Source organism: Haliotis rubra, unplaced genomic scaffold, assembly GCF_003918875.1.
Source record: "Haliotis rubra isolate DU_JTF1 unplaced genomic scaffold, ASM391887v1 Scf711, whole genome shotgun sequence".
NCBI lineage: Eukaryota > Metazoa > Mollusca > Gastropoda > Lepetellida > Haliotidae > Haliotis > Haliotis rubra.
Window position 1 is genome coordinate 425,300 of NW_025767426.1, and position 136,450 is coordinate 561,749.

The 136,450-nt window shown below is 39.4% G+C and overlaps 5 protein-coding genes and 1 long non-coding RNA gene across 7 annotated transcripts; 4 read left to right on the plus strand and 2 right to left on the minus strand.

Moving 5' to 3' along the window:
* The first annotated feature begins 1,180 nt into the window (after window positions 1-1,180).
* On the plus strand, window positions 1,181-18,620 carry LOC124259164 (aldo-keto reductase family 1 member B1-like). Of its 2 annotated transcripts, XR_006893768.1 has the most exons (11): window positions 1,181-1,313; window positions 3,751-3,921; window positions 4,433-4,549; window positions 5,326-5,409; window positions 5,909-6,025; window positions 6,329-6,441; window positions 6,837-6,918; window positions 7,028-7,111; window positions 7,298-7,380; window positions 7,749-8,301; window positions 18,492-18,620. XR_006893768.1 is itself a non-coding variant. In XM_046693260.1 (10 exons), exons 1-10 carry the CDS (start codon window positions 1,245-1,247, stop codon window positions 7,789-7,791), a joined length of 963 nt encoding a protein of 320 aa, XP_046549216.1. In that variant the 5' UTR covers window positions 1,181-1,244; the 3' UTR covers window positions 7,792-9,829. The 2 variants fall into 2 exon arrangements, 1 of the variants encoding a protein (XP_046549216.1); XM_046693260.1 differs by lacking the exon at window positions 18,492-18,620 and having other exon boundaries at window positions 7,749-9,829.
* On the plus strand, window positions 12,318-18,241 carry LOC124259170 (aldo-keto reductase family 1 member B1-like). Its single transcript, XM_046693266.1, has 10 exons — window positions 12,318-12,398; window positions 14,241-14,411; window positions 14,924-15,040; window positions 15,814-15,897; window positions 16,340-16,456; window positions 16,760-16,872; window positions 17,266-17,347; window positions 17,457-17,540; window positions 17,727-17,809; window positions 18,177-18,241. The coding sequence occupies exons 1-10, from the start codon at window positions 12,330-12,332 to the stop codon at window positions 18,217-18,219; spliced, it is 963 nt and encodes a 320-aa protein (XP_046549222.1). The 5' UTR covers window positions 12,318-12,329; the 3' UTR covers window positions 18,220-18,241.
* Window positions 18,621-41,086: 22,466 nt separating the features above from the next.
* On the plus strand, window positions 41,087-54,097 carry LOC124259171 (aldo-keto reductase family 1 member B7-like). The gene is made up of 10 exons (XM_046693267.1): window positions 41,087-41,348; window positions 45,097-45,267; window positions 46,945-47,061; window positions 48,013-48,099; window positions 48,634-48,750; window positions 49,814-49,926; window positions 51,905-51,986; window positions 52,771-52,854; window positions 53,762-53,844; window positions 54,055-54,097. The coding sequence occupies exons 1-10, from the start codon at window positions 41,280-41,282 to the stop codon at window positions 54,095-54,097; spliced, it is 966 nt and encodes a 321-aa protein (XP_046549223.1). The 5' UTR covers window positions 41,087-41,279.
* Window positions 54,098-57,748: 3,651 nt separating this feature from the next.
* LOC124259175 lies at window positions 57,749-78,351 on the plus strand. Its single transcript, XR_006893770.1, has 3 exons — window positions 57,749-57,948; window positions 77,221-77,224; window positions 78,341-78,351. It is a non-coding gene; the product is annotated as an uncharacterized LOC124259175 (long non-coding RNA).
* Window positions 62,035-82,209, minus strand: LOC124259173 (acyl-coenzyme A thioesterase 9, mitochondrial-like). Its single transcript, XM_046693272.1, is given in 15 exon segments — window positions 62,035-62,982; window positions 63,598-63,751; window positions 65,167-65,254; window positions 66,128-66,213; window positions 67,118-67,208; window positions 68,097-68,208; window positions 69,619-69,686; window positions 70,733-70,806; window positions 71,129-71,232; window positions 71,703-71,718; window positions 71,720-71,796; window positions 77,695-77,885; window positions 78,962-79,007; window positions 80,063-80,157; window positions 82,114-82,209. Coding segments are annotated over 14 exon segments (1,245 nt in total). The 5' UTR covers window position 80,157; window positions 82,114-82,209; the 3' UTR covers window positions 62,035-62,938.
* A 19,527-nt stretch (window positions 82,210-101,736) lies between these two features.
* LOC124259174 lies at window positions 101,737-104,803 on the minus strand. Its single transcript, XM_046693273.1, has 4 exons — window positions 104,729-104,803; window positions 104,027-104,190; window positions 103,524-103,765; window positions 101,737-103,152 (listed from the first exon to the last, which is right to left on the minus strand). The coding sequence occupies exons 3-4, from the start codon at window positions 103,744-103,746 to the stop codon at window positions 102,275-102,277; spliced, it is 1,101 nt and encodes a 366-aa protein (XP_046549229.1). The 5' UTR covers window positions 103,747-103,765; window positions 104,027-104,190; window positions 104,729-104,803; the 3' UTR covers window positions 101,737-102,274.
* Between the last annotated feature and the right edge of the window lie 31,647 nt (window positions 104,804-136,450).

Sequence of the window (136,450 nt, forward strand, 5' to 3'; positions counted from 1 at the left end):
TTAGCTGATATCTCTATCCCCCAGCCCGACCCCAACGATCGTCTGCGACACCCCTCCAGGTTTTGCTTTTGAGACGAACCCTCCTATCTGTTTCTTTTTATCGTGACAGTGAGACTCCATGATAGCTACATCCTTAATAGTTTCAGCATGACAGTTATTATTTTTTACGTTTATAATGAAGCAACGTCTAATTTCAAAATGGGCATTTAAAAAGTGTCCTTTGTAATCCAAAATCGTCGCACACTAATTTGCATAAAGCCATGGTCTGTTCCAAATAAATCGTTTTGGACTTAGAAAAAACCCGCATTGCTCATTTCTGCACTTATCTCTCCTCAGTAAAGTCCTTTTTTCTGAGACTGTAGTTAGGCCAAACTTAGTTTAACATATATTTCACACTTTCACATATCAACGACATAAATTGTAGAGATAAATGAGCAAATACAGTTTTTTTCTATTTCCGACAGTACTTTTTAGGGACCATGGGGACTTACAGTACATTTGCTTCCTGCATTGACCCTAGCTGGATTTACACCATCCCTTCAGCTGTTAGCAATTTGACAAATTTAGCCATACATTAAAAGAACAAGTATTCTACGATTAAAAAGTGCAACGTTTTAATTTACTTCGAATGTTTTGGGACTTACGTACCCTCTCAGGAGGACAATAATTTTACAGTACTTTAACCCCCCTCGGGGATACAGCCACTAACAATCTTAGTTACTAATTCAAACTTCCAAGCATAAAATATTTATGTATTTACAAATCATTTAACAAATCTAATTCTTTTAAAAATGCAATAATTAAATGAGAACTGATATTTTTAAAAAGATCCTTCCTTGTTCGTGATTTGAAATAGATATCCCTTGTGATGGAATATTCTATTGGTTATTAAATATGTATATTTTAGTAATATGATTTGACTAGAAGCCATTTAAGAGGGGATACGGGCGGAAGTCTTTCCTTTACTATCAACATACTGCACGATCGTAATAAGTTATAAGAATTGCCATTGAGAGCTCGTACTTTGTACTGCCCCGTCTGTACATAACCGACTCCAGTGTTGAGTAAGGCTACAATGCGGGCAAGCATGGAAGACGCCTGTTACCATAATATCGTGGCGTCCAACCTAATCTGGTTGAGGTGTACTTGAACGGGAAACGTTCAGAATTGGTCACGTGATAGCATGACGGCAGTTTTGCATTCCTTCAGTGTGGTTTGCAGTAATCGGGCGTTCACTTACAAACATGGCCACACAGTCTCTAACATTGAACAATGGCCATAAGATGCCTCTTGTGGGGCTTGGCTCCTGGCAGGTAAGTCTTACTAATACAGGGGCGGTTACAGCTTTTTGAGAAAGGGGGGGGTGGGGGGGGGGTGTGGTGGGGGTGTGGTGTGTGTGTGTGTGCACACTAATGAGAAAAGGAGGGGTTCACACTTCATTTTCACCCGAGTTTCAATGGTCATTTAATAAACTTTCAGGACATAAGGGGAATGCGCACCCTGCACCCCCACCCCCACCCCCTACCCCACCCCACCCCGATCCGCCTATGAGCAACCGTACGTTGACTTGCTACCAACTCACTCACCCTGGGACAACAGGTTGATAGACGAAGCACATCTGTTGATGTATCTACATCGCTGCAATAACATGGAATATCACCAAGTGCGGCATTAAAGAGGGAACGATGCTCACTCAATATCAAAACCCCATACCACATTATATACACTATATTCTACCCGGTGATAACTACTAACGGTGTAGAGTCTCCTACTCAGTCTTTCTGAATTAGGTTATAACAGTATCGGTGATATATGAGAACCTTCACCGGTGACAGGTACACGTAAAAAGAATATATAGGTCAAAAGATTAGGGAGCCGGTGTCTCAAGGACATGCTTGAGCCAGTATTTAGGTCAGCGGGCTTCCATACAGTATTGATTGTGTCAACGTGTGTGTCGGCTGGGGATATATACAGAATGAAAACAAAGTATACGTTGAGAAAAAAATATTCTGTCGGTTATATGATAATTGGATATATTAAAACGAGAGAGGAATCACTCGCTTGACAGAGCTACCAGTGTGTACCACCAACTCACAACAACACAAGATCTGTGTAAATAAATGATGAGTTTATTAGTCAGCCACTGATCATTTGTGATTGTCTGTCGTCCATATTTTATACCCTATTTTAGCTATAATAGACAATAGTTTTTACTCTAAAAACTGACTCGGCGGGGTAGCTCTGTGGTGAAAGCATTCGCTCATCACGCAAGGACTGGGTTCGATTCCCCAGTAAGTGCAATGTGTGAAGCCCATTCCTGGTGTCCTCTGTCGTGGTGTTGCTTGAATATTGCTAAAAGCGGCGTAAAACTATACTCACTCACTCACTTAAAACTGACGATAAAGTTGTTATTGTGAAGTGCAGTGGCGCTGACAGAATAATATCATTTGACTGAAGCATTGATGATAAATGTGTACAATAGCTGACCAGTTGCGAGTATGCCACAAATGAATACATGACCAACGTTGAATGTAAACATAGCCGCAAATACAGATAAATGTATAACACCTTGGATCTGGTAGCTTTACTCTATCAGATCAGCACCATAAGAGATACTGGTCTTAGATATTAATTACCAACAGTGGTGATTCCAACCCGACTCGTCAAGTCAAGCAGGTGTCTATTATGTAAGACTCTTGAAGATGGGGGTTAGAATCTGTCTTCAGTTACCCATGCTTGTCGTAAGGGGCGACTAACGTGATCGGGTGGTCTGACTAGGTGACTTGGTTGACACATGTCATCGTATTCCAGTTGCTTAGATCGATGTTCATGCTGTTGATCAGTGAACTGTCTGGTCCAGACTCGATTATTAGTTTTACAGACCGACGCCATATAGATGGAATTCTGCTGAGTGCGGCCAACCAATCTTTTGTATAAGGCTGTACATACAGATGTAGTTAGAATACCGAACTCACTAACAGTATATTAATGAACAATTATGGACAGACGAAGAGAAAACAATTGACGGACGAAGAGACAATGACGTAGTTCGGGGCAATTGACGTTGGATTGCGAATACAGACACGATCCAGTTGATTGACCAATTGGCGGCTGGTACATAAAGACAACAGCATGTGAAACATTCTGGATTTCCGTAACGATATGTGACTCAACAATGAACGGAGACATTGTCTAAAGCCACATGACTCAATAAATGGCTTTTTGGTTATGCTTGACTAGGTTTGGATCCTATACTACCCACCAACACTTTAGACTCACTAGTGTAAATGTAGCCACTTACTTCAGTCAACGGTTATGAACTAGATTTTGCCAAATATTCCGTACTGTTTACACATGAACTGATGTATTGTGAAACAAATTTGTAACGTTGAAAAGATTATTGTCATGAATTCAAAAAATGATGAAAATTGGCGAATTCTTAACAAAACTTTACACCAAAACGCATCTGTTCACATGCACGATATTTGCACATGCTTTTCACCAATATGATGCATGATCCTCGAGCAATTCATCTGCATAAGGTTTGCAGTTGGTTCCCCTAAGTTAGTGGAGAAATTCATCTTCGATGTAACCTCACATATGTACATAACATATAGTGAGTGCTTTAAGTGAGTCTAAACTTTTGGTGGGTAGTATAGATTCGCTTTGATTTTGAATCCTGGTATCACATAGTATGTCTGCCTCTGTCACTGATGAAACCAAGCGTTTACTGATCCCTTTATTTCACAGGTTACCTCTCCCGAGGAGTGCAAGGACACTATCCGTGCGGCACTGGACGCTGGCTACAGACACATTGACACAGCCTACGCATACCATAACGAGGCTTTCATTGGGGAGGTGCTCCAGGAATACTTCAAGGCCGGGAAACTGAGGAGGGAGGACATTTTTGTTACAACAAAGGCAAGATGAATATTCTCTTCAACATTAAACACATCAGTGTTATTCAAATTGTTCTCTGAAACCAATGATTGATCTGATTCTGCACTTCACCTGTGCTCGTGCGTGCAGAAGATCTAACTCACTTCAGCCTTTCCGATAACATTCTACTTAATATGCTGTACCTGTGAATATCCGGGTTGAAATTGATCCTCAGTAACCCATTCTTGTCAAAAGAGGCCACCCGGTGGTCACGATCGCTGAATTGGTTATACATAGACGCCCATGATATCAATCACTGGATTGTCTGGTCCAGGCTCGATTATTAAGAGACTGTCGTCATACAGCTGGAATATTGCTGAGCCAATTGTGAAACATCAAACAAAACAAAGCATGTATACAGAGACACGACTGAAATTATGTTTAAGGTGGCGTAACTCGCTTACAGGTGAGATAATTAATTAAATACTTAATATAAAATACACAAGGAAGTGTCTTTTGAAAGTGTTAGAATACCGATTTGTATTTATTGCAGCTTTGGGTGACCTACCATGAGAAAGACCGAGTTCCCCTGTGCATCGTTGAAAGCCTTAAGAAGTTACAGTTGGACTATGTGGACATGTATCTTATCCACCTTCCTGTAGGACTGAGAGTAAGTGTTATTCCACATCCTGACAAATCAGTTTCTATGATATCTGCATTTACTTCATATACCAATATGTCAATGCTACTTTCTGCAGTACTAGATGGTTTTCAGCTCGTCTATGACCATCTGGCATCCGAAGAGAAGAACTGGAATAACCATACTTTCAAGAATCCGCAACTGACATTTAAGTGATAAATTGTATCTCCGTCCTTGGCATAAAAACTAGAACATATCTTTCATGTTCTCTCAACCACCATCACACAAAGTAAAATGTTTAGTCAACTTCATTATATCAGACGGGCTTCAGCTAACTTTGTACTCCAAAAACATCACTCCAGACTTTCCTTTACATTATGTCCATATGCAGTGATAAAACCTGTATTCAGAAACAGCTTGTATATTAAGTGACTTTCTTATTTTCAAACAATTTTTGATGTTTTAAATTGAATTGACATTTAAGAGATAAATATAGTTTCCGTTCTTGGCAAAAGAAATAGCTTTTGTTGTGTGTTCTATTAAAGACCATCATACATATTCAGTGTATAATATCATGACAGTAGGGTTTCAGTAAACTCTCAATGTGTTTGTATTCTGAAAAACAAGACTTATGGCTTTCCTTTACATTATGCTAATGTGTTGCAATAAAACTTAAAATCGAAAACAAGCTTGTACATTACGACTATATATTAATTCGGTGATTTATTTTCTCAAAAATGTTTTTTTAAGGTTTACAATAAATTCCGTTGGTATTCCGGGGTAATTCTCAGATCTTTGTCAAACAGGAAACAGGCAAAGGAGAACCTTTCCCACTGGATGAAAACGACAAACCTGCATTCCAGGATGTTCTCCTGACGGATACGTGGAAGGTCAGACATCTCCTCCTACTAATTGATACTGTGTTAGTTTTCCAGGGAAAATGTGAATACAAACATATGTAGTTCTACAAATGTTTTGTTATTGGATGAATGTAAGACCCTAGGGCCACTAACGGGATCGGGTGGTCAGGTTCGCTGACTTGGTTGACACATGTCATCGGTTCCCAATTGCATAGACCGATGCTCATGCTGTTGATCACTGGATTGTATGGTCCAAACTCGATTATTTACAGACCGCCGCCATATAGCTGGAATATTGCTGACTGCAGCGTTGAACAACAACCAGTCAACCAAGATGAATGTAAAAGGGAACATGTGCACTTCCTGAAAGGTGAAATTATCTTCTCTTATATATCATGTCATTATTATTGATGACATACGTATGAAAGTGTGAAATTATTACCTTTAAACTCGTTTCCTGTTATTAATATGCCCAAATGGCTGTTCAACCTATATAAATTACAACATGTAACTTAATGGTGTATTACAGGGGATGGAACAGGTGGCTCGTAGTGGCCAAGCCAAGTCTATTGGTGTCTCAAATTTCAACATGGAACAGACTGAGAGGATATGCAAGATAGCTGAAATATTACCAGCCACAAACCAGGTACAGTGACACTTTTCAATAACATCAGTTTGTGTTTTGAGGGAAAAACGAACGTTATTCCTCGAGGAGGAACAATGCCTCAGCCTTCATTGGTCCTATTGAGCATTATGCAAACTCTTTCAACAATTATGAGAAATCCCTGTATGGTACAAGTCAAAATAGGAAATTATTGTCTCTGTCGTGTCAGATTTGGAAAGATATCACAAGAATACACAATGAACAAGTAATATGAATATTCAGTACACTATGTCATTTATACCACGTTAGACAAGATAAACATTATTTGACCTTTCACATTTGCAGGTTGAGTGTCATTTGTATCTCCAGCAAGAAAAGCTGTTTCAGTTTCTCAAGGAAAAGGGGATAACTGTTACAGCCTACAGCCCTCTCGGTTCACCAACTCGACCAGCTCACATGTAAGAATCTTAACTGAACAACTGTGACTAAACCCATATTATTCTAGTTGTAAAGTCATTTTGATTTGTTGTATCTGAATTAATGCAGTACATTGACAATATGGTCCTTAAAGAAGAGAGACTATGGGCGATATGGAACGATGCCATTGAAACTTTGTAAACCACCACTTTACCACTTCATACACAGAAAGTATAACGTTACAAAATCAAATCATTACATCTTCATCCTTATCCTCCCACAACCACCATCCCTATCACTCATACTCACCTCACTTGTGACGTAGTTTATTTTACGCAGTCAACACAAAAATATGCTATGTATAAAGTGTTACGTTTTCTTTCATTTCCTATCAATCATGTTTTCTAATACATGATTGTCCACGCCTTGTACCCAGGCTGAAGGAAGGAGCTCCCAGAGTTCTAGATGACCCAGTTGCTAAGGATCTGGCCACAAAGTATAAAAGATCTGTAGGACAGGTATGTTACACTGACATCGGAATGATGTCGACATATGTGCATGTTGTTGTGATATAGAAAGCGCGGCCGATGTGAATCCATTTTATTTATCAGTTTATTATTTATGCAGATTCTCCTCCGCTATCTTGTCCAAAGAGGCATGATTGTTATCCCGAAGAGCAGCAATCCTTCAAGAATTCTGGAAAACGTGAAGGTATTGTTCATTCCTTCATCCCATTCCTATCTGAAAGCAATTATAAGTTGATTCGTCAAAGTGTCAATTTTGTTTTCGAAAATTTTAATAAAAATGAAAACGTAAGTGACTCATTGTCTGTTTTTTAAACACAAATATGTATCGAAGGGGAATTTGTAAAACAGGCTCTTCTCTTATTTTTCAAAGGTTTTCGACTTCGAACTGTCTGGCGAGGATATGTCAAAGCTTTCAGCTCAAGACAAGAAACTGCGTTTTTTAACCTTCTTGGAGTAAGTTCAGTTTAAGTCATGTTTTAAAAAAAGATAAAGCATTTTACCTCTTCGTTCACACATGATCAGTGTGTTTGGTTCTATAACAAATATGTTGTTATTCTATATTAAGAAATATTCCAGCAACATCATGACGGGAGGCACTTGAACCAACCTTACACATTGTTGTGTCACAAAATTTGAAATTATTGGTTTCCATCCATTTTCTGGTGATGAGCAACTGGGTTACCCCAACGCATCTATTGCAATGAATATAGTAATGGTCATTTCTGAAAAAAAGAGATATGTTCTTTTTCAACTGAGATTCTTGAACACTCTGAAGATCCTTTCATTGTGCCTTTGATCCAAAAGAAAACTTTTCATTTCAGATTCAAAGGTCACTCAGAATACCCCTTTGACGAGCCTCTCTGAAATGGGAAATCGCAAAACGGTTCCGAGAAGTCCTTCATTTGGACACAAATATCAATAGTCTTTTCCTAGCAGTATATTCATATATAATATGAACCTTCATATATTAACCTCGTTGTTTATTTAAGTGTGTAACACATTTTCAACTTTTTTCGGAAGTTGCGAAGTCACTCTACAAATACAGAACATGTACAAAGAGATAATTCTACTTTTACCATAGTGGACTATGTAAGTATGTGCAGTACGTTGATAACAAGAGAAACAATCCCTTCTGAAAGCTTGTGCATTGTGCAACTTCAAGTATAGTTCATTCAGTTGTTGAAAACATTTTAGTAACTTTGATCTTCTCGGGATTAACTCGCACTATGTAAACATCCCTGATGTGTTTTTAGCCATTTAAAAAATACACGCATGTATAAATATAGAGTTAGTTACGGTTTTCTATCTAAGGCTTGAACAGATCATTTCTCATGAGGGAAAAGTAATAGATTGGGTCCATAGCAGAGAAACTAGGTTCAAATTTACCGGCCTACAGAGAGGATCGTACCTTTAAATCTGAAGAGTGTGGGCAGGCAATTAAGAAATGGCATTCTTCTTCAGTATCAGTTAGATTGCAATGTTTACATATGCGATTCTGTATGTGAGTTACGTGGCGAGTATAACGACCAAGTACAATTTAAAAACGAAGTGTACTACATCATGGTTTAGCTTAGGTAGTGAGTATGTAGTTTTTAAAAAAAAAGTTTTTATATTTTTATTGGTTCCCAAGATTATAATATCGCATATATACAAAGCCGTGACACAAACGGCTTTAATTGATGCTGCTACATGATGTACAGGTATGATATCAATATATAAATATATTCATAAACATGCATAAATCTTTGCCATTAAATGTACAGATGATGTCAGGTACAAATCGATACAGTTTAGAGTCATCTAAGTCTGGGGAAAGAAGGCTCCATTTTTGATTGAAATTATTTATTTTATTATTTTTGTTGATATATGATTTTCCACAAAGTATATTTCCTTTAGAGTTTTTATATATAAAGTTAGATTTGGAAGCATATATTTAATGCTGAATATGTGAATATGTCTCTTCGCGGCAATGATGATGTGATTTTGTATTCTATTTTCATGTGAGTACCAAACCAAACCATGTTTTTATAGTATCAATGGATGGGGATATAAATTGTTATGCAGTGGGTATGTAGTTGTTTACATTAAGGTCCGAGGGAGTTGTCACCCCCAGGACCCGTTACACCATTCTGTTGCTGGCTGGTGGGTCGAAACTTAGTCTCACAAGTCGGGAAATATGGGTCAGCTTGGCTCTTGCTCTGGCTTTCCTCTGGTTTTAATGCACAAAGCGTATAAGCTCGGGTAGTGTATTTTATAGCCTTGCTCCAAGGATTTACTGAATGGATGTATAGTAATTCTATCCTTTGAAGAGGCAAATCCAGATTAGCGGACAGTACAAGGACGCCAGACTGTTATTCATAGTTTTTTTAGAAATTTTCATTTAAACTATTTATTTTTACTTTATATACTTGTGCAAGTCTATATATTTCACAGGCCTTCTTTACAGTAGTTAGTAAACAGCTAATCTTATCAGCACTGTCACGCACCATTTTCTTGATACAAGTCAACATGTGTTTGTTTGTTTGTTTGTTTAACTTTATCGAATCAATAATAATGTGTGTTTGTACCAATTTTATCAACACCTTTGTCTCAGAGGCACAGCTTCGTGACATATGTTTATGAACCAAATAATTGTGATACCCGGTGTACCTGTAAAGATTAACGTAGCTCGGCCTACCTATGGTAAACGTCATAAACACACGAAAAGGCATGTCAGTTGTTCACCTGAGAAAACAGGGGAACATGACTGAAGTCAACATAGGGAATTGAGGCATTTTGGGCAATAATGCGTCAAATTGGAAATGAACGCTTCATGATTACCTTTGATATAAATGAATTTCCTCTTTTCGATATGCTGTGTTGACTTTTTTAATTTACTGATTAAAATCTTATCCCCTGTGCATATTATATTTGATTTTGTAGTCTATCGCGTATGTACTGCATATTAAACTCTACGCTGCACAAGAGTCAGGTTCAGTACTCATATCAGCTTCATACAGGCAAGTATTCGAAGAAGAGAGAAAGTACAACGATCTATCTTGAGGATCAAGATGTTTCTCGAATACTTATTTCAGTAAGACGCTAGCCCGGGAATCATTCGTCACATGGCTACGATATTGTTTGGTGTTTCACAAAGCTTTGACATGCTGTACGTTTATGATGGTCAGTAATGGTCAAACAGAAACTTTCAATCATTTAAGCAACTGATAACAAAGGAGACCTGAGAGAGTCTGCACACAAAGTTGACTCAATGGTTTTATTACACCCGGTCACAGGTGGGCTCGATCCCGGCACCTCAAGCTCGCTGGATCACTAGCCTGGCGCCTTAGCCAGCTCGCCCACAACGCCCATCGTATTGCCAGATTAAGGCACCCGAATTTGCCTTCTTTGGCTGAGATGACGTATCATGTTTCCTCTCATTTGATGGAGTGCATGATCCTATTGGATGAGTGAGTTTAGTTTTGCGCCGCATTTAGCAATATTCCAGCAATATTACTGTGGGGTCACCAGAAATGGGCTTAACACATGGTACCCTTATGGGGAATCGAACCCCTGTCTTCGGCTTGACGAGCGTACGCTTTAACCACTAGGCTACCCCACCGCCCCAATCCTATTGGGTATACAATAGTTTTTTCAGTTGTCATTTTAATAGAAAATAAACATGTGGTTCATAATCAAACACTGCATACTTTAAATTAACATAAACTTGTTTTAATTATCCTAGTTATTGTATGTATTTTTTGATACAAGAGTGATATAACTCTAGTATTTCACTGCTGCAATTTCCGTTGTTATTATGTCTAATGTGATGCAAAATTTACAACCATCTAAAGAAAAATTAATTTCACATCCGTAAAACCTTTTGGCTCCGGTGAGACTCGGATATAATTATGTGGAATTCGAAGGTGATTTATATTTTGTTGTACGTCAGAGTTATATAGATAATCTCACCCTCGTGTCTTCTGATATCAAATAGTCTTGGTAAATTTGATATCACGTGAACAATTAAATGTTGCCTAGTTGTTGTTAGGTAGACATGTAATTAAATGTTACAAATGTTATATTTGATATTACACTTTCCCATTATCACGTGAACAATTAAATGTTGCCTTGTTGTTGTTAGGTAGACATGTAATTAAATGTTACAAATGTTATATCTGATATTACACTTTCCCAGTATCACGTGAATAATTAAATGTTGCCTAGTTGTTGTTAGGTAGACATGTAATTAAATTATCACGTGAACAATTAATTGTTGTTTGTTAGGTAGACATGTAATTAAATGTTACAAATATTATATTTGATATTACACTTTCCCAGTATCACGTGAACAATTAAATGTTGCCTAGTTGCAACCTTCTAAATATTGGTTATTGAGTGAGTGAGTTAAGATTTTAAGTCACATCGGCCATATTTCAGCCATATCGTGACTAAATCAAGCTATAAATGTATCAACAATTAAAGGTAAATTATAACATTCTGACAACGAAGGACAGTAAAAGAAATATATTATCACAGATATAGATATAAAACTAGTAACTAAAACATTTGAACTATACATGTACAAGACGATACAATATAAAAACAGGCTATAGATTGCCAACAACTGAAGGTAGATCACCATACTAGGGACCATGGGGACTTACAGTACATTTGCTTCCTGCATGGACCCTAGCTGGATATACACCATCCCTTCAGCTGTTAGCAATTTGACAAATTTAGCCATACATTAAAAGAACAGGTATTCTACGATTAAAAAAGTGGAACGTTTTAATTTATTCCGAATGATTTGGGACTTACGTACCCTGTCAGGAGGACAATAATTTTACAGTACTTTAACCCCCCTCGAGGATACAGCCACTAACAATCTTAGTTACTAATAAATTCAAACTTCCAATCATAAAATATTTATGTATTTACAAATCATTTACCAAATCTAATTCTTTTAAAAATGCAATAATTAAATGAGAACTGACATTATTAAGAAGATCCTTCATAGTTCGTGATTTGAAACAGATATCCCTTGTGATGGAATATTCTATTGGTTATTGAATATGTATATTTTAGTAATATGATTTGACTAGAAGCCATTTAAGAGGGGATACGGGCGGAAGTCTTTCCTTTACTATCAACATACTGCACGATCGAAATAAGTTATAAGAATTGCCAAGACCTCGTACTTTGTACTGCCCCGTCTGTACATAACCGACTCCAGTATTGAGTTAGGCTACAGTTCGGGCAAGCATGGAAGACGCCACTTACCATTACATCATCACGTCCAACCTAATCTGGTTGAGGTGTACTTGAACGGGAAACGTTCAGAATTGGTCACGTGATAGCATGACGGCAGTTTTTGCATTCCATCTGGGTGGTTTGCAGTAATCGGGCGTTCACTAACAAACATGGCCACACAGTCTCTAACATTGAACAATGGCCATAGGATGCCTCTTGTAGGGCTTGGCTCCTGGCAGGTAAGTCTTACTAATACAGGGGCGGTTACAGCTTTTTGAGAAAGGGGTGGGGTGGGTGGTGTCTGTGTGGGGTGTGTGGGTGTGTGCACACTAATGCGAAAAGGAGGGGTTCACACTTCATTTTCACCCGAGTTTCAATTGTCATTTAACTTTAAACATAAGGGGGTGCGCACGCCTGCACACCCCCACCCCCACCCACACACCCCTTCTGGATCCGCCTATGTTTAATAATGAGAGAGAGAGAGAGAGAGAGAGAGAGAGAGAGAGAGAGAGAGAGAGAGAGAGAGAGAGAGAGAGAGAGAGAGAGAGAGAGAGCATGTGAACTCGTCCAGAACTACTTGACGATATGCAGCTCACTCACTCACTCGCTCAAGCAACCGTACGTTGACTTGCTACCAACTCACCCTGGGACAACATGTTGACAGACGAAGCACATCGCTGCAATGACATGGAATATCACCCAGTGGGGCATTAGAGAGAGAACGATGATCACTCAATATAAAAAACCCCATACCACATTATATTCATTATATTCTACCCGGTGATAACTACTAACGGTGAAGAGTCTCCTACTCAGTCTTTCTGAATTAGCTTATAACAGTGTCGGTGATATATGAGAACCTTCATAACAGGTACTGTAAAGAGAATATATATATGACATGCTTGAGCCAGTATTTATCAGCGGGCTTCCATACAGTATTGATTGTGTCAACGCGGTGTCGGCTGGGGATATATACAGAATGAAAACAAAGAATACGTTGGTCTGTAGGTTATATGATAATTGGATATATTAAAACGAGAGAGGGTGGGGGTTAGAATCGGTCTTCAGTTACCCATGCTTGTCGTAAGGGGCGACTAACGTGATCGGGTGGTCTGACTAGGTGACTTGGTTGACACATGTCATCGTATTCCAGTTGCTTAGGTAGATGTTCATGCTGTTGATCAGTGAACTGTCTGGTCAAGACTCGATTATTAGTTTTACAGACCGACGCCATATAGATGGAATTCTGCTGAGTGCGGCCAACCAATCTATTGTATAAGGCTGTACATACAGATGTAGTTAGAATACCGAACTCACTAACAGTATATTAATGAACAATTATGGACAGACGAAGAGAAAACAATTGACGGACGAAGAGACAATGACGTAGTTCGGGGCAATTGACGTTGGATTGCGAATACAGACACGATCCAGTTGATTGACCCATTGGCGGCTGGTACGTAAAGACAACAGCATGTGAAACACTCTGGATTTCCGTAACGGTATGTGACTCAACAATGTACGGAGACATTGTCTAAAGCCACATGACTCAATAAATGGCTTTTTTGTTATGCTTGACTGGGTTTGGATCCTATACTACCCACCAACACTTTAGACTCACTAGTGTAAATGTAGCCACTTACTTCAGTCAACGGTTATGAACTAGATTTTGCCAAATATTTCATACTGTTTAAAGGTACTGTTTACAAATTTGTAACGTTGAAAAGATTATTGTCATGAATTCAATAAATGATGAAAATTAGCGAATTCTTAACAAAACTTTACACCAAAACGCAGCTGTTCACATGCACGATATTTGCACATGCTTTTCACCAATATGATGCATGATCCTCGAGCAATTCATCTGCATAAGGTTTGCAGTTGGTTCCCCTAAGTTAGTGGAGAAATTCATCTTCGATGTAACCACATATATATACATAACATATAGTGAGTACTTTAAGTGAGTCTAAACTTTTGGTGGGTAGTATAGATTCGCTTTGATTATGGACCCTGGTATCACATTGTATGTCTGCCTCTGTCACTGATGAAACCAAGCGTTTACTGATCCCTGTTTTTCACAGGTTACATCTCCCGAGGAGTGCAAGGACACTATCCGTGCGGCACTGGACGCTGGCTACAGACACATTGACACAGCCTACGCATACCAGAACGAGGCTTTCATTGGGGAGGTGCTCCAGGAATACTTCAAAGCCGGGAAACTGAGGAGGGAGGACATTTTTGTTACAACGAAGGCAAGATGAATATTCTCTTCAACATTAAAAACATCAGTGTTATTCAAATTGTTCTCTGAAACCAATGATTGATCTGATTCTGCACTTCACTTGTGCTCGTGCGTGCTGAAGATCTACCTCACTTCAGACTTTCCAATAACATTCTACTTAATACGCTGTACCTGTGAAGATCCGGGTTGAAATTGATCCTCAGTAACCCATTCTTGTCATAAGAGGCCACCCGGTGGTCACGATCGCTTACTTGGTTGATACATAGACGCCCATGATATCAATCACTGGATTGTCCGGTCCAGGCTCGATTATTTACAGACTGTCGTCATACAGCTGGAATATTGCTGAGCCAATTGTGAAACATCAAACAAAACAAAGCATGTATACAGAGACACGACTGAAATTATGTTTAAGGTGGCGTAACTCGCTTACAGGTGAGATAATTAATTAAATACTTAATATAAAATACACAAGAAAGTGTCTTTTGAAAGTGTTAGAATACCGATTTGCATTTATTGCAGCTTTGGGTGACCTACCATGAGAAAGACCGAGTTCCCCTGTGCATCGCTGAAAGCCTTAAGAAGTTACAGTTGGACTATGTGGACATGTATCTTATCCACCTTCCTGTAGGACTGAGAGTAAGTGTTATTTCACATCCTGACAAATCAGTTTCTATGGTATCTGCATTTACTTAATATACCAATATGTCAGTGCTACTTTCTGCAGTACTAGATGGTTTTCAGCTCGTCTATGATCATCTGGCATCCGAAGAGAAGAACTGGAATAACCATACTTTCAAAAATACGCAACTGACATTTAAATGATAAATTGTATCTCCGTCCTTGGCATAAAACTAGAACATATCTTTCACGTTCTCTCAACCACCATCACACAAAGTAAAATGTATAGTCAACTTCATTATGTCAGACGGGCTTCAGCTAACTTTGTATTCCAAAAACATCACTCCAGACTTTCCTTTACTTTACGTCCATGTGCTGTGATAAAACTTGTATTCGGAAACAGCTTGTATATTAAGTGACTTTCTTGTTTTCAAACAATTTTTTGATGTTTTAAATTGAATTGACATTTAAGAGATAAATATAGTTTCCGTTCTTGGCAAAAGAATGTTTCCGTTGTGTGTTCTATTAAAGACCGTCATACATATTCAGTCTATGATATCATGACAGTCGGGTTTCAGTAAACTCTCAGTGTGTTTGTACTCTAAAAACAGGTCTTATGGCTTTCCTTTACATTATGCTAATGTGTTGCAATAAAACTTAAATTCGAAAACAAGCTTGTACATTACGACTTTATATTAATTCTGGGATTTGTTTTCTCAAAAATGTTTTCTTAAGGTTTACAATAAATTCTGTTGGTATTCCGGGGTAATTCTCAGATCTTTGTCAAACAGGAAACAGGCAAAGGAGGACTTTTCCCACTGGATGAGAACAACAAACCCGCATTCCAGGATGTTCTCCTGACGGATACGTGGAAGGTCAGACATCTCCTCCTACTAATTGATACTGTGTTAGTTTTCTAGGGAAAATGTGAATACATACATATGTAGTCAGTACTTCTACAAATGTTTTGTTCTTGGGTGAACTAACGGTATTGGGTGGTCAGGTTCGCTGGCTTGGTTGACACATGTCATCGGTTCCCAATTGCATAGACCAATGCTCATACTGTTGATCACTGGATTGTATGGAATATTGCTGACAGCAGCGTTGAGCAACAACCAATCAACCAAGATGAATGTAAAAGGGAACATGTGCACTTATGTGAAATTATCTTCTCTTATATATCATGTCATTATCATTGATGACATACGTATGAAAGTGTGAAATTATTACCTGTAAACTCGTTTCCTGTTATTAATATGATCAAATGGTTGTTCAACCTATATAAATTACAACATGTAACTCAATGGTCTTTTACAGGGGATGGAACAGGTGGCTCGTAGTGGCCAAGCCAAGTCTATTGGTGTCTCAAATTTCAACATGGAACAGATTGAGAGGATATGCAAGATAGCCGAAATAATACCAGCCACGAACAAGGTACAGTGACACTTTTCAATAACATCAATTTGTGTTTTGAGGGTAAAACGAACGTCATTCCTCGAGGAGGAACAATGCCTCAGCCTTCATTGGTCCTATTGAGCATTATGCAAACTCTTTCAACAATTTTGAGAAATCCCTGTATGGTACAAGTCAAAATAGGAAATTATTGTCTCTGTTGCGTCAGATTTGGTAAGATATCACAATAATACACAATGCACAACTAATAAGAATAGTCAGTACCCTCTGTCATTTATACCACGTTAGATAAGATAAACATTATTGGACCTATCACATTTGCAGGTTGAGTGTCATTTGTATCTCCAGCAAGAAAAGCTGTTTCAGTTTCTCAAGGAAAAGGGGATAACTGTTACAGCCTACAGCCCTCTCGGTTCACCAACTCGACCAGCTCACATGTAAGAAACTTTACTCAACAACTGTGACTAAACCCATATGATTCTAGTTGTAAAGTCATTTTGATTTGTTGTATCTGAATTAATGCAGTACATTGACAGTATGGTCCTTTAAAGAAGAGAGACTATGAGCGATATGGAACGATGCCATTGAAATTTTGTAAACCACCACTTTACCACTTCATACACAGAATGTAATAACTTTACAAAATCACATCACATCTTCATCCTTATCCTCCCACAACCACCATCCCTATCACTCATACTCACCTCACTTGTGATGTAGTTTAACTTACGCAGTCAACACAAAAGGATGATACGTATAAAGTGTTACGTTTTCTTTCATTTCCTATCAATCATGTTTACTAATACACTGTGTCCACGCCTTGTACCCAGACTGAAGGAAGGAGCTCCCAGAGTTCTAGATGACCCAGTTGCTAAGGATCTGGCCACAAAGTATAAAAGATCTGTAGGACAGGTATGTTACATTGACATCGGAATGATGTCGACATATGTGCATGTTGTTGTGATATAGAAAGCGCGGCCGATGTGAATCCATTTTATTTATCAGTTTATTATTTATGCAGATTCTCCTCCGCTATCTCGTCCAAAGAGGCATGATTGTTATCCCGAAGAGCAGCAATCCTTCAAGAATTCTGGAAAACGTGAAGGTATTGTTCATTCCTTCATCCCATTCCTATCTGAAAGCAATTATAAGTTGATTTGTCAAAGTGTCAATTTTGTTTTCGAAAATTTTAATAAAAATGAAAACGTAATTGACTCACTGTCTGTTTTTTAAACACAAATATGTCTCGAAGGGGAATTTGTAAAACAAGCTCTTCTCTTACTTTTCAAAGGTTTTCGACTTTGAACTGTCTGGCGATGATATGTCAAAGCTTTCAGCTCAAGACAAGAAACTGCGTTTTTTTACCGGCTTGGAGTAAGTTCAGTTTTAGTCATGTTTAAAAAAAGATAAAGCATTTTACCTCTTCGTTCACACATGATCAGTGTGTTTGGTTCTATAACAAATATGTTGTTATTCTATATTAAGAAATATTCCAGCAACATCATGACGGGAGGCACTTGAACCAACCTTACACATTGTTGTGTCACAAAATTTGAAATTATTGGTTTCCATCCATTTTCTGGTGATGAGCAACTGGGTTACCCCAACGCATCTATTGCAATGAATATAGTAATGGTCATTTCTGAAAAAACCGAGATATGCCTTTTCAACTGAGATTTTTGAACACTTTGAAGTATCCTTTTATTGTGCCTTTGATACAAAAGAAAACTTTTCATTTCAGATTCAAAGGTCACTCAGAATACCCCTTTGACGAGCCTCTCTGAAAAGGGAAATCGCAAAATAGTTCCCAGAAGTCCTCCATTTGGACACAAATATCAATAGTCTTTTCCTAGCAGTATATTCATATATAATATGAACCTTCATATATTAACCTCGTTGTTTTTTCAAAGTGTATAACACATTTTCAATATTTTCGGAAGTGGCGAAGTCACTCTACAAATACAGAACATCTACAAAGAGATAATTCTACTTTTACCATAGTGGACTATGTAAGTATGTGCAGTACGTTGATAAAAAGAGAAACAATCTGTACTAGGTTCAAATTGACCGGCCTACAAAGAGGATCGTACCTTTAAATCTGAAGAGTGTGGGCAGGCAATTAAGAAATGGCATTCTTCTTCAATATCAGTTAGATTGCAATGTTTACATATGCGATTCTGTATGTGAGTTAATGAGTTACGTGGCGAGTATAACGACCAAGTACAATTAAGGCCCGAGGGAGTTGTCACCCCAAGGACCCGTTACACCATTCTGTTGCTGGCTGGTGGGTCGAAACTTAGTCTCACAAGTCTGGAAATATTGGTCAGCTTGGCTCTTGTTCTGGCTTACATCTGGTTTTAATGCACAAAGCGTATTAGCTCGGGTAGTATATTTTATAGCCTTGCTCCATGGATTTACTGAATGGATGTATAGTAATTCTATCCTTTGAAAGAGGCCAGTCTAGATTAGCGGACAGTACAAGGACGCCAGACTGTTATTCATAGTTTTTTAGAAATTTTCATTTAAACTATTTTTTTTACTTTAAAGACTTGTGCAAGTCTATATATTTCACAGCCCTTCTTTATAGTAGTTAGTAAACAGCTAATCTTATCAGCGCTGTCACGCACCATTTTCTTGATACAAGTCAAGATGTGTTTGTTTGTTTGTTTAACTTTATCGAATCAATAATAATAGAACTGTGTGCTTGTACCAATTTTTATCAACACCTTTGTCTCAGAGGCACAGCTTCGTGACATATGTTTATGAACCAAATAATTGTGATACCCGGTGTACCTGTAAAGATTAACGTAGCTCGGCCTACCTATGGTAAACGTCATAAACACACGAAAAGGCATGTCAGTTGTTCACCTGAGAAAACACGGGAATATGACCTAAGTCAACACAGGGAATTGAGGCATTTTGGCCAATGATGCGTCAAATTGGAAATGAACGCTTCATGATTACCTTTGATATAAATTAATTTCCTAGTTTCAATTTGCTGTGTTGACTTTTTTATTTTACTAATTATAATCTTATCCCCTGTGCAAATTATATTTGATTTTGTAATCTATCGCGTATGTACTGCATATTACACCCAACGCTGCTGAAGAGTCAGGTTCAATACTCATATCAGCTTCATACAGGCAAGTATTCGAAGAAGAGAGAGAAAGTACAACAATCTATGTTGAGGATCAAGATGTTTCTCGAATACTTATTTCAGTAAGACGCTAGCCCGGGAATCATTCGTCACATGGCTACGATGTTGTTTGGTGTTTCACAAAGCTTTGACATGCTGCACATTTATGATGGCCAGTAATGGTCAAACAGAAACTTCAATCATTTAAGCAACTGGTAACAAAGAAGACCAGTGAATATATATCATTGGTTTCATTTGGAAAGATAGCCAGATGGATGGATGGATGGATGGATGGACTGACTGACTGACTGAGTTTGGTTTTACGTCGCTTTTAGCAATATTCCAGCAACATCACGGCGGGGGACACCAGAAATGGGCTTCACACATTGTACCCACGGGGGGATTCGAACCCAGGTCTTCGGCGTGACAAGCCAACGCTTTAACCACTAGGCTACACCACCGCCCGATGGATCGATTGATGGATGGAAGGAAGGATGGATTGTTGTTTAACGCCGTAGTCAGAAATATTCCAGCTATATGGCGGCGGTCTGTACATAATCGAGTCTGGACTAGACAATCCAGTGATCAACAGCATGGGAACCGATGACATGTGTCAACCAAGTCAGCGAGCCTGACCACCTGATCCCGTCAGTCGCCTCTTATGACAAGCATTGGTTACTGAAGATCAATACTAAACCAGATCTTCCTAATATGGGTATGTAAAGATATTAAATGTCCTTAGTTGTCCTTAGTTCAAATAAACATCGGTGATTGAAATTAAATTTATTATAATACACGATCGAAAAAATCGATAACATGACACGCCACGGTGCATGTCACCAGTGTTGTGTAGTGCAATAATCGGGCGCTCACCTACAGACATGGCTTCACAGTCTCAGACAATGGCTTCACAGTCTCAGACAATGGCTTAACAGTCTCAGACATGGCTACACAGTCTCAGACAATGGCTACACAGTCTCAGACAATGGCTACACAGTCTCAGACAATGGCTACGCAGTCTCAGACAATGGCTACACAGTCTCAGACATGGCTACACAGTCTCAGACATGGCTACACAGTCTCAGACAATGGCCAGCTGTTCTAAACGTTAGGAACATAACACCATACCATTTGGTAATATGGTTGATCAATGTTATATTTAAACATAGTCATTGCCAAAACCCACAACTAGCAACAGGAATCAGATAAACTCGTCCTAACAAGTAAGTGTCAGTAGTTTCAGTTTCGTTTGGGTTGCTGTAAGCGAAGCAGCAGCAATAAAGACATCGGGTAATTACAAACAGCCTGTGTTATGTTGATGCAAATGTTAAGATTGGACCAAATAAACTTGCTCGAATGCTTGGGTCTAGTCTTGTCGTAGCCATCCCAACATGTTTGTGTGTTGGATAGGGCTGAGGAAACAGCCAGCCATGGCAACGTTTAAAAGGCATTACCGTGCTACCACGCGATGTAACGTCCTTGTATTGGAACAAAAGAATTTCACCTCGAACGATCGTGATCTCCAATAGATAGTAATTTCATCCTATACCACGACACCTCAACACCCAAACTGACGGTGTTAGGAAGGTAATGCGTGGCTGTGACGTTATCCGTGACGGCTGTAGACCTATGCAGGTCCATCGGAACTTTCCATGTGCACCATTAAGTAAGCTGTGACTGATTGATTGAGTTTAGTTTTAAGCCGCACTCAGCAATATAACAGCTATATGGTGTCAGCTTGTAAATAATCGGCTCTGGACCAGAAAATCCATTGATCAACAGCATAAGCATCGATCTACGCAGCTGGGATACGATGACACGTGTCAACCAAGCCTGACCATCCCGTAAGTCGGATCTTACGACAAGCATGGGTTACTGAAGATCAATTCTAACCCGAATATTCACGGGTATAAGTAATCTATGCACTGTCCCAGTATGGCCTTCTAAACCATGCAAGGCGTACCTGTTCTGGCTCGGAAGCCAATTTTTTTTGGTGTGTCGCTGAACGTTGCAACCGGATGCTGAGCTCTCTCAACCGGTTGTGTACGGTCCTGCCATTTATTGGTGTCAAGCCAGGAATTGTCTTACCTTGGCAGTTTGGTCCCGACTCCTTAGATGCACCAACCGAACATGGTTGGCGGTTGACGTGACGTAACACGAGGACGACGGGGTCATGACAGTTCACATGTGTTGTCCTGCTATAGATAACGATTGGTGATACTACTGTATTGCCATGAAAGTTAATGTGTTCTGCACCATTCCTGTTTGCAGCATGCCCTCAGCACACCCTTAAAGTGATCTCATGTGAAATAGATAGCTAAGTACTTGTTCAGTGCTGCTCAGATTTAACTGCTAGATGTGTGAGCATTTTATTTCCAACAAATGTTCAAACATCTAATTTCGAGTGGGCGATGTTTACATAAATCCGCACAATGTATTAAAAGATACATTAGCTAATTCAGATTAAGCTATCATTATCGGACTTTACATGAAGCATAGTTACTTTATATCATAATGCATAAATTCTACATGTAGAGCAGTAACGATGCATCGAACTGTCGATTGTTGAGCCTCCGATAGCAATTAAAGAATGGTAGAAGCGAAAAACTATCGATGCATCGATAGTTGTGAGACTATCGATAGTTTAGTAATTGACTTCCGTTGATCAATGCACTGCGCAAAATACAGGATGTTTGGGTTCAGACTTGCAGCTTCACTGAGTTTATGGTTTAGCTGTTTACATGAACTGGTTTCTTGAACAAGTTTTTTTGTCGGTTATTAAAAGAGACTGAAACTACTTCAACTTGTTTTTATTTCATATGAACTATACAAAGTTTGGGAAATGACTTCAAATGAGATTATTCAAGCAGAAAATAAACTATTGCAATACTTGGTTGCAATAGACTTTCCCTATCGCAATAGTTGTTCCCCACTCAATAGTCACCCCTGTAAATTCACAATCAGCTTGGCTTCAGTAAGTCTTTCGAAGAAGCTAGAGGTCCTCTTCAGGTGTTCCTCCTATTACATGAAGGTGGCTGGAAGTGTCCAAATGGCATGACACAAACACTGCAATGGTATGTACTGTCAGTTTCAAGAGTCTGTCACTGCCCTTCATTAAGTCCAACTTGCTGACGTACTTGGCTTCACCGACTCTGTCGATGCAGCCGTAAAATCTTGGAACCGTGTACCCATTTCAGAAACAACAAGCGCACCTGTCATGTTACAGCATTTGTAACTCCCGTTAGGCTTCGACACAAGGATACAAGGTAAACTCCAGTAAATGTGACTTCGTTCAATAATGTCATTGTCAAGCAGGTACTGAACCCCCAGAAACAAGCTAGCAAACTCTTGAATTAACCCTGATAGTTCAGTTTTATGCTCAGTTAAATTACATTTGCCTGGCGCATTACTTTTCAGGAATGGAGCGATGTGTACCAGTTTCAAATTAAAGCCTTCATTTTGTCATTTTGAACTTTAATATTGATAACAGAAATATTCCCAATACTTTGAATGTATTTTAAGTAGGGTAATATCCTCGTAACTCTCCATTCCTTAAAAATAATGTGCCTCGGCTCCATTACTTTTAAGGAATTGAAAGTTACAAGGATATTACCCTCTACGTAACAAATGGCCTAGCTTATAGTCACGACATGGCTGAAATACGGACCTTACATTTTAACTCACTCACTTACCTAGCTTAACCTTTCTAAGATAGTTAAACTTCAGAATTCCCGGAACCTTACAAAGTCACATTATACATTAGTTTCACAGTCTGATACATTATCTAGAGGAGTAACACTGGTAAGACACTGAGTTGGTACATTGTGATTTCTTTTATGATACCTCCTAATCATATTGACAGGACAAAGTTGTGTCTTTTTACTAAAGTACTGCCGGAAATAGAAAAAAACCCTGTTTTTAGGCTGTTGCTCTGTATCCCTTAAATTTACATACCTGCAAATAGCATATGTCGAAATAACCCACAACGGCCTAACTGAGCGTTCAGTAGGATGCGTAATAGGATATCTAGAAAAGCATGTTTACTCGTAAAATCGGGCAAAACTGCTGCTGAAAACAATAGATCAGACTATAGATGGCAATTAGGTCGTTCAGCCAGGTATGACGACGGACCGTCGACTCACCTGGCATGAAATGCATGTGCTGCATACAGGAACAAGGGGTCATCTCAAAGATATTTTATGTTTTTTCATGTGCGTTGTATATGTCTCATCTATTGATTAACATCTTATGTGTCTTTCTTTCATAAAGTTTATGTTGAGATATGGAAAAGAGCATGATACCCATAAAAAAGCTTAAATTAGCCATCGTATTAAATGTCTAAAAATATATTGGTGACATGACCACCCGAAGATCGACAGGACTGGATATTCTTTGTAAATTGTAATTACATGCCGTTTACTTCAACAGTGTAATTCCCCCTTAAGGATTATCTCATCTTAGCGGATATCTCTATCCCCTAGCCCGACCCCTACCACCGTCTGCGACACCCGTCCTGGCTTTGCTTTTGAGACGACCCCTCCTACCTGTTTCTTTTTATAGTGATAGTGAGTGAGTGAGTGAGTGAGTGAGTGAGTGAGTGAGTGAGTGAGTGAGTGAGTGAGTGAGTGAGTGAGTGAGTGAGTGAGTGAGTGAGTGAGTGAGTGAGTTTAGTTTTACGCCACACTCAGCAATATTCCAGCTATATGGCGGCGGTCTGTTAATAATCGAGTCTGGACCAGACAATCCAGTGATCAACATGATGAGCATCGATCTACGCAATTTGGAACCGATGACATGTGTCAACCAAGCCAGCGAGCCTGACCACCCGATCCTGTTAGTCGCCTCCTACAAGCATGGGTTACTGAAGATCAATATTCTAGCCCGGACCTTCACGGGTTATAGTGATAGTGAGACTCCAGGGTAGCTTCATCCTTAATAGTTTCAGTCTTAAAGTTAATATTTTTTACGTCAGCTATCGTTTATAATGAAGATAATTTTAATTTCAAAATGAGCATTTAAAAAGTTTTCTTTTGTTATACAATATCATCGCACACTAATTTGCATAAAACCATGGTCTGTTCCAAATGAGTCGCTTTCGACTTAGAAAAAAACTGCATTGCATCATTTGGCTTAGAATTGTATATCAAAGAACCCATTATTTCAAACTTCAGAGCCGCGTTTGCTCAATTTAGATGTTCTTCACACCGATTTCGAATTGAAACTGGCAGATATGTTAAAGAAACTAAAGTTGATGGATTATGCCTTGTGCGCAAAGAACGACATATTGAAGACGAAAACCAGTTTTTATTAGTGTGTAATGTATACCAACATCTAAGGTTTCTACATTTGCCAAAGAAAATACTATTTGAATCCTAATGTGCATCTTTTTCACTTCAGTTCCACAGAATTGGTACACATTAATTACAGATTTCCTTTCAAGGCACAAAGTATTGTCCACACGAGTGACCTCAGCTAAACATTTTCTATGCACAGTATGTGTAGAACATTCCCTGTGAACATTTTTCGATCAGAAGACATGGCTCTGTCTTAGTACTTCCTGTTCGATGCAACATCAATTACACTTCGACATATAGTGCAGACAGAACCTTTGGATTTTGGAGAATATAAGTAGCTTTGGACGTTTTGTGAGATCCAGTTGTCCAGCCATAGGAATATTAAAGATATGCTACTGTAAGCTGGTATCCCTGCTTGCTCTCAAAATAGATCTGGCGACACTTGATACTCATTACCCACACCACTGACATTAGGACGGGGATGTGTTGGGGGGCAAGGAATATTCCTGTAGCACACAATTTCAGTAATGGGTGATAAGAACCATTGTAAATTTTCCCTCTGCAGATTTGTTTAGTCTCTGAAAATGAAGAAAGTCTCAGGGCTCCTTTTCATTATATTTCTTTTTTCCACTATGAGCTTTTTTTCTGTAAAAAATGTTCATTTCAGAGACTAGTTGTTTGTCTATATATACTAGGCAGCAAAAGAAACGTCAGTTTGGAATTTTCCTTCTCAGAAACGGATAACTGTAAACTCATTTAATGTTTTGCTTGTATATTTTTAACAACATCTCCAACTGTACCTGAGCAAAGACATTCCTTCCCAAACTCAGAATTGAACCCAGGAAATGGTCTCAAAAACGCAACCTGATCTCGGAGGTCTCCATGTTCTCCATGTTTTTCATGCAACTCATGCAGCACGTGCTGTTCACAAGGACCAGCCCTATAAAATGCACCCCCCAAACCTGGTTGAAACATTCACATTACAACGTCAGCAAGATGCCGCGACTCACGACAGCTCCGACGAACCAGGCGCTAGGAAGACTTGAAGCTGGCCACACTGCACAAGCCGTTGCCAATCACTTCCAGATCAACGTTCGGACCATCTACAGGCTGGAGCAACGTTTCTGGGCCACCAACACCACAGATGATCGCCCCCGTACTGGCAGACCAAGGCTGACTACAAGACGACAAGACCGCCATGTTGTGCGACAGCATGTACAGAATCCCTTCATGCAGGCATCCGAAACAGCACGCCAGACAGTGGGAAAACACGGAAGACCAATCAGTACTGATACAGTACGCCGACGTCTTAACAGCGGGAACCTCCATTGCCGTAGACCTTACCGTGGACCCATCCTCACCCCTCGTCATCATCGTGAACGCCTACAGTGTGCCCTACACCACCAAAACACACCAAAACTGGTGATACAGGTAGTGGATAACTGTTCTGTTCACAGATGAGAGTCGGTACTGCGTATCAACTGCAGATGACAGAACAAGAATATGGTTACGACGTGGCCAGCGTTACTCAGACCAATCGGTTATGGAAAGAGACTCATGGAGAGGTGCAAGCATCGTGGTATGGGGTGGACTAGGCCTGAACCAGAGAGTGGGTCCTGTGGTGTTCCAGAACCTTGGTCCAGGGAGAGGAGGCGGCATCACAGCGGTGCTCTACATCGACCAAGCTCTCATACCACATTTCGCACGTCACCGGAACAACATTTTCCAGCATGATAACGCCCGGGCCCATACTACCAGAGTTACACGGGACTTCCTACAGCAGAACGGTGTCAACATTATGCAGTGGCCAGGCTTTAGTGCTGTTTTAAACCCAGTTGAACATCTTTGGGATGAAATTCAGAGGAGACTGAATAATGTCATACCAAGGCCGAACACCGGCCTTTCTGAGAGTGTGGTTCAAGGTGCCAGTGGCCTTCATCAATCGATTGGTGCACCCCATGCACAGACGCTGTGCTGCAGTTATTGCCGCTCGTGGTGGTCACACTATATACTGAAGTCAAGAGTCTGAATGGACTGCAAACGTTCACGTAATGTTTTGGAATTGTGTTGAGTTATTCATTGATGTGTCAAGAAATTGTACACAAAACATGTTTTTGATCCGCTTATTATGTTCATTTCTGTAATGATTTGACTACAGTGCCTATCTAATTTTCAATTCGTATTGACGTTGTTTTCTTTTTGCTGCTGGGTATATATAGCTAAACGCCACAGCGAGTTATGGTTTCACACTGTAAAATGATGAAATTTAAATCCAGAAATATTGACAGTTAATTATGTATTAAATTTCTATCCAGATCGAGCGCCCAATTTCTGTTACGTGTTGAATATCACGTTAAAACTGACAAGTTAACTAGGAATCAGTCAGTAAGGGAACAGGTGTGACACCAACAAACAGCCAAAAGTGTGTTATAATTATTATAATGTATTCCGAAATTAACTAAGTTTAAAAATCGATACAAATTCAGTACAAAGGTGTCCCTATTGTTATGAGGATTGTGTTTTTGTTAATTAAAATACATATTACAGACTTGTCTGTGGTTTAAAGGGGGCTCACAAGCCTTCTCGGTGATTTCTAAACCGTAACACTATCGAAGTACGAACTAGAGTGACAGTACGAATTCGCTATAGCAATAATGACAGCAGTGGTATTATTCCCCTCTCAGCAACAGGGTAACTTCCGTCTGTGGCACTTGTCTCTGTCACACATCACTGATTTCATAGGTCACAGAGGGAAATCGAGTAGAGGCCACGTGCCACAGAGGTACAGGTGACCAGTTTCAGTTAACGCGGTGTGAAGGGCTCAAGTTTATTAGCGCTTAATTAACGAGGTGTTGACCTTTCTTAAACATTGAGATGGAAATGGTATTGTGGTACTCTCTTCTGCTCGCCCGCATTTCAAACGTTTTTACCTTTTTAAGACATTCAGAAGGAAATGGGTTGGTATATAATATCAGAACTGACGCCGATTCCTCAGATATATGAACATGAGAGGAAGACGCCGCTGACTGGCAGAATGGTCGTAACACTAACACACACACACACACACACACACACACACATATATATATATATATATACTACCCCATAAAAGAAACGCATAGGTGGTTTGTATTTTTAAAAATCTATTAACTACCTTTTGTGTTCAAACAATCGTCAAAATATGTAACAGATTTTACACAATTGCACAAGTAGAAAATTGAATTTACCTGAAAATGTTGATTTTGATTCGATTTCTGACAAGGATTAAAAAGGCATCGCCACAACGCAACAGAAATCCCCTTCCAGTTGAAATTGTGCAGCAAAGAGCATGCACTGTCTGGCTATTTACTTTCGGAAATCGGCATTCGTTTTCAAGGAGTTTTAAGATCAAATCATTTCGCCACGTCTTGACTCTTCGACAAGGAACATCGCCATTGAAAGAATGCACGCTCGAGATTACCAATCTTCTGTTGCCAGGCGTCTGAATGTTAGTCGTGATCGTACTGCCACGGGTGAGAGCACAGCAGCCTGGACTTCGGAGGATATCCGGTCGAACTGTACGGAGCAGGTTGAGAGAGATTTGACTGAGAGCCAGGAGACCCGACGTCGGGACCGTACTACGTCGTCACCATCGCGCTCAACGTCTCCGTTATGCAAAATTATCCACATGGTTGCATAGACATTTCCTTCTTCTAAGCTGATGGCAAAAATTCATGTACTAAATGTACTGTATTTGTAGACGAGTTATACATATTTGAAAATACAACATTTTCGCAACAGATTTCTTGCCTATGCGTTTCTTCTTTTGGATAGTGTATGTATGTATGTATGTATGTATGTATGTATGTATGTATGTATGTATGTATGTATGTATGTATGTATGTGTGTGTGTGTGTGTGTGTGTGTGTGTGTGTGTGTGAGAGAGAGAGAGAGAGAGTGAGAGAGTGTGTTAAAATTTAAAGTCACTTTGGCAATATTTCAGCCATATCGTGACTAAATCAACATTAATTAACAATAATTAAAGATAGAGTATAACATCCTGTCAACGATGGACAGTAAAACAACTAGAATATAACAGATATACAAGTAAAACTAGTAATTAAATCTAAATAATTGTAACTATAGAGGACAACACAATATAGAAATAGACTATAGATCATCAACAACTGAAGGTAGATCACCATACTAGGGACCATGGAGACTTACAGTACCTTGCTACCTGCATGGACAATAGCTGGATTTACAACATCCCTTACAGCTGTTGGCGATTGTACGAAATGTAAGCCAAAATTAAAATAACAAGAATACTACATTTAAAATCCTGATAAGTTTAAATTGACTTTGAAAGTTTTGGGACTTACGTACCCTCTCGGGAGGACAATAATTTTACGATACTTCAACCCCTTTAAGGGTACAGCCACTAATAATCTCAGTTACTAATCCAAACTACCAATAATAAAATGTATATCTATTTACAAATTATTCATCAAAATGTATCTAATAATTCTATTTCTTTTAAAATTCAATAATTAAATGAAAATTAACAGTACTAAAAAGATCCTTAACAGTTTTTACATTGAAATACTTATCCCTTGTGATGGAAAAATCAACACAGTCAAGCAAGACATGCTTGACCGTGATTCATTCATCACAAGGGATGCAAAACGGAGGATCTTCGCTTTTAACAAATATTCATGAGTATACCTTGTATGGCCAATGCGACATCGTCGCATGATGACCTCTTCAAATCTGGACTGACAACCCAAGTAGGTGTAACCACTATACGGTTTTATTTCATGTATTTTGTTAATATCTACTTGGGTGTCCCACTTCTTCTGCATCAGATCACGGATGTAGGTTCTAATACTAGCTTTGTAATCAGAGTATGGAATAAGAAGTGGTGTCACAGATTTATTGAGTGCTGCCTTGGCAACAAGATCAGCCATTGTATTCCAAGAAATGCCAAGATGGCTGGGTAACCAAATAAAGACGATGTCGCATTGGCCAGTAGCAAGATCATTATACAATTCAATAATTTCGATTACTAGAAAGATTTTTAATAGCCTGAAGACACGAAAGAGAATCAGAAAAGATTATGTATTGTTTATGTTTAATGTGTCTTTGAATATAATTAAAAACCGTAAATATGGCGTTTGCTTCTGCTGTAAAAATAGAGCTCCGGTATTCTAGAGATATTGTTCTGGATCCAACATCCTTGGACCCATCTGTAAATAAGGATTTGTATGTATTATGTTTACGTTTCAATTGATTATATTCTTGTTTATATTGTAATTCATTAGTTTCTGATTTCTTAAACTTTCTCAGAGTTAGGCCAACTTCAGACCTCACTAATTGCCAAGGAGGAGAAGAAAGAAGACGAGAAGGAGCTATAATTTCCAGCTGAATGCCGGCAGCAGAAATGAATGGTTTAATTCTGAACCCAAGAAGCGGAACAAGAGAAGATTTCTTGGTGTATAAATCCTCAGAGGGGATTGAAGACACAGTTATATGCAGGGTTAGATTTGTTAGAGTACAGTTTTGTAAATATAGTTGTATACGGCGTTGTGTAAGAGATGGCTCATCTGCCTCGACGTAGAGACTGTCAACAGGAGAAGTTCTGAAGGACCCAAGACAAAGTCTCAAACCTTGGTGGTGGACAGAATCTAATAGTTTCAGGTTGCTGTTGCAGGCTGTAGACGATGGAGCCATAATCAAGTTTGGAACGGACCAGCGATCGATATAGATGGAAGAGGGTAGCTTGATCCCCTCCCCATTTAGAATTTGAAACCACTTTTTAACAAGTCAAGTGCATTCAGGCATTTAGTTTTAAGGGATTTAATATGAGGCAGAAACGTTAAGTGTGAGTAAAAAATTAGACCCAAGAACTTGGCCTCTTTGACAACTTTGATGGGAGTGCCATCTAGAGATAGTTCAGGGTCTTTATGTAGTTTGTATTTACGGCAGAAATGTATGCAATTAGTTTTCGAGTTAGAAAATTTAAAGCCATTCTCAAGACACCATTTATTGATCTTGTTTAAACACAACGGCAGTTGCCGTTCAGTGGTATGCATATTTTTACGACGACAGGAAATATTCAAATCATCCACAAATAACGACCATCTATTGAACGTTTAAAACGTTTGATAAACTATTTATCTTTATTATAAATTGTGTGACAGACAAAATACTGCTTTGTGGGACACCCTGTTCCTGATTGTAATTATCAGACAGGGTAGAACCCACGCGGACTTGAAACTGTCTGTCAGTTACAAAGTTGGCTATAAATTGAGGCAAATGGGCTCGCAATCCGAAGCCATGTAAATCTCTTAAAATGCCATATTTCAACGCAGTGTCATATGCCTTCTCAAAAAGATGGACACAGCGTGTTGTTTATTAATCAGAGCGTTTTTAACAAATGATTCCAAACGCACTAAGCGATCGACAGTACTTCTGTTTCTACGGAAACCACATTGTATATCTGTTATAAGGTTATTTGTTTCCAAGTACCAAACAAGTCGATTATTTATCATGCGTTCCATGGTTTTGCAAACACAGCTAGTTAGTGAAATCGGTCGATAATTTGACGGATCCGTATGATCACGTCCAGGTTTAGGTATTGGTACTACTATAGCGTCACGCCATGAGGGAGGAAATTTACCTGATGTCCAAATATCATCAAAAATATTTAAAAGTGTTTCTAGACAGGATTCTGATAAGTGCTTTAGGAGTTGAAAAACATTTGATAGAATCAGGAACATCATAAAACGTTCAGGTCTAACTTTGTCATCACACAGCGTTTCATATAAAGGCCAGTTAGCCTTTTTAAAATTCCATCTTGATGATGGAGGAGCATCAGATGGGGTTACACGTTTCAGTATAGTAGGTAAATGGTCACTTCCACAAAGGTCATCGTGGACTGACCATTCAAATTCATTTAGTAAGTTGGAGTCGGTTATTGACAAATCAAGGCTGAATATGTTCCTGTACCAGGATGTAAATATGAATCTGTACCATCATTGTATATACATAAATTTATTATTTGAAATAAAATCCTGCAGAATTTTACCTTTAGTGTTTGTGGTCGCACTCCCCCAGAGTGGGTTGTGGCCATTCAAATCACCCATGAGTACACATGGTTTGGGAAGTTCATCATAGTGTTTGAAGATCAACCTGCATAAGAGTTGATGATGGCGGAATGTACAATGAACACAGAGTAAGTGTAACGTCCAAGGTAAGTCGCACTGCAACTGCTTGGAGATTTGTTTTGAGTGTCACGGCTGTGGATAACGCCATGCCTTACAAGAATGGATGATCCTCCAGTGGCCCTATCACCTGCAGGAGAATAACGGTAATATGCGTTGAACTGACGAAAGTTTAAAGAATCTGTCTGCTTCAAATACGCTTCTTGTAAACAGATCGCTGACGGTTGAAAGTCCTGGTCCAGTAGATGTAGTTCATGTAGATTAGTTTTAAGGCCTCTACAATTCCATTGTATAATGTTCGAAGAAACTATTTTTTCAAGGGGATTATTGGGGATCTACCCCTTTCCTTTCCACAGGGCGACACGCTATGTGCCCTGTTGGGGATGTTTTCGGACACATCAATGTCCTCCAACGATCCAAATTTATTGAAAACCAGGATTTTGTTTGTAGATCCTTTTGAGCCTGTGCTACTTTGACATTTTTGTGAAGATTCACTTCTTGATTTCACTTTGGGTTTTGCAAATTTCTTTCACATTTGTTTGAGAATCAGATTTGGATTGAGATTAAGTTGAGTTAGATAAAGATGCATCCTGAACACGGGTTGACTCGGGAAGTACTTCTGCAGTTTGAGTGGATATTTCAGGTGACAGAATTTGAGGGGAATCAGTTCTAATCTATGTCAAATTGGTTTGACAGCTTGCAGATAGTTTGGTTACTGTGGCTGTATCAGAAGGAGGTCTAGATACGGGCATAAGTTTTCGTTAGTTCAGAATTTGGACTAGTTTTTTGGCTTCCGCAAAACTAATGTCTTGGGTAAATTTTATTTTATTGATTTCCATTTGCTGTTTCCAAATGGGACAGAAAGATGAGTGATTTCCTTGGCAGTTGGTGCATTTTTTTGAAATTGCTATTACAGTCATCTGTCGTGTGAGTTTTCTCACCACAGTAAGCACACGTAACAGATAATTTACATGTATTTACACCATGGCCGTTTCTTTGGCATTTGAAGCATCTTAAAGGATTTGGGATGTAAGTATCCACACTGATGTTACAGTAGCCAGCCTTTATTGATTTTGGAGCAGTAGGACATGAAAGGAAAACAGGTACGTGTTTGTTTGAAGGGTTTCATTGTTTCTACGAGTTGTGAATCACATAACATAAGTGACACCTTGATCCTTCATCTCTGACACAATATCGAATTCTGTCATGTCAGCAAATAGGTGATCCCGGTCTCGCACTATTCCTTTATTGGTGTTAAGGATTCTGTGTGTTGAGACCGACACAGAAATGTTAACAAACGATTCAGTCGCCATCAGGTTCGTGGCTTGCTGTCTTTTATTACATTCAACGAGTAGAGCACCCGAACGCAAACGTTTGATGTCTTTAACTTCGCCCGCAATTCCTTGTATTCCCTTAGATACCGCAACAGGGTTTAATTTCAATGGCGTCTTATCCAGAGTCTCGATTACGATAAAGTGTGGCCAGTAGTCAATTGATTTGGTGGATATGTGTTCAGTTTCATCTGGATCAGTGTCAAGTGGACGTTTTGTTTTTTTTGTTAGGGGTTTGGTAATCCATGGTCATTGTTTTTATGGTTCATCATCCGAGCTCCCCACCCACCACGGAGTATCAGTGCTAATAGCAAGTGGATCTCCGACTTGCAGCACCAGGGATACCCGGATGATATACTCCAGCAGAAAAAATAGAAATTAATAATTCTACCAGATTGGCCCATGAGCCACCGCCTTCTCGGCATAGGACTCCAGGCAAATGACAAAATATAAAGAGTATATTTCAAAATTCAAGTGAAATATTATTTGGCCAAGACCATTAACACAATATTTAGAGCAACAAAATAATTCTCAGGGCTTGGCGTGACCAGCCGATTGATAGAACCGGGCCAGTTCTACCACCCGTCTAGGTGAAGAAAGGGGCGAAGTGGTGTGTTGGGCAAAGGAACACTGTTCCTGGAACCAGTGTCCTCAATCACCAGACTCCCTTCCTCCACCGACACAGGGGCGCAACCCATGGCAAACGGGTTGGTGGACCAAATATACCCCCGGGTCCACAACAGGGGGTTGAAGAGCGGTAAGCGTTACCCGGCACCCACCACAAGGAGGTGCCTCTCTGTGTGTGTGTGTGTGTGTGTGTGTGTGTGTGTGTGTGTGTGTGTGTGTGTGTGTGTGTGTGTGTGTGTGTGTGTGTGTGTGTGACATAAGACCTGAAAAATCAGAAAATAAATATATGAAAGTTTTACTTTTGTTTCTCTTCTATGGTTTTTAATGAATTATCGTAACAACCTCTCATATAATGCTATCAATCTGCCAATCAGATACCGTGTTAATGACATAACGCCTTACCAGTCATGGCTTATTGCACATAATTGCCACCCAGGGACACACAAAACCACCATAGGCCACAGCGGGAAATTTCATCTAGATCAATTAAAATCTCATAGGCCACAGAGGGAAGTGCCACAGAGTTACTAAACCCAGCAAAAGTAATCCAAGTTGCATCCAGGCTGGCGTGGCATACTGATCGTCACACACAATGCTGGTTTTCTGTTAACTGCAGGAGCGATGGGGTAGCCCAGTGGTTAAAGCGTTCGCTCTCACATCCAACACCCGTGTTCGATTTTCCACTTGGATACAATGTGTGAAGCGCATTTCTGATTTCCCCCGCCATAATATTGCTGGAATAGTGCTAAAAGCGGCGTAAAACTAAACTCACCCACTCACTGAGATTAGAGGCAAATAGCTACCCACTACTTCCCCTCACTGAATCTACAGGTACAACGTATGACATTTGCAAACTGGAAGATATGATAAAACCCCTCGTGACAGAGAACATGTTGTATTTATAAACAGGATTAGTCGAGAGTGAATTCCGTGTTTGCTAGTGTGCCAGATGTATGATTATCTCCGGAAACAGTTCTTATCGGCTAAATACTGGGTAAACCCTACCCTTCAAAAGTTCAACATACTGACATATTGTGAAAATAAGCATGTAATTAAAAATGTGTGGTATTTTGAGACATATAACTACAAAACAATTGTATTGAAAATATTCTACATGTACATCTATGCAATATAATTGCTTTTAGCATGGTTTGATGATACATCCTTGTTGACATTGTGTGTTTATTTATCTCAGTTATATGGACCAATATTGTATCATGGTCCGATGACCTGCATTTGTGCAAATACAGTGAATGGATGACAGTTGAAACGCTGTTGAACAGCGTACATCAATGCCTCGTAACAGTAAAGAGAGAGTCCATGGAGATGACGATAATGTTATAAAATAGACGACGATTCGGCCCCCATTTATTCACGTAGAAACATCAAGTCACTAGTGTATGATGGGGCGGTAGGGTAGCCTAGTGGTCAAAGCGTTGCCTCGTCACGCTGGAGATCCGGGTTCGATTCCCCCCCCTTGGGTACAATGTGTGAAGCCCATTTCTCATACTCACTCACTTCATCCTGATACATTGATGTAAAATGAGAAAAACTGCATACTTCGTGATAAGTAAATACATGTATATTTTAGAATGAGATTTAAACTGTGAAAAGGTAGAAAAGGAAACTGGTAGTCTAAATTTATTTGTCAAATTAGGTAAAATGTTAATCGATTAAGCTGATGATTGTTGTTTTTTCTCAACCACAGTATGTATGTATGTGAGTGTGTAAAATTTATATGTCAGAGAAAAACAATCCCCGAATATCGACAGAAGCAGCGTCCATAAAGCGAAAAGTCAAACTAGTCGTAAAAGGTAATTTAGTACTCATGAAGATCCGAGTTAGAACTGATCTTCAGCAATCCATGCTTGTTGTAAGAAGCAACTAACGGAGCGGATGGTCGCTATGACTTGGTTGACACTTCATCGTATCCCAACTGAGTAGATCAAAGTCCATGATGTTAATTACTGGATTTGCTAGTCACGATCGATTATGTACAGACCGCCGCCACAACAACAAACAAACAAATGCACAGTTACACTTAAGCCCTTAAAAACAATAAGGCTTGTGGGCTTGATTGTGTCTTTAACGAGTACATTAAATCTTCGATTGGTGTAATGATGCCTGCATACGCAAATCTTTTTAATTGTGTCAACAATGATGTAGTACCTGAAGCTTGGGTAACAGGTTATATATTTTCAAAGGCAAGCGGTCCCATCCAATCCTGATAACTACAGGGGCATTACCAATGTAAGCTGCTTGGGCAAACTATTCACCTCAATTATTTCGGACAGGCTTCAAAATTACTCAGAGTCCATTGAATTGACAAATAAATCACTGGCAGGCTTCCGTAAATCCTTTTCAACTATAGATCACGTTTACGTACTTAAATCACTCATTGACATATACAAAAATCTTAATAAGAAATTATACTGCGCCTTCGTTGATTTTAGCAAAGCTTTGACAGTGTTTGGAGAAATGGTTGTTGATGGATGAAATAAATGTTTTATAGTTATTCATAACATGTATCAGCAAATCAAAACATGTGTCAAACTTAACAATGTCACGTCACCCCTATTTTCATGTAACACTGGTGTTAAACAGGGGGAGAATTTATCCCCGTTTTTATTTGCTTTGTACATAAAGGATCTTGAATCCTTCCTGTGTGAAAACAATGTACAAGGCCTTACTATTGTAATTAGCTTTATTGATGAACAACTTTGTATGTATATTTAAGTTACTGGTTTTACGGTATGAAGATGATACTGTTCTACAAGCGGAAAACGCAGAAGATTTGGATAGATTCTCAGAATATTGTGTTTTATGGAAACTCAAAGTTAACATTAACAAAACTAAGATCATGATATTTTCAAATGGCTATGTTAGGAATAATTTACAATTTGTAATTTTTGATGATGAAATTAAAGTTGTTCGAGAATATCTATATTTGGGAATATTATTTAATGCTAATGGTAAATTCTCAAAGGCAATTAAGAGACTTTCGGAACAAGCATCAAGAGCCATGTTTTCCATCTTCAAAATTACCCGGAAATACCAATCGATTGTCAACAAAAAACTTTTTGACCAATGCTTCTTACCAATCCTACTTGAAAGTTCGGAAGTGTGGGGCTATGAAATTCAATCATCTTGGAAAGAACGTACTTAAAGTTTTGTAAATATATTCTTAAAGTAAAACAATCTACAACATGGTTTATGGTGAAAGCAATATCCTATTGATGTTCACATAAAAGTAAAATCATTAGCCACTGGTGTAAAGTTACAACTGAAACTAGTAAATTTCCCCACATTCTCTTTAACATTATGAAATTTAGATCATCTCTCCAGAATGCTGATTTCGACAAACTAAAAGCAGTCAAAATATTCTTTAAAATGTCGGACTCTCCTACATTTGGCAATCTCAAAAGATCCCTAGCATCGACTGGGAAACATCATGTCAAACATTCATTAATTGGCCAGTTCAAACAATCATGGTATGCCGATGCCCAAAATTCATCTAAAGAAAATATTATCAATAAAAAACCTCACATGTATTATTATGTATATAAAACCTCACTCACTTTAGAACCTTATGGAAATGACATTTAAGTATCAATTTCAGAGAAGTTCTACCATCAAAGTTTCGTATCTGGTTAACAAAATTTGAACTTCTAATCATAGATTACCCATTGAAACGTGGACGATGGAACTTTTGCCCTCTCCAAAAAACAAAAACATTTTAATATCAATCTAGCAAAAACAGAACATGTACAATTTGTCAAAACATAATATTACGATTTTTAACATAATATTATTTGTGACGAGTATCACGTTATTTTATCATGTCCACAGCTTAATGCTGAACGTAAGAAGATACTTCCCTCTTAATTTTGCAATAATCCACATATGGACAAATTTATCTTACTTATGAAATCATATTATACCCCACTCCTATTGAAACTATCACTATTTGCTAAAACTGTTCTTAGTCATTTCTAAATCAAAATATCTACTCATATGTTAATGTATTTTAAACGATTGTATGTTCTCTATATCATTCTGTATGATTTACGAAAATACAATTCTGTTCTGTTACATAAATAGAGAACTGACATCACCAGTTTATTGGTGATATACACTCCGAGACAATATAATCTATATCCCAAATAAACTCATCTTTTCAAATAAACCCACTCAACTTAAGTTACCCATTGCTAGCGCCCAATCATTACAGGCTATAACAGTTTAGAGAAACTAAAGTTGGCATATACAAAACTTATATCGGTATCTCTAAAACGAACGTGTTGTTTTACATCTAGGCACATAGGGATTGTTTGGGAAATTCTGGAAAGTCAGTCTAAGGCTTATACCTATAGCGCACGTTAATAGAAGTTGGTACACAAGGGTTAATGAAACATATTGCGTGACAGAACATGTCAATTGGATTAGCATTACGCACTAGAATGTTTACAAGGAAAATAATACAAAACAACGCATATCACACACGTTTAAAGTGACAAATATCCATATACTTTGCGCGGTTTATTATTTTGTTAGATTTTGATTCCTCACACGTTCTAGATCTGTACCAAAGTCCAAAGTCCATATTCAAATATGTGTTCTACAAATATGTTGGGGTTGTCTGGCTTGTACTGACTATGCCGCCACTAGGCGGGGGAGCTGTTTCATCAGACACTGAAAACTGGGGCGTCTATTAATATACTAGTACCATTCCTGCCTTTGTGGTTAGAATCACGATTAAATTCAGCAAGTCATGCTCTTACGACATATCAGTTCAATCTCACACCAACCTGGTTTCTATGAAAAACATGCAAACAAATTCGCGAGCGTTCGAAATAATCGCCGGCCCGGAGGCCCAGCGCCGGTTGTTATTGTATCGGGCCGGCAGTTTCAAATACACTGAAAGGCAAAAAGAAACGTAATATTGGTAATGACATTTAAGTATCAATGGAGTATTTTAGCCTTTTTTTAAATATACACCGGAAGTCAAGATTGAGGGAAACATTAATCGTGGTCGTATGGCCTGTTTTGCCCAATAAAGTACTGTTTGAGATTGAGGTTTAAAATGTTTTTGTTTGTGGATAGGGAAGAGTTCGCACAAACACAACATTGAAATCGAGATGCACGTGCATCATGCATGCATTCAGGCATAAATTGCCGGCTTGAATTGCAATCGTTCACTTGTTTTCTGAACACAGCAGCTATGGCTAGGTTAACGAGAGGTGTTGATGGACGATATGACGGTCCTGGCGACGTGTTGTTACACGGGGTCGACCACTACGTGGACGGCCATCAGTGCTGTTGGTGGCGTTATATCGATTTTCTATCGTTCGTATGGTGCAAGTATAAGTATTAGCAATGACTCGAGCACGTTGACAAGAGTCTAAACGTCCAATGGGGCGTTGGGGTAGCCCAGTGGTTAAAGGGTTCGCTCGTCACGCTGAAGATCCGGGTTCTATTCCCCACATGGGTACAATGTGTGAAGCCTATTTCTGGTGTCCCCCGCCGTGATATTGCTGAAATATTGCTAAAAGCGACATAAAACTAAAACTCACTCACTCACTAGACGTCCAATGGCTTGTTGTCGTTGATCTCTCGTTAACCAAGCCATAGTTGCTGTGTTCACCGGTTCACCTGAGACCAAATGAATCCAGGCTGTGATTTAATAAACTTTCAGGACAATTTGACGTTATGCGTTGGCTCCGGTCGGGACTCCGGTCCTTTGAACCCCTCAAGTTATTTTCTCTCTTGAGGGTGGAAGCTTTGTGCCTTTAAGTAGTAGTGAGAGAGTGAGATTAGTTTTATGCCGCACTTAGAACTATTCGAACTATATCGCGGCGATTAATAAGTTATAGTAGTAGTCGTAGTCGTGGTCGTGGTAGTGGTAGTGGAAGTGGTAGTAGTAGTAGTGGTAGTAGTGGTGGTAGTGGTAGTTTGTTGTTTCTTTTTCACACACACCCTCAGCATTTATCCAGCTATAAAATGGAAGCGGAGTCTCCGTCTGGAGTCTCAATCGGGGATTGATACCAAAACTTTCGATTTACACAGTGGGAACGCTGACATCAACCGATGGCATCAGCGATGTCCCTGACCTTAGCACTGAGACATGACTTTATTAATATACCCCTAAGTAGTAGTAGTAGACGTAGTAGACGTAGTAGTAGCAGCAGCAGTAGTGTTAGTAGCAGCTGCATCCCCAAGAATTGTTTTACGGATTATTTTTTGTACATAATATTTAAACTGAACAAAACAGTTGTTTTGCACATATACAGGCATGTCTAAACATATTTATAAAGTTTAGTTCAGAACATTATGTACAGATACTACAATTTTGAACAAAGAAACGTTTTTTTAAAAAACATGAGTGAGTGAGTGAGTTTAGTTTTACGCCGCACTCAGCAATATTCCAGCTATATGGCGGCGGTCTGTAAATAATCGAGTCTGGATCAGACAATCCAGTGATCAATAGCATGCGCATCGATCTCAGCAATTAAAAAACATAGAAAACATTGGTCAAACATAGCCGGAAAAAATAATGTTTTATACAAAATTGGAGATTACGTGAATGGAGCCAATATACCTTCAGAAAGCAGGAAATGGCATCTGAGAGCAACTAATTTAGAAAAAATACCGAACCCTTCCAGATCCTCGGCTGCTACCAGGCCTCAAATGTGGATAGTGCGCCCCCACCCCGACCCCCCACCCCATTAAGTAAAATGTTAACTAGTTAACTACGGCCCTGGTATTAATATTAGTAGTGCTGGTGATGGTGGTGGTAGTAGTAATAGTAGAAGTAGTAGCAGCAGTAACATGGGTGTTAGCATTAGACTAGTATAGTAACTCTTTAATACCTCTAGTTGTAGTAGAGTAGTGGTAGTACATCTATATTTTAGATTTGATTCATCACAAGATCTGTGTCAAAGTCCATAGTCCATATTCAGTGTAAGGGTTTGACAAATATGCTTGACAGCCTATCTGGCTCGTATCCACAATGTCAACACTGGGCTGGGGAGGGGGGGCTGTTTCATCATGCTGATCATGATGCTATTACGTGGCCAGCCCAACCCGGTCGAGGTGTACTGTGACTGCACAACCACGGAACGCAGGGGATTAGCCACGTAGCTATCATGACAATGCACATTTTATTTGTATATAAAAACAGCTGGATTCGATCTCGATATCAGTAAGGTAGACGACTCGTACCCGTATACTCCGTCATTCACCAAGAATCGTAAAATGGCTGCACAGACAGTGACGTTGAACAGTGGTCATAAGATGCCTCTTGTGGGTCTCGGCTCATGGCAGGTAAGTTGTGTCTATTTATGCATATAGTATGATCGTTAGGTGACCGTAACTCCAGTACCTAAACATAGACTTACGACAGTCGTAGCGCTTAGGTGATCGTATCTCCAATACCTTAACATAGACTTACGACAGTCGTAGCGCTTAGGTGATCGTATCTCCAATACCTTAACATAGACTTACGACAGTCGTAGCGCTAAGGTTGCTTTGTACAGGGAATCCCCGCAGCGCTACGTCATTCGTAAGCCTATGATAAACAACAGAGTTACGACAGGTCGTAAAGTTACGAACGCGTTGTGCATCGGGACAATATCTGGTTCTCGGCTACACATTAATATGCTATATCGATGTATTTTCGGCGATGTACGGATGTGTAAGTGTAAATGCTGACTGACCAAACAACACAGGATAATGTGTCACAGTAGCATATAACACATAATGCAGGCTGCGATTATCTCGGACAGTAGGGCAACTGGTCTCAAATGTTCCATACACTGTTAAGTTCAAAACGTACCTTCAATGTACAAAGCACGTGACAGAGCTCACTGGGTAGGATCGCAGTTTTGAAAGAGATTACTCATAAAACATTGACAATTAATAATGAACAACAAGAAACCGTGTGTCTAGAAATGCATGTAGTTATATATCTGGCTTTACTGAAAGATGCCCCTAGGTACATATCGATGGAGTGAGTTAGTGAGTATGGTTTTTCGCCGCTTTTAGCAATATTCCAGCAATATCACGGCGGGGGACATCAGAAATGGGTCTCACACATTGTACCCATGTAGGGAATCGAACCCAGGTCTTCGGCGTGACGAGCGAACGCTTTAACCACTAGGCTACCCCACCGCCCCAGGTACATATCCACATTTGTAATAATGCGCAAAGATTTTAACCCACAGTAATGGCGAGAACTAGCGCAAAACAACCCGTAAAGATCCGGGTTACCAGTAGCCTACCTGCCTGGGTGGACATAAGTCATCGTATCCCAGTTGCGTAGATCAATGCTAATGATGTCATTATTTGCAAATCACCTCCATATAGCTGGACAACTACAACCTCAACACGTACACGTAGCCCAAAACACACACACACGTGTCATGAGGTTACGATGTTAACCACAAACTATATCACGAAATCAGCACACAAGATGAATGAATAATTACTCAATATTAGGTTCCTATAAAAAGGAAACATAATTTTGCAAAGGTGCGCTTGTTGTAAATACTTTCAGCGGCTGTAGGAATGCCTTATATGTATAGTATGACCAGAAATTATTGAGAATTTTAGGAATATGTTTAATTGGATTTCTAGTATAATCAACCTTGACCAGCTATCAAGTGCTTGGTTTCATTCAAGAGAGACAACTCCGTTAATCCTTTTTCATTAGTTTGTGAAGAGTTATCCCCCTTTGTTTACTTGCTAGCAGACGACATTTTCAGTGATCCTCAGTATGGATGATTTAGAGAAAAGGAAGTTGGTCAGCTAAAGTGATTTCAAGTAGAACAGGCATCCCTTTGTCAACTGTTTATCGTGTTTTGAAAAATATTGCAAATGGATATAGCATTGAGCAGCAGGGAGGCGCAGGTAGGCCTAGAAAATTCACTGTCGGTGACAGGAGGCGGCTTGGTATTATTGTTTCTAAAAACAAACGAAGGAGTTTAGAAACCTTAAGGCTGAATATGATTGATAGAGGAACTGTGGCTGTCTGTAAGGAGACAATTAGAACTGAGCTGCATGCAATGGGTTGGCAGAAAAGTCGAGGAATTCCATCACCGATCATGAAACCTGAACAAAAGGAGCGAAGGTTGAACTGGTGCTTACAGCATAGAAATTTTAACTGGGACAATGTGATTTTCTCAGATGAAAGTTCTGTGTGGCTGTTTCCTAATACACTGAAATTCTGGACCAAACAAACTGAAAAACCTTTGTATCAGCGCCGAAGGTAAAGTCCTAAATTTAACGTGTGGGGTGGCATATCTGTGTTAGGGGCAAGTCCCCTCTGTGTGTTTGAAGGGAATATGAACAGTGAGCGGTACACAGATATTCTCGAGGGACATTTACTTCCATCTGCTCACGTGTTCTATGGAATTGTTTGGATTTTCCAGCAGGACAACGACCCAAAACATCGTTCAAAGCATTCACAGGCCTGGTTTCGGACCCAAAATATGACATTATTAGATTTACCAAGCTATAGCCCTGACCTAAATCCAAACGAAAATGTTTGGGGACTTATGAAGGAAAGTGTCAATAAGAAAAATCTGACAATATTGCTGAAATGAAAGAAGAGGTGGTCCGATATTGGGACAGCATGGACCACGACTTTCTAACTTCTTTGATCAGTAGTATGCCCCGCCGCATTGAAGCCTGCATTGCTGCCCATGGTGACTTGACAAAATACAAACTGTTCACCTGTCTTTGAATCTGGAGTTATGTTCTACTAATATTCACATTTAATACGTGAGTAATGAGTGAAAAAAATTACAATCTTTAAATTCTCAATAATTTCTGGTTGTACTATATCTATATAGTCGTTTGAAAATATGTTATACGCCTTAAAGGAGTTATATTGAACATTAACTTCATAATGTAAGCTAAAATATATTGTGTTTTTTTAATAAGGTAACAAACAACAGCTCTAATCCAACAATCAATTCATATGCAGATCAATTTCCAGTTTCACTGTTGAATGACGTACCTTCGTCTACATGAAAATGACGTGATTTTCCATAACTCAACATGCAGAGTAGATAACAACATTGACAATATGTTGCTTGCAATGTCGCGGGTCTTGGGAGGTTGCACCTTTTGGTGAACGTTGATTGGCTGGTTCAGAAAATAAACCATTTCTTTGGTTAAAAACAATATGCCGGAACTATTTCATTCATCTTTTCGTCCCTAGTATGGTGATCTACCTTCAGTTGTTGGTGATCTATAGCCTGTTTTTATCTGGTATTGTCCTAATAGTGCTATTAGTTTTAACCTTCCACACTAGTTTTAAATCAAATTGTGATATTCTAGTTGTTTTACTGACAGGTTTTATAATATACACATATTCCATTTCAATGTAAAATGTTCTCGTAACGATATGGCTGAAATATTGCCGATGTGACGTTAATTATTAACTCACTCACTCACTCACCTTTTCAGTTCATTCACTTTTTTACATTCAAACTCTCTTGTACACGAGAATAAGAACAATATTCGTCAAGGCTCGAGAATTACGTTAATATGACTCGGAAAAGATAATCTGTCATTCCCCGTCACTCGTTAGTTATTGTCTAATTATTTTACTTTTCTACGACTAATTTTAAACTATATTGTGATATGTTGCTAGTTACGATGCGGTCTTACGATGGTAGTTTTTAAGGTATCGTAGTAGTACGCCTTGTGTACATTTTTACACCTTTAAATTTGAACTCACTCTCTAAATATGAAATCAACTGATATAGATATAGATGTGTTAGACATCAAAAATAGGAATTTTTAAAATTGTTTGTGTAAGTTCTATTGCATAAACATGTAATAGTTTCACTGGATATATGTCGGGACTACAGTGACTAAATAAAGTACTTGGAAATGAATCGAAGTTTTACAATAACGAAATTTCTACACATTCATATTAGACGAGAATTACATCTGACAAATATTCGTGAATGATATGAGATTTTACAAGTTTTGTACTTTCAAAAACATACTGGGTTGGCTTCAGTCATTTGCGAAACTGTTGATTCCTGTAAATTCGTTACAGGTTACCTCTCCCGAGGAGTGCAAGGACAGTATCCGTGCTGCACTGGACGCTGGCTACACACACATTGACACAGCTTATGCCTACCAGAACGAGGCCTTCATCGGGGAGGTGCTCCAGGAATACTTCAAGGCCGGGAAGCTGAAGAGGGAGGACATTTTTATTACAACGAAGGTAAGATGATATTTCGATATTGAAACAATCTCGGTTTGAAAACAGAGACCATGCGTGTTGCTTTGTAATCGGTTTTCTGTTAGATATATGTTCGTTCACAAAATGACATATTCCAAGGACAAAAATTAAAGTTGAGCCTCATAAAGCCGTTTCTAATAAAGGGCTTAACTGCGTGAAATGACCTCCTAGAGAGTATATGCTATGCTCTATGAGAAGAGCACTCAATAGTGAGATCCACGTACTAGAAAATGACACTGTCGTGATTAATGACATAGTGGCTTGAGGCCTGCCAGATATTAGTCTAACGCTTAGTCTCTGAATATATATATAATTTTGATGGAAACAAATCATCACATTTAAATTGAAAAGGAGCCTAAGTGAGATGCGAGATTCAGAATCTGGGGAAATCTAGACTTGCTTAATTCAGGGATTTAGCATTGCAGGGAGGGCTAGGGCTTGGGAAATAAAGCGATTCAGGGAATGTAGGACAGACTAACAAGATACCTGAGATGGCTGTTATGATTCGTGGTTGACCCGTACTTGCCTCTGCTCGTTTACCTCATCCAGTAGATGTCCAAGACCTTAATCATTTCGGGCATCCCTTTCAGCTCATTGATAACATGTTAAAATCCCGTGTAATGTAGCTTTCCCGGCTACTAGTGAGACAATAGGGCCTGTAGGTCTCGCGAGGCGCTACTTCCGGTACTAAGCTGGTTCCCGGGTCCTTTTTGCGCTCGCCAACTTGCGATATGCGAGACGGGGCCCAGCTTACTTCCGGTGAGAAGACACATAACATCGCTGCCACAGGCTAATTTGCATATCACGTGACTGGACATCTCTCTTTTCGGACCGCAAGCTTTTCTGTGCGCTTTTCATAATGAACTATGCTAGCCAAGCCGCATGGACTGACTGACTGACTGAGTTTGGTTTTACGCCGCTTTTAGCAATATTCCAGCAACATCACGGCGGGGGACACCAGAAATGGGTTTCATACATTGTACCCATGTGGGGATTCGAACCCGGGTCTTCGGCGTGACGAGCCAACGCCTAAACCACTAGGCTACCCCACCGCCCCCCCAAGCCGCATGGAACTCTGGGTAGGAGAGTAGTGAGAAGAGTAGATTCAAGAACCAGTTCTGGTTCCAAATTGCGCGACCGCCAAATGTTATTTTACTAGTCCGGACCAAGTGTACAACCAAGTTTGGCTGTTACAGCTGTTGACAGTCGTAATAGTTGGCTAATTTGGGGATAGTTAGATCGGAAATTTGTTATTCCTGCAAGGATTATCGGTTCCTTACTGTCAACTGACAACCACACGATACCATGCGAAAAGGTATGAAACGTGGTTTGTCACCGGAAGTACTGAGGTCTCGCTAAGTGCTAACTCTAGGATCCGTGAAGACCCGTGTTAGAACTTGTCTTCAGCAACCCATGCTTGTCGTAAGAGGCGACTAACGAGATGGGGTGGTCAAGATCGCTGACTTGGTTGCTTAGATCGATGTTCATGCTGTTGATCACTGTATTGTCTGGTCCAGATCCGATTATTTACAGTTCGCCGCCATATAGCTGGAATATTGCGTTCGGCTTTAAATAGCAAACAAAGAAAGAAAGAAACAATATCTCTAAACAAATTGTCTCTTTCGGGAAGTGTAAATAACGATTTATGTGTACTTTCAGCTCTGGGTGACCTACCACGAGAAAGACCGTGTTTCTCTGTGTATTGACGAAAACCTCAAGAACCTACAGCTGGATTACGTGGATATGTATCTTATTCACGTCCCTGTCTCCATGAGGGTCAGTGTTGAATACTTACATGTACAACATACATCACAAAGTTGATACAGATCAGGGGCGGATACAGCTGTCTGAAGGAAAGGGGTGGGGAAGGAAGGGGTGGGGGAGAACACACTTCATTTTACCCCTTTTTCACGAGAGTTTCAATGGGGGTTGGTGGGCACACACACACACACACACACACACACAAAACACACAAAACACACACACACACACACACACACACACACACACATCGATCCGCCTTTGCAGTTCAGAAAGTAGTAAAAGCAAAAGTATGCATTTTCACAATTCCAAAGTAAGCTGATCAGTCGGCCTATATGTATCATGTTTCAGATTTCCTTCTTACTGTTTTTCTTGCAATGGATTATTTTTGTTAGATCATTGCTTAGATGAAATATACTTCCCGACTTTCTTCTGGGTTTTTTTTTGCAATGAATTGTTGATAGGTTTGACAAAGTCTGTATTAAAGTATTATTTATTTAAAAAAAAAATTCAAATAGCGTTTGAAGTGTATATTTGCCTGTAACAAATATACTTTCAGACATTCTTCTGTTATGGTTGCAATGAATTGTTGATAAGTTCGACAAAGGCTGAAATCAGTTAATTTTAAAACAATTCAAATATTGTTTGTAGTCTGTAATTCCTTAAGTGACATATCGTCTCCACCAAGACTGTACCCGTGAAGGTCCGGTTTAGAATGAACCTTCAATAACCCATGCTTGTCGTAAGAGGCGACTAACGGGATCGGGTGGTCAGGCTCGCTGACTTAGTTGACACATGTCATCGTGTCCCAATTGCGCAGATCGATGCTCATGCTGTTGATCACTGGATTGTCTGGTCCAGACTCGATTATTTACAGACTGCCACCATATAGCTGGACTATTGCTGAATGCGGCGTAAAACTTAACTCACTCACTCACTGATCATGACTGTACCTTTGCCGGACAGGAAACGGGCAAGAGGATGGGTCTTTACCCGATTGATGAGAACAACAAGCCTGCTTTCACGGAAGTACCGCTGCTGGAAACATGGAAGGTAAATACTGGTGACAAATACAACTAAGACAACAGTAAACTATAACAGTAACTGTACGTGTTGTGGTGTAGCAGGAAATGTGCAAACATCCTTGTGAATCTTCAAAACTTGCTATAGTTCCGTGAAATTGACTACACTACTTCCACCAATTTGATGCATGAAATATGATTAATCTTGGAAATCAAATCATTACAGAATTAGTCAGAATTAGTTTATATACTGAAATTAGGTGTTTTGGGTTTTTATTATGGCTTTATTATTTTGGGGATATATGTTTGGTTGTTTTTGTTTTGTTTTCTATTGTTCTTTTAATTGTTTTGTATTTGTTTTGTTTGTTTGTTGTTGTATAGGGATATCGGGAGTGCCTTTAATAGGAGTCGTACAATGTTTACATGGCATTGTTTTTCTCTTATGATGCTCCATTTGATTTTGTACCCACAGTCGAGTCATTGCCAGAATACATTTCAAATCGATTGCCGACAACCTGTATGGTTTCCCACGTGTCAAGGTGTATAGTCTCATGGTCTTTTACAGGGTATGGAACAAGTGGTTCGTGATGGCAAAGCTAAATCCATTGGTGTCTCAAATTTCAACATGAAACAGATTGAACTGATATGCAAATCAGCTGCAATCAAACCCGCCACAGTTCAGGTAAAGGGCATGTTTTGTAACACTTTTGTATTGTTGTAAATTTGGTTATTTGTTCTTATATCTTTTCTAATATTAGGCTTGGGAGGTAAATGTTTCATTAGCGAGGGGTATCGCATGTATAAGGTATTTCTAAGCTTAAGCCAGGTATTGCCTTTGTTTTAAGTATGAGACCTTATAAAATCTCTCTGTGGTCGGGGAGCGGTGGGGTAGCCAAGTGGTTAAAGCGTTCGCTCGTCACGGCGAAGACCCAGGTCAGATTCCCCACATGGGGGCAATGTGTGAAGCCCATTTCTGGTGTCCCCCGCCGTGGGACATTGCTTGAATATGCTAAAAGCGGCGTAAAACCATACTCACTCACTTAGTGGTCGGACGCCTGATGAGTCGCATAACTGTCGGTAGCAGGCCACCAATGGGATCGGCGACTAACAAAAAAAAATAATTCTGTTTAGAGTTGCGTCCTTGGGGCAGTTGTGCTTTTTATATCTTATGCCTTTATGGATGGCAACTTCTATATTATATTATGATGCACCTTATTAGAATCATGTAGTAAACTCCCTCAAACAATGTGGGCACTTCCACCTTTCCTGTGAAGTGAAGACTGTTAGGCATCATCGGGACTTCCGTAAGCACCTTCAGGAGCACCTCCAGGGGGGTGTCCAGAACTTCCCCAAGAATCTCCATCAAGGCTGTCATCATCTCTAAACGTGTCTTACCTATAATGTTTCTCACCAGCTTCTAAATGCACGTCGATCAGTTCATAAGCGGCGACTACTGGTATCAGGTTGTCAGACTTGCTGACTTTATTGACGCATGTTTCCCAGTTGCGTAAATCTATGTTCATGATGACAGTCACTGGATTGTCTGGTCCAAACTCGATCATTTAGCTGACAATTGCTGAGTGCGGAGTTAAACAACAAACACATTTTTTGCAGGGTTGAAAGTCATGTAATTTCATTATAGCGACTAACACACAATGGACCATTAAATAGGTATTCAACCACAAAAAGTCATATATCCGACGAGAGAGAGATTAGAACTTACTGGAGTTTTTCCACTTTTGCAGGTTGAGTGTCATTTGTATCTCCAGCAAGAAAAGTTGTTTCGGTTTCTCAAGGAAAGGGGGATAACTATAACAGCCTACAGTCCCTTCGGTTCACCAGCTCGACCAGCTAACATGTAAGAATAGATACTAAACAACATTCTAACATCCTTTAAAAAACAATAAATAATCCAATACGTTTTGAAGAAATGAGCTTATCGGTACATTCTCAAATTAAGAGCCCACGTCAATACATGGTAAGTGGAAAGTGATGATTGAATTTTTTCAATAACCTTTTGATTAAATTTTACTCTTGTTAAAGAGCAGTAGTGAGGTAATACGATACCACTAACAGTTTGTGATCTTCTTAATTACGGAAATGAACACTTCGAGTCTTAACATGAGCAATAGATTGACTACAGGCATGTCCTTGAAGTACATGTAACATAAAACAGATCATTAACTCTCCATGCCCATCATGCCCAACCTTCTCCATGCCCATCCTTGTCCCCACCCCAGTTATCAAATATACTGAGTCAAAAAAGAAACTTCACAAAATGTTATTTGAAAAATAATGAATAATTTTTCCCTGATGATACATCTATGTATCCGAAATGGGATCCCTATCTTTCGACTCTAGAAAAACGTTAGCAAAACCCACTCAAACCCATCCATTCCTCGTGCAAATGGCGTTAGTTCCAAATCAGGTTTTGCACGTGCAGTCGATCACGTGATCTTCGCATCGAAGTTTTCTTCATATGCACGTGTTTGCATTGGCCTCAAGAATTAGAAAAAACACTTTTAAACCACAGTTCTAACGGTACTTGAAATGCCACGATTGTCAAATGTGCAACGTGAACGTGACGTGTGACGTGTGACGTCACGAGCAGAAGACCGTCAAATCGTCCTACGTCACCTACGTGACAGATTTCTGCCGGCTACACGAACCAGGGCTGAGATGTTTAGAGGTCGACTGTCCTCACAGACCATTCGAAATCGGTTGCGGGCTGCCAATCTCAATTCTCGACGTCCATATCGTGGGCCAATATTGACGCCGTTTCATCAACGTCAACGTCTGCTGTGGGCCCAACGTCACCTCCGATGGACCCAAAGAGACTGGAATCGAGTCATCTTTAGCGATGAATCCAGGTTTACCCTCAGATTCGCGGACCGCAGGCATAGAGTCTGGAGACGACGTCGTGAACGGTATGCCCAATGTTGTGTACAGGAAGTCGACAGATTCGGGGGCGGTAGTTGCATGGTGTGGGGTGCTTTCTGTGGGAACAACCGTTCCCGACTTCTGGTCATCCGCGGAACACTCACAGCTGCTGCTTACCGCGACCAGGTGCTCACCCCTGAACTCGTTCCTTTCATGGCGGCTCATGGCCCAGGTCTACAGTTCCAGCATGATAATGCTCGGCCGCATACCGCGATGTTGACACGAAATTTCCTTCAAAACGCTGGAATCAACGTCATGGACTGGCCATCGAGGTCCCCTGACCTTAATCCAATAGAGCACGTTCGGGATGCACTATGGAGAAGGCTTCGTGGTCTTAGGAACCAACCTCAGAATTTGCAGGAACTTGGCGCTGCCTTGCAAGAGCAATGGCGCGGAATCCCCAACCACGTGTTCACAAGCATCAGGCAGTCGATGAGGAGACGGTGTTTGGCAGTGGTGAATGCGCGGGGCGGCCATACACGATATTGAACTGAGAAATTTCGCATTTTTATTCTTGTGACTTGACATTCTGTATACCCATGTTTTGGAACGGCGGTGTAGCCTAATGGAACTGATTATGGCACTGTCAGTGTATCGAGTACATCACACAGATCTCAGCAATGAAATAATACCAATTTAACCATCTTACCATCTCTTGTTCTTTTATAGTGCCCTGATGAAAGAATGTGAAGTTTCTTTTTTGAAGTATACTTCACTTACCTGTCAATTTACTTCTCAGCGCTCTGTACACAAAAACACACACCTAATAAAACAACAGTCACTGCCAGATATAAACTTTTACGTTTTTATCATCATGTTCATGATTTACTTTTACATCATGTATATTTATGTGGCGGGTTTGATTTTATGGTCTGTGTGTCATTTTCTGTACTCAGACAGAAGGAAGGAGCACCCAGAGTCCTAGATGACCCAGTTGCCAAGGATCTGGCCACGAAATACAAACGATCTGTAGGACAGGTATGTTACATTGTGATCGGAATACTTTTGACAGGTGCGTATTGCGTGACCTGGTGTTCACTAATTAGTGTTCCATTAATATAATTTCCATAGCTATTTTTCCTTCAAACCAAACGGAATTTCTGAGGATAGTTATTATTTTGTTTTTATAGGATATTTATATGGCGCACATATCCAGGCAACAAGTGCATGCTCAAGGCGCTGGTTATAGGATATTAATATAGCGCACATATCCAGGCAACTAGTGCATGCTCAAGGCGCTGGTATTTTCCCCTCGATCATTGGATGTCAATCTCAACTGCACATCATATTATCAATCTCAACTCCCTGGGGAGTATACAACTCTTGCAGTCACTAGGCGCACCGAGTTATTGTGGCTTTCCCATCCTAACGAGGTACCCATTCACAGCTGGGTGGACTGGGACACATAGTCCAAGAACTTTGTCAAAGTTTACTGCACGATGCTGTACCCGCAACTAGGTGTTTGCACGTATTCATGTGGACACTATCTGGTCATATACCAACGGATTCGTGGGTTCTTTTAAGTGCACAGGGTTGTGTACTGTACACTAAGGGTTGTGACAACACTGAAAGAGTCTGCACACAAAGTTGACTCCAAGGTTTTTACACCCGGTCACAGGTGGGCTCGATCCCGACACCTTAACCTCGCTGGATCACTAGCCTGGCGCCTTAGCCAGCTCGCCCACCGCGCCCCCAGTTGAGAGTTGTTATTCTTTTCCACTGACGTTCTATATGTAATTCATTTTCTGTGTTAATTTTGCAGATTCATCTTCGCTATCTTGTCCAAAGAGGCATCATTGCTATCCCCAAGAGCAGCAACCCTAGCAGAATCCAGGAAAACTTAAAGGTAGTGTTCATCATTTGTAGCTTTGAGTATTTTAAAGACGTGTAAATTTCCTATATAATGTTGCAACAAAGAAAATAAGTGTTGGATAATTGGAATTCAACAGACGTTTTAGCATACGCTGCCATTAGCCTCCCCACACCTACAACTTCTGAATGATGAGCCTCTGTTATTGCTGAAAACGAAACGACAGTCAGACTGAAGTGAACCGGTGACTAAGAATCAGGCCCGTTTTTTCAGATGAAAACAACTATGGGCTAAAAAAAGTCAGACATGATCAATGTGATCCTTTGTGTAACAATACTGTGGTAACAACTAAGTTTATGTAACATATGTTATATTTGGGATAACACTTTCTTAGTAAAGTGGGGCGGTGGGGTAGCCTAGTGGTTAAAGCGTTCGCTCATCACGCCAAAGACCCGGGTTTGATTCCCCACATGGGTACAATGTGTGAAGCCCATTTCTGGTGTCCCCTGCTGCGATATTGCTGGAATATTGCTAAAAGCGGCGTAAAACCATACTCAGTCAGTCAGTCTTAGTAAAGTACAGATTCTAGTACTTTTGTTGGGTTGAGTCCCATCCGGGATTCGAACCCACACCCTCAGAGTCAGGCTCCAGCACACAAAGTCAGCCGTCTAACCCACTCAGCCAGCGCGGCTTCCACCACCGTGGAACGTGTAATCCCAAATATACCATATGTTACATTTGATAACTTTCTAAATGGCATTGTGTATTCAGTTGAGTTTACATATTGCTGTTATTATTTACAGTAACTAAAAATGATGTCCCAGTATCATCAAGTGTGATTCAGGGGCTTTATAGTGGCTTTCCTTACTAGTGGCTTAACTACTACTATGTATTGCAATGGTGTTCATGATACAACTTCATGAATATTTATATAATTTCAAAGGTATTCGACTTCAAATTGTCTCACGGTGACATGTCAAAGCTTGCCTCACAGGACAGGAAACTGCGGTTTTTCGAGGGTCAGGAGTAAGTTTAACATTTTCCTTTTCCAAATAATGAACATAGGACATTTGCTTAGTTAATTATTTTCAATGTAATCACCATAATATCCGTTGTTGGTTAAAAAGCAGAACAAGATATCTCATTAAAAAGGTCGTTACAATTCGTGAAATACATGTTATAAATGTGGTTTCAATTGTTATCATGTAATTAATTAAATACATCTCTTCACTTCAGATTCAAGACCCACCCAAATTACCCCTTTGGCGAAGCTCTCTAGAATGGATATTTACAACGCCGTTCTGGTCTTCAGTTAGGATACCACATGTTCCTTTCTTCATTGAAGGATATTGACTCTGCCATAAATAAAACAATTCTTATTTGTATAGTTTCTTTTGGTTGTTTTGTCACTTATGTTAACGTTTGAGTCCTCAGAACATTTTATTTTATATTTTTTTAAAGTACTGTATGATGTTTCGTCAGAGTTCTCTGCAACAGAATGTGGAATTTAAACCGTTATTGAAGCCTTTACTGTTACGTAGTTACCGTGTAGATACATCTGTATTGTGCTGTGAACGTTTAATTTGTTTTAATTCTTTAACTCATACATTTTGTGCACCCGTGAAGAACCGGGTTAGAATTGGTGTTCAGCAACCCATGCTTATCATAAGAGGCGGCTAACGGGATCGGGTGGTCAGATTCGCTGACTTGGTTCACACATCGTGGCCCATCGTATCCCAATCGGATCTCAATTAAGTAGATAGATGACCATGCTGTTTGATCACTGGATTGTCTGGTCCAGACTCGATTATTTACAAACCGCCGCCATATAGCTGTAATATTGCTGAGTGCGGCGTAAATCAACAAACCAACCAAACAATTCTGCATCAGTTTCCGAGTGGTTTCCATGGATACTCATATGTTGATGAGTTCAAATACAATGTATCTATTTATTTTGTATGTTTGATTTGACCGTTCGTTAGGATAGCTAGGATTAGTGCTTTAGTGCGGCAATAGCATGGTAACAACAGCTCCAAATTGTGTTTTGGACGCACACACCTCAACAGATTAATGACCCTGTAACAACTGCTGCAAAGATCACGTAATTCTCTGATACAACACCCAAGTAATGGTTACCAATATACAACGTACAAGGAGAGCTCAATATTTGAAGGAATTTTCCGACGAGTGATCATCACAGCTGCTGATTTTGAATGGGATATTTTTAAACCCCATTTTGAACACCAACACTAGCCCTAAACATTTACAAATTGATTTTGTAACAAACTGGCATAACCAATTGTCTCCGTGTACCACCATGTACAGACTGAGCAGCATCAGCATCAACATCAAGGTCGACGAAAACGTCGTTGATCATGATATTAACAAAACTGGTCTAATAACATTTCCTTGTGGAGTACCATTACCGGAAAGTTCTGTCCCATTACGAACCTGAATGTCCCTTTCCGAAATAAATTAATCCATCGAAACATGTTACCTTTCATTCCAAGCTTTTGTAATTTCAAAAGCAAAGCATCTCGCCAAAACCATAACCTTTGTTGTTTTAACGCGTCTAACCTTTGGGACGTCTAACTTTTGGGAGGACACCGCCCAAACCATATCACAGGCATTTATTTCTTGAATATCACGAAATACACACAACAGACACTCCTAATTGCCAATTGCTTTCTGAGCTTTTGTCTGTAGTCTTACTTGCATTGTCAAAACCCTTATTGAATTTTGGACAGGATATTGTTTTTCTCAAGAAAATAAGACAAGCAGTTGGTAACTGTTCTTTCGATAAATTAGATATACTCTTAAAAAAAGGAACCTGACATGCTGTTTTGGAGTATATTTACTGAGTGCATATAACTGATTCAAACATGACATCAATGCTCAATTACAGTAAAATCATCACTTTACAAATTTCCAAAACATGATTATCCAGAAAGTGTTTGGTAAAACCACAGAGGGCTATTAAAGCCACTTGGTCAGAGGAAAATATCAGTATCCATGGTGTGACCACCGTGAGCATCGATAACAGCTTGGCAGCGGCTGCCCATAGAAGAAAGGAGATGCCGAATGCTGTCTTGAGGAATGTTTTGATACCCGTGCTGAAGTGCTGCGTGCAGTTCTCGTAGTGTCTGAAGTGGCGGATTACGCTGGCGCAAGCGTCCATCAAGAGTATCCCACGGCGACATCAGGTCGTAGCATTGCCATGCTGGAAATACCCACCGTTGACGCTGATGAAGGGAACGGCGACGTTGCATAAGCTCGTCTCTATGGCGAACCCCATTCAATGCACCTGCCACGTGCACAAAAGGTGTCCCACACCATGACACTTTCACCATCAAATCTATCGACCTGCTGTACACAATTATCTGCGTAACGTTCGTTCCGACGTCTGTGTACACGTGAACGTCCATCAGCACGTCTGAGAAGAAACCGAGACTCATCTGAGAACAAAATTGTCCTCCATCTTGGCCGCGGCCATGCATCTCACTCGTTGTCTTGTAGACGTGCAGCCCGATAATGTTGTGTCAAGACGTTACGTCGGACTGGTCTTCTGGCAAAAAATCCGGTTTCCTGTAGACGATTGCGCACTAGCTGGTCGGAGATTCGGCGCAGTCCAGGGATTTGGGTTGTTGTGGATGTTGCGGTCGTGGTGCGTGAACGAAGATGTCTCAACCGGATGTAGCGATCCATGGCGGCAGTGGTAACTTAAGGTCGACCTGACCTGGTAGGTCATTAACACTCCCAGTATTGTTGTGTAGGGTCAATAGGTTTGAGATGGTCTGCCCGGACACGCGGAAGTGCCTTGCCACCTCATGCTGTGATGTCCCTCCTTGTAAACGGCCGATGACGTTGTGTCGCTGAGCTTCTGTATGTCTTCGCATTCTTTTGTCGTCTATTGTGGCTTAAAGCATTGCATGTGGAATACCGTTGATGGGGCTTTTAAAAATCTACAGTCATCGGCTTCAGCTTGGGGTGATACACAATTTCATGACGCACGTGCATTCCATGCAGGGTGCGTTTTAGCGATTCACTTCAAACGTGAGTGTAACGTTACGTTTTTGTTCAACGTTTCTTTTTTTAAATGCTTTTGTCGTCGGCAACCATTCCTCCACATGTTGGGATTCAGCATGGATTCGTTTGTGTCAAATATTTTCCTAAAATTCAAATTGTTCCTATGTCAAGTTTCTTCTTGTTTTTGAAGAGTATTTAAAAGAAATTGGCCCAAATGATGTTTGTAGATGAGTGCTTGCTTTAGTATAGATATGATTATGGAATGACGTCACACATTGTGCCCATGTGGGGAATCGAACCCGGGTCTTCGACGTGAAGAGTGAACGGTTTAACCACTAGGCTACCCCACCGCCCCAGAAAACCTTTAAGTGTTACCTCATCATCTTGGAAAATATTCCAGTTACACATATATGATGAGTAACCATAGCTAGATCTGAAGGAGAAAATGGCCCTCTACCAGGATCCAGTCTGGTCCTTTTTTCTCGTTATTCAGGACAACCAATTCCTTATCATCTCAAAATGCTTAAACAACTGATCCATCGCAGTCTGATTTATCACTGCCCACAATTCATTATGACTGTTGAAATCACCACAAATATGTGGACCATTAGAGGGTTCACCTTTTTCACACTTTGTTTTCCACTGTTGTTACATTAATAACTATGATTTTTATTCTTTATCACAATAATACATTTCTGCCGCATTATCTTCAAAGGTGTACTCGGTGATATGTGATCTATTAAAATACGCATCAGGTATAATAAAATTAGCGCATCCTCCACTACGGGGATTGTTAACATTATGAGTACTAGTTATTCTGTCCTCATGCAAACTGGTATGACCCACGTCTCACAGAGTAGTTTCCTATTTGACAGGCACGGCAGCTTCTGCACTAGTTCTATAAGTTGTATGCTTCTCTCGAGGGTAATACAGTCTGATGTACGCCTCTTTGTAGTAGTGTCACCCGAGCCAGTAGGCCAGTAGGCGAGGGATGACACCGCTACAAAGAGGCGTACATCAGACCGTATTACCCGAGGGTAAAAGCATACAAAGTATTTATCTTACCGCCATGTTAAATGTACAACATATCATTTTAGTTTACTTGTATTTTAAAAGATCGCTACCGACTGTATGACATGTAAACAAAATGGCGTCTACCTCTCGACTGGATTTTTATAATCAGTGAAACATATTCTGACAAGCTTAAAACTGCTATAAAAATGGTTAATTATGTTTAAGTTGAGTGTGCAAACTCAATTTATAAAATAGTTTAAATAAAGCAGTGAAAGTCAAAATAGATCTGTACATAGTAAACTCGAAAACAGCTGATCGAACGGTTTCGAAGTGCAACAAGTTCAATTGTATGTCAGAGCTTGCTCATTATTTTCCCACAGAGGTTACTCCAGTCATATCTTCCTACGTAGGAAGATATGACAAGTAACCTCTGTGGGAAGAGAATGGGTTTCCACGGAGCCTGCTGATCCCTTGTCACATTATATATATCAATATCAGTCATTTCCATGTCCCAAAGTGGGAAGTGGGGTTAGGTGAGCTGCGCTCACTTCTACACTTGTTGTTTCCTGACACGCAGCAGTGGCGGATCCAGAAAAGGGAGGGGGAGGGGAGGGGAGGGGGGAGGGGGAGAACCCCACCCTTTGAAAATGACTCAAAGACCACATTGAAGTTAATGTTTTGTGCAATGGGGAGCCAAGGTGGGGTCTCAGGGGTTCTAAGCCCCCCGACACACACCCCCACCCCCACCCCTCCTTTGAAAATTTCTGGATCAGCTCTATGCACAGATTGAACAACACTGATAATATTCCAGACTGTTAGCATACATAAAGTTTCAGTTGGCTGCGCATCGTGGCTTCTACGAGGAATAGATGAATTGGGCACAGTGTCTGTTCACGTATCTGTCCCTTTACACAGTGATGTGCAAGGGTGTGTCGCTGTTTGTACTAGTCCAACCTGACGCTTGTTTTCTAGCACAAGCACATGGAGAACATGGATATCCCACTTGGGTGAGTGAGTGGGTTTAGTTTTCCGCCGCCTTTAGCAATATTCCAGCAATATCACGGCGGGGACATCAGAAACACAGGCCCTCGTGTCTTTGCGCGGATTAAAGATTTAAAAAATATATTTAAAATTGAGATGACCCTGACTAGAAATACTTCGCAGTACCAGTCATTATGTATTGTACTGTGAAGCATTTTGAGTCGGGGGTCATCTCCAAAACAGGTTTAAGGTTTAATCCTCGCAATGACACGAGGGCCTGTGCTCAGAAATGGGGCAGTCTGTAAAGAATTGAGTCTGGACCAGACAATCCGATGATCAACAGCATGAGCATCGATCTGCGCAACTGGGAACCGATGACATATGTCAACTAAGTCAGCGAGCCTGACCAACCAATCTGGCTAGTCACCTCTTACGACAAGCATGGGTTACTGAAGATCAATTCTAACGAGGACCTACACGGGTATCTCTCTGGCAGACGGGTCATATGAGAAGACTGTCTCTCAAGATGAGAATCAAGTGTCTCAAACATGCTTTGAGGTATAGGAATTCTTTATGTCCAAGAACACATACTAAAAAAAAAAAGTTGAAAATGTGAGAAAATGTGACAGCCATGCTTACTGACAGATTGCCATGACGCTTTATTTGGCCTCAGTCAAGATGGGCAGCAGATAGAGGTTGAAACAAAATACCTTTTCAAGTAAGGATCTGATTCTCAGTCACATCTGACACAAATGGCTACCTGCCTGCATTTGAGATATATACCAATGTGTGGATTGAGACCTTGACCATCACCGTGACAGGCACATACTTCACAGGGGTGGTGGGGTAGCTGAGTGGTCAGGGTGGTGGGGTAGCCGGGTGGTCAGGGGTGGTGGGGGTAGCCGAGTGGTCAGGGGTGGTGGGGTAGCCGAGTGGTTAAACCGTTTGCTCATCACACCAAAGGCCGGATTCAGTTCCCCACATGACTGCAATGTGTGAAGCGCATTTCTGTTGTCCCCACGGTCATATCGATGGAATATTGTTAAAACCATACACACTAACTCAGTCATGCTTCACACTAAATGGACAAAACAAATTTCAAATATATGTTTTATTTGAAAGCATAAATATCCTTTAAAGGCAATAATGAGTATATTATGGCAAACTAAACACATTTACGTATTATGCAAAAACAAATACTATGCATTCATTTCTACCATACTAGTGTTTTATTATCCTGTGTATTATATTTCTATTCTCTGGCCATAAATAATTCCTGGACCTGTTGATCTCCATAGTAACATGCAATCAAAGTGACACAAATCATGAGTGTCAAACTGAAGATACTGGATACAAAAAGTATGATGTCACTTCCATAAGACTTCAAATAAAATTCAACATAGCGCCAGGAAACTGTAGCTTACTTGGATGTGTAGTAGCTTTAAATATCCACAATACATACACGCGGAAGTTCAGTACACTCTGTCAAATATTGCCAAGCAGCTCAAAACATCTCAAAGTACAAGAGTTTTTTATTGCATGCATGTGCACATGTGTAAACAGCATGAAGTGAGTGAGTGAGTTTAGTTTTACGCCGCACTCAGCAATATTCCAGTTATATGGCGGCGGTCTGTAAATAATCGAGTCTGGACCAGACAATCCAGTGATCAACAGCATGAGCATCGATCTGCGCATTTGGGAACCGATGACATGTGTCAACCAAGTCAGCGAGCCTGACCACCCGATCCCGTTAGTCGCCTCTTACGACAAGCATAGTCGCCTTGTACGGCAAGCTTGGGTTGCTGAAGACCTATTCTACCCCGTAAACAGCATGACAGAGCATGTATATTGTTCTTGTACTCATCTCTAGTTCACCAAGATACCATGCCACATTCTGACATGGAATCATGAACAGTCCCAGCTGACCAGTTCTTGTGTACCCTCTACAGTCCCAGCTGACCAGTTCTTGGAACCCTGTACAGTCCCAGCTGACCAGTTCTTGGAACCCTGTACAGTCCCAGCTGACCAGTTCTTGGAACCCTGTACAGTCCCAGCTGACCAGTTCTTGGAACCCTGTACAGTCCCAGCTGACCAGTTCTTGTTTACCCTGTACAGTCCCAGCTGACCAGTTCTTGGAACCCTGTACAGTCCCAGCTGACCAGTTCTTGTTTACCCTGTACAGTCCCAGCTGACCAGTTCTTGGAAACCCTGTACAGTCCCAGCTGACCAGTTCTTGGAACCCTGTACAGTCCCAGCTGACCAGTTCTTGTTTACCCTGTACAGTCCCAGCTGACCAGTTCTTGTTTACCCTGTACAGTCCCAGCTGACCAGTTCTTGTTTGCTCCCATCACCAGGCAGGGTAATAACAAGTAACATTGTAATGTATTTTTAATGATTATCCAATTCATTGTCTTTGATATTTCAATTATACTACTCAACTGTTTATTAGTATAGACAAAGTGTCCAGGGGTGAACTGAATGTGACTGACAAATGTCCTTCCAGTAGAATCTGCATGCATGTAACTGGCACATTTTCAGGTTACTTCAAAGTGTAATAATGTTTAAGAGATCTTAGACTAGGCCTTGAATAGGTCAGCATATCAGCATCAAGGTTTGTAATGCATACATGTAGTGCCGTTTGTTTGTTTATTGGTTGTTTAACTTTTATACTCAGCAATATTCCAGCCATATATATGGCTCTGTAAATAATCGAGTCTGAATCAGTTATAATCCAGTGATCAACAGCATGAGCATCGATTCGCGCAATTAGGAACCGATGACATGTGTCAACCAAGCCAGCGAGTCTGACTCACCCGAGTGAACTGAATGTGACTTGTGGACCCTGTGTGGACACTGTATGGACCCTGTGTGGACACTGTATGGACACTGTGTGGACACTGTATGGACTATGGACCCTGTGTGGACACTGTATGGACCCTGTGTGGACGCTGTATGGACACTGTGTGGACACTGTATGGACCCTGTGTGGACACTGTATGGACCCTGTATGGACCCTGTGTGGACACTGTATGAACCCTGTGTGGACACTGTATTGACCCTGCAGCTATGAAATCATGGTGCCTTCCCATCATAATACAGGACACTGCATATCCTAACTCATACAAGAATTAGAACCCAATCTGTTCCAAGTGTTTGCGTCAAAATCTACAATTTACTATCCGGGTTTTTTTAATAAAAAAACCACAACTGTTACTGTAGTTATATGCAATTTGCCTCCAAAGTAAGGGTTGGTGCTGTTTGAGCATCATAACTGAACTTTATCATTGTACTATGCAAACATAATATGTACATATAACTGCTGCATACTGAAGAACATAATTGCACATTTACACATTTACAACCACATACGAACATGTAAGGTGAAAGATTTAAGTCAGCATTATCTGCAAGCATTAACAGAGATTCCCCTTATATTATTGACAACGAGATTCTCAGTAACTGGTCCGAAATCCAGTTTGTTGAGTCACTGACAGTAACCGGCATCCGGTGAATATGTTGGAAAGCTAAAATGGCACTGGCTAGATCACCAAGTTTTTGAGAGTTGTTTCCCTTTAGAGACTGTTTCCCTAGTTACTGCATTAAGAGAAGGTTTCTCACAAGACATATACAATCACTAATACTTCAATTCTATAGTCCATGTTTTGCAAATATTTTGATATCAGTAAAAGATTTGCAAACCTATATTTCTGATCACTAAGAATAGACAGATTACATATGTAACACAATCGTTTTCCTTAGAAAACACATGATTGTTTTACCTTTACAAAATACATATTACATAGCATCATATAGTTGAATTGTGGTTGAGTACACGTTTACCATGCGATGTGGAAATTTAGAGACTCTTGTCTGTGGTTGAACTTAGCAGTGGACACAGATAAACTGTTTAAAGCATAATGAAAATCTTCATCTGTTTCAGGTCCAGCTTCAGAAAATAGATTTAACAAAGAACGAAGGCGTTGAGGGAGTTCTCCACAGTTCATGGTGACTATACAGTGAAATTTAAGCAAATCCTTGATGTTCCACGGCTCACAGTACCATTAGTCTGGGAGCTGTCATTTCAAGTCAATCGGTTTCATCAGCTTTCAAAATGTCTTTTCCCATCAAGATAAAGCATGAACTCTGAAATAAATGAAGGAAACTATAGGAGTATTTATATGTATGATATATTTCAGCCTAACCAGATGTCAGTGTCCTGTAAACATCCTGGACCAGACACACACAGTAGAAGCAGATTACCATGAATCTCCTTCCCATGGAAGCACCATATGTGACACGTGCTTCAATGAGCAGGACAATCTTCATCATCCTCATTCAATACTTCCGTGGACATTTACTAAATAGGCTACTCCGAGATTACACAAAACTGGTCACATATCAGCATCAAGGTTGCATGCATACATGTACTGTTTTTTTGTTTGTTTATTGGTTGTTTAACGTTATACTCAGCAATATTCCAGCTATATGGCGGTGGTCTGCAAATAATTGTGTCTGGACCAGACAATCCAGTGATCAACAGCATGAACATCGATCTACACAATTGGGACACGATGACATGTGTCAACCAAGTCAGCAAGTCTTACAACAAGCATGAATTGCTTAAGGCCAATTCTAACCTGGATGCATGGAAGTATAAAATGTTTTCTTTTATAAGAAACAGTTTGGTGCATTTCAGCTTGAAAAGTCAGAATTATTCACTCCTTAATACACCTCAGTAAATCATCATATTGTACGAACCAGCATAGGATTTGGGTATCACTCTTGGCAGGTTTTCATCCTGGGAGTCAAAGGTGAAATGAAAGTCATTCGTTGTCTCCCTTACTCCAGTGTCAACATCTAAAACCTCAGCATGAACTTTAATCTGCATCAGGGACTTGTGAGTGTACACCACCTGCCAGAGACAAAAGGTCATATTTCATCAACAAATTGACATCACTAATATGTAATTAAGGACTACTTTTAGTGTTGTTGGCTTTTTTTTATATTGATTTGGGGTTTATTTTAATGTACATCAAACAATGGTATACAGAGTGAGTGAGTGAGTTTAGGTTTACGCTGCTTTTAGTAATATTCCAGCAATATCACTGCGCGGAACACCAGAAATGGGCTTCACACACTGTACCCGTGTGGTGAATCAAACCTGGATCTTCAGCGTGATGTGTGTGAACGCTTTAACCATTAGGCCACCCCACCGCCCTAATTGTATGGACAATAATATTATTCCCTTGTAAGTGTGAGTAGGTTGGGTTAAATCATGCTTACAACAGTATTCCAGTTACAGTGAAACACTATTGGACGAAGTTATAGGGATCTAATCAAATTCTTCAAGTTATCTGAGGTTCAATAGAATGGAAACTACGATGAATATAGAAGAAATTTGCAAGACAGAGAGAGACAGTTTTCTCCATTCAGACACTGCCAGAGAGCTTGACACGAACTTTGAAAGTCTGTCGAGATGACTGTATTTCCACACAACAGGCTGTATATGGTGGCGGGTCTGCTTAATGTGGGAGGAAAGCCTGATGTAACGTAGGTCCCCGAATTTAACCACTTCAGCGGACCCATGAGCACAGGTAAGATATGACAAACCTCTAAACACAATCGGCACAGGGCAAACTGTGATTCAAACCCATGATAGGTTTGTGGTGCCTGGACAACTGGGGTGCTGCCATATAGCTGGAATATTGCTGAGCGCAGCGTAAAACTAAACTCACTCACTCACTTACTCACTCACTGAAGATCAATATTCTAACCCGGATCTTCACGGGTTTGTAGGATGGACAAGCTCTAGAAACTCAGGAGTCAACCTCGCCAAGTACTCAGCTATTCATCTACTCTGTTTCACCAATACTGCCTAACTTCTCCTACATGTGTGGCCTGTATACAGAACCAAGTACCACCTGTAACTCTGTATCCCTGTGGAAAGACATTTGACTGATTTTAACAAGTTCACTTGGGACAAATAATCTGGTAAAGTTCCGTTAGGCCAGAACAATATTTTATTTCTTGTTTTACATATCTCCCGGTCGTATTTTTCAAGAATAAAAAATAAATAAATTAATTAATTTTCCCCGCTCAAAAAATAAAATCCTAATGTTAATGTGATACAAGTGAAATACTCTTGAAATCAGTGTGAAACCTAAACTCACTCAACTTATTTTTAAATGATATAAACAAACCAAAAGAGTTAACATGGAAACTCATGTGGGTTTTTGCTTTGAATGGTGATTTTTTTTCCCCTCCTGCCTTTAGGTTTTCTGAAGACAAAAATCCGTAAAACAAGAAATAAAACTGGTCTGGCCTTACCTGGGATGACAGCAGGAGAAGTGAACCAATATCCACTGGTTTCTTGAACACAATATCATCGACAACCTTCAACACTGGTCGATTGCAGCTGGAATGGAAATCTTAACATATATTTATAATCACTTTCTCCCTTAAGGCAGTCAATGATTGACACCAGCAGCATTGATCCAACCAGCTGGTATACTGACGCCATGCATGAACCAAGTCCGCAAGTCTGGCCACCCAAATCAGTCAGTCGTTTCTTGATCAGTCATGGATTGCTGGGACCTACTCAAACCAAGGTTAAATAGTCAATTACTCAATGGCTCAACACATCACCTGGCTCCCAACTATACATGTCATATTATTACCCTTAAGATAAATTTGCCGATTTCTGATTGGTCAAAAGTCAAAGCATACCAAACCATGTAGGCGGATTTGACAGGTTGTACGAACCGTTCATCTCGTCAAATCTGTCACATGACACACTACACAGGTTGTACAAATGACCTTGACCTTAGGTGGAATGTGGCTGGCAAACGGCTGATTGCTTCGAAATTTTAGAGTTACAATTATGAGTATAAACAGAGTAGTAAAGTTGTTGCCACAAATTCTTATTTGTATTTTATATATGCTTCTGTATTTTACTTGTCGTTTTACAAAACCTCAAATTCAATCATTTTTATCATAAACTAAGTTATCTCGAGTTATCTCCCTTTATGACCGTTCAGGAAAAATCATGGCGACACGGTTTGAGTCTCATTTTGCCAAAGATTGAATGTTGGGTTTTTTCAAGATAACCTAAATAAAAATATCATAAGGGTAATAAATTCGTCACACAGTGTTTTGAAAGGGTGTACGAGACTGTAAGACCCTTGTAAATTCCGTATTTCCTGTTCCGGAAATTTACAAGGGTCCTACAGTCCCATACACCCTTTCAAAAACACTGTGTAATAAACAGAGTATGGAGTGATCCACTGACCTGTACAGTGCTGCAGTAGTCCACGCCACCTCCATCGCCTGTCTCATCAGGAAACCTCCAAATATCTTGTGGTGGATGTTCCTTTGCTGAAACATTTAGCATTCATTTAGGGTCAAACAAGTGAGCTGGATATTTCATTCATATACGTTATTACTATGTGTAAACAATGTTTCAATGTACCTATTGTGTATATCTTTTTTCATGTTTCACCCTATGAAACATACATTATCATGAATAATGAAGATGATTATCATCAGTCAAGATAATAACCCAGAATAAGACATGCATTATGAAGATAATTACCCATGTTGTACTATATATCAGTTCAGTTCTTGAAAGGCATTTAGAAGTTCGACGAACATGAGTACATTTATACATTCTCCCACCTTGCGTTGTGTAAACATGCTTTTGAATACATGACACACTTTATGGATAACACCTTCTTTTTTATTCTTTACACAACGTTTCAGAGCAAGGAAGCAAGGATGAAGGAGCAAGAATTAGCTCTGAAACATCGTGTAAAGAATAAACAAGAACTTGTTATCCATAAAACTTGTCATGTATTCATGTTCATCCAACTTCTAAACGTCTTTCAAAAACTTTAAACATGTTTTATCTATATATATATACTATCAACAAAAAGTATGGGAACACCCAAATATAAGTTGTATGCTTCTCTCGAGGGTAATACGGTCTGATGTACACCTCTTTGTACTTAGTTTGTAGCAGTGTCACCCGAGCCAGTAGGCTATATAAACATAAACGTGAGGTCATTTACACTCTAAGGTAAACTTTTTTGTGTGCTTAATGGGCACTTTAAACGACATGTTGGAACATGCAGTGAAGCAACTGATTCAATAATTGTTGAGTTTGAGTGAAATGAAACATTGCCAGGAACAGCGAAAAACAAGGGTGCTGAAACACACCAGCTCCATGTTTGATTCAAACGCCCAAACACAACAGCCTAGTGCATGAATCAGTTCGACATACCTCAGGATGGCACATAATCATGTTTTTCAGCAAACTTTTCTCCATCCAGACACTACCAGGGGGCTTGACACGAACTTTGAAAGTCCCTCCCCTGGAACATGTAAACAGTCAATACTGAAATATGTAATGATAATGTTTTCTGACAGGTAGAAAAACATACAAAAGTCAAGGACATGGAAGAAGTGAGATGATTCCCCTGCATGTCCATACACTAATTCAACTTAATAATAATCTTATTAGTTTATTACGTCATGTGAGACATGAAACGATCATTTGGAATCATTCAGAATGAAATGGTAACATTCCCAGTTCAGTTGTTTTGGCAGCAGTGTCGGTTTCATACTGAATGCCCACTGATGTATAATAGTTTAACATAAATACCCCTCTCAGACATAGTATACAACACCCCTGAAGATCTGAGTTAGAACTGGTCTTCAGTAATCCATACTGAGGTAACTAACAGCATTTTGTGGTCAGGCACACCGACTTGCTTGAGGCATGTGATCCACGCTTATGATATAATTGACAGGATTATTTTGGTCCAGATTCAATCATTTATAGACTGACACAATATAGCTGGGATATTGCCAAGGTCAGCATTAAACAAACAAACAAAGTTTGCCGGAACCAAGGCAGCCAGTCTTTGTTTCATCCCCTTAATGCTGAGCACAGTAACAACAAAAACCATATGAGTTATTCCCCCTGATGTGAGTTATTCCCCCTGATGTGAGTTATCTCCCCGTTTGGATACACAACTCCATGCCACAAGACTAATGTCCATCTCACCAGACCCATTTACTCAAGTGTTGGTCACTGCCCAGTGCCTCCCTGGGTGAATGTGAGATATGAAATTGTTTGGCACTTTGCACAGAGAGAATGGGGATCCATTGACCACAGGGCCACACAGGCCCAAGAATTCTACAATTTAAGAGCAAATATTAAACAAGCATCTGTTGTGTGAGTGTGTGAAAAGACTTACTTAGTGTCAATAGTATGTAGAAACAAGTCATGAACAATAAGACTCTCTTCCTCACTGGGTGGTGTCTTCAGCAAGATCTTCTTGGCCTCCTCTTGACGAAGCAGCTTGCTAGCTGGAAGAGTGAGTGAGTGAGTCTCATTTTATGCCTCTTTTAGCAATATTCCAGCAATATCAAAGCGGTGGACACCAGAAATGGGCTTCACACATTGTACCCATGTGGGGAATCGAACCTGGGTCATCTGCATGACGAGCGAACGCTTTAACCACTAGGCTACCCCACTGCCCACTGGCAAAATATACTTTCAGAGTTTCAGGCCAAGGTTCAGTGTGAACTAAAACAGGACAAAATGGTTACTTAGGAAGTTATACATATATATCATGCAAGCAGCGTAAAGATTTTTGTCTGCGAGAATGGAAATCATGTAAACACAAAGGATCACACAACAAGAAACCAATTAGCAAAGTAACATTTTGCTAGACTTAACACCTCATACATTCATGATGGAAATTTATCAGATGATCAGTTTAGTTCCACCACTGTGGACCAACCTATGTGGGATGACCCATGAACCAGTGTAGGCTCACCAATGTAGGCTGAATAGTATAGGCACAGCCAGTTCACCAGTGTAGGCTCACCAATGTAGGCTGAATAGTATAGGCACAGCCAGCTCACCAGTGTAGGCTCACCAATGTAGGCTGAATAGTATAGGCACAGCCAGCTCACCAATGTAGGCTGAATAGTATAGGCACAGCCAGAGTAGGCTCACCAATGTAGGCTGAATAGTATAGGCACAGCCAGCTCACCAGTGTAGGCTCACCAATGTAGGCTGAATAGTATAGGTACAGCCAGAGTAGGCCCACCAATGTAGGCTAAATAGTATAGAAACAGACAGCTCACCCGTGTAGGCTCACCAATGTAGGCTGAATAGTATAGGCACAGCCAGAGTAGGCTGACCAATGTGGGCTGAATAGTATAGGCACAGCCAGAGTAGGCTCACCAATGTAGGCTGAATAGTATAGGCACAGCCAGCTCACCAGAGTAGGCTCGCCAATGTAGGCTGAATACTATAGGCACAGCCAGAGTAGGCTCACCAATGTCGACTCTATGTCGACCACTACAGCAGACCACGGAGGACTACTGTGAGCCAAAACAATAGGCCTACCACTTTATGTAACCACTGGCTGTAATCATTGTAGGTTACAACTGTAGGCCACTAAAATGTAGACCTCACAATGTAGTCCAAGACTGTAGACCCTTCACTGTAGGTCATCCTCCCGTAGGCCGCTAATACAGTACCCAAATGTACCCTGCCAATGTACCCCTCCATAGCACCCTTCTAATGTACCCAGCCACTGTACCTTGCTAATGTACCCCACCAATGTACCCTTCTAATGTACCCCACAAATGTACCCTTCTAATGTACCCAATGTACCCTTCTAATGTACCCCACCAAGGACCCTTCTAATGTACCCCACAATAGCAACCTTCTAATATACCCTGCCAATGTAACCCCTCACTCACCTTCTCCCTTCCTGAACAAAGCCTCCTCCTCCGGGCCATTTGGAACAAGGCGGTTGACAACAGCAGCCCTGGAACAGCAGCTGTATCACTGACCAAAGACCTCAAGTGATGCACATAACAGCAAGACCTCAGTAACATTGTGGTTCACAGTCAATCAGCAGAACAAAAGTCATGCGATTTGATGTCCACTTAACCACAACATTTGTTCAGTAATGATTTGAAAGCTAAGCCTTCCACGTTCCTTACAATGATCCACATTATCCTCATGTAGCATGTTGTGGAGCTATCCCACGGAGGACATCCTTACCTTGTCAACTTGTTGCTGGGTTGCCCTCCTTTGTCATATGGACAAGGCTTGGTTGGTCCATAGTTCTATTCCCAGCATGGGACTCACAATGTTCCCTACAATATTTTTCAACCTACTTTTCCATCACAAAATCACTTGTGGAATTACTGAAAACCATGTCATTCTGATACCTGATGTCTGTAGCTGTTTTCAGTTCACGCCATATCAGCTTGCTCCACACCGCTTGGTATCATGTGGATTACAGATGGGCCAAGTGTGCCATATGGCATCAGGGTGACTTGTAAGTGTCCACTGACAAATGTCACGTGACACCATGTTTATCCGTTACCTTTGTAATTGCCCTATTCAACCCTTTAGATTCATTTCCATAAAGTCTTAGGCATTACTAGATGTACTTAGTGTAGTAGTGTGGATGTGCCCGAGTCAGTTAGCTGTCAGGCGGACAATCCCAAGGTTGCAAGTTCACATCCGATCAATTCTGTAAAATCTGGTTGCGAGACCTACGACAGAGATCATTGCACACAAGAAGTTGTGGTGCTGTATTCTGAACGTGCTCCAGCACAAATGCAGTAACGGTGGCATGATTCACTTTCCAGTCTGAATCACATTCTGGGTTTCCAATCCCAGTAACTGATCCAGCTGTGGTCCGCTCTATATCCATGCTGATTTCTCACAATAGAGGTAAATGTTGGTTTCCTCTCACACTGTAACTGATACCCCTCGATATAACCTTGAGAATGCTACTTTCAAACATTACTTACCTGTTGAGCATAGTACCTGCACCTACTTGTTTAGTTTTGTACCTACCTGTTTGTGACTGGGTCTCTTGCAACCATTATGAACCTGGCACTGAGTATCTTCTGCCATGTGTCGTTTATTTCCTGTGAAAAATAACAAACATGCAGAATGAAGCTGTCAGTATTACCAATTACGATACATTATCAGTAAGAGCTGTCCCCATACAGATTTGAAGCATATTTGTACATGTCCAAATAGTCTGCCATGGTGCAACAGTCTGCTACATCAATAAACATACTTTATGGATAACAACATTTTTTTTCTGTATCGAAATGTCACACTCACAAAATAAAAGAAGTTGTTATCCATAAAGTTTGTTCAATATTGTACTTCCCAACTTCTAAAATGCCTCTCAAAGAAGTTAACCTGCTCTATCACTATACTAGTCCGCCATTTTGTACCCACCTGCTCGAGGTTCATAGTGGCCTCCATAGAAGACGTTCCAGCCCATGTCAGGTGACCGGTCATCTTGATGTCATGGTAAGGGGACACCACATGGTTGTGTAGCTCTGCAACATCAACACAAACAATCCATCGCCATCCCAAAAGGACGCATGTATAACTCAGTAATGAAATACACAATGCCATTTTAGAAAGTGGTCAAACGTAACATATGTTATATTTGGGATTACACTTTCCCCTTAAAGTACAGATTCTAGTACTTTTTGGGTTGAGTCCCACCCAAGATTCGAACCCACACCCTCAGAGTCAGGCACCTAATTGCCAGCACTCAAAGTCAGACGCCTAGACCGCTCAGCCACCACGGCTTACACAAAAAGGTGAGTGAGAGATAACCTTCAAAAATAAAGATCATTACTAGTGAGTGAGTGAGTTTAGTTTTACGCCGCACTCAGCAATATTCCAGCTATATGACGGCAGTTTGTAAATAATCGAGTCTGGACCAGACAATCCAGTGATCAACAGCATGAAAAGATCATCACTAAGATGCAATTCACGAATATTCACCACATCAACTCACCTATCCTGTCTACGAGAAGCTGTGACAATGCCTACTGGGGCATGGTCCTCAGGGTCAACGTCAGGGTCACTGTAGTGCGTGTAGCATATACATCCTGAAACAGGCAAAATAAGTCCTACAGATTCACAGGGAACAGGTTAAGTGTGACACTGTATCTGATCACAAACAGATTTCATTATTTTAAGTACCACTTGGAAATTACCAGTTGGGATGCATCATACTATCATCACTTTTGTGGCAAACATAATATCAGAAACTGTCAGCATTCATATTCCAATAGGGGCAGCAGGGTAGCCTAGTAGTTAAAGCATTCACTAGCCACGCCAACGACCCGGGTTCGATTCCACATTGGTACAATGTGTGAAACCTATTTCTGGTGTCCCTCTGATATTGCTGGAATATTGCAAAAAGCATAAAACGAAACTCACTCGCTAACTCACTCATGTTCCAATCATTTCTGACAAAGTACATATGAAAAAAAAAGAAATCCATAAAGTCAAAAATGATTTGATTTGAACATAACGTGATACAATTGTTGTGCATTTGTTTTGTTCTTTGATATCATAATAATAAGAATTCCATCTGTTTCTCAGTAGTTGGTAAATAAGAAAGGATGGACCAGACCATTAAGTGATTGTTACTCAAGCAACGATCCATGCTTGTAGGCGTCTGATAACATGCAGGGTGGTGGTGTAGCCTAGTGGTTAAAGCTTTGGCTGCAAAGTGTGGGCGAGTATGGTTTTATGTCACTTTCAGCAATATTCCAGCAATATCATGGCGGGGGACACCAGGAATGGGCCGCACACATTGTACCCATGTGATGAGTGATTGTTTTAATCACTACGCTACCCAACCAAGCTCACTTGCAATCAAACAAGTCATTGAGCCTGACCACTGGTCACCTAGCAACAGTATAAATTACCAAGTACCGAGAGTCTTAGTTAGAAGAAACGTACATGTCAAGGTCATGCTTCACCAGTCTTGCAATTACAGTGAGTGAGTAAGTATGGTTTTCCGCTGCTTTCAGTAATATTCCAGCAATATCACGGCAAGGGACATCAGAAATAGGGCAGTGCAGTATAACTGGTTTACCGGTATTTACCGGTTCGGACATGAAAACGATACATATTGCGATATGCTGATAAAAAAAGCTATTTTGACATGCATTCAGAAAGCTTTGTAACACTCAGAAACCTTCGGATATTTCTGTCTTTTTAAATTGTTCTTTTCCTTGTTTCATTTGTGCCAAATATTATTTACATTGTTATTTTGTCATGATTAAAAGTTTTTATTAAAGCTTAATCAAGCATAGTGATTATGTTGTATATTTGCTTTATAAATCAGGCATTACTTCGATTACAAGTAGTTTTTTGTTAAAAGAAAATTCTTGCAATATATTGCAATACATATCGCAATATCTTCTTTTGCATTGCAACATAACGCAATATGAAAATTCTCTGCAATGTCCATCCCTAATCAGAAATGGGTTTCACACACTGTACCCATGCGGGGAATTGAACCCGGGTCTTCGGCGTGACGAGTGAATGCTTTAACCACTACGCTACCCCACCGCCCTTGGACTAGTACCCCCATCACACCGAACTCGTTCTCAGTACGTTCTTGAAAAATGGTTGGATCGGGCTCAAACTATGTGCGAATGAAGTGGGCATAGTGGCGCCTATTTACAGTCTGTTTAAGAACTTTATCTACGGGCTCGGTCGGACTAGGAACGGAAGGGTGCTCCAGAATGTTGCACATGTGTAACGTTCTACCTGTTCTAAAAAGGGACGAAGTGACAACATGCCTAAAACGAGATTGCTGTACTACGAACGGAATTTCCGCACTTCAATCTTACTGGGAATGTGTGCGGACATAGTGCAGTAGGGCATCAATTGCAATACGTTTGTACACAGTTTCCACCACGTCCACCTGTTCGCAGACAGACCTAACTTGACCACATTATGCAGTTTGTTGCTATTCTGTTCAAATATGTTCAAAACAAAATGAATTATTCTGAAGATGTTCGTATTACGTTCTACTCGGTTCTAAAAGTTCTCAGTAAGTCTATGTAGTTTTCACTCAGTTTTCACTCAGCTCTTACTGCGTCAGCACCGTGTACTGCGTCAACACCGTGTACAGTCAGATATGACAAGGTAGGATATAAATCCATGCATTTTTAACACGTTCTTCATTTGGGATAGAGATTTCTACCTGTGAAACATGAACAAGTTTGCAGCTGTCAATGTGCTGAATGCTGGTTTCCAGCAATTTTTATTGAAAGCAGAGCAAGAGTACAATAAGTTGGTTGCGCAAGAAAGGAGGAAAAGAACAAGAACTTGTTGGGTGAGGAACTGCCTTAAACCTTGATGATCATGAAGGTCTTGAAGGCATCACCCACTTCATTAAAATAGAAGACACCAATTACAGAAAGGCTTTGGAAGCAGGGATGAAGCTCGCCATCACTCTGCATCATCTCGCATCAGGAGATTCCTGTGCCACCTTGCAATATGAATTCTGGGTAGCCATGCATATGGTGATGTCGATGTTTCAACCTAGAAACTGAGAATGGGAATGAGAACAGACAAGAACGTGCTGGGTACTTATAGAAATGTGATTGCTATTACGATTGCACGCACTAGGAATGGAGTGAGAATGTAGTGCGACCGGGAAGAACTGCCTGAAAACCAGTTGGTCGAGTAAGAACGAGTTAAAATGGGGTTGTGCTCATTAAGAGTGAGATAGGCCTAGTTCTGAACAGACATAAACGGACTAAGGACGGGATTGAACTGCTTGAAAACGTTGTCCACACGGGGTGATCAGGCAATTTTACCCAGTCTTAACATAACCCCAACTGTCTTGCGACAGGGTAAATATGACATAGACGTACTGAGAACTGTTTATGATCGAACTAGCACTGTAATTATTAAAAAAAGTTACACGCTCTATTACGTTTGAGTCTTTTTTACAATTATTTTGTGAACGGGGCAGGACGTACTAAGAACTACCTTGGTGTGACTCAGACTTGAGCAATATGCCATCTATATCAAAGCCGGTGGGTTATGACATGAATCAGCAAAGTGAGCAATCATTTTCTCTATTTTCACCACCCCTCTTGCAATTACAGAACTTTACAGTTAATAAATACTGTACACTTGCTCAGAGAAACCCATGGTTGATAAATTTTTTTTTGTCAAACACGACATTGCGGTATTTAGGTTTAAATTGCGGATTGGAAAAGCTGTGTTTTGTTATGCGATAAATTGTGATACTTAGAGGTCACATGCAACGTAAAACACAACTTACCGAAACAAATCATCAAAAATGCAAATTAAAAAAACCCGCGCGAAATCGGAGTTCAAACGATTCACTAATTTTCCCTCAGCGCTTGGGGGAGAAAAAGTGGATTCAACAGCTGGGCTGCGCTGTGCTGAGCTGCGCTCCTGGCACATGCGCAGTGAAATAGGTTCCCGCAGCTTGAAAGCGGGTTGTCCAGATTATAAGGTCGTGAGCAGGAGTAGTCTAATCAAAACAAATAGTAAATAATCTACTCATTCCATTAAAGAACCTTGTTAGGATCTAGATCTACTCAGCTATGTGGCTACCAGTAAGGCGTTCGACATTTCAAGACGGAAAACCTTCGCTGGCGGTGAATATTTGGTGAAGGCTTTGGTGTAAGCTATTTTTCTAATGTTTTGTTGATATTTCACAGGCGAGCTTTTTATATGTTATGACAGTAGATTACCGATTTAACTGTTTATATACTTCATTTGTCTATTTCACCACACGTTCTTCTTACCAAGTCACTTTCTCAGTTCGATACTTAAAAGCAATGTCATTATTTAGCGTTGACAGAATTTCTAACTGTGATATAGATATGTCGTTGTTACAGACAAAACTAAATGTCTTGTCAGCCTATGTGTCTGCCTGCCTGTCTTCTAATGACAATATTCAATACACAACTTCGATCACTGGCCACATGCAATTTGAACTTAACACCAATCAGGCTATACACCATAAACAAAACGTATTGATTTATGGCCCGAGTTCGGTCTATGTCACATTATGAAATTACACAGACAGGCAGGTGTGATACTTGTACACATGACATGTTATGATGTCTGTTGATTGCAAAATGTTATACACAAACAATGAGCATGTATTTACAAAACCCAACATCTCTATATGAACACACACAATGAGCCGTGAGGGCATCGGCAAATGAACCAGCCGTTACACTTGAGTGCACACCAACCCGCTCTGACTGGGTTCGGTTTCCCAGCTGCTTCGTTTCTAGGGAAGTAAACCCAAGTACAAAATATTGCACTTTTGATTTGCGATTGTACGCTTATAAGTTTGTTTATATGTTTGCTCATAATCAGCAATGTATATTATGTGTCATGAATAAGTGATAATTGTGTTTTAACTATGTTTGATTTTTTGGTTGCATGTGACCTTTAGGTTTGAGTTGCGATACATATGTAATTTATCTTACCTCACACATAAATGTCGCTTTCTGATTGGATGAGCGCTCTTCTATTATTTTCAAAGTACCCTGCTTACAAGCGAGGTACATTTCAATGTACCCCGCTGTCAATGGCAACTCATTTTGTACTTCGTGGTAGTAATTCTTTATCTCGAATAACATTGAATCACGTATGATGTACGGAAATTACCGATGTTTTGCGAATGCAAATTGATGGAAGGGAGATAACTCTAAATCTGTTTTTTTGTCAGCAAAATCTAGCGATGGCTACAAAACGATTTGTACCCGTGCTTCAAACAATTCAAAATTAACATTAAGGTGTTCGGTAAGATAAATACGTTGTTCACTGGTCCCTCGGGGCGCATGGGTTGATGTACCCTCGATGTTTGTTTATGTTCCCTGAGCCCCATGCCCCCCTTGTGAACAACTTATAATGTTGCCATTGCCATATAATGTATCATAAAACTTATATGTTTGCAGTGTTCGAAATACCTGCCCGACCGTCCGGGACGGGTTATTTTCAACACGGACACATTAAACAGTCGGACTGCCCGATTCCCAAATTCACCTGCCCAACGGTCAGGTTAAAATTTAGACATGTATTGTATATGAATATATTTTGTGGGCAGGTATGTTTTGGTCAGGGCTGGCAACTTATACATCTAAACAGCCCTTTGGTCTGGCTGAAATTTTTGGGAGTTTCATACCCTGATGTTTGGCAGTTGCAACATGCAATTCTTTTCACATGAAACGGGAATTTTTGGATGATCATTCATTGACTGTGGGCCACAAATTGCTCAGTTTCTGCTCAAGTCGTGTTTTCTTTGCGAAGCCATGTTTTGCGCTTGTGTGTAAACAAATATCATGTGACACAAAACTGTAATTTTAATGGCCAGGCTTCACCCAACTTGCCTGAAAGCTAGAACAAACTCCATACATTTGCGACCTGAACTTGATCAATCACTCAGATGATATGACTCTTTCGAACTCGGCACATAGATTCAACAGGCTGACCAGTGTAAGTGAGTGAGTGAGTTAAGTTTTACCCCGCACTCAGCAATATTCCAGCCATTATTTGGTGACGGGCTGTAAATAATCAAGTCTCGGCCAGACAATCCAGTCATCAACAGCATAAGCATCGATCTACGCATTTGGGATGCTATGACATGTTCAACCAAGTCAGCCAGTCTAGCCACCCGATTCCATTAGTTGCCTCTTACGACAAGCATGAGTGAGTGAGTGAGTTTAGTTTTATGCCGCACTCAGCAATATTCCAGCTATATGGCGGCGGTTTGTAAATAATCGAGTCTGGACCAGACAATCCAGTGATCAACAGCATGAGCATCAATCTGCACAATTGGGAACCAATGACATGTGTCAACCAAGTCAGCGAGCCTGACCACACGATCCCATTAGTCGCCTCTTACGACAAGCATTGGTTACTGAAGATCAATATTCTAACCCGGACCTTCACAGGTAACGAGTGTGAGTCAACCTTAAGAGCCTAACCTGCCAGAGTATCGAGATCTTCCATTATCCGCCCGAAGCGAATACCCTTCTGGAAAGTGATATAACGTTCCCTCACTGTCAGATCCGTCTCCAGGGGGATGATGGCCTCCCAGTAGCTGTCCTTCATCCCTCGGTCCGCCAGCTCATCCTGGGACTTCCGCACTCGCGACACCGTGGGCACACAACTGGGCCTGCAAGGAAGAATTTGGTCTTAATTTTGTCGAAAATAATGGATAGGATATAGCCTTTTGTTTGTTTTACACCATAGCAAGGAATATTCTACCTATATCATGGCAACCAAATATTCCTAGCTGGACTCGTACAAGCAGTGTTCGATATGAGTGAAATGAGCCACATCTGTCATCAGTGAACTACGATAATACACTGGACTCACAGTGGACTGCAACCAGGAAACTCAGTCAGCAGAGCCACCTGCTGATGTGATGTAGGTCACAAGTCTAGCGTTGTAGCAATACAGTGCTGAGGACTGACTGATTGACTGAGTTTGGTTTTACGCCGCTTTTAGCAATATTCCAACAACATCACGGCAGTGGACACCAGAAATGGGCTTCACACATTGTACCCATGTGGCGTGACGAGCCAACGCTTTAAACCACTAGGGTACCCCACCGCCCACAATGCTGAGGATCGATGAGCACCTGGGATCCTAAAATACTGGTGTGAACGAATAATAGGCCGCTTCAGCTGATCAAGGCCCCATTTCACACAGCGACTCCAGCACTACAGACATGCTAACTTTAACCCAAACTTTAACTTTAGCTCTAACTTTAACCAAGAATGATTACTTTGAAAAACATAAGTCAAAACAAGTGATTTTATGTCATTATATATCAATGAGAAATCAGTATTAAAATATTCAGTTTCTGTGATTTAATTTATTTTCAGAATGCATAGTTGAAAGAAAGGCCTGTCTTGTTCAAATGGTGAAGTGGTCAAAGGTTTTAGCTTCAGAAGAATACGGCAAACATGGTCAAAAAGTGATGTCACATCGTAACGTTACTGTGCAGTGGTAACATCTGACCTGATTATTAATCATTTTGAATTTTATGCCTTGGTTTTGGTGCAATGAAATAACAGAAAATGTGTTTAAACTATAATGATTTGTGTTAAACATTTGAATACTTCTGTCAAGTGACCAATAGCTTATAAGTAAATGATAAGTAAAAGAAATATCCCACAGAGGATATCTCTGTTGGCAACAGACTTGGGTAATAAAATACATTGCTTCTATTACTGTATTACCTACCCATAATCTGTTGATGTTCCTACCATCTTCAGGAGAATACTTCGAGCTGAAAAATTAAGCATCACATTTGGCTAAAGTTACTCAAATAGCTAAAGGGAGACAATCAGTATTTTTTGCCATAATAACCACAGAGAAATTTGGGGTGTTTAATTCCAAGACTCTTGATGAGGGATAAGATGGCCAGGCAATACTACACAATGGCAGGTCAAACTGTACATTCATAGCTATGACACTGTGTGACTCCATAATGTTATATAGTACCAATAAACTTAGCATTTACTGGAACACAGTGTACTTTCTAGCCACTGATAAAATTCAGAAATAAACATATGAATTGTAGTTGCTTCGCGGAGTTTGATGCCAAGATGTTTCAATTGGAAACAACAGTGAAAGAACGTTTTAGGTGTTAACAAACTTCAGCTGATGTTTATTAGCATTGAAAATGTGCTCAGCAATTAATGACTGGTCAATATTGTGCAGACTTCCTTTTCATGGTGATGCAACTCATGGCATCATATGCTGTCATAGCAACTTAATCTGCCCGTTTAGAGAAACGCACTAAAAATAATTTGATCAAAGTTTCACTGATAGATATTAATGAAATGCAATATTACACATTCCCATCTTGAGTTCCATTTCTTACAATGTTTTCAAGATAGGTACATGTATTCATACACAAAATCCAAAAACTTTGATGGCATCAAAGTTCATTTCTGAGGTTAACAACATGTTCCAACCAATCAGCTTGAGGCTCACACTCCATACATTTTCAGTGTTCTGTGTTATCATATCTGCCGTGCATAATTAGATTGAGGTACAAGTTCTGGTGACCGCAGCATCAGTAAGGATATTTAGGATATTAGAGATGTAGAGGTACTGTAACCGAGCTGTGTATGCATCAACAGAAGACCAGACACTGGCTACAGGTTGTGAGGTTCATTCTTTGCAATCTTTATTAACAGACACCCATGTGTGTGACACTGGGGTGTAGAAGAAGCCACGTTCTCTCCGAAGAATATACTGTTGCTTTACATCTGAAGTTTTAGTCTTTGGTGTGCTCCGGGATGTGATCTGATTGTACAATGGCTGATGTGCAAGTACCTTCTCTTATTGTCATGATGGGTGGCGCTGTTGTATGACATCTTGCCTGAAGCTGACTCACCAACGCACGTGAAAAGTGGGCACACAGAAACATCCTGAAACAGAGGAACCCATAGTATACACGATGCAAACAGAAGTTCTGGATACGGTAATCAGTTTGTACAGAGAGATTTATCTACATCCGTTCAACTGGTATTTGGCTTGAAGAAACAAATGGCATGTGGACCTTTGGCAACCGTGAGTAAAAATTAGCATATTGGAAACATATTTTTGTAACAATTTGTAATGATAAGGCTATGTTAAGGCTAAATTATTTGTATTTTACTGATAATGGGATTACGAAAGAGGATATGGTTTTAATGCTTAGTAATATTTTATCGTGCTAGTTGCATTATTAAGATATCACTGAGGTAAGAAAGTAAATTATGGTCTGAGATTTCCCAATAAAACCTTTTCCCCAAATTCCCTGTCATCTCAGGGCACTTGGTTTCGAATCCAGGATACATCCTGGGGTACATGTATGAAATGACTAGACCATCCAGTCAAGTAGAAAGTTCTACTGATGTACAGGTCTACTGGACAATGTATGTCACATCATTAATCAGCACGAGCAGGAGACCATATAACCTTATTATATAGCCTCTGATTTCAAACTGACTGCGTCAATGCAGGTTTCCTTAGCAATGTTATGAGGAATGAGAGTTAGCTCTCAAACCTCAGGTTTTGCGCTTATTTTTCATGTGTGCTAATAAAACCTATCATTCACTAGCCGTGTAGTAACCCCAGCCTATACTGGTGCTGGTTAGTGGAAAATTATATGAAATATAATACTTACAATCAACAAAAATGAATAAAATGTGGTATATTTGGGGAAAAAAAGTGAGGATACGATACGTAAAAACTTACTCTGATGCTTTGTAGTCTATGTGGGACTAGTTGTATGTCAGATGTGCTGTAGGTATGGGCTACCTGTAAAGAACTGTTTATCAGACCCATTGGTATCACATATATATATTACAGTGGTGTAATACAAAGTTACATTCTCATAGTTTTAATGAATAACAGGAACAGTTACCTGTAGGGCTGGGATGGGTAACCCCGGATACCCGGGACGGGTGGGTAATGAGTTTGACCCGGGTACCCATCTCAATACCCATACCCGTTAAAATCATGTGACTAATAGATTAAACAATGTATAACATGTTATTCTTTCATGATTAAAAGGTTATATTGTCTTTGAAGATTCAGACATAATTTACAGTCACTACTTTTGAATATAATACATGGTTAAGATATTGTAAAACTCGAAATTTTAGCCTCCGAGTTGAAGAATATATTGCCATTTCTTGCAAATTTGATGTCAGGAATTGACATAACGGGTATCCAGGTAGGCTAATAGGGAGTGGGGTACCCGGGTAGAAAATTTTGAACCGTCCGAGGCCTAGTTACCTATGCAGCTAGGTTTGGCCTCTTTGTAAATTACTTTATTTTTAACAACTTTCGTTTTGAACAAATATTGATGTCAGGAGGTTAATAAAAACCAAAAACACAGACACACTTCACTAACAGCTAGCTTGGGTTGTCACTCAGGTCAGTCTCCGGTTTAATTTGGTTGTCAGTTTCAAGAACTGGCGATGTTGATGCTGAATATGACCTGAATATAATGCGCGATTTGTTTATAAGATTAAGTTGTCTATAATTATAGCTCAGAGAGATTGTTTTCACTTGCTCATGTGATTATGGAAAATAACAAATTTCTTCAAATAAAAAAAAAAACATGAAAAACACGGAAACGGCTGCCATATACATATATCACAAGACGTATGTATCCCTATTTCTTGTTGACAAAACTATTGTAAACAGAAGCATTTCTGGGCTTAGATCCAGCCCATAATAACAGGATGCTCAATGTCCGACTGTAGCCTGAAACCATTATTATATGGTCTCTGCTGAAACTCAGACAGCTCGTTGGTTTAGTTCTTCCCACTTTCTGCTCCCATATCATGCTAAGGCTATACCATATTTACCTTTAACCTAGTGGGCATACCTACCTTTCTGTAACCAATAGGCTTTATTGACCCATCTTTACAATCTTAGCCCCAAATCACATTCGATCACTCTCACTAACATACCGGTACATGTTTACATGGTTAGTGCAAAAAACGCGCACTTGTCATTGAAAGGAAACGAACAGTGCATGGGTGTCTTTTGTATTGCATGTATTGCATTTCAATCGATGATATTGTTATAGATAATGAGAAGCTTTCTAATTTCTTATTTATTAAAAATAAAATAATGATAACAATAAAATTTGGTATCGTTATGCAAAATAGTCCAGCTGTATCGTAATAAGTTACGGTTAAAAGCTCATCCAGCGAAAACGTCATCAGACACTTAACCGGTACCATCAGAAAACACGGAACTTAATGGATAAGTTCGTTTGTCTTATTGTCTTATTACTAAATTCAATAAAAGGTTTTAATCATAAATTTGTATGTTTTCTTTTTTATCAACTTCTTGAATGCCAATCGAAAATACCTTTTAATTAAAATTGGGGTACGTGTTTGTGATGTTTAACCCAATTAAGCAATAATATTTTACTGTTCTCCATTTGATCGGTATCAGGGTGTCAGTGTTTGTGATCTCCATGTTATCTTCAACTGTAGGGCGGTGGGGTAGCTTAGTGGTTAAAGCGTTGGCTTGTCACGCCGAAGACCCGGGTTCGAATCCCCACAAGGGTTCAATGTGTGAAGCCCATTTCTGGTGTTCCCCGCCGTGATGTTGCTGGAATATTGCTAAAAGCGGAGTAAAACCAAACTCAGTCAGTCAGTCAGTCAGTCAGTCTTCAACTGTATTGTGCTGTTCAATACACTTTCTAGCAACCAGTTTCTCCTGGAACATTCGGACCCGTGAAGATCCGGGTTAGAACTGATCTTCAGTAACCCATGCTTGCAGTAAGAGGCGACTAACGGGATCACGTGATCAGGCTCACTGACTTGGTTGACACATGTCACCGTATCCCAACTGCTAAGATCGATGCTCATGCTGTTGATCACTGGATTGTCTGGTCCAGACTCGATTATTTACAGCCCGTCGCCATGTAGCCGGAATGCTGCTGAGTGCGGCGTAAAACATAACGAATGGCACATTCGGTTGCATTGCAAATAGCCTGACCCTTAGACTCACATCGGCTCTCTACAATGAACATATTGGACAGAAAAAACAGTGCACAGTTCTTACATAAGAAATAAATAATATATACATGTAATAAAAAGGCCAAGTGACTTTCTTTATGAAGCTGGAGTAATCTAGACTTGACACATATTATAGACTTGAATAGGTTTTCTTGGATATATTTGTTTCAGTGTCTGTGTGGCAAACTACTTGACGCTATAATCTATCACACAACGATGTTCTGCATGGAATAGTTTAAAGAAAGGGAGCATTATAAAACGGCAACTCAACATAGATCACCGATTTTATCTGAAAATGTGCTGAGGTGTTGTTTTAGCTGTCCCCCTTAGGGAGCGTGTTTCGTTTATTGTCTTTATGCAGCTTTAATGTAATAAAATAAACTATCTGGTCATTATGAAATAAATCTATACTGAAGTACATAAGAAAGTACACACCTGGTGTTTTAGGACTGTTTAAAAAATACAAAACATAAATATTTTGCTAGCAATGTTGTAATTGGGTACGATATCTTTGGTGTTTTGGAAACACGTGCACAAAGTTTGTGACAAGGCATGATCAAAACACTTTTTTTGTTGGAGACCACGGGTGAGATGGTGACATGAAATGAGGTTAAACGTCTTGTCGGAGACTACATGTGGTATTGTGACCATTCGTCACCACTCGCCCCTTTCCGTAACCTCCAATCGGCTTGTCCCGGAATAACACGAGTTGGTCACGAATGGTATTGTGACGTATTTATAAACTAGGGGAAGCGTCTTGTCGGAGACCACATGTGAGATGGTGACGTAAAAACTGGGTTAAGCGTCTTGTCGGAGACCACATGAGAGAAAGTGATGTCAAAACTGGGTTAAGCGTCTTGTTGGAGACCACGTGTGAGATGCTGAGGTTAAATGGGGTTAAACGTCTTGTCGGAGACCACGTGTGGTATGGTGACGTATAAACTGGGGTGAAACCCATGTCCAGGCACGTTGGTCGTCTTGGTTTAACCCATAATGGTTTAGGGCATGTTTACATTAAATCAAAGTCACTCATATTTAGAGGCCATATCAACCGAGAAATTGAAAAAAATCATTGCTTAAAGATTACAAATATACACCGTCTCAGTGAAGTGTCTCAACTTAAGCTGAAACATTTTAAAACCAAGCCATAAGGAGAGGAAGTGGCACGCTTCAACCGGATTTAAACACTTGTGGTAGTTCAGGATATTTCGGGTAAAGTTCGAGTTTTATTTGGGGTTGGGTAAATATAACATGGGTTATTAGTGTGTTCTCCGCTATGCTGATATGCATAGCCACAACACACCTGGCAGGTTGTGCCTGGCATGTGCAGCACATGCACTGCCTGCCTCTAGCCCTATAAAGGGAGTAGCTTCACAGCACTCCTTGTCTTTAGTCCACTGGTTCACCAGAGGTGAGGACATTTATTTCAGTTGCTTGAGTCCTGGTTATCCAGACCAAGTATATAGGGTTTTTTTGTTACATAGGAAATTAAGATATTTATTTGTTTTGGACATAGGGACTGAAATCAGAGCCATGTCTCATTAGGGTTTGGGGTTAGGTTCGATTGTTAAGGTAAAGATTAGGTTAGGTTGTTAGGTTAGGATAGGTTTAGGTTTTGTAAATAAATTATTGAGTTTCTCTTTTCTATTTGTTATGTTTTTACCAGCAATGAGGCCTGATCCATAGAGCCTATTTGAAGTTGGCTACTTTACCATCACCACATAAAAAAGTAAAGGTCCTAAACCCTATTATAGCCAACTTCAACTGTCACTGGGCAGAGAAGCCTATTACAGATTTGGTGCTGTGACCAGGATTAGGTTTCTCATTGCTGGTAGGAATTTAATTTTATTCAGTTTCATTGTTGTGTCGGATAGTTGTTTGATATGGATGTGTTAAGTCAAGAAGAGTTACTGGCCTTGTCTGATAGTGGTATCAATGGGTTTGTTGGGTCCGATGTTGGTTTAAGAGCTCAGTCCAGCTTCTTGACATCTACACCTTTTGTCTCTTCGTCCAATAGAAATAGTATACTTGGGTTTGGAGTAGAGATGGAGGAAAGGCTGCAACAGAACTCCAGGACATCTGCAGGTGATTTGCGAACTGTCCACTCAGTTCCATTTCAACCCCTGCGTGCCCATAGAGTTGTAGATAGGGTGTTGACAGATAGGGAAGTTGACGGGTTGAACTTGAATCGAACAGGAACCGGAAACCCGTCTGTTCGATTTTGAAGTCAAGTTGATGATGGTTCTAGTGTAGGGAACAGCAGGTTTCTATCCAGAACAGCGTATTTCCCTGAAGGCTTAACTGCAGATGATACCTTAAATCGTACCTATGTTAGCGATCCCAGCGAAACCATGCTCACACATAGTTCACTTGCTAGGTCTTCTCGTTCGACTGTACGTCCAGATTATTTTGACGGTGCATCCTGTGATTGGCAGGACTTCATAGTTCATTTTGAACAGGTCTCTGCATGGAACAAATGGACAAATGTAGAGAAGGCACAACAGCTAACAATGTGTTTAAGGGGTACTGCTCAAATGTTGTTTAGTAATCTTACAATTGGAGAGTTGAATGATTACAATGCAGTCAAGAATGTTTTAGGTCAAAGGTTTAATCCTAGAGGTAGAAGTTTAGCCTTCAGATCAGAATTTAGAAACAGAAAACAAGGAAAGGGTGAGTCCATAACTGAATTTGGGTACAAGCTCCGACGTTTAGGTTTGCTTGCTTATCCTGAGGCTTCTTACACATCCTTAGAACCTAATCTGATTGACCAGTTTTTGAATGGTTTGACTAGTTTTAATATGAGAAAACATGTGTCCTTCTCACATCCTATCACGCTTGATGAAGCAATGTCCCATGCTGTTGAATATGAAGCCATAGAAGGTAGTCGAGCAAGAAAACCAGAGAATTATGATAGAGTAGGGGTTGTTGGTCACACATCTGAAGCTAGGATTGAAACTCAGAGTAACGACAAGGAACCCTTAACTCTAGAGGCTATAGGAAAGTTGATCGACAAAAAGTTGGATCTTTTCAAAAAAGAAAGTCAGAGAAGGGAACCCCCTCGTTGCTATGTTTGTCATGACAAAGGTCATCTGAGAAATTCTTGTCCATATCTTGAAAAGTTAGGATTACCAACAAGTGCTGATAAGTCTGGAAATAGGTCGGGAAACTAGTAGATGCTGAGATTGAGGCCGCTATTTCAGCTCAGTTAGATAGGCCAGTTCCGACAAATAGAGATAACATTGAGAATGATACCTTGTTAATACAGAATGAGCAGTCTGCATCCAGAGAGAAAATACTTTTGGGCACTTCAACACCTGAAAAGTGTCTCTATGCGCATGCTAAAGTTGAAGGAGGAAACTTTAGAGTTCTTGTTGATACAGGGTCCCCAGTTTCCATTATGTCACATGATGATTTCTGTATGCTTGGTTTGGAAGGAACACCTTTGGAGGTAGTCAACAAGGATTTTCATACAGCAAATGATACCCCCATGGTGGGACATGGTTCTGTTGGGTTGAAGTTTGTGATTGATTGTGTGGAATTTGAGCAAAACTTTGTAGTAGCAGATCTTGGATCACTTAGCAGTATTGTTGGAATGGATTTCCTGGAGCAGTATGATGGGGTAGTGGATGTAAAGAGGAAAGTTCTAGGTACCTCACAGGGTGAACTATCACTTACCAAGCAGAAAACGCACAGTTGTTCAAGAATAAGAGTGCTTGAAACAGTGACTGTACCTGGGAATTCAGAAATGCTAGTTGAATGCAAGGTCGACAACCCTATCTCTTCTCAGAATGGTATAATTGAGCCAAATAAATATTGGCGTAGCAAAGGTCTCTTTGTAGCTAGAAGCTTAGTCCAGGGAAAGGACAACAATATGAAGCTGTGCGCCTCAACTAAAGGCGAGACACTCAAAGACCGTTTCATTGTGACAGGAATTGGTGCGTTTCAGCTGGAGCCAGATCTGTAACATTGAAACACCAACACAATTTGATAGGACATGGCGCTTCTTAATATGCACAGAATTTGCAATAATCATTAGTTTTGCAATAATCATTCAATATAGAACAAACTTTATGGATAACAACTTCTTTTTATTCGTGAGTGCAACGTTTCGATACAGATTCCTGTACCGTTGTCAAGCATAATGAGAAGTTGTTATCCATAAAGTTTGTTCTATATTGTACTTCCCAACTTCTAAAATGCCACTCAAAGAAATAATCATTCAGAAGTAATATATGCAGATCGTTGTCAACATCTTCAAGGCTGGTACGCGGTTAAACTTGGCAAGTCCAAAACCCGAAATCTAGGCACTGACTTCTCTGCTAAATTGCAACTCAAACCGAAACAGTTTATCTATTTTTACGCCTGTAGCTTAGAGCTTATCTTCCACTCTAAGTACAAAGAAGATCCGACTTATATACGACCTCAGCCGACACTAAAACTGCCTTTCTACGGTAACTGGGGTATCATTGGGTGTGGACAGCACCCGCAACTCGTTCTTACACTTCACCATGAATGCGGAAGGTTATACTTTCCCTGCTACTCGGAACATTTGGACAAGCAAAATACACCCCCTATATCTACTGACCACATTCTTCACAGGGAAAGTCCAACATAGCATGGCTTTCTTGGAATGGAGCCAGGTGTAATGTGAAACCCATGTCCAGGCACGTTGGTCGTCTTGGTTTAACCCATTATGGTTTAGGGCATGTTTACATTAAATCAAAGCCACTGTTACTTTAAAGGTTCTATCGACTGAAGGTAGTGCCAAGTTTAAACCAAGAAATTGAAAACGATTAGGACCAGATAACAATTGTACACCATGTCAATGAGGACTCTGAACCATCAAAGTGACGAGTTGCAACTTTGGCCTAAAGATTGAAACATGCATTCAAAATATGAGAAGATGCTGCGTCTCGGCTCGAGCTAAAGCATTAAAACACCATCTCGTTATAAGAGAAGCTGATGTGTCTTAGCTGGAGGTAGAACATTTAAAACCATTGTGTAATAATAGGACATGGTGTATCTTAACTGGAGCTCAAATATTGAAAGACAAATTCACTATGATAGAAGATGGTAACATAGTTTCACAATACAAACATAAAAACACTAACCCAAGGTAACAACAAGAGGCACGTCTCAACAGGAGCTGAAACATTTAATGAGCAAGCAATAAACACCTCATGAGGTGGGTCTCAACTTCAGCTTAAGTTTCAACAGCAGGCAAACTGATCAGAATAGAAGATTGTGCTTCTCAGTTGGAGCTATAACATTCAAACTCTAACCCATAGTAAATATAGGTGGTGCCATCCAGCTCAAACTAAAACATTCAAACTCTAACCCATAGTAAATATAGGTGGTGCCATCCAGCTCAAACTAAAACATTCAAACTCTAACCCATAGTAAATATAGGTGGTGCCATCCAGCTGAAACTAAAACATTCAAACTCTAACCCATAGTAAATATAGGTGGTGCCATCCAGCTGAAACTAAAACATTCAAACTCTAACCCATAGTAAATATAGGCGGTGCCATCCAGCTGAAACTAAAACATTCAAACTCTAACCCATAGTAAATATAGGTGGTGCCATCCAGCTCAAACTAAAACATTCAAACTCTAACCCATAGTAAATATAGGTGGTGCCATCCAGCTGAAACTAAAACATTCAAACTCTAACCCATAGTAAATATAGGTGGTGCCATCCAGCTCAAACTAAAACATTCAAACTCTAACCCATAGTAAATATAGGTGGTGCCATCCAGCTGAAACTAAAACATTCAAATACACACTCATAGTAATCTCATGTGGCGCATCTTACCTGGATGCAAAACATGAAAAGACAAACATGAATCTCTCCTGGACCTAAACTATTGAAAGATAAACTCAATTGAATAAGAAGTAAAAGTTGGACCTGCTTCTGAAACACTGAAACAACGTTTCCTTTATTACATACAGAATAAATAACTTCTGAACATTTTCCCCCTGGGCCTAGATTTTCGAAGCTCTCCTAGCGCTAAGATGGTCGTAAGTTAATGTTATTGTATGGCACTTACGACTATCTTAGCGCTAAGAGAGCTTCGAAAATCTAGACCCAGGATGCCTAGTTTTTCTTTGCCGAGTGGTAAAGAGGAAGGACATATATGGCCCTGTGGCACCCAGGGGGTTAAGGATAAACTGATACAGCTGACTATGATATGATTTGACGTTTCTAAACTTGAGCTAAAATATATATAAAAAGCCAAACTTATTATGGCGATGATGAGTCTAAACTGGATCTAAAATGTTAGCGACTAACTCATCGTTATGGAAAATTGTATGTCATAATCAACAGTTAAGCATACACCCGTTAAAAAGCAAATAAGACACCTTAACTGGTATCTTGACTTTTCAACGACGCCTTTCAATAACCATAAAGTTGTCAAGCAGTTTCTGTCTGGATAATGTATCTGCACCATCTCAGTGACATGTCTCAACTAGCGCGGAAACATTAACAGACCAACTCAATTAAATAGGCATAACAATGAAAAAGAATACATCATCTTGAGCTGAAGCATTAGCAGAACAACTGATTATGAACGGAGTGCAGCGTCTGAAAGGGACCAGAAACATTAACAGACCATTTCTCTGTAATAGACTATACTGAAGAAAACATTCAAAAGAACAGTTTAGTAACTTAACGATGAAATATCTCAACTGCAGCTAAAACATTGAAGAGCAACTCTTTATGCTAGGAAGTGGCGCATCTCAGTTGGATCTCAAACAGTAAGAGATCAAATCCTGCATAAGTCATTCGCACTTTATCAGGGTCTGAAACTCCCAAACGCCACAAAATATCTTCAAACGCATGTCTTAAATTTTAACCCGACCGTCGGGAAGGTGAATTTGAGAATCTGGCAGTCCGTGTAGCAAACAACCCGTCCCGGGCGGTCGGGCAGGCAGGTATTTCGAACACTGACTTTATTACAAATATGCCATACAAATATTTGTTCAAATGAGAAATATGTACACAGTATATTTCAAATTCAGTAGTTAAAACGTAGTGTCCAGCACTATTCTAGATGTAAAACGATTAAAGTTAACACAGTTGTATAATCTATATAAAGATATTTACTTTTATCAAGTGAAGAGACAAACTGACACAAATACGATACAACTGATGTAAGAAGAATAAACTGTAAACTTGAGCGAAGGCACATAAACAAAGGGAAACAACTCCCAACTAGTGTATGAACTCAGATTAACTGTCCCTGAGTTATCAAGGTCACGGTCACGACTATAGCCAGCCGACACCATCAGGTTTCATTGCTCACAAACTATCGAAAAGGTAAATTTTAGGCTATAGACCCCATAGATATAGGTATCCCTATTGCGACTGACAACATTATTGGCGTGAAATCTTTGATGCTTTCTTCATGTATTCAATGCACATACTTCAACATACATCAACAAAATGAAAGTTTACTGGATCAATCTAAAGCTTATCATTTTTATGACAGATTGTCAATGGGAAAGAGTGCCGCCTTCTTGGAAGACGATAAAATATATTCACAACAGACATGTAGCTATTTTAAATTGGTTACTGGCCGGGAGAGCGGCATTTCCGAAACAGATAGCCAAAATTGATGTGGCTCTCCCGGCAATAGTTACGGTTGCGTGAACATGGAATGTGGCTCTCCCGGCTATGCTGTCAAAACATGCTTAGTGATTCAAACACGTTACCGTAAATAGAGAAGAAGAAGAAGAAAAATATTTTATTATTGTGTCACATACTAATATGCTGTACATGATGACACGATTAAAACATTTACATAGCATCCGGCCATTTGGCCTATGAGACACATATCACAGTAAAAACATTTAAGATAAATAAAAATGTGTATTGCACATAGATCACAATTCTTGCATACATAAGTACATTCACGCATGCATCAAACTCACCCACACACTCACCCTTCTATCCTAACACACACCCACACTCACAGCCACCACCCAGACACACACACACTCCAACCCCGTATATAGAGAATACTACACGAGGTCTCATTACATACGAACTATACGAAACGAGTATCCTTCCTATGGTATCTGACCGAGCGAAAGCGAGGTCAGATAACATAGGAAGGTCACGAGTTTCGCATAATTCGTATGTAATGAGACCGAGTGTGGTATTTTATTTATTACCCACGTCTTACATGAATTAAATTGACAAAATAGCGTATTTTTGTTATGTTTTTGGTTTCAATCCGAAACCGGTTTCATAAAGAGGTTGCGGAAGAGTTTTGTACTGTAGTACAATATTTGCATGACGTCACACCGTAATGACGTCACTGCCTTGGTAACCGACGTCACGATGCATGTCAGTTGTCATCGCCTCGTACAGCCTCCTACAGTAAACTACTCTGTAGTACCCCGTTTCTTGATTTGTAGTTGCTACATTCGACTAACATCACTGGTGGAAACATTGCGTTTATGTTTTTCGACGGATATAATGTCTCAGTTCGACTCACAATTTAACAGCGACACGGCAATGTCGCAATGTGTACATTCCCACAATGCATTTAAGTTGTAGAATGAATTAATTCACGTGTCCGTTGTGAATGAAAAAATAGTTACGTCAGAATGTGACCTAATTGAGAGGTCATCGGTTATCCAATCAAATCGTTAGAATCTCAGGTGAAGTCGTTACGACACAGGTCAACGCGATACGACACTCGTGTGACGTACGAGCTTAGTATGCAACTACCCATACGTTGACCACGTGGGTAATAATGAGAGATATTTAGTCTCCTCCTGTACATGAGGTAGACAAGAGCGGCAAGAGGTTTAACAAATGCTGTGTGTTGCAGCATAAACACAGTCTGCTGAACGGCAGACAACAGCGAGAAAGCAGAGTCTAGCTGATTCAACTCCATGAGAAAACTGTATCGCAAATCTGAATAGAATGGGCAACTGATAAAAAAAATGAAACTCATCCTCCACTGAGTGGGGGTCACAGAACTTACATAACTGATGTTCCAGAGGCGTAAATAGAAAATGGCAAAATGTTACTTTGCTCGCACAAATGTTAACAAAGATAATTCTAGGTGTTCCTTAGACACTTTTTCACAATATCAAAGACACATTTAGAAAATGTTTTAAACGACTGAAATCATAGGAATGTTTCTTTTACAAATTAAACACTCTACAACAGTTGTTTCTTGTTTTGATAATTGAAAAAATGGTGACTTTAAATGGTTTATCTCTGTCTCAAAGCAATTTTATTTCAACCTTTCTTTTGTAACTGTTATTTGTTTTTCTAAGATGCCAAATTTAATACTTTCTAAGGATAATTAAGGTTAATCTAAGGTAGGAAACAAACGACGGTGTCGGTGACCTAAATGAAGAATCCTCGCACAGGGCTTACTGGCGCGCTGTTCAATTGATGTGACTGCTCCCCTACGTTAAGATGAACGTTACCAGTAAAAACAAACGATAACAGTTGATGGCGGTTTACGTTCGGATTAAATATCTTCTCTAAATTATTTTAATTACATCTGTGATTAATGTAAACCATATGGGGCAATATGAACGTCGCATTTCTACTACCAACGTAAGTTTAGATCAGTACATCCAGATGAAGCTGAGTAGTCAAGCGACATTCTTTAGGCGTTTAGGGGCATAAAGCCCAAGTCTTTACTGAATAAAGAATCGAATCGAATCGAAACGAGTGTAGGAACAGTCTATTACCGGTATTGCTTAAACACCACGCTTGTGTGTAGGAAAGATTATTCGTTTCTTGTGAAAACAATATTATACATGGGGACACTCTTTTACCGGTTATCAATTAATTAATTAATCTATTGGAAATGTGGCTTTACCTGCTACAGCCATGTAATTGAAATGTGGCCTTCCCGGCAATAGTCATTTTTGAAATGTGGCTTTCCCGGCCTGACACCTTTAGATTTACCATATTCTTACGATATCTCAGTGATCCAATAGTTTCGAAAATAGGCTACAGTCTACGATTTCATATCTCAGTGATCCGATAGTTTCGAAAATAAGCTACAGTCTACGATTTCATAACGAGACATCAATGCATATACAGCACAGAACAATTAACATTGTTGTCAAAGGATTAATCAAATCAGAAACCAAGCACATTTATAATAATGGCAAACGCTTAGGTCAATGTTCGGTTTATTCCAAACGGGCGAGGCGGACAATATTTAGTCCAGAAGTCCAGAAGAAGAGACACTGTCCACTGGAAGTGCTGCACAAAAGACTGCACCTCTACCATCAACACCAAGAACAACCTCGTCAGCAGCCACAGAGACAACCACAACCATGCACCAGGCCCCGAAACCAAGCACATTTATAATCCAGCCCCATCGTTGCTTGTCGAAAACAAAGAGGACGACCCTAAACCATGCAACAACAAAACAAACAGCCGACAAGTAACATTAACAAACGTTTTGTAGTAATTCACAACAAATGTTTGTGGAAATACTTCAGTGCCATAGTACTATAAATTAAAATTCCAAACTTAGTATTCCATCAGAGCCAATCCACAAATATTGAAAAAGCAAACATATTAGCTTTCTTCCCCATCAACTGCGACGAATATTTCAAAATTGAAATAAAATGTTTTCTCCCAAACCATATTACATCCACTTACTGGATGGAGTGAAACAATAGTGAGTGAGTGAGTTTAGTTTAACGCCGCATTCAAAAATAGTCCAGCTATATGGCAGCGGTCCGTAAATAATCGAGTCTGGACCAGACAATCCAGTGATCAACAGCATGAGCATCGATCTGCACAATTGGGAACCAAAGAACATCAGCTACATTCCAATTAACCAACTTCTCATCCAAATGTTGAAATTATTTCTACAGTAGGCTACAACTCTTCAGTAAAATTTGGATTTCTATTATCATCCCTAATCCCCAATTATCAAACCAAGAGAGCCACAGGGGCCCATATGTCCAACCTGTCACATTAGTACAATCACAGAAGCAATAATAACAGGCTTAGATTCAAACTTTCAACAGACCAAAGCAACTTCCTGCAAACCTGCAATCTTCAGACTATATTCTTTTAGAACCAGATAATAAAACAGCAAGAGCACAAAAGGGATATACTTTGTACAATTTACTGACTTAAATACTGAAGAATCTGGTTTTCTGTTCACAAAAGCTTGAAAACGAAATGGTTGCTGTCTTAATTTCTACTTACAACAAGGGATACCCTGCCAGCAAATAATTTGATACAAACACGAATTACATGTACAAAACCCAAAGTCAAGCCTCTAGAATTTGTCTGCCACAAATATTACATTGTTTGAAGGGTTTTTTCAGCTAAAACTGGGGCGGTGGGGTAGCATAATGGTTAAAGCGTTGGCTCGTCACGCCGAAGACCCGGGTTCGAATCCCCACACGGGTACAATTGATGAAGACCATTTCTGGTGTCCCCCGCCGTGATGTTACTGGAATATTGCTAAAAGCGGCGTAAAACCAAACTCAGTCAGTCAGTCACTCAGCTAAAACTATATATTGTATTTGTTTGTTTGTTTTCTTTTGTTTTGTCAGTTAGAGTTTTTAAAATATGATTGATTTAACCCCCTGGATGCCACAGGGACATATATGTCCTTCCCCTTCAACCCTCAATTTCAAGTCCAATAAAAATTGAAATATCCCATGCAAAAGAATTACAAAATACCTTTAGAATACAGCACCACAAACTTTAAAAATACGTCATAATACCCTTTTACGTAATGTAATGTGATTTTGTTCGAAAGCACGTTCTCGAAACAATGCCCTATGACGCCTGCATGACAACACGGTTGTCTGGTTCAGCGAGTGCGTATAAGCTCCGCTCACTGGTGTTTCATCGAGCTATGTCATTGCATAAGCCCAACGATGTTGAGAGTTTCCAGTAGTTGTATACCGGCGGATGCGCAATATTTTGCAAGCACCAGTTTGAAATATTTTTCTTTTTTCACTAATACGCTCATATTTATTTGTATTACGGGCTGCTGAGGTGTTATGTTTTGTGTATTTTGTATATTTTGTAACTTTTTAAATTTACATATATATTTTTATCATTCAGTAGTTTGCACCATTACATAGAAAATTTTTTTATTAGTATTTTAATTTTCGAAGCGGTAATAATGCATTACACGAGACACGTCAGTAGTGTTTGTGCCGGTTCGGTCAATGCATTCTATTTATTAGGATTAATTCAAGGGATTAGGGTTAGGGTTAGGGTTAGGGTTGAGGTTGGGGACCTAATGCAATATAGTAGGTACATGTCCGGTGTTTCGGTCAATGCATTCTATTTATTAGGATTATTTCAAGGGGTTAGGGTTAGGGCTGAGGGTTTAGGGTTTAGGGTTAGGGTTAGGGACCTAATCCAATATGGCAGGTACATGTCCGATGTGAGTACCATTTGTTGTTTTTCCTTTTTGCATTTTAATACTTTTTTTTCACACAAAAACGGGAAACCAAAAACGTCGAAAGTACATTATGAAATGGGTTAATGTAGAAATTTTGGGCTAATGGAAATTTGTCTGGAATTAGCACTCAAGCCTCTTTCACACGCAACATAAATTTTGTAAAGTAATTATTCGAAGGCTAACTCACCCGAGTGCCGTCACTACACATGCTCATGTCTCCCTCGTTCCTTAGTGCGATCCACATTATCCTTACAGTGTTCCCTACATCACTTTTCTGTCACAAAATCACCGATTTATATAAAAGCGCGTCATTCATGCATGCACCGTGAAATCTACGTCTGACGCCTGACGTCAACAACCCCTTTTCAGTTTGAGGCATATCGGCTCATTCCACGCCACACGTTAATTTGTAGATTACGGAATGGGACGAGTGTGCCAAATGGCATCGGATCCATTCGGCAATTGTCCGGAGAATAAAATCACGAGACACCAAGTCTACCCGTAACATTCGTAATTGTCCGTGACCTATTCGACTCTTTCCGTTCATTTCCGTGACGTCACAGGAATGACTCGATAAATTTGCACATTGTGCAACAGTGTGGACGTAGCTCAGTCGGTTAGCTGTCGAGCTAACAATCCGAAGGTCGCGGGTTCGCGTCCAACGGGTTCTCACAAACTGGTTGCTTGTCTTAATGACACGTGACCTACGGCAGAGATCGTCCTCACGAGAAGTTGTGGTGTTGTATTCTAAAGGTGCTCCACAAATACACTTCACAGTTTCGAATTCTGTGGGAAATTTCCTGTTTCTTGATACCATCCACTATTATTTTAGACAAAGCTCAAGTGCTGAAAATGACCTTTCAAAATAGGCTTCATCGAAAATGTCGCCATTTTTGACACAGTACGAAATCGCGATTCACAGCGTTATTTGCTGCATGTTTTGAAATGTGAAAATCGGATAATTACTGGGACTATTGAACTTCAAAAATAACATATTCATGATCACTGATCAGTTTTACATAAAATCGCTAATTATAATTCTGAAACGTTGCCGATGAATCTAGAATCGGTTGGGATGTTTTCGAAAATGCACTTACACGAACGCCGTAGAGCGCTTTCCGCCATATTGGATAGTGTTTACAAAATCACGTTTCGCGAAGGCCGGTATACTCTAAATTCACGCCGCGGCCATTTTGAAACTGAAAACGAGGCTTGGTCCGCAAGCGGTGAGGATGGCTTGGTCGAAGAATCTCGAAAGTGTTCCAGTTATTTCCCAAGAATTTATTGATCGGTGGGCTAATAATACATGTAGGATACCCAGACGGAAGCAGAAAAAAAGGATATGGGTTATTTGTGGAGGGCTACATTCACGACATAGAAGGTAAGTAAAAAAAATGTTTTTTTTCTTAAGTAGATAGTCCAGTTTTCGAGCAGTAGTTTGGTATGCTGGCCAGTGTGCATGGTGTAGTCAGCTTGGTTACATTTAGGACAGATCTGGGTTATCTATATTTTCTCTGGTATGTCTTGTAATTAATAATGTACTATAATAAAAGCTTTTTTTGCAACATTTTACATTTTTTGCAGCTAAATTTGACTCCATGAGCAATCAATGTCAAATAAGGGGGAAAAGCTTCCCCTCCGTGAAGAAAAATGATCCGCCATACAAGCTAATGGTTTGGATACGAGTTTAAGTTCTTCATGTTCTTGTTGGCATGAATGCTTTTCGTATGCTTGTTGTTATTCATGCATTGTCAATTTTTTCGGTTTAATAGTTTGTGTTGGGTTATTTACAAAACGGCTACTGACCAGAGCGTCCACAAAAAAAAATTGGCCAAGACGTCAACAGTTATTTCTTTATTATCATTAATGCATGTATCAGGGCTCCAGATAATTTTTCAACATCAGGAGTACGTACTCCTTTATTTTTCAATATAGGAGTACTGGAGTACATGTAGAGTACTGAATGGAAAATAATGGCGTATCAGTAATCTTGTGTTTTGTTTTATATATGCACCACAACATTGCTGCTCTTGTGTAAACAGGTCAGTAAACAATAAAACAATTTCAGAAAAATACGTCTGTAAATGATTTTAAGACCTGCTGTGGTGCGTATCTGCTACGTTTTCTAAATTGTTTCCACCGTATCGTGCATATTTTCTATCCGTACATACGCCGATACATTGGCCCTTATCTGGAGCCCTGATGTATAGACCATTATTTACCGTTCCGCAGATCCTGCTTAATACTTAATGATATTGTGATCGTTTATATACCATTAGGGGCCTAGGCCATAACAAAATAATGTCTTGTTTCACATCACTTTAAACAAAACAGGCTAGGGTGGGTGGGATTTTATTTTCCTTTGTTTTCTTCTATGTCAATATAGCACTTAAGAAACATTTTGCTCATCAGTTATTAATGAAACTTTAAAATGTATAATTAATAATGCAATAAACTGGATTCTTCTGATAAAAATGTGATGTAACTCTGTTGTGACCAATTTTCTTTCCTTTCAATTCTGAATATTTATATTCATCATATTTTTACTTTCAGATTTCTCTGACACTTCCTGAATCTGCATCAGAAATACAGGTCACAGGAGCAATATGTGATTGCAAGGCCGGAAGGGGACAGTGCTCTCACTGCTTGGGTCTGCTATTTTCTATTTCCCATTTTCAAAAGCTTGGACTTAGAGCAGTTCCACCTGTGCAAAGCAGAACTTCATTGCCTCAGGCCTGGCAAATACCACTAAGGACTGAGGGTCTAACCCCACAAGCTGTGGATTCACTAACTGTAAATAAAGTTAAAACAAGTAGTGAAATGAAAACAAGGAAGAGGAAGAAAAAGGTAACAGAAGGTGTAATACCAAAGGTATACTGTCCTGTGACACCCATACCTCACCAAGAATTTTTGTAATGACTTGGTTAATCAGCTTTCATCAGTAAACAGTAGTGCACAGATATTGAAAGTCATCCATTCATACCAAGAATGCATCGTGACTGATTCGAAGTTTGGTCCAGTACCTCAAGGATCTGTGCTCTCATACCAACAAAAACCAGTCAAGTTGACCTCAGATATCATCAACCACTTGGACCAAAATGACATTTCCCGATTTCATATTGCCTCAACAAGTTTCCATATATTCAACCTGTCTCACTTATTCAGGCTACAATGTTTTTCATGGTCTTTACATGGACAGATCCTTTTGTTTAGAACTTGAAAGTCTTACACGAGAACAAAGTTTTAACAGAACATGGCATGACGTGAGGAAACACAGAATTACTTCATCTGTGTTTAAAGATGTGTGTGTTAGAAAGAATGATTATGAGAAACTGGCTGATCGTATGCTAAATTTGAAACCAATCCAGACAGCAGCTATGAAGTTTGGGACAGAGGAGGAACCTAAGGCAGCAAAATTGTATTCTGAAATTACCAGCAACAATGTGTACTTGAGTGGATTTGTTGTAAATCCAAGTTGTCCTCACCTTGGCACTTCTCCAGACCGCAAGGTTTATGACCCCACTTCAGACCCTAATCATGGATTATTGGAAATCAAGTGTCCAAGCAAAACAAACTTCTCGGCTTGTGACTTTCTTAGAAAAGACATTCGAGATGGCACTTTCAAACTGAAAAAAAGTCATAAATATTATTATCAGGTGATAGGACAAATGGGTCTAACTGGAATGACCTGGTGTGATTTTTTTGTGAAATGTGAGGAGGATTTCCATTTGGAACGTGTGGTATTTGATGATGAAAAATGGCAAGACATGAAGTGTTTGCTTGATAAATTTTATTTTGAGTATTTATTGCCTGCAGTCTGTACTAAACTGTCTAATATTAAATAGATATGTAGACATGCTAATGATGTTAGATGTCTAGAAATCGCTAGTCAAGGATTAAAATAGTATGATGATGTGGAGATACTCTCAGTTTAGCAATGTTGGAGAAATGGTTTCTCACTAAACAAGGAACAAATATTTTGATGTTTTGCACATTTTAATGAAAATGACTTCATATTGCAATATACTGTCAAAATTGGAATTGATTACACTTTAGCAATACTTTTCATTCCGCAATTTTGGATTTAGTGGTTATGTAACCACTATAATATTACAAGTCACACCAACATCTCATCTTATAGGCCACTCAGGTCTTGCTTTGAGTTGTTTTGCTCTGTTTTGGTACTTAAAGTCGCATCAGCGATATTTCAGCTTCTCACAACTACTCCGACACATTATACTGCCTCCGAGTCAAGCAGTCCCTACTCTTTATCCCCTTTAGTGCTGACCATCTAGCTGAAAAGCAGAAGGAATACCAACTTTACACAGGGATGTACATGAAGTTGGGTATTTGATGGTACCTGGGACTCATACTCTTAATTTTCAGGGTCGTGGCCAACAAAATTGGGCTCCCAAACACTTACACCATACAATAACAGTATTAATACTAATATGTATCATGATCATCACATTGTTACAGTAATTAAATTGCAAATAATACCATAACCCAGCTAGTAGCAAACTCAGGGATAACTTACTGCCACTTGATTAGAATTTTTTACCAAAAGTATTTGGGCTTTTTTCTGCATCCCTGTGGACGAGCTAATAAATTTTGTCACAATCAATTGTCAATCGTCCTGTAAATCCCTGTTTTTGTCTTCAGGTATGACACAGTCTGGGGATTTGAGAGTAGAATGCATCTAGAATTCACATGCCTAACTTAATATACTACATGGATAATGTGGTGGGTTAACATATAATCTTACTTATGGAAAACACAACTTCATATGTATGTATGCAAATCTTTTGAGTGTGATACAGTTATTTAATGTCTTCAGGTATGACACAGTCTGGGCTTTGAGAGTAGTATGCATCTAGAATTCACATGCTTACCTTAATACTACATGGATAATGTGGTGGGTTAATACATGTTATTTATGAAAACACAACTTCATTTGTAAGTATGCAGATTTATTAGTGTGTGTTACAGTTATTTAATAAAACAATTTAACTACCAATTCAATGAACAGTTGTCTCTCATCATTTACATGTCTTTAGAGGGTCGGAGCACCAAAACCCACAACACAAAGTGGAAGTCATTGTATGTCTGATTTATGTAAGTTAATTCTGTTTTATTTTGGGGGCAAAATATATTTATACATATAAGTATACTTGAGAAATACAGGTGAGTAATGTGAGATGACTTTCAGCAATGTTTCACCTACATTGTCACTGAGGCTCTGTCTCCCGAGCTGCACAAAAGTACACTGCACAAAGGTTTCAGGATTAGACTGAGTTTGGGAGTGAAATTGTTACATGACTTTCAGCAATTTTTCAGCTCTATCAACATTTGGTGTACACAGAGAGAAGAGACGTGAAAAGAAAGAAAGTGAAAGCAAAAGATCCCCATTTTAGTCGCCTTTTTCAACAAGCAAGGGGTTATCGAGGTCATATTCTTGCTTAGTGTCTGAAGACACTTCCCAGAAATCCAACAAGGTTCATAATAAGACAGACAGACAATTTTATTCATGTATTTAGGCCAAGGCCCATATTACAATATTATGAAAAGTGTGTTAATGCACTGCCTTCCTGTTTAGATTGCTAACCTGAAATTGTTGCACCTGAATTTACAAATAACTGTTCTTAGATGCCTCTTGAGATACAAGATTCAACATGTAACATTGTTTTAAATTGACAATACGTTTGGCACTTACTCGACTGTGAAGTTATAGAGTGCCACACTTGACTCAAGGAATCAAATAATCTTTGTTTAAAAGAGCAGTAAACATTTCAATATTACCAGTGTCATGTCCAAAGTACTCCAAAGCCAAACTGAAATTTCTCACATGAGACGCCCAGGTCTTTCTACCCACATCATCTAGATTCTTCAGCATTAAATAAGACTGATAAGGTCATCTAATTGGATTATTCTACACCAATACTTTGTTGGTTTTAACATATAATTGCATTGGAGTGGTACTCTACCACATTCACCAAGTGCCATAACATCACACATATTCTTATGTAGCCTTAATATCCTCTTACAAAAAACTGGTGTGTACTCTTTCGATGGTTTTACAATAGTGTGTACCCCAAAAGTCAGCTCCATAACAAAAAATTGGAACAAGCATTTTATGAGATATTGTAAAGGCATCAGTACAAGAAACAAAACCATATTTTCTCTGATAGCTAAATAAGGACATCAGAGCCTTGTATGCCTGGGCTGCTGAACAGCTTTGTTCTTTTGACCATGACAAGGTTGGTGTGAAAACCACCCCAAGGTATCTATAGTTGTTAACAACATAAATTTTTTGGCCTTTAAAATACCAATTCTCATAAGTTATTTAAAGGACCACCTCTTCGAAGCACCATGATTTTAGTATTTTGTACATTTACCCTCATACCAGTTCTTTCACAAAATTGTTCTCAGACGTTTATTTTTATCACAATTCAAATGATTTGATACTACATCCTTACTATTAATATCCACAGAGTCATTAGGAGCTGGCGAAAACATGTACGTTGCCATGCATCATGTATCATCATGTTCATAATTAGAAAATTTACCATACTCAACAGTTACAATTTCACTTAAAATAATGGTCCTCGAAAATTTGTAAGAATTGAACAAACTGTCCATATCTGATTGATTGATGATGCTAGGGTGAGAGGAACAACTCCATCAAATATATGATATTCTTTTATACGCCTGATTGCTCTTTCCACATGGATTCTTAAACGTGCAATTTCTTGGGTTTCTGACACCTCTTCTCCACTGAACTGTCCTTTATGGTCAAGAAATGGGGGGATCACTAAACTTGCTTGTTTTTTCTCCAATAAATCCTGTATCAAAAATCCTTTATCAGCCATTACCTCATCACCTGGCTCCAGAAGATCCACAATGCCACATCTACTTGTGATTTCCTTATCAGAAATTGCACCGGTATATAAAGTACTAACAAACGATAAAACTCCACAGGGTGTAATACCTATCAGACCCTTAAACGTTGTGTGGCTCTTGTACGAGGAATAAACCTCTGAGTTCAATACTCTGGAACTAGGAGTCTGCACCTTCACCTCTGTACAATCTATGATGACCCGTGTCTTGGGATACCAAAGTTTGAAATCTCTTGGCATGTTACTGTCAATTATTGAACGAGTTGGCCAAATCTTGATACTTCCTAGCATCACATACAGGTAGTTGGCCCAAGTGATTAATATCCTACTGACTGATGATTGAGACAAATTGAACCTAACTGCCAGATCACGTTCAAGTAGTCCTTGATGCACTCTACATAAAAACATAAAAAACTGATCTATCAAGGGCAGTGATTCGTTATGGAATGCACTTGTTTTCAATTTATCCATGTTTGATGAATGTCTCTGCATCTGCGTCCACCTAATCATGGTAGTAGCTGTGGGCTGTAGGGCTACGAAGACACTCTTGAGAGTTGCATAGTCTTTAAAACCTGTGTGAGGAAAGATAATATATATTAATTACTATATTTTTGGAATTTTTTTGAAGATTGAAATATACTTCAATAGCTTGTTAATCCAACACTGTTCAGCCTACTCCGTGATCAGTTAACCGTTGGTTGTCCCAGGGTTTTTTTTACATGTAAAATGCAATTATGCAATATACAATAAATTATTAAAAATGTGTTCACATTATTAAATACAAAAATATATGAAAAATGGTGGCTACAGATAAGACTGACTGAGTTTGGTTTTACACAGCTTTTAGCAATATTCCAGCAACATCACGGCGGGGACACCAGAAATGGCTTTAGGTAAGAGTCTGTGCAAGAATTATAGGTGATACAATGAAAGTGTGTGATACCTGTGTAGAAATTAATATTCTGAGGATCATTGCTGAAACGCTCCAAGAAAAACAGCTTTTGACTTGTCTCAAGTAGTTGCTGCTTAAGTACTTTCAATTCTGCATGTGCAGCTGCAAGTTGTTCATCAATTGGCTGAGGGGTTATGGTGTAGTCATGATCCATGGAAGCTAAGGGTACTTCATCATGTGAACATGGCATTTCTCCAGCAACCTGAATTTCCATTGGCTCAGGATCAATCTTCCTGAAACAAATTTTAAACAATATAGAGTCACCATCTGTCACTGGAAAATTCTGTGCATATTTTGAGAAAAAGAAAATTGTTTATCAATTATTTGTATACTTTACTCTTAGGGTCAGTTGTTTCATTATTAGAATTACATAATGTGAATTTTCTACCAAAGTCTCAAGAAAAAGCATGTATATGTATCATAAAATTGCTGTCTCAAAATAGTGATTACATTGCACAATAATCTCAAGAAAGCAATCACAAGCCAATACTAACTTCAATGATCTTCTTTGTGGACCTATCCGTTTTGATGGGGATCTCTGTGTCCATGGAAAGAGGGTAGGAACTGATCCTGGTAGTAGCGTTCTCTTTCCTATTAAAGTACGACGAATATCACCTGCCTTGAAATGAGATGAGCAGACCCTTGTTTTGTCAGAAAGCTGAAAATATGATAGGTGTATAGATCTATTATATGCATTGTCTTATAATCAGATTACTTGTAATGATAAAATTATGTGTGTGATCACTACCGTCACTAATGTTAAACCCAATCTTTGATGTACTGAAAGATGGCATAAACTGTTATTATCATGTAACACAAAAGAGCTTGAGGTGGAGGAGAATTCTTCTCCAATATTGGCTGGGATTACTTTCTGGGTCATTGAGCAGCTACAAAACCATTCCTTAGTGGCTGTTGTAAACACTAACTTGATTATTTTTATTAAATATTACTGTGTACACACATATGCTACAATCATGTTCGACTTGTAACCCTATAATTTGTCCTTAATTGTGTTTAATTCTCTAAAAACTGCAAGGCTGGTCGCCCTTTCAACGCATTTCCAACAGAGCCGATATTCCGAATTGGGTATCTCATATTCATAAAAAAATATTACTTTGGGATAAGTATTGCAAAGTGAGTAAGAGTATTTTAGCTGCTCGGAAACAATCGCACATGTTGAAAGAATTGATATTTACCTTGAAATATGGTCCGACATCTCTTCTTATCTTAACAAGCCATTCTTTTCTTAAGTTCTTTTCAGCAGGGATTCTGTGAAAAAGACAGCTGTCCCTCGGTGTCATAACGAGAATCATTAGTGCACATCGGTACACAGCAATGCAGGGCCGCCATTGTTTGTGCACCAAGCCTCGTTCTGAGTTGAAAACATGGCGGGCGTGAATACAGCCTATTGAGACGCCTATTACATCACGTATATTTCATATTCAGCTTCGAAAAATGCATCACTGAATTCCCCATACATTTTAGAATCGAATTGCAACTGGTCTTTGTCACCAATACCAACTGTCTAGATAAAATGAGACGAAACATATTGGGTGTGAAAACGAACGCTATGATTGAAAGACTGCGCTTATGTCTGAAATGTAAACAAAGACAAATTCCGATTTTACACTGCGTAGCATTTTCTGAAATTTTTCAACATTCATCCGTCTATTCATTGCTTGCAATGGCTCAATACCTTTGGAATATGCACGGAAAGAGTATCGTAGCAAGCAAGGAAATTATAAATGGATACAATGCAATGATTTGATAATTCATAAGAAATTGTCAAAGTTTCCGTGCAGCGTGACGCCATGACTGACGCAAAATCACGCAGAACGACAACGGTAATTATCTGCATTTCTGGCTTTTTCTCTTACTTATAGTGAAAACGATAAAAACATATAACAATACACAGATAGTCAGAATCATTCTGATTACTTACATGTCATATTTATGTACAAACGATCCCTGAATCAATGGAAGGGTCCTCGCAAAATCCTGTGTACCTTTGTCAGCAAAGCCGCCATTTTGTGAGAAATCGGTCAGCGGTAGTGATGTCATACGTCAACATTGTTGCAATTTCTTTGAGGTGAAGGTCGGTTGAAAAGAGTAAACACAATCGCCCAATCTTTCCGATTACACTGTCAGTATATTATGGTGTATATTTTGGGTATAGTTCAGATACTTTTTCATGAAACTGACTTCAGTATCTACATTTAGCCTTGTTCAATATCATATCATACGTGCATATAGGGTTTACGGTGTTTTATTCTTTGAAAGTTTTTGATTGTTTGAATCATATTTACATAAGAAATTGACATATTTAGTGCAATACACCATATTCTAAACCTTTACACAAGTGTTAGAAGATCAAACGTAGCCATAACTGCAACTACTGTAGTTCCTATGATGTATAATATTCAATTTATTTGGACTAATATTGCAATTTCATATGAACAGGTTAATGAACGGAGATTTAATTCAACCTTATATGTAAAACTGATAATATTAATGAAAATGATTTATATATGGTAAGAAATTTATATGCACACATATTTAAAGGAATGTCTTGTTCATTGCATAATTTTGTGTCGTTTTATAGACAAAAGAATGATGCATATTGATCGGCCAGGTGCGCGTTTGTTGGAAACATTTTATAATTCTCAGCATTGTTTTCGATAATATAATCAATTCATATTCGATTAAATAATATTGTGATGACAGGATATCAAACTCTAACTACATTTATAGGAAAATTGTTGAAAAACCATCTCATGTGTTAATTCGGACAAATCTTACATCCAGAGTCTAATATATAGTTCCATATATAAAAAGCTATCTTTTTGCATCTTTCATTGCATACGTATGAAAAGAAATAGCTACATAATCATAAACAAACAAAATTCTTATCCCAAACAAAATATTCGGGTGTTGTGAAATATTATTCTTATTTACGTTAAGTTGATGCCAAACAGGTGCGCGTGTTGTTCACAATAAGATACGCTATCAAACCGTCTAATTGTTGATATATTCAGGACACTATTTAAATGGAAAAATCAGTCATTTTATGTTTTGTCTAAAGAGTGTTAAATTCTGACGTAGAAGCCGAGACCTTTTATACAATTAATGGACATTAGGTGAGATATCTACTAATCAGCATACCAATGTCGTCTTTTTCCGACGTCGCAAAATGCATAAAACAAGCAATGACGTCAACTAAAATGTTGTATTATTTTCAGCAATTTCATTACATTTGAAGATATGGCTAGTATTCTGGTAATAACGATGCAAAATTAGTCAGATTACATCTACACAAACAGGAGGATATGGGAATCTAAGAACTAACTTATATATCGGATAGGGCCATCCAAATCGCTATTATGTGCTTTCACATGCAATACGTTGTAATTTCTCTTGTAAATTGTGAAACTACCAAACTGCATCCGCTCACATTGGGGAACTTTGAATTGGAATAGTTTGGTTCACCATAAACATAAAATAACGAAAATATAGGGTCCGTATCCACAACAAATTCTCACCAAGTGATCTGAGTTACATTGACCTAATGTTAAGCATAACGGAGTTATGCCCCCTTATCATTATACGTGTATGACCTCCCTGTCGTCGTTTGACGTCATAGAAGAAAATCCATTTTTGACATTTATTGCGAGTCATTTTTAATGTTGAGCGCATAACGTTATGCACAAGCACATAAACCCAATTCATATACACTTATGTCGTTCAGATATCAGGCTGTATTTTCTTCACTCACACTTTCCGTAAAGAAGCCATATTAAAAATTCGTAGCACAGTGCTTTTATCGGTGCGCGATAAAAAGCCGATAAATGTACTGTTTTTTAACGCATAGCAAAATTTTGGACATCATTAAGCAGTGTTTATTTCTCAAACCGCCAAGGTAGTTGCACTTATATTTATACCAACTGAAAGGAAATTTAATATTCTACATTTCTGTGTAATTTTATAGCCGTACGTAGATCCAGGACTACGCGAGCGCAATTCTCGCACAACGTTCACTTTTCAAACTGTATGAAAATTTGCTCCTGAAAAAAAACTCGGCATCAAGGGGGTTAATGTTTGAAAAATAATTACATGCATAATGTGTAACTGCGGGTGGTTATCTTGAACGTGCTATCTTCCAAATATATTTACATTTCATATACGATACCGGCCATGTCCTCGAGAATTCATATCACATCTCAGTCTTCACTGAACCAATCTATTTTTACGAAAGTTTGCAAAGTTACCCAGATTACAAACTTATATTATGTGCTTCTGATACGCGAGCACTCGACAAAGAATCAGTTTGATAAAATTCAGGATAAGGCTAAGATACACAGGAAAAGTGATTCATATTGTATTTGTATGGGTTCACGATTAATCCATCAATGTACATAACCCACGAAGGACGAACTTCAATATCAAAACAATTCATCGGCATCGGAAATCAGATAGCAACATCTAAATCTTACTTGAAAATCTAAATTTAATAATTGCAAGTAGCAAGGTCATGCGTTCCATGCATCAGGGTCACATATCAACAAGCCTCTGACATGTATTAATAACTTTGACAACTGTAAATGTCAGTTACTTATGAAAAGTTATATTACAAAGACTGGTGGAGTGAGAAAGCCTTAGAACCCACCAATAATTTTACGGGACACCCAGATACGGATCGAGGGTTGATAAGGGGCATGGTATGGAAAACAGAGGGTGCTACTTCAATCACTAAATACTAACCGATCTGTCAGAAAATGATCTTGCCAATAAGGCTGATACCAGAGATGGTTTTCCCGTCGATTTCCAGACTGTTCCGCTGCTCTCCAACAGGTATCGGTCACCATAAAACATGTTCACACTTGAATCATTCTTCTTTCCATGTTCGCGTCTTTTCATACTGTCGAGTTCATTTCCGAGTCTAGTTCACCACTCTTGGAGACAAGCTAGGAAGCAAGGGTGTTATTCAGCTGACATGGAAGATCTAACAGTTGACCGTTAACAAGATGACGTCATATTCATGACATCATCTAATAAATGACAACGCCGTTGTATTGTGACGTCATAAACTATCTATGCCCTTGCATGAAATGCTTTGCGAACTGTTTCGGGTTACCATACCCCCTGCGGCCCTGTCTGGTGTACACATTGATGTGTCGCTATTATCGGGTAACTAAAGCCTACATATCAAGACTGATATACATTATATAGCGATAACAGTGGGTAATAGTGAGCCGTCTTTGGTAGGAGAAAAAATCCCCTCAAACACTCCGACTTCAAGGAAAGAAAGTCTTCTTTATCAAAGGTGAAGAGAATTTTTTGTTAATGGTTGATGACCACAGATTGCGAATCAGCATCTGTCACTCCAGAGAATGCTTTTTTGTTCATCACAGGAAGAAGCGGACACTGGAATCACTCTTCACGTTTTGCATGTTGATGCTCAGCATCCTTCTGCTGCAGAAGTTGTGATATTATCAAGTGATACATATGTGTTTATTCTGCTTCTGAAGGTTGTTCAAAAGGTGAAAACTTCTGTTCTATTTGACACAGGCACTGGTGACTAACGAAGACTTCTGGATGTACAAAGTATCATCAATCTGAAAGGGTCCACTCTGTGCAATGTCCAGCCAGCCCTTATGCATTTACTTGCTTCACTGCGGCATGGTATCTCAGTGGGCTAGCACTATAAAACCAGCTTCATTCTGGGCTAGTACAAGCAGCCGCACATACTCATACACACGCATGCACGTCGTCATATGAGCGAAATATTCTCAAGCACGACATTAAACCCAATTTCACCTCACCTCACCTCACCTCACCTCACCTCATGCATTTGCAGGACGTGATTCCACCAGTGCCTTTGTCAGACGCGGCAAAGTTCTCCCCATTGAGCTTCTCGAATCTAACCCTGAATTTGTGAATGCCTTTTCCAAGATAGGGCTTTCTGATGAAATAGCTACTGACTTGTTGAGGTCTTTGGACTCCTTTGTCTGTCATATGTATGGTCAAGTCACACACAATGTAAATGAGGCTCGCTACCAAATCTTCGTGAAGAAGTTAAAACCAAAGGGAGGACAGACTATGACAAAATATGATGGTGTAGACATGAGACTCCTTCCACCTTGCAGAGACTCCCTACACATGCACATACAGCGTGCGAATCACCAAGCCTTGATCTGAGTCAATGCTGACAAGAATCACCCCAGTGTTGCTCACCCTGTGGGCAATGGGTGGCTGAAAGAGGGAGTAAATGCTCTGAAATGTTAATGGACCATAGGCAACATCCCAATACCCAGCAAATACTTAGATTTGAGTAGAATTGAGGATTCAGACGAAGTTGAGATTGAGAGTCTTCTCGACACAATCTATGATGATTCGGCATTAAGGTACATTAATATAAGTAATAATAACTCAATGTTATAGAAAGCCAAAGTGAGAATGAACCATCATGCTTTAAGTATAGCTGTAACATTAATTTTGATCATTTTAGAGCAATTGAAGCAAGAATGCGTTCTTAAACCAACTGCCAACTAGACAGTGCAGAAAAAACAGCTTTCAAGTTTGATTTTCCCCTTCTACGCAATGCATTCTTCAAATGTAAAGTCTTCCTGTGCCTCTAAGTAATAAATGTTAGATATTTTCATTGGTCCTGCTAAAAGGCAGTTATTAGAATGTATTTTGTGAAATAAAGAAAAAAACTCATTTTTCCAAATCTTTACACCCTGCCCCCCTTTTGGGGGGTCACGGCATGAAAAAAACCCTCACCCAGACTACAATAACCATCTCAAAGTCTTCTCATGCTTTAAGTATAGCTGTAACATTAATTTTGATCATTTTAGAGCTATTGAAACAAGAATACCTTCTTAAAACAATTGCCAACTAGAAAGTGTAGAAAAACAGCTATAAAGTTTTATTATAACCTTAGACACAATGTATTTTTCAAAGTAAATGTCTTCCTGTATCTGTAACTAATCAATAAATCTTAAACATTTTTATAGTTCTTGATAGAAAGCAATTATTACAATGTATTTTGTGAAAAAAGCAAAAACTAATTTTCCCAATTTTTTCACACCCTGACCCCCTTTGGGGAGTCACCGCGGGAAAAATCCCCCGCACCCAGGCTGCAAACAAATGGAATTTGAATGTACAGGTGATAAGCTTTCAAAAACACATAGTCTTCAAAATTCCCCCAGGGCGGGAGGGTCACCTATATCAGCCCATGGACTATACGTGATGTAATAGGCGTCTCATGACCAGACTACGTGAAGCGTGATTTTGCAAACTGTTGTTTAACACTATTCATTATCCAATATTTTCATTTCATTTCATGTGTCATTTCAAAATATGCACACACAAAAATAATGGAGGTTTCGTAATGTGTCACAAATGGCGAGATTTGCAGTGTACCTAGTTCTCAGAGGTCAGCAATTTTGTTTTGCCTAAAATGATATAGAGTCATATCAGGTGACAAGAAGGTTTCAGAATTCAAGTGAAGTTTGTTTGTTTCCGTGATCTATTCCGAATTATATTGGACTTCAAAATGAAGCCTGAAGAGGTTGAACAACAAATATACAAATAAGACAAGGGTGAAACAGATGCAAAGGGCGCTTGTAAACGTATTTCAACGTGTTCAGGGGGTCTCTCTTCCCTCCCTCCCCCAACACACACACACACACACACACACACACATTGAAGTTAATGTTTTGCAATGGCGGAGCCAGGTGGGGGGTTCAGCGGGTTCGAACCCCTGAAAATGTCTGGATCCGCCTATGACACAACTATTACAATATTTAAAGCCTTAGCTGGGCACGAAGACATGGTTGGATTGTTCACATGTATACAGTATGTAACGTTTGTCCCGTCTTGAATTGCAAACAAATTGCTAAAAGCGGCTTAACATCATACTCACTCCTAATCAGCAATATGCAAATAACATTTTGTCCCAAGTGTGGTGTGCAAATAAACTGTTTTGTATCGACTATAACATAAAGATAAATATCGACATCACTAAATTGTCACAACTAACGCTCAATTAAACCCTCAACTTATTCACGCACTTTCAACTAAATGTAGGTGGAGAAGTGATGAATATATATTTTTAAAAATAACTGTTCCCCCAGGGATTGTTTAATTATATATTTCTGCACTTACCTTGTCGCGTTGTTCAACGTCCTCCCAAGAACAGCAAAACACTGCAGGGCAGGAAATCGCGTTGAAACACATTTCTTCGTCAATATTCTTCATAAAGCATAAACATTAAAATGCAGCGTTCACGGTAGTGACAACCGGGTCTAAGTAGACTGTAATCTCGATTTTGAATGGATTCTTAACGAGCTGTTCGAACTAGTTTGACATGCATCGGTGCTTTTGATAAATTTAGTCACGTCTGCTAATCGATCTATGGAGTCTGGATTACGCGCATGTAAAACTCATGCAGCGGAAGTGTGTTCTGATTGGTCCAACTCGTAACCATGACACCAAGTGACAATTCTGATCAACATCTTCTTGAAATATACAACACCTTTGACTAGATTTGACATTTGTTTATATAGGTAATCTCAACCGACGAAGCCAGTGGTAGTGGGTTGTCTAGCGCGGTTAGAGCGTTCACTTGTCACACCGATTTGCCAGATGGCTACATCATGTATGAACGCCCTTTCTGTACACTGTAAACCTTTTCCGTAAATTTTACTGAATTCTTCCGTAAATCCCAACCGGTTTATTGCCGTTTCAAGAAATAACATTATAATACCGTAAAAATTGTGATCGTGACGGTAGTTTACCGTTTTGTCGACACGGAAGGCATAATTACGGAACTGACCGTAAACCGAAAAGAATTGTGGGTCTAAACTTTGAAGGGCGCCATTTTTAGCACTAGCAGGAGACGGAAGTGAGGAAACGTGGATCAGTCGCATCCTCTCTACCTTCGAAGGTATAAACAAAGACAACGCATCATGTAGATAATGTTATATTCAAGGATCATTTTCATTATCTTCATTGCACTTACTTATTGTGCTGAGATATCTAACGATGTGGATAGTGAGGGAACTAGGCTTTGTACATCGAACATGTATTCGTGTCAGCATTGTCTTTTTGGAACCGTTTCTTTGAGGCATTATGTGAGGCATTATCAAATTCATCAAAATGTACCAAATTTGCAATTTCCATGCTGTAATGAAAATTGTGTAAGGACATTCGCACTTATTCTGCATTTCGTGCACACGTTTTACGTGATCACAAGAAGTTTGGCTACTCCGCGCAAAGTACAAGGCATGTCCGTAGCGGTTCAAGTGAAATATTGGGCATAGTGCTGATTGGTAGACACAACTGTGACCATACCTTTAAAACAGTAAATGAGCTGCTCAAACACTTACGGCAACACATACGAAATAGAGAGACTATTGACTGTCCGTTTAGATCTTGCATCTCACAATTCAAGCAAAATATCGTCCTTCTCATCACATCTCTCAAGAAAGCATCAGCTTCAAACTGCAAATCTTCTGTCTTGTGACTATATATATTCGATTCCCAACCAGGAAATAGGTAACGAAGCCACGCAAGTTTGTGAAGAAAGTGTAGACCAAAATTCATCTAGTATTGATACATCAAGCCAACACAATGGTGATTTAAGTTCAGATTCTGACTGTGACTATGACGAAAGTAACATTGAGGATACATATTTGAAGAATGTGGCTCAATTCTACTTAAAGTTAGAAGCCAAGGACTTGATGCCTGCTTCACTTATTCAGAGCATCATAAGTGATATACAGTCATTGCATGAAATAAGTGAATCTGTTATTTTGAGACATGTAACAGAAAGATTGAAATTTAATGGAGTGCAAGAAAATATTATTGAACATGTTCAGGATGACTTTCAAAAGTATGATCTGTTTTCTAACTGTAACAAAGGGCCGCTGAGGTCCAGTAAAGTTAGGTCAAGCTTTTATTCAAAATATTTCCCTTACATTGAACCTGAGGAGAAAGTTTTGGGTAAAGATGAAGTTGGGGGATTAGAATTAACCTTTCAGTATGTTTCTATTCTCAAAAACTTTGCATTCTTTGTATACATTTCATAAGAAACATATTCATGATTCAGATCAAGTAAACAAAGAAATTACTGCTGACAAACATGATTTGAATGATATTCATCAAGGCTCAGTTTTTAGGAACAGTAAATTTTTCCAGAGTTTTAAAAGTGCATTTCAAATAATTCTCTATCAAGATGCCTTTGAGGTGGTAAATCCCCTTGGCTCGGCAAAGAGAAAGCACAAGTTGATTGGAGTGTATTTCACTTTGGCCAATTTTCATGCACATAAGCGATCAGTTATTGATCACATGCAATTAGTGATATTATGTAGAGAAAAGGACTTGAAAACCTTTGGAACTGAAAGTATATTTAGTCCTCTTCTGAAAGATCTTTTACAGTTAGAAAACACTGGGATTGATGTTGGCAATGGTATGTTTGTCAAAGGTTCCTTGTGTTGTGTATTAGGAGATAACCTTGGATCACATATGATAGGTGGATTTATTGAAAGTTTCACAGGTCAGTACTTCTGTCGATACTGTCTAGCTACTAGAAAAGGTTGTCTTGAGAATGGTTATGGAACAAAAGGTGTAAACAGATCTATTGAAAACTATAGAGAAAGCATTGATGTTGTCACTTCTGAAAATGTGCAAAATCACAATGGCATAAAATGTGATTCTGTTTTAAATCAGCTTCAGCATTTTCATGTTGTTGACGGATTGCCTCCTTGTATAGGTCATGATCTTTTTGAGGGCATTGTGCCGTATGATTTAATGTTAATCATTGATTACTTGATTGAAGAAAAGCAGTGGTTCACAATTGATCAGCTTAACAGACGCATCACAAGATTTGAGTATGTTGGCAATGATGCATCAGACAAACCATGTATTGTTTCTCTAAATTCAGAGAGGCTTCAAGGACATGCAGTTCAGAACTGGATATTTGTCAGACTCTTTTCATTACTTGTTGGAAAATACATTTCTAATACTGATGATAGTGTTTGGAATCTGTACTTGTTGATGAAAAAGATTGTTGAAATTGTTGTCAGTCAGACCTTAGATTTTGCAAACATTGCAACTTTAAGCAGTCTTATAGAAGACTACCTACATGAGAGATTTCGTCTTTTTCCAACCAAATCTCTAAGGCCAAAACACCACTTCATGTCTCACTACCCTGGGTTAATCATCAAATTTGGCCCTCTAATTAGGCTTTGGACGCTAAGATTTGAAAGTAAACATTCATATTTCAAAAATGTGTAAGAAAATTACAAAATTACAAAACTTTACCCAAAACTCTTGCTAGAAAACATCAGTTGTTACAAGCCTTGTATAATTCAGGGGATATTTTTGCTTGTGAGTTGCAAGTAGAGCATTTGTTGCCATTTAACCCAAACATGTATTCATCTGTGAAGTAAAGAGGCATTACTTCATTGTGCTTTTAAACAGCTTAAATACACACAGTACTATGAAAATATGTCATAAAGGAATTGAGTACAAAATTGGTAGTGTCTTAATTGTTAACAAGCCTAGGTCAGTTGAACTTACGATTGGAAGGGTACAGAGCATATTTATCAAAGGGAAGTGATGTTTATTTGTTAATGTCCCTGACAACATGTTTGCATGTTCCTGATATGGATCTTTATGCATTTTGAAAAGGAGGCTGATGGCAATATGATATGCATATCTGTATATCACCTTGCAGATCCCTACCCAGTAGCTGTATACCAGGAGTCTGGTATATTTTACTTGTCTCTAAAACAGTTGGTGTCTGAAAATCATGGAGAGAAAGACAATGACACTCATTGCAGACAATTGAGAAAAGACTTACTGTTTCTCTTTGGAAATATTGAGGAGAATATTCTATCAGATGTGCTGAGTGAGTTAATGAAACTTGGAGTGACTTCTGTTGATGACCTTCAGTGGGTTGAAGAAGAGGATTTTAAGGGCACTATCAAACCTGTTCTGGTCAGGAAATTACTGAGAGGCTACAAGGCGAAGTTGGGTAAGTTCTGTTACTGTTATTGGTTCACTGGATACTGGTACTCAGTGTTTGCCCTGACGCAGAAAACCTGCGTATTTGACGCACAATCTGTCTCAAATACGCAGTGTATTTAATTAAAGGCTTGTGTCATTGTTGACGAAATGCTACTTGGCCCTAAGTTCAGATCATCTAGACGTGTACAAAAACTATAATTTGGTGTTGTTTAAACCTACTTAGTTTATTGTTTGCCAATGAACTGCTCAGTACTGATTACATACCTGACCTGCTTTACCCTTTTTTGTTGTTATTAAACACATCACAGTTGATGTCTTGGCTAAAGTTCATGTCCATGGCAAACACTGAGGTACCGCACATTGTATGTTGATATGTATTGCAGTAGCTTTCTGGAGACCTTTTGGATGATGTGTGCTAGTCTTTTAGCTTGTGCCCCGTGCTGTGATCTTACTGGAATATTGCTTAAAGTGGCATAAAAACTGAACTCGCTCACTCACTTGTAGGATTTAAACTTAAACTAATATTCTGATAGTTGGCACATCAATGCCAAGAAATCAGTATCATGAATCTTATTGTATCAGGAAAGTATCAATACATCAATTTTTTTATCTATTATGGTATCCGGTTTTTGTCCTGTTAATGACACATTTATTAAATTTCACCCTATATCTATTTCGCTGAAAATATAATTTACCACTTTTTATTTATGTACCAATTAATTCTAGATGCAAATCACAGGTGCTTGTGAGAAAAACAAACCAAAATAAATTATCAAAATAAATATTTAGAGAGGTCTTATACATGTTTAGCTGTTTGTTCATCATAAGATACTCTGTTGTGTACTTTTAAAACATCCATTTTTATCCAGATGTCACAGTGAAACTGTTAAAACTTAAATGACAGGTTAAAAAACATTTTTCTTAAATGACAACCAATTTACACTGTGTGTGTATGATTTTTCACTCTCAAAATAGATTTAATTCCAGTTACCATCTTTATGATGTTTATCTATATCTTATATTATGCCAAAAACAGATTTCGTGCTTGTACCATTTTACTTTATTTTATCAGCTGTGAATGTGACTGAAAATATACAACTGAATAGTTTGCGCCACCCTGGCTTTCCAATTTTATCTATTATGAAACTGATAAAAACCCAAACGGTTGCCTGTCATATGTCAAATGCACAGATCATTGAGATCAAATTCATGAAGCAATGTTATGGAGTTTGTTTGTCTTTTAAGTTTTGCAGAGATAAGTATAATACTTTAAGAAATAATACTTTATTAATTTCAGCCCCATCTGGAAGCAGTTCTGTTTCTTTATCATCATTATCAAGTCCTTTCTCTGTCACCAGTGTCGTTTTCGCCCAAAACTCCTCCACCAATTACTGTACAAAATATCAACAGGGATCCAAATTGGCCTCTGAAACTGGAAATTCCATGGGATAACATGGGTCGTGATGTTTGTAGGGCCCTTCAGGAAGGCAAACGTTTGTCACCAACTGCCAAGAAGGAACTTGTAAATAAACTGTAGATGCAGTTAGGAAGACAACAGAACGTGCCTCTAAACACCAACTTGGGATTATTGCACAGCGGATGGTTGCTAAATTTCCTGACAGTTTGGAAGATCGGATTGATGGTACAGTTTTGGTTCTGGATATCAGACTCTGCTTGACAAGATGTTAGGGAGGAATGAAAACTGTAATCGCCCTAAGAGTGCAACCAGACTTGTTTTGTCTTCTAAAAGCGTCGCATTGATCACATTTATGGAACGGATGTTAGTGACAGTGATGACAACAACAGTACAAAAGAGTAAACAGACAAAGTGTGAACAGAAAGACTCATATATGGTTGTGTTAAGTGGAGTCCACCCATTGAAAGTGAACAGGAATTGAGAACAACAATGGAAGAGGCAAGAGATATCTTGAAAGAAATGTTTTCTTCAAATGAAAAGGAGACATCAAAGATTGACCAGTTGATGACTTCTACATATCCCTTGCAGAGAACAGACATCAACAGGGGCACTTCAATAAGAAACCTAAAGGTCCAGTGGCCTTATCTCTTTAATGCAAGAAGTCTTCAGAGTCATGCCAGGGAGCTGTTAGATGTTGATGTGAGAGATGCCATTTGTAATGCCTACAAAACAAAAAGCAAGTCGGTTAAACAGTTTCTTTCAGGAGCAGTAGTGTCAAGTCTAAAAATTCAAAGTGTAGCATGTATTTCGAGGAGCCATGATTCAAAGCAATATGGACAATCTGAAGTCATGGTTGATGGCTGTTGTGTTGTGCATCATGGACCATTTTGAGAGAAAAAGAGGAAGATATGTTCCATGTTGTTGATGTATGTATATATAATCATGGTAATATACTGAACATTAAAAAGAAACGCAACTTTCAAAAATGTAAATTTCATGAAAGTAAGCGTTCATGTTTATGTCGTCTATTTAAAAACTTGACCATAAAAACAGTGTTGCGTTTCTTTTGATGTTCAGTGTATATTTATCATACTTGCAACTTTCAAATTATTGTAGAATCCATCAAAATGAATCAATCTGCCTTACCTTCCTACCTTTAACAGATAATTTGCTATGACACATGTGGATATTTTCATGGCAACTGTCACTTCACTTTTTAGGAAGCTGCCTCTCTGTTGGCGAAATTGAAACAGTCTGTCAAGAAAGAAGATCAATGCTGGTAGTACTAGGCAAGTATTATGAGAGTCCTTCAGGGTGAGGATTAGTCCCAGTCTTCTGCCAGCTCTTATCAATCTGACATTCAAGGACAAAACCAAAACTCCCATTGATCTGAATATGATACATTCAGGCTTACCAGTAATAGTTATTACCCTTTTCATTTTAAACTTTTTGAGAATCTAGCTTTATTTCTTTCCAAGTGTTGGATTACTAAGAACTGACTACATAACTAAAAGTTAATGATTGGTAACATATTTATGGATATGCTGTTTAATGTCATTTTGTTTGTTATTGGCTGATGGTTTTTTAACCATCCTTCAGGTGACTCGATTATGGCTGGCAAGTCATACAACCTCATTGTTGATGGAACTGTGGTGACCAATACCATTGACAGCTTTATTGATGCCCTCTCGTCCTACTTCCGCATCGTTTTATGTTTTCAACCTGGAGTACCCCTCAGGAACATCAGCAACTCTTTGAATTTATTCAAAGGTATTTCCTGTTTTATCGATTTTTCAAGTGACAGCTCCTAGATAGACATCAGTCACTCTTTGCCGAAGTGTAGATGTGTACTTTAAATATTGAGATTTTCTGATTTTCTAAAATCCATGTAAACTAATAATAAGAATAATAGTATGGGTATTTGTAATGCACTGAATTCCACATCACAGAGGGCATGCTCAAAGCGCTACAATCCTATTATTATTAAGCCAGAATAACCCAAGCTATGTGCTTCCGTTGTGGGCAGGACTGTAGTCCTAGAAACTCTCAGGAGTTAAGTTGCCGAACATGGTCATCCGTCCAAGAACTCTCCGAGTTGACGTTGCTTTAACTTCACCTGGATTTGTGATCTGACCACTATGCACAGGACCACACACCACCACATAATAACCTGTGAGAGAGCACTAAAATCTATCCAAGAACTGAATACAAAAATATAAATAATACAGGGGATTGAGAAAGGCAGGGCAATGGACCATTCTGCACATCAGAATAAAAAATGGCCCATTAAAATGCTTTGAAGTTTGTTATTGGGCAGGGCAGTGGCCCATTCTAAATTCAGAAAATGGCAAAAATCCTGAATATGGCCAATTGTCAAACTTCTTTATCCCAACTTGACAAAGAATATGAGTTATGAGGAGGTGCCACAAAATATGTTTTCTGGTTGTTCAGGTGAGAGTAATAAGCCATAAAACCTGGAGGATGTCTTCAATTTTTTTTCAGTAACATGACTAATACTGCCCTTCTGATTGATATATATTTAACCAGCTATAGAAATGTATTCCAGGGATCGATTTAGTGCTTTGTTATTTGCACTGGTTTAGCCCTAATATTGCAAAGTGCAACCTAGTTATTAGATCTAATCTTATACAGTTGCAACTCAATGTTTGAGAAATCCATCTAGAGAAATCTATAAACATTACTACAAGTATAATTATGTCCAGTCCTTTTCTTCTAAAACATTGAGTTAGCAGTGACAACTTTCATCTTATGACAGTTGTGCCTGGGTATGTTACTACGCTTCATTACTACTTTTACTGAAATATGTTTCATTGCACTGAATACTCTGACGTTTTAAGGCACACTGTCATCATAGAGGTAGAATCCAATGACAAGCAATGCTAAAAAAGTTGAGACTTACAAATTTAAAAGAATGGGAAAAGAACCAACAGGAATTGGTTGCATTATGTTAGACTGAAAACATCCCAGTAATTCACTAGCATATTACATTACCTAGAGTAAAAGCAGTGCAACTTGAATTTTAGTTTATGCAACTAGTTTTGTTGCAGGTTGCACCTGGTGCAAGTAGGTTATCATCTCTAGTAAAAATTGAGGCCTGTATTCTTTCCATGTTGCAGATGTTTCATCCTGATAAATCCAGACAAAGGTTCGAAAGGAAACAAAGGGAAAAGAAGAAAACGTCAGATTGCAGCCAAAGTGTTAAGACTGGTGAACAGACTTGGCTGATTTCGAGGGATGGATGTATGATTGTGAGGACTTGGTACGCATTCAAGTGTCTTGGCTACAAGTTACTCGTCCATTCATCCATCATGTTTATTACCCCAGGCAAACATGAAAAAAGATGTGATGTTTCACTTCATGTTTAATGCAAGTTTCTTTTTTTGGAACAAATTCTTTTGCTCCTGGCATTATCTGAATTCCTAAATATATTGCTTCAATAATATTAAGTTTGCAGATGCCGAGCTTTTCTTTAGTATGGAAATGTATTAATCATGGTAACCTCATTCGTTGTTAATATGAGTATTGACTCCAAGTGTTGACTCCAAGAGCAAGAGATGTACATAAGCCGCTCATTTTTTTCCATATCTGTCTCACAGAATTTCTTCTACTGTTTGATTTGGACAAAATGTTTTTTGTAGAAATCCTGAACATATGTTGAAAGCAACAGTTATGGGAAAATTCAGTTACACTTTGAATGTAGATTTAAATCTACATGATTGAACTGTTTCAATGAAAGGTGATCACAATAAAATGTTTTCTCTCTGTTGTTATGGGATTAATGTACCAGTGTCTTCGAGACTTGTCCTGTTCATAAATCTCTCAATCTGAAGATAAAAACTGGTATTTAACTGACATGGCTACATCACTGGCAGTATTAAATGATATGCTAACCAGATGGCTTTTATTTGATCAACAAACTTTGAAGACTTTATCTAGTTATGTTATTAATGCCTCAGCATCTGAGGTTATGGCTAGGGTGTAAATTGGTTCCTGAGCAGTTTTGGTTCATTATTATTATTTTATAAAAAGAAACTGTCCCATGTATGTCAGTTCATGATTCTAGTTAATGTTACAAACACAGCTACTGTTCATGTTTTTGAATGAGGGAATGCATTTCAGTTTTCATGTTACACATCTTAGGTGAAATATTGCTGTTCTTTTAAAGCAGCAAGTATGCTTCAGTATTATAAGTAAGTTAATCGTATTGTTCTAGCTTGTCACACTTGTTTGTATTGCATGTGAATATAGAATCAGTGAGGAGTAACTAACTTGACTCACTTTTGAAAGTGTTGTGTGTAAAATATTGATGTTTTTGTCAGCCTCAGGCAATATTTTGTGAAGATAGGGAAAACCGCCTATTGAATTCATTTAACACTTTTATCAATGTATTATTTTTGCCAGTATATATTTTCATTTATATAACTATATTCACAGGGGTGATTATGATGATCTGTCTTTAAACCATACCACATCACTACATTATTGGACAAAGATACAGGAGAGGGATTCATTGTGTCCATCCATTTTGTCAGCTCTATTTTCACGGATTATTTCTGGACTGGAACTAAAATTATAGTTAATGAAGGTCATACATTCAACAGCATTTGAGGTTCATATAAGCTTTTTATATGTAATTGATTCTATACTTGAAAAATATATAAAATGGAGAGACATGTTTTTATTATTAGTTTACCCTTAGTTCTTAAATATTAAATATTTCCTACATTGGAATTCATTGTAGCAGTACTATAGGATATGCTGTGAGCTATCATTAAAAACATGACACACATGTTCATTATATTCACATAGAGGAAGTGATACTTTTTATGTAACTCTGCCATTTTGCAGGATAGATATTATGCATCTCTGTGGAGATATAAACTCGGAATTTGGAGTGTTTGTAACAATTTCCATATGACTAGTAATGTTTTTTCATATTTTAGGTATTATTTGAATGCTGTTCCATGCAAAACTGCTACTGACAACCAAGTGGGAGCTGTTGATGCTCATTCCTTTCATGTTAACTCCTGAGAAGGTTTTAAACATTGTGTTTGAAACATATCCTTAATTGTCAGGCTTTGCTAGGTTTTAAAGCATCAGGAGAGTTTGCTTTCTTTCAAGATCAGAGTTTCATGTTTTGTGCTGTTTTATTGCCTTATTATTAAGACAGGATATTGTTTTGAGAATATAACAAGCTACAAGACTAAATTTTGAATTTTTGGTTAATTACTCCAGATTTAGTTGCACTTTTCACATGTTCCTGTGAAATAATAGATGATCAGGTGACTCTTAAAATAAATATTAAATATTTCTACATTGGAATTGTAGCAGTACTATAGGATATGCTGTGAGCTATCATTAAAAACACTTTGATACACATGTTCATTATTCTGTAGAGAAGTGGATACTTTTATGTAACTTGCACCATTTTGCAGGATAGATATTATGCATTCTGTGGAGATATAAACTGGAATTTGGTGTTTTGTAACAATTTCATATGACTAGTAATGTTTTTTCACATTTTAGGTATTATTTGAATGTGTTCCATGCAAAACTGCTGACAACTAAAGTGGAGCTGTTGATAGAGTATTCTTTCATGTTAACTACCTGAGAAGGTTTTAAACATTTGCGCTTGGACATATCCTTAACTGTCAAAAGGCACGCTGGTTTTGTGAAAGCATCAGGAGATTTGCTTTCTTTCAAGATCAGAGTTTCATGTTTTGTGCTGATTTCATTGCCTTTATCAATTAGACACAGGATATTGTTTTGAGAATATAACAAGCTACAAGACTAAATTTTGAGTTTGTTTTGCTTAATTTACTTCCCAGATTTAGCTTGTATTTTCACATGTTCCTGTGAAATAATAGATGATCAAGGTGACTTTTAAACTTCAATAACAGCAAAACCTGTTCATGTTTCTTTTGTCACACCCTGTACCTACTTGACAGAATGGAGTCTGATTTGTACTGTCAAGTCTAGGGACCATTCATAATATATGCCAAGTTTGGTGACGATCCTAAGGATCCCAACGTTTGGAGGGGTGGGTGAAATGTGAAAGACCTTTAAGTTTTGCCTAAGAAATATGGGAATGTCCATAAATTATGCATGGTCCAGTAGAAAGCTACTTCACAGTTGTGGTGTTCATCATTAATGAGTTAATGAAAACAAACATCTGCACTGGACATGGTTTTATGTTTTATGGATTTTGGGACATTAAAACACCATATTTTAAGTGTGTGTTTTCAAGAAGAAAAATCATATATCTGTAATTTACATTATTACAGAACACTTTATTTGTTTTGCATTATATTATTACTGTTCACTATCGCCTTTATGGCTCATTTGTTTATGGTAATCATATGTGGTATTTTTACACCATCTATGATTGCAGCATACATAACTGGAAACACTCACTAAACATTTACCGTATTATTTACGGTAGTCATTGTTACGGTACCTTTCCGTATTATACGGTATAATTATTGGCAGCACGGCTGCTGAACTTTTGCCGTATTATTTGCGGTGATCATCGTTACGGTTTACCGTAAAATTTACAGCATAAATACTGGCAGCATGTATTGCACAGGAACTTTTACCGTAAAAATTACGGTAAGGTTTTACAGTGTAATATGTTTTGGGTTTTGTTAATTGCGAATTTCTCCACATGGGTTTTATTTGATAAAAACTTTATTTCGGTATTCATCATAATGATCATAATAATAGACTGAAGTTATAATAGAGTGAATAACTTAGGAGTTCTAAGTTGTTCATCGCATGATAATGCAGCAATTACATTATAGTGATGAATATGAATAAAAATAGAACTATGGACGTAGAGATTTCCAACTATTATGTAACTGAAAATTGACAACAACTGTTTGATGAAGTGTGTCCGTTTTTATCACCTGAGAATGTACACGCGTGAATTTGTGCTCCAAGAAGCAAATTTATCTAATTTAAACGATGTCTTCGATATCCATCAGTTGTGCATTGTGTGAATTGATTTTTCCTTAGATTTAGGAATTTAGTTAGATTATATTCTTAAGAATAAAACCACGTCGGTAGTAATTTTAAGTGCTCATATTTTTGGATGCATAATATATCTTACCTAAGAAAATTAGCATAAAAATCATACATGACATTATGCTTCAAACCGATGTATAGTCTTTGGAATGAATGCAATTCTGTAGCATGTAGATAATATGCAGCACTACAAGCATCGTGCTGACATTTTGAAATAATAAATAGAATATGTGAAGAAAATTGTGCAAAGAGGGTGAAGGTGGTGTTAATTTAGTTGTTAGTTTTAGTTACGTGATGTTTTTCGTTAATGTTTGAGGCGGTGGGTGACTGGTAGGTGGCTAAACGTCTTGTCGGAGGACCAGCGTATGGTATAGTGGTGACGTATAAACTGGTATAAACGTTCTATCGGAGACCACGTGTGGTACTGTGGTGACAATATAAACTGGGAATTAAACGTCATGTCGGAGAATACGCGTGGTATGGTGACGTATAAACTGGTGTAAACGTCTTGTCGGAGACCGCCACGTGTAGGTATGGTGACGCATAAACTGGGTAAACGTCATGTCGGAGACCACGTATGGTAAGTGGTGACGTATAAACTGGGGTAAACGTCTTGTCGAGATATCATCGAGATACCGAGATAGTGACGTAGAGAATGCAAGTTAAACGGCAATCTTACGTCAGGAATACGTATATGGTGACGTATAGGCTGGTCAAACGTCTTGTCAGAGACCACGCGTAGTATAGTGACGTATAAACTAGGGTGCAAGCAATCTTGTCGAGAATACAGCATGTCAGGATGGGATGTTGACGTGATAGGAAATGCGAGTTAAACATCACATCGTATGAATACGTGCGGTATAGTGACGTATAAACTAGGAGTAAACGTCTTGTCCACGGGGACCACGTGTAGTACGGCGGTGACGTATAAACTGGGGTAAACGTCTTACATCGGAGACCACGTGTAGGATGGTGACATTAGAAATGGATTAAACGTCTTACATCAGAGACCACGTATGTGGTATGCATGACGTATAAACTGGGAGTCAAACTTGTCTTGTCAGAGACCACGTAATGAGATCGTGACGTAAAAACCAAGTTAAATGTCTTGTCGGAGTCCACGTAATGAATCAAACTGGTTTTAAATGTTGTTTCAGAGAACACGTGTGAAGATGGTGACGGCGTTAAGCGTCCTGAAGCTGGCTAATGCAGGGGCTGGTAGGGGCGCTATATCACGTGACAGGCCAAACTTAATATGACGAACTAAGTTGACGAACATTTCCGTCCAGTCGTTGTGCCATTCGCTATAATATTCAGCGCAATACATTGAACTGCAAGATGAAAATGCTAGACCACATCATATACCTTCACATCTAAAGAGAAGACCATACGGACTCCTGGACTCCATTAGAAGTCCCCAACATGTCCCATATAGAGTTCAATCATATATTGTTAATCATCTCTATATCATGAAGGTGCCATGCGTGTGTCGCTTAACATACATTTGGCACACTAGATGCACCGATCAACAGGCCTCGGCCCCGATCCACAAAAGCGTTCGTAGCGCTACGAGCATTATCGCGAAGTCATTTTAAACTATAGAGTTACGACAGGTCGTAATGTTACGAACGCGTTGTGGATCAGGACCAAGAAGGATCGTATTTTACAAAAGTATGGTCATTACACATTCACCTTCTTTATCATTTCATCAGTTCTAGAATTTTTACAATTTCTAGACCAATAATAGGGCCATTTGTTCTGCATTGTACAAAGATGCTGCATTAAACAGATGAGGCTTTCATTAAGCACAAACGGCTGTACGCGAATGTTGCCGAAACTCCTTGCCTGTACTATATGGAGCCCAACATAGAAAAGCACAAACTTCGACGTTGATATGTACGGGCGATAGCACCGTGCCATTGATATGATAAACAAGACTCTCTCCGACGCTTGCCTGTACAGACTAACGCAGATGATGTAAGCCAAACATACCGACGCTACATTGAATGAAAACAAGACGACAGCAGACCTTCCATTGATATGAGTAACAGGATAGCACCGACGCTACACTGATATGAGTAACAAGACGATGGCGACATGCATATTACGATAGCACCGACGCTACACTGATATGAGTAACAGAGACGATAGCACCGACGCTACATTGATATGAGTAACAAGACGATAGACGACGTAGATATGAGGTAACCGATAGCGCCGACGCACATTGATGTGGGTAACAAGACGATAGCACCGACGCTACATTGATATAGTGGCTAAGACGATAGCACCGACCTTTACGTTGATATGGTAACAAGACGGTGATAACACCGATACATTGATATGAGTAACAAGACGCTTTACCGATTACATTGATATGAGTAACAAGACGACACCGACGCTGCATTGATATGAGTAACAAGACGGTGATAGCACCGACGCTACATTGATATGAGTAACAAAGACGATAGCAACCGACGCTGTTACATTTGATATGAGTAACAAGACGATAGCACCGACGCTACACTGATATGGAAGTAACAAGACGGTAGCACCGACGCTACACTGATGCTGAGTAACAAGGACGATAGCACCGACGCTACACTGATATGAGGTAACAAGACGAGTAAGCACCGACGCACCATTTGATATGGATTAACAAAGACGGTAATGCTTTCGACGCTTTACGATTGATATGAGATAACAAGACGATAGCACCGACGCTACGTTGATGCCAGGTAACAGAACGATAGCACCGACGCTACATTGATACCCAGGTAATGACAAGACGATAGCACCGACGCTACATTGATATGAGTAAACAAGACATTGGCACCGACGCTTTACATTGATATGAGCGGTAACAAGACGATAGCACCGACGCTACATTGATATGATGACCGGAACGTGGCACGGCATACATTGATATGAGTAACAAGACGGCACGGTGTGAGTAACAAGACAGTAAGCACCGGCGCTACGATGATGCATGAGTAACAAGACGATAGCACCGGCCTTTACATTGATACTGAGTGTAACAGGGACGATAGCACCGACGCTACGATGATATGAGTAAGCAAGACGGTACTTCGGCGGCTACATTGATATGAGGTATAGGAAGACGTATTAGCACCGACGCTACATTGATGTATGATGATAACAAGACTGGTAGCACCGACAGCTACGTTATTAACCAGATGATGAGTAACAAGACGATAGCACCGACGCTACATTGATGTAATTATACAAGACGATAGCACCGACGCTTTATTGATACGATGCAGGTAACAAGACCTTGATGGCACCGACGCTACATTGATGCTGAGTAACAAGACGGTAGCACCGACGCTACATTGATGCATGGTAACAAGACGATAAGCACCGACGCTACATTGATATGAGTAACCGAGAGACGATAGCACCGACGCTGGTGACGTGGCAGACGGTGATAGCACCGACGCTACATTGATATGAGTAACAAGACGATAGCACCAAACTGCGGTGATATGCGGTAACTTAAGACGTGCTTTACCGACGCTACGATGATGTAATTAACAAGACTGATAGCACCGACGCTACACTGATATGAGTAACAAGACGGTAGCGCCGACGCTGCGATGATGCCAATTAACCGGGCGGTAAGCACTGACGGCTACATGATATGAGTAACAAGGACGATAGCACCGACGCTACATTGATATGAGTAACAAGACGATAGCACCGACGCTACATTGATATGAGTAACAAGACGATAGCACCGACGCTACATTGATATGAGTAACAAGGACTGATAGCACCGACGCTACATTGATGCCAAGTAACCAAGGACGATATAGCACCGACGCTACATTGATATAGGTAACAAGTTGGTAGCACCGGCTTCACATTGATGTAAAGGTAATAAAGACTGATGGCACCGACGCTACGTTGATGCGCGGGCAACCGGACGGTAAGCACCGGCCTTTACATTGATGCCAGGTAACAAGACGATGGCCGCCGGGCGCTACATTGATGCCAATTAACAGGGACGATGGCACCGACGCTACATTTGATGCGGGTAACAGGACGATAGCACCGACGCTACGGTAATTACCGTTAACCGTAGAGACCCGGTAACCGACGCTCGCACTGGTATGAGTAAACAGGACACCGACGCTTCATTGATGTATAAGGTAACAAGGACGCTGATGGCACCGGCTACACTGATGAGTAACAAGGACGATGCGCACCGACGCTACATTTGATGTGATAACAGGACTGATAGCACCGACGCTGCATTTGATGAGTAGCAAGACATTAACGACGCTACATTGATGGGTAACAAGGACGATAAGCACCGACGCTACATTGATGGGTAACCGGACGATGGCACCGACGCTACATTGACATAGGTAACAGGACGGGCTAGCACCGACGCTACATTGATGCCAGAGTAGTAACACAGACGATTAGCACCGGTACTTCCATTTGATTATGAGTAACAAGATGATAGCGCCGGCGCATTGAGTAGGTTAACAAGGACGATAGCACCGACGCTACATTGATATGGTAACAAGCGTTATTTTCGTTTGGTTTGTTTGTTGTTTTACGCGCACTCAACAACGTTTCCATCTAGATGACGACAGTCTGTAAAATAATCGAGTCTTGATCAGACAATCAAGTGATCAACTGGCATGAGCATCGATGTGGCATACCATGACATGCGTCAACCAGAGTCAGCGAGGCCCTGACCACCCGATCCCGTTAGTCGCCTCTTACGACAAGCATGGGTTGCGCAAGAAACCGATTCTTACCATGACACGTCGGTTAACAAGCGTTATTAAGTCATCTAGAAGATATGACTGGATCAAGTCAAAGCTACCTTACAGCTCCTGCAGCCAAAGTGATATACATAGTATGCTAGCCTTCCTAGAGTCAAGTCGTGATGCACAGAGTTGCGCAAGTGAGGAACAGGATGTATGCAACAATACGGGCGAAACCACATATGGCCGCAAAGGTATGCACGCTATCATTGTCCGGAGTAATGAGTGACGGGCGAGGAATTGTCATTTCTGTTACATTCCATCTACATTAAATTTACAAATTTATAAGGATCGAGCGATATTCGTGAGGTGAATTAGGTGTGTTTAATTGCTGCTTTCCAAGATTACTGCACTTAAGCACGGGTATGCTCGGTAGTATTAATATTAATGTGCGCGCGTGCGCTGCGTGTCGTAATATTGGCTGCTTGCTTATCCTGTGCTTTGGCTGGTCTACTAAGAATACCTTGCAACACTTAAACATTGCTGGAGTACGGGGTAAGGCAGTGTGTACTACCAACTGTTTTATCCTTACCACCAGATTAGGGTAACATCATGTACTATTTGTAACGTCTTAATCTGTATGGCGAAATGAATCTATTGATTGATCAAAGTACGGATTTGAAGACAAGTCAGGACTTAGAACAGAATTGTTTTGAACAACCGGGCCAAAAAGTGAGTGTGTGAAGAACGGTACAGGAACTGGACATTGCTCAATTTCCATTCGTCACCACTCGCTCCTTACTCCATAACTCGCTATTCGGCCATTCGTGCCGCTCTTTACTCGCGTAAAACCTCAAGAAGACTCGTTCCCCACTCAATACTTGTTACATGTGCGAAAATACGACAAACCAATCAAGAACCGCGCATAAATGAGCGCGATTAACTTTGATAAAATAATCCCGAGTACTTAAATCGTTGCTTGGCATTATGTCATTTTAAAGAGATCATGAAAATATATATCGTCATATTGGAAGTACAAAGGCAGCTAGCTAAAGGATTTTGCTGCCTATTATGGAAGTTTTAATAAAGAATCAATGCGATTGGCGGTGGAGATTCAAATACAAGCACGCTGCTTTTTGTTGACATGAAAACTGCATCTCATGGGTCCAGCAGCTGAGTGTATTTCTGACCATCTTGCGAGCTTTGTTATGGAAGATTGTACGTGCGCTTCGACAATTTTAGGAAATGTAATTATAATCGCTACGAGTTTCAAAATTATTTAATATCAGTATTTGTATGTAACTAATCAACCTTAATCTTTAACATTGGGCTTATATTTCATGGCTCAAGAGATAATATTTTAGTCTGACTGTTTTTGGTCATTCATATTTTTTGTGCGTTCCTTTTCAAATTGAGGATTTCCCACCAGGGTTGTGACAGCAAGGTTACACGAATGTTCAGCTTGAGAAATATTTTGCAAAGTCATTTTTTGGAGTATCTGCTTTGAAGGTTTACTGTAGCTGAATTTTGTTGTTGTTGTATATTCAATAAAACAATGCCATTTGTGATGAGATTAAACCCTATTAAGAAAATTAACATAATTGGAAATGTATAAAGGTAGACAACAGCAGGAAATGATTACATTCTAAGATCTACAGTAGGTCTTTAACAAAATATGTTTTGCTTTCTTTTAGTTGTATCAAAGAGGTTTAATTCTTCAAAATAAATAGAGTAAAAGAACAAAAAACAACAACCTAGCAATGCAGTATGTACATGTACTTCGGGGATTTTTGAAAACATTGGGAATCAAACGGGATAGAGTTATCGTTCTTCTTGTTTAAAAAGTAGTTCTGATGTTCTATTGCGCCAATATGAAATCCTTCCAGAGGGGGCACGAGTGAGAGTCGCTATTCAGCTTGTCCCGGAATAACACGAGTTGGTCACGAATGGAGATGATTCTTAGGTGCTTATAGAGGAGCTATCTCTTGCCTCTCAAATTAAGATCTCGCGTTTTATTACCACAATGACTATTTCTTGTATTATGTTACCTTTTAATTTGTACTGCCACTCTTTCTTGTGCACTGCTTGTAGTGAATACCCTTTTTAATGACTTGTTGTGATTTGTGAACTTTTGTCCAACAATTGTTGAATTACATCCTAACTTTTGTCGTTGGTAGTTGGTTTCCTGCCACTGGTTCTTTTACGGAGCGTTTTGTTAAATGTTCATTTTAACGGGAATCGGCAATGTAAAGAGGGGTGAAATCGTCCGGGAGAAATTTAATACACCAAAACATTAAACTGCAGGGGAATCAAAGTAATAGCAAAGGTTGTTAACTGGAGATTCACTTGAGTATATGAGTATAATGTTTACTGGAGTAGAAGGTAAAGGATGCGAGGATAAAGGAAACGGACCTGTATCAGTTTGCAAGACACGGTGACATATCCGAAAACAGTGTAGGTGATAGTAGGGCTGGTACGGGTCCAATCTGTTTTGCAGGTGCCCCACACCCTATTACCCTACCCTACCCGGATACCCACGTTATGTAGTAATGCCGTTATGTTAGTTTTTGCAATATCTGTAACCTGTATTTCATTCAAAAGTGTGAGTGAGTGAGTTTAGTTTTACGCCATAAGCAATATTCCAGCTATATGGCGGCGATCTGTAAAATAATCGATTCTGGACCAGACAATCCAATGATCCAACAGCGCTGAGGCATCCATCCACGCCAATTGGGATACGATGACATGCATACATCAGCCAGTCAACGAGCCTGACCACCCGATCCCGTTAGTCACCTCTTACGACAAGCATGGGCTTCCTGAAGATCAATATTCTAACCCGGATCTTCACGGGTCTTAATGAATTCAAAAGAAGTGACTGTAATTATGCTCTAAATCTTCAGGGAACAATACAACCTTTTTAATCGTGAAAAGAATAGCATGTACATTGTTTAATCATATTAGTCACATGATCATAAAGGAGTCCGGGTAGCCCAGGACCAGGTACTTGGGTCCAACTCATTACCCACCGCCAAAGTCCGGGTGGAATGACCAGACTGGCTGTGAAATGTCAATATCGGAGGAAAAAACTATATAATAGGTTCGCCCGCCATATTGTTGCCATGTGGTTTGGCTGATTTTCGTAGAAACGAGACTACGTTCCAACGTATTGTACGGAAGTACCGGAAACGGGTTGAGCTGGAGAATATATTTCTAATATTAATGGATTTACATCATTAGCTGAGTATCTGGTCCAAGATTGAAAACTTGATCGGTGGAAATAATATTCGTTCACCAAATACCGGTAATGGGAGGAAGCTGGAGAACTCGTATCAAAAGTCAAGAAAGTGAAATGCTCTTGACCCAAGCAATTTTAAAATCTGTTCGCCAGATTCTGAAAATTATTGTATGATTCAGAGGGAATGCCAAAACAGTTTTAAGAACAAAGCTTTATGCCTGGGAAATGTCTTCTGCCATGTTGGAAAGTAGCTTGGAAATCAATACAGCTATCACTCCATGATGAATTTAAGGCATGACCATATCAAGGAAACACATGAATTCGGCACCAGAGGGATGGATGAGTTGTATTTACATGGGAAATGTTTAAGAGCATATGCCAGATTCTTCTCTAGCTGTTATTCGGGAGACTGTTGTTGAACTTAAGTTGGTGTTCTGGATGCTTGCCTAGGACATGGAGGCAATGCACAGTAATAGATTCCAGTGCCCAAACCAGAGGAAAAGATCCATCAGCTTCACCTGCATCCATAGCAGACCGATTACTCTCACTTCTAGATTTATGTACAAAATCATGGAAGAGAATAGTTGCTAATCGCATGAACTATTATCTTGAACGAAATGAGGCTTCTTACTCACATCCAGTCAGGATTCAGGAAGGGCGATTCATGTATAGATCAACATGTTCGTCTGGAAACTGGAAGCACAGAGAAACTATGCCAACCAGGAATACATGTTGTGTGGCATATTCCATGATATCGAAAAGGCTTATATGACATGATTTGGAGAAATGGTTTGCTTTTTAAATTGTGGAAACTTTGGAATTAGAGGGCAACATGTTCAAGTGGATATGGTCATTTTTGTCCGAAAAAGAACCATTCAAAGTTCATATGTCAAGAACTGTCAGGCCACGTGCATATGACGTAGAAAATGGTACCCCACAAAGGGAAGTGCATAGGTGGTCCAGTTTTATTTAATATTATGATCAATGACATTTTTCGAGGACCTGCCTCTAGAAACATAAATGCAGCACAGTTTGCTGATGACGGATCGTTTTTGGAGACCCTTTGGTAATTTTCAGTTTTGTCATAGAATCCTACTAAACTGTAAGTAAAGTCAATTGTAGTGTTCAAGATGGGGTTGAGATTTCAAAATCAAATCCAAATTGTAATGATGATCCACCAAGACAATAAGATCCCTCATGATATCAGTTTAACTCTTGGACACATATAAACTGGAAATGGTGTCAGTGTTCAAATTCTTGGTGTGTATTTGGATCGATGATGATTAACATGGTCTCATCCCATCACACATTTGTATAACACATGTAACAAAGTCATTAATCTAATAAAGTGTATTTCAAAAGGAAACAAAATTCTGGGGCGCTGATAAGTCAACTATATTTATTGCTGTACAAGACCCATATATCCAGACTTGACTATAGTTTATCAGGTGTATATATGTCAGCCTTCATTATCTGTCATAATAAAGCGATAGAATTCAAGTCTAAAGCTTTGAGGAATATACTTTCAGGTGCATATTTAGTACAACTCAACATCAGCTCTTCAAGTTGGAGTGTTCCAGAAATGCCTTCACCTTCGAGAGACAAGCATGGTATCTATGCAAATGTGCTACTTAGAAAATAGAAACCAAGAACAAAGCACCATGCAGTCATACTTTAGGACATTAATGACTGTATGGAATGTAATCATGTGTAGGCTGTGGACTCATAGCCGATTACCTTTTTGACAGATATTCGAAGTTAAGCTGATCAACATGGTATTTACAACTGTAGTTGAAGTCCTTCTTCTACTCCATATATCACCTCCATGGCTTCTACTGGAAGCCTGGATTGAATCTAGACTCAATTTAATCGTAGATAAAGAGGTGGATTAAAACGCAATAAAGAGTATTAACTCAAGAGACTTTCTGTCTAGAAAGTGCATTCTAATTTCACACATATATACACTTCAGTGCATCAAAGAACCAACCAATAATCCCGTACTGCTGGGGCTTTTTGGATTACCCAATTTATCGATCCTTCAAGGTGTTCAGATTCCCTGAAGTTATCTTTCTATTTTTGCAGCTGGGCTTTTTATCCCATTTGCAAGCATTAGGATGGGTAGATAAGACACTTGTGCATGGAAACAATTATCTTCCTGATTCTAGCGGCAATCAAAGGCTATATGACCTGCAGGATCTAGAGATGAGAAAGCATTGTGGATGGGACATTAAAGTTGGATACATCTTCTGCTTATGGAAAATTACATTGCATGCGACATTGTGTAGGTCCCAGCACATGTTGGAATACATGGGAATGAGATTGCAGATGAATTTGGCCCCGATCCGGTTACAGTTTCCTGAAATTGAGTTTATTTAGAACAGCCAATCCCTAAAGATTATAGAAAATGTTTCTCAGAATCTATTTACAAGAGTTGCTTAACATTTAGCAGGATACAGGTACCGGCCGACATATACCTGAGCTTAGACCATCACTAAAGAATCTGGTCGCCAAGAGATTCGTCGTCGTAAAAGGCGTAGTAGGGTTATTCTTTTCCGTCCTAGGAACTTGCCAGACCACTGTAATTTCGATGCCTACAGGAGTATTATATATAAAGAGACAGTCTCTCTTCTAGATTAGCCTTTCCAGTTTGGAGACGCCTGAAAGCATCAGACATTATCTAGTGCATGCCCTGGAGCGCCAACATAAGACAAAGATCTCAAGAGTGCTGTAGCAGGGTTGACAATTAGCAGGCCAAACCCCAGCGTGCGAACTCTTATTCGACGAGGAGTGTGAAGTGCGCATGCTCTTACAGCGGAGTAGCTCATCCAGAGCTCCTGCCGTTTTCTCACAGATCAACAGAGCAGCATCCTTTCCCTTTTGTTCCCAGAATCTACATCCTGTTGTGATCATGGGTGTGATAGAGAAACTATATACTCTATTTCTAAATAGAAATTAAGACCAATTGGGGCGTGGTCATAGCGTATTACCTCGTTCTGTGCCAAAGAAACTGATCCCTGACTACTGGCATCATTGCTGAATTATCCGTGAATGATGATTACTTTTTCTGAGCATTTTTCGTGGCGAGTCGACACATTTGACATTTTACTGGAATATATTAGACGTCCATTTCAAGACACAGCAGAGGAGAATGGCCCTGTGCCACTAAGAAAACGGCTGTATATTTTCTTATGGTATCTCAGTAATCTTTGTTCCATGAGAGAGTGTCACAACTGTTCAGTGTCTCAATGTCTACTGTACATAAAGTTATGACAATACTTCCCCACAGAAGTGATTGCATCATTTGCAGAATCTGATGTAAGTTATCAAGTTACGTTTAAGAAGTATTAACAATTAGCCCACCTACATTAAAATGTGTAGTAGTTGGGAATCCATTTTAACACAACTGTGTAATCCTTGGATGAATTTAATCATGTATGCCAATTGTATGTGATTACCATTTGTCCACAGCAGATTGGGAATGGGAATGCACATTCTATTGTATGGAAACGAAAGTGAAGAACTTCTGGTAGAATGTACTAGAGCGATTTTCAGCTATAAATTTCCTCAGATTGTTTTCCTACAAACTGACTGTTTTATCAATATGTCAAGAATGGATGTTGTAAAAAGATATTTAGCTGTATGTATATTAATCCACTTATGGCGGTGATTAGATGTGAGCCGGAAGGCAGAGGAAAGGCTAGAATAGCAGCAACAGTGCATGAGACTCAGGTTTTCCAGGAGTCATGGAAGCTTTCTCGATGGAACACACATCAGACTGTCTATTCCAGGACAGGACAGAGATTACATAATCGTAAAAGGTTTATCCCTCTATGCATGCAAGTGAGTACAATACTATTGTCTTTTGTTTCTTATACGCCCGACATACAAGTATTTATTTTGATGTGATATTATTAAAGGAATATTATCATACTTTTCTTTTTGGCTCATTGAGCGGGGCGCTTGATCCACTAATGTCATGCTTCATGGAGACTAAAACAGGGATGTTACTTTTTTGCTAGTCTATTGGCCCATCACATTCCAGTAGCACACCTTTTGTACTTTGTTACGTTACATTTGCCCTGCAGCTGGAAACATTGCTGAGAGAGACAAGTTGTAGAAAATGCTCTCATTTTAGAACAGATTTTTCTTTAAGTTGGCTATGGATCATGAGCTGCAAATAATCAATTCACATATACAGACACGGGATGCTGCCATTTTCCAGGGTTCTGCTGTTGATTATGATCTATCAAAGGCTGAAAGGGACAGCTTTTCAGTATTAGTCCAACATCTTTTGCAGCAATGATACCTACCCTCTTAGAAGGCAAACTATCACACCTTTCAGATGTGTAGAGAGCATCACACATCCCAACCGAAGAGATTCAACAAGGATTCTCAAGGTCAGCGTGTGACAGTCCAGAAAGGCTATATGAGTCATCTAAAAAGA

Bases quoted from the DNA above. Each gene is read 5' to 3' on its own strand.
- LOC124259171 (XM_046693267.1), top strand. From the start codon at position 41,280: ATGGCTGCACAGACAGTGACGTTGAACAGTGGTCATAAGATGCCTCTT. The intron at 49,927-51,904 runs GTAAGAATAGAT...TTCTGTACTCAG, and splicing joins CCAGCTCGACCAGCTAACAT to ACAGAAGGAAGGAGCACCCA. The intron at 53,845-54,054 runs GTAAGTTTAACA...TCTTCACTTCAG, and splicing joins CGGTTTTTCGAGGGTCAGGA to ATTCAAGACCCACCCAAATT.
- LOC124259164 (XM_046693260.1), top strand. From the start codon at position 1,245: ATGGCCACACAGTCTCTAACATTGAACAATGGCCATAAGATGCCTCTT. The intron at 6,919-7,027 runs GTATGTTACACT...TTATTTATGCAG, and splicing joins ATAAAAGATCTGTAGGACAG to ATTCTCCTCCGCTATCTTGT. The intron at 7,112-7,297 runs GTATTGTTCATT...TATTTTTCAAAG, and splicing joins GAATTCTGGAAAACGTGAAG to GTTTTCGACTTCGAACTGTC.
- LOC124259174 (XM_046693273.1), bottom strand. From the start codon at position 103,746: ATGGAAATTCAGGTTGCTGGAGAAATGCCATGTTCACATGATGAAGTA. The intron at 103,153-103,523 runs GTATCACACACT...TTCCTCACACAG, and splicing joins GAATATTAATTTCTACACAG to GTTTTAAAGACTATGCAACT.
- LOC124259170 (XM_046693266.1), top strand. From the start codon at position 12,330: ATGGCCACACAGTCTCTAACATTGAACAATGGCCATAGGATGCCTCTT. The intron at 14,412-14,923 runs GCAAGATGAATA...CATTTATTGCAG, and splicing joins ACATTTTTGTTACAACGAAG to CTTTGGGTGACCTACCATGA. The intron at 17,348-17,456 runs GTATGTTACATT...TTATTTATGCAG, and splicing joins ATAAAAGATCTGTAGGACAG to ATTCTCCTCCGCTATCTCGT.